Here is a 136,961-nt window from a genome sequence, read left to right as displayed (position 1 = left end):
ACGCCCAGTTAATAAATTATTACGTTTTACTTGCTGTAACCTAAGCCCTGTTATTCCTGTATTTTTGGGTGCTGACAGGTTTGTTGTTTTCACACGGTTCAATCGCTGGTGAGGTGAATTTGGGCTTCAAAATAGAATGGAAACCAACACGATATACAATTCGGTAAATAGATTAAATATTCTTAGTTACAGAAGTCGGGAATCAGCCCGCAGAGCGCTGGTGATCCGCAGAAACACAGAGACTTTGTTTTAGCAAAGAGTTGAAAAGACATAGAGGACTTTCATTAAAACCGACACTGCGGTTATACAAAATTGTTTTTGTTCTTCTCGACTTCTTTATTTCTACTTTCGAAGTTATATTTCTTGTTAGTCTTGTTGGTGCTTTATGTTAATATATGAATTGACGTTACACAGCTTTTATAGGATGCTTAACGTGAGGGACGCGAAAAGATTCGAAGTTGTAACCACCTTGGGATGTTGTACTTAGTTAAAGGTGTTATATAAATGCAAGTTATTATTTATGCTGCTTTCCATTCCCAAGCAATGCACACGTTGTTGGCATAGTACTCATCTTGTGCAAATTCATTGATGGGGATAGTTAGTGTTATAAATAATGGTCTCATGATTATGATTATCATGATTTGATCATTTTCCCACTCCCTTTCATTTGAAAAAATGGCTCCTAAACTGAGGATTATGGCAGTGTCCTGATGCAAATATTTATTATCAAACACAAAATATGTTACTTGATAGGCAATCGTTCTCTGACCGTCAACCTCCCTGTCACCATCCATTACATCCATTCTAATCTCTATTTCAATCAATATTCCAATGATCAGTGCTCCTCCTTAAGTTCCCCTGTATTCTTCCTAAGTTTCAAAGGGTATATCCTACATACTGGCTCTACTCTCTGCATCCTCACTGTGTCAAAATCAAATCTCACTGCAGTCTCCAGCCCTAACTCATTCTTCCCCAGGAGCTCCCTACCTACCTCAGTATTTCTGCAAGTTTTATAATCCAATCCCTTTTATACTCCTTTCATATCAGTCGTATCCTGTAATATAGGCCTTCGCTTCTCAATTTAAAGAATGCTAATAATGCTATGTCATTGGGATGTGGCTTTTGTTTCTACAAGGGTTATGGTCAAGAATGAATATTTAAGATTTCTTCTGGTCACTATGGTCTAAAAATTCAGCTGAGCAGCACCTATTTTTCAGACACTAAATGGCCTCCTAAGCCTCCAATATAATGGGCAGGACATGCACACTCATTAGGAGCTGAAGTGCTCCAGCTGGCATATTAGCAAAGGCCTTGATGCACTCAAGAAAACTAGACCTACATGTCGCCCAACAAGTGGTACTTAAAAGGCCCACATATTAGGCTGAGGCCAACAAGGTAAGTTTTAATTTACCTGAATTTAGATCCAGGAAGATCAGGAGTGATTCTCCCGATCTCACATTCAAGGAGCATAGACTGTCTTAACTCTGGCTAGTAATCTGCCTTGCCTACCCTTGGCCACTCATCCCCCACCACTATCTTGCCCCCCAGCCCCCCTTCCTCACTTACCTGCGGGCTGCTGCTAGCACTGCAGCAGCCCAATCATCAGACACCATGCTGGACGAACTGCCTTTTACACTCCACAGATTGCTCACTGTGCCTGAATGGCGAGGCCCAATATCAGGGTGCCTTGGGCCTCACCATTTAGGCACAGGGATTCCATGCTGAGCTCCATGTTTGCGCAGTAGTAGCCATATCTGAACTTTCAGGCCCATATGTTACCAGCTTCAAACATGTATCAAGAAGGTGTTCTATATTTGTGATTTCCAGAAGAATTGTAAACACCTTTTGTTAGAATCTGTTTATAATTTCTGCAAAATGCAGCACAGTGGCGCAGTGGTTAGCACCGCAGCCTCACAGCTCCAGTGATCTGGGTTCGATTCTGGGTACTGCCTGTGTGGAGTTTGCAAGTTCTCCCTGTGACTGTGTTGGTTTTTGCTGGGTGCTCTGGTTTCCTACCACAGCCGAAGACTTGCAGGTTAATAGGTAAATTGGCCATTATAAATTGCCCCTCGTATAGGTAGGTAGTAGGGAAATTGAGGGAAGGTGGGGATGTGGTAGGGAATATGGGATTAATGTAGGATTAGTATAAATGGGTGGTTGATGGTTGGCACAGACTCAGTGGGCTGAAGGGCCTGTTTCAGTGCTGTAACTCTAAAAAAAAAAGCAAAGATAGGAAACTCACTCTCTTTACAATGTCAATAACACATAGCAATCAGATGAAATCTAGCCATCATCAGACTGTACACTGGAGTTGAGGACAATGAGCTGATTGAAGCAGAGAGGAATAGCTAGTCTCCATTTTACAGTAGAACCAGCTCAATAATACATTCTAATTATCATCTGATACCTGTGCATGACACTTTTCTGTTTAGCCAAGTTTAGGTAAATATTTTAATTTTTTTCAAACAATGAACTGCTAAGAAATTTTATTTTTTAGCCTAATACACGAATCCGTATGACCCAAACACTTGTGTGTTTTGACTACCACATTGTTTCAATAAAAGCTATCATAGTTGAGGGGGATATTAAAAAAATCTCCTCAATTAGAGGGATGCAAGGAAAAAAGGACAATTCTTTGTATAAACTTTGCTGTTTTAGCCCTGATTGTTTTTTTTCCTTTCTCACTCTTCCCCAAGTTTATAGCTGGGGGTTCCATTTTGATATGTAATGCTCCCATACCTTGCCAAGTAGCCATTCTATGCACAAGATTGATAATGAGTGTTAGCAGAAGTGTCAGCCATGGCTCAGTTGTAGTAGTCTTGTCTCTAAATCAGAAGGTTGTCAGTTTAAGTTCCATTCCAGGACATGAGCATAAACAATTAGGCCTGACTCCGGTGCAGTAGTGAGGGAGTGCTATCTTTTATATGTGATGTTAAATTGAGGCCCTGCCTGCTCTCTCAGGTGGATGTATAGAAGATCACCTGGTACTATTTCGATGTAGAGCAGGGGAGTTATTCTTGGTGCCCTAGCCCATATTTACCTCTCAATCAACATTACTGAACAGACTATCTGGCCATTATCACATTGCTGTTTGCTGTGCACAAATTGGCTGCTGCATTTCCTACATTACAACAGCGACTACACTTCAAAAAGTACTTCATTGGCTGTAAAGCACTTTGGAACATCCGAGAGTCATGAAAGGTGCAATATAAATGCAAATCTTTCTTTTTTCTTTTTAATTATTTGTGGAGTCCATCACAGCCAAGCCTGATCCCATCCATGCCTACTGTTCACACACATTTACTTTGCAGCATAGATCACCAAGGATTAATGATTAATGAATTCCTAGCCCAAGAACATTGAGCCTGCTTACCATTTCTCCATCATTGGAATTGCCGAGATCAAGTAATTCTACAAAGAGAAGGAAATGAACCTGGGATCTGCCTGACCAGTATGGCTCAGTAACACATCAGTTAGTATATTTACCCACTAAGACATCAGTGTGTCTGACATATGCTTTATAATACTGGATAGTTTCAAAGGCCCCATACTACAGTAAATAACTAATAAGCTATGGTGATCTAACTGAAAACATTATGGCTTCCAAAGTTTCAAGATGTGAAACAACTGCCCTGATGATCTACTGAATAAAAATACAATCTGGTGTATAGAAAGCCATAAAGACCAGGAGATCCTGGGCGTGATTCTCAACTTATGTTGAGTTACATGATCTCAACCAGGATGATAGTTGCCCGGCCAATATTATTATCAATGCTTCTGAGCTAGAAAGGGGAAAAAGGTTAACCATGGTTCTTGGTCTGGATTGCGCCCAGCTACTTCTGGTCAAAGGTGCATGATTGTGGAAGTTGGAAGAGAGCAGGATCAGGATTGGCTGTGCTATCCCCCACAAATAGCTTTCCAACACTCACTTTTGAGACGCACACGTGAATAATGATCAGCTGGATGAGTTAGACAAGGTTGCCTGACGCCAATGAAACTACACCCTAGCATGAATCGATACCTTCAGGAGAGGAAGAGGAGAGAAAAAAAAGGCTGTGGTGTTTCAAGGATGTGACACGAAGCATGATCTGGGATACCATGTGAACCCCTTGGTGCATAATTGACTTGTGATACATTCCAACCCATATGTTATGCAATATTTGCATGTAAATACAGGCAGATATACAACCCATAATACATTTCATGAATATAGTATAGTTACCATGAACAGTAGAGTTCTGAATCGCAAAGTAGTGTTGATGAGGAACTTGTTTATGATTCCAACCACAGAGGACAGATTCATTTTATATATTCAGCATTTATTTTTATAAGGGAGATTATAATGCTAGAATGAATTCTCTGGAAAGAGAAACAGAAAGACTGTATACACTTGTGAGAATTATCTGCGTCTGGATTCTTGTGGACAAATGTCAATTGTTTCGCACTAAGCATTCTAGCCAACCATATATTAAGCCTTTCCCTAATAGTAATATAAATCCTGCAACATTTCGATTATTTATTCATAGCCCAATTTGGGTCATGGAAATGCTGTGTACTAAATGTCCGTTGATGTTTAGAGCAATCCTAATTTACATATGCTCACCCACACCACGATGAAACACTATTCCTTATTGCTCAGTACAGATAGTAACAGTTTTAATAATACCTTATGAACTTCAATGAAGGAGACCATGGGTAGGCAAATCCTGACAATTACATTGGGGTATGTCGCTGGAGATTTTCAGGGCCATGTTTATTATAAAATTGAATTACAACAGTGTCCAGCAGTTTCTACTAGCTTGCAAACCCTTGCGGACACTCTCAGCGATAAGGCTGCAACTTCCTGGATGCCTAACTGATACATTGCACTGACTCTGATATGAATATTGACACTTCCTGAAGTGGGATACACTAGATGCAAGCTGGGGGCACTGACTACCTGTGTATCTTGATGTATGCTTGCTTTATTGCCATTGTGATCCTCAATATGAGATCTGTCTCTAATGTGACTCTGTCACACCCATTGACAGAGCTGTAAGGAGTTGAGCAGTTCTGCAATCTCACCCTCCACTTCCATGTCCCTCCCAGGTTGGCTGGAGCTGTTCATCAATACTAAGCCCCAAATAAGGAGTTTCTGTATTTGCTGTTACTGCACAATTTCCACTTGCTTGTCTTCATTTTCTATTATCCATTGCTCCAAAAGCTTAATTTACTACAGAAGTCCCTGTAGGGAGACTAGCAATTTAAATGATGACAACTTGCATTATTTAGTACCTTTAATGTAGTTAAACATCCCAAGGCACTTCACTGGAGCGTAATCGGGTAAGAATTGTCACCAAGCCAAAGAAAGAGACATTAGGACAGGTGACCAAAAGCTTGGTTAACAAGGTTTTAAGAAGGGTCTTAAAGGAGAAAAGGCAAAGAGATAAACAGGAAGGGAATTGCAGAGCTTAGAACCTAGATTGCTGAAAGCCACCAATGGTGCAGGAAGGGGGTTTGAACAAGGATCCAGAGTTTAAAGAGTGCAGAGTTCTCCTAGCGTTGTAGTGCTGAAAGAAATTATAGAGATAGTGTGGGTCCGGTCCATGTAGGAATTTGAATACAAGGAAGAGAATTTTAAAATGGAGGTGTTCAGGGACTAGGAGCCAATCTAGGTCAGCAAGCATGGATGATGAGTAAACAAGACTTGGTGCAAGTTAGGGTATGGGCATCAGACTTTTACAGAGGGTAGAAGGAGGGAGGCTGGCCAGGGAGTAGTCGAATAGTCATAGGGTCTTGCAGTTCTTTCCTGTATCTTGTGGGCTTTGATATTTCAAAATGGCTACTCTTAACATTATGGCCTCCATGTGAATAAATCCTGAATAAGAACTGTTGGTATCGGCAGCTTGAGATATGTAAAAATTAATATAAGCATCAATTTAAACACTAAATGTGGCCTGTGAGTCTCTGTGGTGTTCACTCACATAGCTTATGAAAACAAAATACTTGAACTCTAGTCTAATAGGCAAACATGGCACCTGGTACTCTGGTAAGTTATATAGATCAGAGGTTTATATTCTGTTATCGGTCTGAGCTTAGTCACAGGAGTTGGGGCCTACAATTAGCATCAATAGCCCCATATTAGGGGAAAGCAAAAACCTGATTCTCTAATCACCTGTAATGAAGTTAATGTTTATGAACCTTGATGACACCAGAATCGGGCTCAGATGTGACAACTCCCCACAACTATGCTCAAATGGCCTGTAAACACTCACTGGTTAGAATCCTTCAAGACAAATAGCCAATTGAGTGGGGTGCTGAAGGGTTGCTGGTGTCCCTAAAACCATTCCTAAGCAGAAGTCATCATATTCAGGAAATTGGTAAAAATAGTTATTTTCAAATTTCATAAATTATTTCAACAACTTGCATTTTTATTGTGCTGTTAACATGGAAAAAATCAAGAACTTTCAGATGTGAGAATTGACATGAAATTGGATGTCAAGTCCTGGAGGGAGAGATTAGGGGGAATGACTAAAAGTCTGGTTGAAAAGGTGCATTTTTACAAGGCTTTTAAAGGAAAGGAGAGAAATGAAGAGGTAAAAGGGCTTAGGAAGGGAGTACCAGGGAGTGGGAGGCAAGACAGTCGACAGATGTGCCACCAGTAGTGGTGTGAAAGGAGCAAGAATGCAAAAAATGACAAAGCCAAAGGTTGGAAAACGTTGTAGAGGTAGGGTGGGGCTAGGCTAAGGAGAAATTTGAAGAGGAGGATATACAAACATACAAATATGCTGGACATGAAAAGACCTACAGGCCCATCCAGTCTGCCCCACACAGTTGTAATGGCTTATGCATCACAATACAATCACCCCACACCCACCTGGAGCCATGCAATCTCCTAGCAGAGGTGAAAACCCAGATAAAATCCCAGGTCAATTAGGGGGGAAAAAACTGGAAATTCCTCTCTGTCATCCTTAAACAATCAAAACTAATCTAGGAGATCACATTATTCTTAATTTATATTAGAGGATATCTACCTCTCGTAAAAAGCGATCTCCAACCCAGCCAGAAACAGGCTCTTGCTTGAAGGAATTCAGGAAAACAGTGTTCACCACTTAGACCAGCAACCTGTTCCACAGGTCCACTATTCTCTGGATAAAGAAGAAACGCCTAACATCCAAACTAATTCTGCCCTTGCATAACTAGTAGGTGTGGCTGCTAGTCCTGGCTAATCTATTCTGTTGAAATAATTGGTCTATGAACAACACAATCTCGTTCTTTCATCATTTCACAAACCTTGATGAATTGCCCTTAAGTCTCTGCTTCTTTAAAGTAGAGAGACACAGCTCATTGAGCCTATCCAAGTAGCTCAGGTATTTTATTTCAGATTTCCAGCATCTGCAGTATTTTGCTTTTTAATGATATTTTAAGCTTGGAATTAATCTTGTGGCCCTCCTCTGCACTTTTTCCAAAGCTCAATATTCTTCACCTCTTTTGAAAAGACCAAAACTTGGCACAATATACTAACCGAGGCCAAACCAAGGTCTTGTACAAAGACAATATGGTATGTTTTGTTTTATAATGAGTTGTCCTATGAATATAGCCTAGAATGCTGACCATTGTAGCTATAGCTACACCGTATTGATCATGGATTTTTAGAAAATGATGGACTAAAACACCCATATCTCTTTCTTTCACCAATAACTTTTAATTATTTTCCAAATAGAGTTTATATATTTTAGCATTTATGAAACACTATAGATCCAACATATACAGACTTATGAGATCAGTACTGACATTATACTCAGGAGTCTGTGAACTAAGTGCTCTGACCACTCACTGCAGCTCTGTGCAAGACTAATTAGATTTCCTGAGGTGTATTTGTGTGTATCACCTTTATATTGTTCAATGCATAAGATTAATGTATGGTTAGTGTGGAAGCACACCTGCAGAGGTTGAGGTATACAATAATTGCACATAGGGTTAATACATGGTTAACACCTGGAATCACACAGGCCACCCATCCTCTTGCACATGCGTGTTACAGTTTGATCTGTTTATTGTTCTCCAGCCATTTCATATGCTTGAACAGTCAAGTTGGCCACGCCCATTTGTATTTTCTTATCTCTTAAGACATTTTAGATATCCAAACCTTCACTCATACCTGACGCTTATCATTTTTCCACTAGACACCTTGGTTTCCGACCATCACTTAACATTCCTTTCTTCTTTCTCACAAGATTTTTCAGCTCACAACCTTTGATGATTAGAGTTAGAATTGGTACTGCTAACCCCATTATTACTCCACCTATCCATTAGTATGCTATCATACTACTAGCTCACCTTACTAATAATATCTTATATTAGTATCTTATCAAAAGCTTTCTGAAAGTCCAGGTACACAAAGTCTACTCAGTTAGCTTCATCCACTAACCTTTTTGAAAAAAATCAATCAAATTAGGAAGACACGGCCTTCCTTTCCAGAAGTGGTCATTTGTTGCATTCATACTGATGCATCATTTGCAGACATGGGACCAGGAAGTGGAGTGAGTTTAGTTCAATACACGGGGAGATAGGGAGTCAGTGTAGGTCAACAAGGATAGAGGTGGTGGGTGACCAGCACTCTGAGCAGGAGAAATATGGGCAGCTGTGTTTTAAGTTGGAATTTGTGAAGAGAGGATGATGGGAGGCCAGAAAGGAGGCATTGGAATAATTGAGTCTAGAGGTGACAATAGTACGGATAAGGGAATTGGCAGCAGAGAAGCTGAGGTAGAGTTAGAAATGGACAATATTTCACGGGTGGAATTAAGCAATCTTGTCAATGGATAGGACATTGGCTTTAAAGCTCAACTCAAAGTCAAAGAGGTTTTTCATACAATACAAAGCAAGGGATGGAATTCATGGTAAGGGGACAGAGTTTATAGCGAGGGGCTTCAGCATTTCGAAGATTAAGTGGTTCATCTGTGACTTGCTGTTGGACAGGCAGTCTGAAAACAAGATAGTGGGAGTGGGGTTAAGAGAGCTGGTGGAGAGGTTAAGTTAAATGTCACCAGCATACATGTTGAAGCTGACTCTCTGCTTGCAAATCATTTTGCAGAATGGTAGTATGCAGTTGAGCAAAGGAGGGGACCAAAGATAGAATCTTGGATGATCTAAAGGTGACAGTAAGAGATTGGGAAGAGAAGCCACTGCTGGACATGTGCTGGATAGATGGAAGTAAAACTAAGCAAGGGCAGACTCATGGGGCTGGATTTACGATAAAAGTAAAAGTCGGTGGCGATCCCGTTTCCGCCTAACCCGGGGATCTGACCCGCATTTTACGGGTCCCTGGGCTTTAATTGTCCCGAGGTGGGACTTCCACCCGCCTGAGGGAGGAGGTCCCGCCTCAGTGAGTTGCCGGCCAATCAGCCGGCCGGCACTCTTATTCCCAGCAGCATCACCGGGAGCAGTGGCCACTGCTGGGACTGCAGGCCAGTTGACTGAAGAGGATGTCATGGAGCCGGGATTCAAGGTAGATTGTCGATGCTTTGCCGAGAGAATCGGGCGCACCCCAGCGAGGCAAGGGTGGTCATTTGGGGGAAGGGGGGGGGGGGGCGTCTTGGGTCCCGGGGGTCTATGGAGGTGGGCGAGGACCCTTAAGTGGCCACTTAAAGGTCATGATTGGACTTGGGCGGGTGGGTGAACTGGCAAATCAGGTTAAGGGATTGGTCAATAGAGATGCAGTGGCAGACATTTCAGGGGATATTTCAGAATACACAGAATAGATACATTTCAACGAGAAAGAGAAATTCCAAGGGTGGGACCCGTTATCCATGGTTAATTGAAACAGTTAAAGATAGTATCAAACTTAAAGATAAAGCCTATAATTGTGCAAAGATGAGGCAGGTCAGAAGATTGGACAAAATATAAAAAACAGCAAAGAATGACTAAAAGATTGATAAGCAAGTGTTCGAAACTGCCTAAAACCCCTGTTGCTGCATTTTTCCTGGAAAGCCTGTCCAAACTGATCTTCAACCTGACAAGAACTGTACTAGGAAGATCTAAGTGACATCCGTCTACATGAATTTGGGATGCCAAACCAAAACAAAGGACATCTAACAAAGTATTTGGTTAATGTATTTTTTTTGTCTGTTCTTTTTAGTAATAGAGCTCTAAAGAGTAAATCTCTTTATTTTTTCCGTTAACCGGTGTGTGTGTGTGAGATGCTAAGGTAAAAAGGGATCTTTTATATTTTAATCTGTGTGTTGATGCTATGCATCGTTGCTGGACTTGTTTTATAATAAACTGATAATTTTGTTGTTTATTAAAGAAATCTGGGTGATGTATTTTATTATGGGATAGAAATAGAGTCTATGATTGACCATATCAGTAAGTGGAAAAAATTAAAATATATATTGTGACTTGTGGAGAAGTGGAACTAGAAAAACAGTGCACTCCTCCCGCCTCAGGCATAACACAATGGAGAAGCATAGCATGGCCTAGTGCATCAAACGCTGCACAGAAGTTGAGGAGATCAAGGATGGATAATGCAGTCACACAGGATGTTGATCATAACTTTCATCAGTGCCAGCTTGGTGCTAAGAACAGCATGGAGACCAAATAGTTTTCTCATAGTTTTTTTTAAAATGCATAACTCGACTGCAAACATAATGGTTCGTCCTCCTGTGCTGCTCCAAAAAGCTTTTTTATTCATGGGATGTGGGCATTGCTAGCAAGGCCAGCATTTATTGCCCATCCCTAAATGCCCTTGAGAAGGTGGTGGTGAGCCGCCTTCTTGAACCACTACAGTCCGTGTGGTGAGGATACTCCCACAGTTAAGTAGGAATTTTCAGGATTTTGACCCAGTCACAATGAAGGAACAGTTATATAATGTGAATTGGGGTGGTGGTGTTCCCATGCAACTGCTGCCATTGTCCTTCTAGGTGCTAGAGGTCACAGGTAAGGGAGCTTAGAATGTTGAGCATGTAAATCATTACACACCATAAATTTTACAAAGTTTGCTTGTTCTCCATTTTTTTTTAACAAAGCAAGAAATACATTAACATGTTTGCCCTTGCAGGTGGACTTAAAGGATCCCATGGCCTTATTTAGAAGAGGAGCAGGTGAGTTCTTTTTGATGTCTTGGCCGATATTTACCTGTCAACCAGCAATGCTAAAGCAGATCGTCTGGGCATTATCACATTGCTGTTTGTGGGATCATGCTGTGTGCAAATTGGCTGCCATGTTTCCTACAACAGTGGCTACACTTCAAAAGTATTTCATTGACTGTGCAGAGTTTTAGGATACCCTGATGATGTGAAAGGCGCTATGGAAATGCAAGCTCTTTCTTTAATCAGTATGGCGCACTGACACAGAACACAAACGTCCAAGTGTATCAAGCCTGTGTCCTCAGTACCTTGCTCTACGGCAGCGAGGCCTGGACAACGTACGTCAGCCAAGAGCGACGTCTCAATTCATTCCATCTTCGCTGCCTCTGGAGAATCCTTGGCATCAGGTGGCAGGACCGTATCTCCAACACAGAAGTCCTCGAGGTGGCCAACATCCCCAGCATATACACCCTACTGAGCCAGCGGCGCTTAAGATGGCTTGGCCATGTGAGCCGCATGAAAGATGGCAGGAGCCCCAAGGACACATTGTACAGCGAGCTCGTCACTGGTACCAGACCCACCGGCCGTCTATGTCTCCGCTTTAAAGATGTCTGCAAACGCGACATGAAGTCCTGTGACATTGATCACAAGTCGTGGGAGTCAGTTGCCAGCGATCGCCAGAGCTGGCGGGCAACCATGAAGGTGGGGCTAAAGCGTGGCGAGTCGAAGAGACTTAGCTGTTGGCAGGAAAAAAGACAGAAGCGCAAGGAGACAGCCAACTGTGTAACAGCCCCGACAACCAATTTTATCTGCAGCACCTGTGGAAGAGTCTGTCACTCTAGAATTGGCCTTTATAGCCACTCCAGGCACTGCTGCACAAACCACTGACCACCTCCAGGCGCGTATCCATTGTCTCTCGAGACAAGGAGGCCAAAGAGATGATTTCTTCCAATGTAATAAAAGCAAAATACTGCAGATTCTGGAAATCTGAAGTAAAAACAAGAAATGCTGGAAATACTCAGCCGGTCTGGCAGCATCTGTGGGTAGAGGAGAGTTAACGTTTCATGTCAGTGACATTTCATCTTCCAAGGGCGGCACAGTGGTGCAGTGGTTAGCACTGCAGCCTCACAGCTGCAGGGACCAGGGTTCGATTCTGGATACTGCCTGTGTGGAGTTTGCAAGTTCTCCCTGTGTCTGCGTGGGTTTTCTCCGGGTGCTCCGGTTTCCTCCCACATGCCAAAGACTTGCAGGTTGGTAGGTAAATTGGCCATTATAAATTGTCACTAGTATAGGACAAGGAGGCCAAAGAAGAAGAAGAAGGGAAATATAGGGACAGGTGGGGATGTTTGGGAGGAATATGGGATTAGTGTAGGATTAGTATAAATGGGTGGTTGATGGTCGGCACAGACTCGGTGGGCCGAAGGGCCTGTTTCAGTGCTGTATCTCTAATCTAATAAAAAAAAAGTCACTTGTGTGGACTGAAGCGGAAAACGCCTTTCTGTGAAATTGCTCTATTCAAAGGTTAACAAAGTAACCACACATTGCTTTCTTCAATAAAGCGGTATTTCCATCTCGATTTCTAGTTACTGTTTATTGAATAAATGTTGGTAGTTTTCCACCGTTCAACTACGTTTCAGTTTAAAGCTAAAGCATATGAAATATTTCCCGAAACAGTATGAAGACTGTCCACCAGGTTTGGATCTTGCTTTCGGACTGACAGTGTCTGTCTGTGTGGTTTGACCATGTGTGAGCGGCGCCACCACATGGCCAGTACATGGAAGCTTCACTGCGCCCCGGCTCCGCAAGCTCCGCCCGGCGCAAATCGAGGGGATCGCTTTTCGGAAATTCTACCCCTCTCCCTATTTTGCGGAAATACAAAGCTGGACCACTGGTGGGTTAAAGGTTCGTGGTCCTGGTTATATAGTTAGTCATACTAATGATGGCATTTAATTGTTGATGAATAACTCAAGCCTCCACATCATGGGATAGAGCAGGAAGTGGAAAGTTCTTCTATTTTTAAAAATGAACATTGCTCTTTCGTCCAAGCGGTGGTGCAAGTGCGGTGAGACTTGCAGACCCTTCACAGGCAGCACAGAACCTTCTAAAGTCAGAGTGAGTGGTATCATTTCCGCAGGATCCTCTTCCTGGCGTCCTGTGTAGCATAGCCTGGAGCCAGCTTCTGGGCTGAACTGAAAATATTGCCTTTATTTTAAGAAAGATGCATAAACATATACAATCGACCTCTCTACACTGCAAAGAATGCTGAAGGGGGGACCTGACTGAGGTATACAAAATTATGAGGGGCATTGATAGGATAGATTGGAAGAATCTTTTTCCCTTTGCAGAGGGATCAATAACCAGGGGGCATATAGATTTAAGGTAAGGGACAGGAGGTTTAGAGGGGATTTGAGGAAAATTTTTTCACCCAGAGGGTGGTTGGAATCTGGAACACACTGCCTGAAGGGGTGGTAGAGACAGGAACCCTCAACATTTAGGAAGTATTTAGATGAGCACTTGAAACTCCATAGCATACAAGGCTATGGACCAAGTGCTGGAAAATGGGATTAGAATAGATAGGTGCTTGATGACTGGCACAGACACGATGGGCCGAAGGGCCTGTTTCTGTGCTGTATATCTCGATGACTCTTTTTGGCCCTTTAATTCTTCCCTTTTCGAGTTGCCAACTCTGGTCATATTCCTCAAGGTTTCATCACAAAATGTTCCGCCTCCATCCATCAGTCCAGTTAAACAGTCTTTTTACTCCCCAAGGCCAATACTTTTATAGCTAACAAGTGTTAAAAGCCAATTAAAAAATAAATACCCTTTGACCTTCCCCTCTTTTAACCTTAATGATCTGCCCATAACAAAGGCCTCAGCTCATCCCCTTATGTCCCCACCTCATTGAATTTCAAGCTCGTCATGACGTTGAGTTCTTCTTCCATCGGCTTAGCCTCCACTGCTTTGGCCAGGAATCATTGATGACTGTATCAGTGCCGTTTCCTGCTCTCACCCTGAACTGGAAAATTTCATTGACTTTGCTTCCAATTTCTACCTTTTCTAACCTTCACATGATCCATCCCCAACTCTTCCCTTCACTTCCTTGACTTTGCTGTCCCCATTTCTGGAGATAGGCCATCAATCAATATTAACTTTAAGCCCACTGATTCCCATAGTTACATTGACTACACTTCCTCACACCCTACTTCCTGTAAGGACTCCATTCCATTCTACCAATTTCTCCATCTCTGTCGCATCTGTTTGGACGATGCAACCTTCCAGACTAGCATTTCTGATATGTTTTCCTTTTTCCTCAACCGAGGAATTCTCCCCCTTACCGTGGTCAACAGGGGCCTCAATGATTTCTGTTCTACTTCACACACTTCTGCTCTCACCCCTTCCCCTCCCACCCAGAACTACAATAAGGTTCCTTTTGTCCTCGCCTTTCATCCCACCAGCCTCCATATTCATCGAATCATCCTCCGCATTTCCACCACCTCCAATATGATGCCACCACCAAACACATCTTCCCTTCCCCTCCCCTTTCAGCAATTTGAAGGGACCATAACATCCGCGATACCCTAGTCCACTCCTCAGTCACCCCCAACAATCCCTCCCTTTCCATGCAAACACAGGATATGTAACAGCTGCTCTTTTACCTCGTCCCTCTCACCAGCTAAGGCCCCAAACACTTCTTCCAAGTGAAACAGTGGGCAGAATTCTAAGCAGACTGTGGGGAAGGGAATAGAGGCAGGCGACTTAAAATCAGGATGGGATACATCGGACAGGAAGTCTGACTTTGCGACGTCCCATCCTGATTTTACTGATGGCGGCAAAGATTAAGGGTGGAGTTTGGACGGTGACGTGGTGGGGAGGTAATTAAGATTGATAAAAGGCCAACTGAAAGCGATTTTAGTGCTGGGTTTAGATTTTGTAAATGGTGCATGCGTATCACAGGCTTCAGAGACTCGCTTCTTTCAAGGAAGCGACATGGAGGTGGGAGATCAGAGCTATCTGCAAGGGGAGGCCATCAGGACAGGAAACATCAACTGCCAGGCAGGGTGGTAAAGGGAGGACATCAGGAATCATGTGAGGAGAGCCAGGGTTTCAGAACTGCGGGGTGGGGGGGGTTGCATGGTGAGGGTGCAACGGACAAGTGCTACCTTGTTAGAGATGACAAGTTGGGGGGGTGGAAGGAGGGGGGGGGAATGCGCTGGCAGGGAAGGACTTGCATTTAAGGAGAGGCCACCTATCATGGACCTTATTCACCCAGGCTTCGGGGACCCTGATTAAGAAGAGGTGCAGTAGAGGGAGGGCCAGGCACCTGCAGTGGCGCTGCAATGAACTGTGAGGCCACAGGAGGGTCAGCAGCAGCCTCCAGACGAAGGATGGCACAGAGGAGAAAGACAGGTGGCTCCCCCATGCAGAAGGCGGAACCCTCAAGAGTGGGTCTACAGGTCAAGGTTCAACTACCTGCAGATGTCTGAAAAGTAGTGCCAAGGAAAACTTCTCCTCTCCAAGGAGACCGTCACTGACCTCTGCGTAATGATGCAGGATGAGCTGTGCCCCAGCGGACTTGGTGGAAATCCAATGTCAGTGGCGCTGAACTTCTATGCCTGGGGATCATTCTAGGGATCCACTGGGGACATGTGTGGGATCTCACAGTCAGTGGCCCACCGGTGCATCAAAGAGGTCACCAGTACCCTTTCCAGGAGGGCAAGCGACTTCAGTAAGTCCGGTGAGGGTCTCATGTATCGCGGAGGTCTGCTATGTACTGCACAACCTGGCGCTGAAGGGGGGGGGGGAGCCGATGAGTGAGGAGGATAGCAAGGAACATGGACAACAGGAGAGTCGCCATGAGATATGGGCAAGGGAGATTTGCGATGCTGTTATAAATTCTTGCTTCCTTTGATCCCTACTGCCAGCCGGACCTTCACCAATAAAGACTTCCCTTTATGCAGCCCTGTTAATGCCTTTCCTCCTTCAGGAAGCATTCATTCATTGATCATTCATGCAGCGCTGAGCTGGCCAGGCTCCAGAGTTGACCCCTTACAGCATGATGTTTTGCCACCAGCCTCCTTACAGAAGCTTGGTTGAAACCAAGGGCCAAAGGCCTAATGGAAGAGGGCGGAGATCATCTATGCTTTAGAAAAACGATTTATTCAACTGTACAGCAGACGATACCCTTTACATCTACAGCACCCAGTCACCCCTGATAAACCTGTGAATCTAGGTGTTCTTTATTCTTTTGGGTGAGGTGCTATGAGGTGCTCCCCCTGCGCTGGCAGCTGAAGTGGAGGCTGCTGACCTTTCTGCCCCTTGACTAGGGATGACATTGGCAGCTGTCTTATGGATGCCTTAGGCCTGCAAGGCCCCAGCATGGTGAGGGCCTCCTGCACAGAAGCAGTACTACCCTTTGTTGTTAGGGATGAAGGGGATCTGGCGTCACTGGCAGCGGGGACAGCGGAGCAGCTGCCTGCATCAGAAGCACCCTGAGAGGAGCCCCAGCAGCAGTGGGCAGCCGCTCCTCCTCCCTTGCAAACGTTTGCCTCCCTGCTGACCTGAGAGTGCAGAGGTCCTAGTGGTAAGTCCAGGTGCCTCGTCCTCCTCTCGCCTTGTTACTGGTGTCTTGTGCCCTTGGTCAAGACGAGGGTATGCAGGTCTGCAGGAATGTCCTGCAGACACTGAGTGCTCTGCTGGATGTGGCTTTCCATCAGAGTTGCCAATCTCTCAGTGGAGGATGTCACTCGTGGACCTGCCAGAGACAATGTCGAGTTCAAGGCCTGGATGGCCTCCTCCATTGTCCATGCTTGGACACACATTGCCTCCTGCCTCTCTACCAGGTGTTGCCTGACTTCTCGCTGCAGCTGCAGCATTTCCCGTGATGCTGCCAACACCAGAGGCACATCATGAGCCTGGGACTCAGCATGGGCCTGGCTTCCCACAGTCCGACTGTCACAGGCCTGGGCTGTCACAGTCTCCATCAACTGCTCGGCTGCGTCAGTGCTGTGCTCACCAGGTTGTGTGCCCAAATCTAACCACAAAACCCTCCAATGTGTGAGTATCTGCGCTGGTGGAGGATTTTGCGGTATGAGGTGACGCTGGAGTCTCTGAGGTGTGTCCTCCCCCTCAGAGACGGCAGGCTCTCCTACAGTCTCGGAGGCTCCTTGAATTGGCACCACGTGACCTCCATGAGAGGGTCAAGGGTCTCCCCTCCTGACATATCACACACCCCTACATTGGAGATCCTTGTAGGCACCGGATGCCTGATGAGCAGCATGACTCCATTGCTGCAGATGCACCCTTGTGCCCCGTGACGACCTTACTCAATGTCTTGGGAGGGTGCCCTTGTCTCTCCATCTGTGATGCTCTCTCCCAGCCAGTTCCAAGGCCTCTTCCTCCATCGGGGTCAAGACATGGAGAAGCAGCAGCCCACCACCAGTCTTGGCCCACTCTCTCCAACTGTGAGCAATCTTCTCCTGCAGTCAGAGGGATGGAAGCTGTTGGTCCCCCAGTGAGAACAATCGCACAACATAGGCTGGTGGTAGTCCAGCTGCCACTAATGGGGGCACACAGATGCCTCCTGCATGCGGCCCCTTCCCAGGAAGAATCTGCAATGACAAGCGGCCTCCTTTCAGGGCCATTTCGCCATGGTGGAGTCAGTTCGCATGCATCCCTGGCCCGTTACCCGCATCTGGGTGGGTACTTCCTCTCCACCCAATGCACCCTCCTGCTTTGCCAGCTGCAAGGCCCAAGAGGTGAAGACATTAAGAGGTACTCACTTTCACTGCCCAGATGAGGTTGTTGAGCCATTTGCAGTACTGTATCCAAGTCCTAGGGGTAACCTTATGGCTGCTGACCTCCTCCGCTATCTGCAGCCAGGACTGTTTGAGCAGCTTCCAGGTCTCCTCCTACTGTCCCCCGGGTACAGAATATGCCTCCTTTCCCTGGCAGCCTGGAGGAGCACCTGGAAGGAGGAATCAGGGAAGCATGAGGCCACCCGGGGTCTGCTCTCCACCATAACTCCATAGCCTCTATGACCTCCTCCTCTCCTAGGCCTGCAGACTGCAAGATTAAGTGCAGGGCTGGCAGCCCTTTAAAATTGGCGCCAGCAGCTGCCAAGGTGTCAGCCATCGCCAGACTCTCCGCCTCCGCACCCGATTCCGACCACGCAATTGGTCAGATCCCACGCCTCAAAGCCCTTAATTGGCTGGCTGCCGCTGGATTGTGTGCAGCTGGCTGCACCTGTCTCCAATGTGCCGTGCACCCATTTCCGGTCCCGACAGCGAGACCGGGGTCTTTGCACCAAAATCTGGCCCAGTCTTTCAATTTAGTATATACTGTATTTCTTGCTCGTGATGTGGTCTCCCCTATGTTGGGGAGACTAGGTGACCAATTTGTGGAATACTGCCATTCAATCCGCAAGTGTGACTCCAAGTTTCCAGTTGCTTGTCACTTTAATTCTCCACCCTTGCTCCTGCTCTTATCTTTCTTTCCTTGATCTGCTAGTGTTCCAATGAAGCTCAATGGAAGCTCGAGGAACAGCAACATCTTTTGACTGGGCACTTTATAGTCTTCTGGACTCAGAATTAAGTTACTCGATTTTATATCACAACCTCTGCTTCCATTTATGTTTCATGTTTCTTTGCTGCTTTGTTTTTTTCCTCTTGTTTCTCTCTTATTTCCTTGACTTTGCTTTCGGACCGCAGCTACTCAAGATACTGCCATTCACCTTCTCTAGACATATCTTCTGTTTCTTTACTTGTTCTGTTACCACTTTCTTTGGCCTTGCACCATGAAACCTTTTATCATTTGATCTCTCCTGCCCTCCAACCTATCCACCTTCTCTTTTGTTCTTCTTTCCACCCTCCCCCATTTCACTTGCTCAAAACCTATTACATTTCTAACTTTTCCCAGTTCTGATGAAAGGTCTCGGACCTGAAACGTTAACTGTATTTTTCTCTGCACAGATGCTGCCTGACCTGCTGAGTATTTACAGCATTTTCTGTTCTTGTTTCAGATTTCCAGCATCCACAGTATTTTGATTTTGAATAAAAAAATAAACATGCTTAACACCGCTATTATTTTTCTTCTGATTTGCTCCCAACAATGTCCCAGAGATGAATCTTTAATTCCTGGAGACTCTGGGACAATCCTGGAGGGTTTTCAATCTCTACCTCCCCTGCACAAAACAATGCCGGGTGGCAGGGATCATCAGATGCCCCTTGTAGCCAAATGTTGCTGTGATGGAAATGATGGCAGATTATTCTGGAGGGCTAAGATAACTACAGGCTCCTTATCTTTACCACCAACCATCTCCTTGAAGCCCTGCCCTCTCCACCTTCACGTCCAACAACAAATATGAGGAGTTCATGGATTTCTTTGTCTCCAAGACAGATACCATTAATTCAGCTGCCTCAGCTGCTTTCTCTCTTGCTAACTAAGCCAAAGCTCACAACTTCATCCTTACCCTAACCTGAAGCTCTAGTTTCTCCCCCACTTACTTCCTCATCTACTTCCTGTTTATCTCATCCATCACTGTCCTCGCTTACTACCATCTCATTTCATTTCTTCCGTTCTTTTCTTGTTGTTGCCTCTCAGATCTGTGTCTGTTTCACCTGCAACTCTGTCTGAATCTGTTCAATCAGGTTTCCACCCTCCTATAGCACCAAAATCAATGTCACAACCTATGTTCTCTGTCATGATGCCCATGATTTGTTATCCCTCCTACTCCTCCCTGATCTCTCTCCAGCCTTCAATGAAGTTGATCAACAAACCTTCTGCAACACCTCTTCACTGATGTCCATTTCTGTGGGACTGCCCTTGCTTGATTCCAATCTTATCTATCCAATTGTAGCCAGAGGATTTCTGGCAATGGTTTCTATCATCACCCCACTGTCACCTCTGGACACCATTTAAGACTCATCTTTGGTCCCTGCTCTACATGCTGCCCCTTAGTGACATCATCCGAAGCCATGGGGTCCACTTCCATACGTATGTCAATTCTCCACCTCTCTTGACCTATCCACTGCCTCTGTACTATCAGACTATTGTTGGATAGGCTAAACATTGGAAAGACCAAAGTGATTGTGTTTGGCTCTGGCCACAAACTCTGTACAACAATTCTATCCCACCCTGGAAATTGTCTCAGACTGAATCAGACTGTTCCAAACTCAAATCCTCTCCATCACAAAGACCATCAAATTTCACATTGCCTACCTCCATCCCTTCTTAAGCCCATCTGCTGCTGGAACCTTCAGTCATGTTCTCCCCTGAAATCAATTACTCCAGTGCTCTCCTGGCCAGCTTCCATAAACGTCAGCTCAGCCAAAACTCTTGCTACCTCAACAGGATCATGCATCAGGTCATGTTTGTTCATCATACCTCCCTTCGCTGATCTCTTGGCTCTACATACACCTATCCTTCAAATTCTAATTTATTGAACTAAAATCCCTCCATGACTTCACACCTCCCTATCCCAATAACCTTCCCCATCCTTACAACTCCCTCCCCATATATTCTGTTCCTATTACACCAGCTTATTGTGCAACCTCCTCCTCCCTTAGTCCCATCCTAACCTTAACCCTCTCTATCTCCTTTAAGACCCTCCTTTAAACCATTTATTTGATCTGTCTTAATCGCTCCTTCTTTGGCTTGTCATCCCGTCTTGACTTTAAAATCTCATCCTTGTTTCAAATCTCTCCATGGCCTCGCACTCCCTATCTCTGTAATCTCCTCCAGCCCCATAACCCTCCAAGATATCTGCATGTCTTCAGTTTCCCAGACCCCAAGCTCTGTAATTCCCTCCCTACACCTCTCCACCTCACTTTCCTCCTTTAAGACACTCCTTAAAGCCTACCTCTTTCACCAAGCTTTTGGTCATCTGACCTAATATTTCCTTTTGTGGCTCAGTGTCACACTTTGTTTTATAATGCTCTTGTAAAGCACTGGGATGTGTGCACTATATCAAAGGCACGATATAAATATAAGTAGTTGTTGTTGTTATCCACTTTTCCTTACACCTCTGTGAAGTGCTCTGGAACCTTTGTCTATGCTGCAGCTACTATATAAGTGCAAGTTATTGTTGTTGAAAATATGTCAGATGACGTATTCTTCCATTTGCATATAATTACAAAGTCATAATATACATTATCCATCATATATGGTGGAAATTGGATGGTCAGCTCCTGACCTCATTGCAGCCTTGGTTCAAACATAGACAAAAGAGCTGAACTCAAGAGGTGAGGTGAGGTGAGAGTGACTGCCCTTGACATCAAGGCAGCATTTGACTGAGTATGGCATCAAGGAGCCCTTGCAAAACTGGAGTCAATGGGAATCAGGGGGAAAACTCTCCGCTGGTTGGAGTCACACCTAGCACAAAGGAAGATGGTTGTAGTTGTTGGAGGTCAATCATCTGAGCTCCAGTATTCACTGCAGGAGTTCCTCAGGGTAGTGTCCTAGGCCCAACCATCTTCAGCTGCTTCATCAATGACCTTCCCTCCATCATAAGGTCAGAAGTGGGGATGATTGTTGATGATAAGTGGCAAGTAACATTCGCACCACACAAGTGCCAGGCATGGTGATCTCAAACAAGAGAGACCTTAGCAATCTCCCCTTGACATTTAATGGCATTACAATCACTGAATCCCCCATTATTAACAGCCTGGGGGTTACCACTGACCAGAAACTGAACTGGAGTAGACATATAAATACCGTGGCTACAAGAGCAGGTCAGAGGCTAGGAATCCTGCAGCAAGTAACTCACCTCCTGACTCCCCAAAGACTGTCCACCATCTACAAGGCACAAATCAGCAGTGTGATGGAATACTCTCCACTTGCCTGGATGGGTGCAGCTCCAACACTCAAGAAGCTCAACATAATCCAGGACAAAGCAGGCCACTTGATTGGCACCCCATTCACAAACATTCACTCCCTTCACCACCAAAGCACAGTGGCAGCAGTGCGTACCATCTACAAGATGCACTGCAGCAAGGCACCAACGCTCCTTAGACAGTACCTTCCAAACCCGTGACCTCAATCACTTAGAAGGAACACCACCACCTGAAAGTTCCCCTCCAAGCCACACATCATCCTGACTTTGAACTATATCGCCATTCCTTCACTGTCACTGGGTCAAAATCCTGGAACCCTTCCTATCAACACTGTGAGTATAACTACCCCACATGGACTGCAGCAGTTTAAGAAGGCAGCTACCCAGCACCTTCTCATGGGCAATTAGGGATGGGCAATAAATGCTGGCCTGGCCAGCGATGCCCACATCCCCATAAACAAATAAAAAAAGGATGTAAAAATGGCATAATGGTCCCCTGACACATTTCCCATCCCCATTAAAAAATTTCTGAAACATTGGTGGAGAAGGGGCAGAAAATCTAGGCCTTGGTGACCAGTTTTTATTTTGAGTCGACTCGTACAACAGTGACAATGGCTGGAATTTTACTCTCGTCGGACGGGAACCATTCACCGACTGAAAAGTCGGTGGCGATCCTGCATCTGCCGGGCCTGGGGATCCACACTGCATTTCACAGTCCCCAGGCCTTAATTGGTCTGACGCAGGGCTTCCACCTCATTGAGGCAGGAAGTCCCGCCTAATGGAGCTGCCAGCCAATTAGCAGGCCGGCAGCTCTTAGTCACAGCAGGACCCCCGGGAGCGGTGGCCACTGCTGTGACCGCCACCCAGCTTCAAGAAGAAGAACGGTCTCGGGAAAAGGTATGTTTTTGGGGCCTCGCCGGGGATGATTGGTCGGGGCCCAGCAAGGCAAGGGTGGTCGATTGGGGCGACAGGAGGTGTGTTGGGTGTTGGAGGTGGTTGGGGCATCAGGGGTGCCCCTCCGTCAAGCACAGGGTGCCTGATCAGGAGGGCCCCCCCAGGCCGTCAGAAAGCCGCTGACTTTTAACAGGTGCTTTTCTCGGGCCTGGGCCGCCTGCTTGCCAACGGTAAAATCCCATGGGCTGCGGGCGGAGGCCCTTCAGTGGTTGTTGACTGACCACTTAAGAGCCTCAATTGGCCTGGGGTGGGCGGGGCCATTTTTTGCCGCCGCTACCCTGCGGAAATGGCGGCAGAGGTGGGAGCAGGTTGGGAAGGGTTCCCCGGGCCTCCCACTCCATTTTACGCCCCCCACCACCATCCTGCTCTTTGTGGCAGACATAAAATTCTGGCCAATATTTCTCAGTGAGTGCATATTTATTCGTTTTTAATCATATGGCATTTCCTAGCACTGTTCCCCTTGCCTTAAAGAGTAAACAAAACGTAGAATAGAAATGACTAGCAGTGATTCACTAAGCCATTGAGGGAGCTAAAAAGCTCTCACTAATATGAAAAATACCCAAAGTACATGTTTACTGATCCTTGTGTGGTACTAATATATCTTGTAGGTGTTACAAAGAACTAATGTAATATCTAATTACATTAGTTGCATCAGTACTAAGTGGGTGAAAAGCTAACTCATTCAACCCAGCAGGACTCAGCCTGCTTTACTAGAATAGCAAGCAGTTACAAAACAGTGCATAACTTGGGGATTTTGATGATATCATAAACATTCATTTCATCAGACCTGCAAGATTGGGTGTCAACATAAAATTCAGTTTTTGTATACATACATACAGACAGGATAATTGAAGGTAGGTTGTTGAATTCAGAACTTCTCTCAAGTGAGTTGAAATCTCAGAAGCAGGTTGGTATTATTGTGGATTGGTTACTAAATGTGCAAAATACCAAACCATTTCAGGTTTAGGTTTGACTTAAAGCTTCAAAAATAATTATATTCCATATAAAAGATGGGGCAAAATATCTCTGCAACCATGCATACAGCCACTTTCTAAGTTCCATAGTTGCTGCACAGATATGCAAAGGAGAAATTTCCAATACTTTTGTTTGCCTGCTGTCTAAAAAAAAAAGTTTGACTTTTTTTAACCTGATGGTGGTCTAACCGTGGGCTGCACTAATTCCATGAACATGAGAAGTTAGTCTATTATGGAGTTGGATTCTTAATGGTTGAGTAGTAGTTTGTGTCTCATTTCCTGCTTCCTGCTCTTTGTTTGGACAGGGCATCTATATTTTTATTAGTGGTGTCCTTGTGGTAGTGGGTGAGGGGGGTACTTTATGCCTTGTGGCACTGGGCTGCAGCCGGTAAAAAAGATGGCCCACAACAATTGGCTCAGGAAAGAGCCATAAATGTCAGCTTTGCCACCATTGTTCACTACCCAGAAATTACATTTTTATAAAACTTACCCAATTAGCCTGGACAAAAGAGGTTATAACATTGTTACCACCATTATGTAAATGAGTTCTGAAGAAGGGTCACTGACCTGAAACGTTAACTCTGCTTCTCTCTCCACAGATGCTGCCAGACCTGCTGAGTATTTCCAGCACTTTTTTTTATTTCAGATTTCTTGCATCTGCAGTATTTTGCTTTTATTATGATGAAGCCATGTTGTTCCTGGTACCAAGGCATTTCCCCAGATTTGTTTTATCGAGTAGAGGCACAGAGATAACATAAGGCATAGGCTCCTAAGTTTTGTGTCAACAACATATCACCTCACTGTCAAAGAGACTGTGATACAGAAATATATTTACTGGCAAATCTAGAAAGGAATTTATCGGAATATAGTGGTATGAAACTATCCCTCACAGTGTAATATGTAGGGAAAAGTTGAAACTGCCTTGCAGCCTTGATAGGTTGTGTGGATGGTGAAGAAGTGTGTGTATGTGGAGGGAGGAGAGTGTGTGCTTGGTCATGCGTACTCCACAACATGTCACAGACTGGCAGAGGAATCTGCCAAATGATTGGTGGAATGGGGACAAATCTCGCGATAGTTCTTTAATATGACAGGAGGTCCCCCCCGCCCTCCCCCATAACCGTATAATAAAAAATGTGATGAAAAGAGGCTCCGTTTAAGTAAACACCTAACACTTGATGTAATTTTTTTTTAAAGAGAAACCCAAGCAGGTAATCCCGGCAGATCAGGATGAGTGAGGATGAGAAGGCCAGCACTTCAGGGCAGGGTAACAAGGTGGGGGTGAGTGTGGAGCGCGAGCTCATTGTTTCCAACTTTTGTTTCTTATTCGCGATCGATCGAACGGCAGCCGAGTCTCAACGTTCGATGGCGGGAAAAGCGCGGTGGCCGCTGCAGCTCGTCAGCAGGACACATCTTTCCCTCATTAAACAGGCTTTCGCAGTGTCCATGCTTTTCCCACACGCATTGAAATCCATGCTTAAAAACACCTACATACAAGATGCTGGAAACGCACTGCGACTGTTCATACATTTGTGGTGGTGGTTTCCCCTCTATGTACTGAATTGTTTTAGCCTCCCTCTGTTCGGCCCTCAGACTTGTGCATTGCTGTCTGGCCCTGTTTGTGAGACGCCAGCAATGCTGAGGGATGAAGCCTCCAGGCCTCGCTCTCTTAATACGTCAACGCTGCCCATTTACGTGTATAAATATGCATTGTGTGACGCTTCTCACTGAGGAAAGGCACATTCTCAACTGTCTCAAAAGTAAAAAAAAAGACCCTCTAGTCTGCATACTAAAGCAAACATGGTTTGCAACACTGACGTTGAATTTCATCATTATTATGGGAAAGCTTTCTGTAAAAATCTTGCTTATATAAGCAGTCTGAAAAGAAGTCAATTGAGGGGATATCACATTTGAGATATGTAAGTTGAATTGGCACAGATAAATAAACTCTGATTATTCCAAGTAAAAGAAGGACGTGTGACTAGTGGAAATTTAGAACACATATCAAGAAAAATTTACTTAAAATAATTATACATCATCTCAGCGCATCTCAGAAAAATCTCAAAGCACTTCATGTGGATGTAATTATTTTGAAGTGCAGTGAATGTTCTTTTACAGATAGTCATAAATACTTGCGACAGGCTACCAAACAAGTTAATGAAAGCAAAACTTGGTCTTATTTAAAATACTATTACATGCCATGGTATGAAGGCAGAATAAATCATCCACCAGAGGGAGGAGTTTGGATGGGCTGAATAGCCTATCGTCAACTCAGATTTTTATATTATTTCCTCAATAGTTAACAGTAAGAACTTGATACCAGTTATTTTCAGGACCCATAGAGCCCCCTCTTTATTCTCCTTTCACATACAAGGGCAGTGCTGCCTGCAATTCAGTGACCACAGCTAGCACCATGGAACTTATCTATTGTAATATTTTCCCTTGTTTTCTTTCCCCAGTTTCTCCATTGTGATTGTATTGAAATAGGAACATTGGAACAGGAGTAGGCCATTCAGCCCATTGAGCCTGCCCCGCCATTCAGTACGATCATGGCTGATCTTCCACTTCAATGTCTTTTTCCCACACTATCCTCATATCCCCTTATATCAGTCACGAGTGTACCAGTACCAGATGTATTGAGTCCAAATGGTTTCCGTTGATACCTACAACTCAAATACTCAGGGGACCATTTCACACTCGCAGGGCTGGATTTTGTGCTGGAGGCGGGGTTCCCGGTGCTGGGCCGAAAAGGCGGAAGGAACATCGCCTCTGCCTTTTTGTTCCCACCCCCGCCCCGGGAGTGATCCTCCGGTCTTTTGGAGTAAAGGGACAGGGATCCTGCCTCCAAGAGCTGCCAGCTAATCACAGCCGGCAGCTCAGCAGTATCGGCAACTCCACCGGGAGTGGTAGCCACTGCCAATGCTGCAGCGGCCTCGGGGCCCAGTGCTGGAACCCTGGACCAGAGGCAGGTGAGGCGGGGTTGCTGGGGCCAGTCCGGAATGCCCCGGAGAGGGGGCATGGTTGTTCAGTCCAGGGGGAGGGGGGTCTCAGGAGGTAAAGTTGTTCCAGGTGGGGGTCCTCCGTGGGAGATAAATTGTCCACGAAGATTCCCCCCCCCCCCCGAAACCCGCAGGGAGGGCGCCTTGTTTTATAAGATCCCAGTGGTGGCATGAAGAGGCCCCTAATTGGCTGTTAATAGTTCACTTAAGAGTCTCAATTGGCCTCTGGGCTGGAAGGCTGTCGTCGGCCTATCCCGCTCGCGGGAAGATCGCTGGGCGAAGGGGAGGCGATGGTCCCTCCACCCCACCACCCCCTGTCGCGATTCTCCATGCCACCCCGCCTCGGGGGCCCGTAAAATCCCGGCCACAATCTCAAGTACTTTAATGCCTTGTAGCACCTCTCCGCATTTCTCCTAGATCCCTTGATATCCTGCCATATTCCCAGGCCTTAAACCCCCTCCTGAATGCTCATGTATCATGATGGTAGACAGTGGTGTTCCCCAAGTTCAGTGCTAGGACTACTGCTTTTTTGATGGCTGTAAATGACTTGGATATTGGAATACAGAGTAAAATTCAAAAGTGTTCAAGAACTGAGGGACCTAGGGGTTCATGTGCATTGATCTTTGAAGGTGCAGGACATATTGAGAGTAGTTAGCAAAGCATATGGGATCTTGGGCTTCATAAATATAGGTATTGAGTACAAAAGCAGGGAAGTTATTCTGAACCTTTGTATAGCTCTGGTTAGGCCACGACTGGGGTATTACATCCATTTCTAGTCACCACACTTTAGGAAAGATGCGAGGGTCCTTGAGAGGGTGCAGAGGAGATTTACCAGAATAGTTCCATGAATGAGGGATTTTAGCTGCAAGGTTAGGTTGGAGAAGTTGGGGTTGTTCTTGGAGCAAAGGAAATTGAGGGACGATTTGATTGAGGTGTACAAGATTATGACAGGTTTAGATAAGGTAGACAAAGAAAAGCTGTTCCCATTAACTGATGGTACAAGGACTAGGGGACACAGATTTAAGGTTTTGGGCAAGAGATGCAGGGGGCATGTGAGGAAGAACTTTTATTTGCAGTGAGTGGTAATAAGAACATAAGAAATAGGAGCAGGAGTAGGCCATTCAGCCCCCAAGCCTTCCCCACCATTCAATAAGATTATGGCTGATCTGTCCCAGGCCTCAACTCCTCTTTCAGGCCTAACGCTTGACCCCCTGAAATTTCAAAAATCTATCTACCTCCTCCTTAAATACATTTAGTGACCTAGCCTCCACAACTCACTGAGGCAGAGAATTCCAGAGATTCACCACCCTCTGAGAGAAGAAATTCCTTCGCATCTCAGTTTTAAATGTGTGCCCCCTTATTCTGTAACTATGTCCCCAAGTTCGAGATTCCCACTAGTGAAAACGTCTTCTCAACATCTACCGTGTCAAGCCCCTTAAAATCTTATATGTTTCTATAAGATCACCTTTCATTCTTCTAAACTCCAATGAATAAAGGCCTAACCTGTTTAGCCGTTCTTGATGAGACAACCTTTTCATCCCAGGAGTCAACCTCGTGAACCTTTTCTGAACTGCCTCCAATGCTAATATGTCCTTCTTTAAATACGGGGACCAAAACTGTACGCAGTACTCCAGGTGTGGCCTCTCCAACACTCTATACAGTTGTAACAAGACTTCCCTATTTTTAAACTCTAACCCCCTAGCAATAAAGGCCAAAATTCCATTTGCCTTCCTAATTACTTGCTGCACCTGCATGCTAACCTTTTGTGTTTCATGCACAAGAACACCCAGATCACTCTGTACTGCAGTATTTTGTAGTCTTTCTCCATCTAAATAATAATCTGCCTTTTTATTCTTCCAACCAAAGTGGATTACCTCACACTTTCCTACATTGAACACCATCTACCAAGTTTTTGCCCACTCACTTAACCTATCTATATCCCTTTGCAGATTCTTTGTGTCCTCATCACAACATGCCTTCCCACCTATTTTTGTACCATCAGCAAATCTGGATACACTACAGTCTGTCCCTTCCTCTAAGTCATTAATATAGATAGTAAATAGTTGAGGCCCTAGGACCGATCCTTGCGGCACCCCACTATGTACGGCTTTCCAACCTGAAAAAGACCCATTGATCCTGACTCTTTGCCTTCTGTGTGTTAGCCACTCCTCAATCCATGTCAACACATTACCCCCAATACCCTGAGCTCTTATTTTGTGTGATAACCTTTTATGTGGCACCTTATCAAGCGCCTTCTGAAAATCCAAATACACTACATCTACTTTACCTACATCCCCTTTATCCACTCTGCTTGTTACATCCTGAAAGAACTCTAACAGATTTGTCAAACATGATTTCCCTTTCATAAAACCATGTTGACTCTGCTTGATTGCATTATGTTTTTCTAAATGTCCTGCTATTTCTTTCTTAATAATGGACTCTAGCATTTTCCCAATTACAGATGTTAAGCTAACTGGTCTGTAGTTTCCTGCTTTCTGTCTCCCCCCTTTCTTGAATAGGGGTGTCACATTAGTGGTTTTCCAATCCGCTGGTACCCAACCGGAATCCAGTGAGTTTTGGTATATTATGACCAATGCCTCCACTATCTGCAGCCACTTCTTTTGAAACCCTTGGACGCAGGCCATCAGGTCCTGACGACTTGGTCTGCCTTTAGTCACATCAGTTTGTCCAGCACCTTTTCCCTTGTGATAGAGATTGTTACAAGTTCCTCCCTCCCATTTACACCCTGTTCATCTACTATTGTTGGGATGTTTATAGTGTCCTCCACCGTGAAGACCAATGCAAAATATTGGTTTAAATTATCTGCTATTTCCCTGTTCCCTGTTATTAATTCCCAAGTCACATCCTCTAAGGGTCCCACACTTACTTTAGCTACTCTCTTCCTTTTAATATACACGTAGAAGCTCTTACTGTTTGTTTTTATATTTCTTGCCAATTTACTCTCATAATCAGTTTTCTCCCTCTTTATTAGTTTTTTAGTCATCCGCTGCTGGTTTCTAAAAAAATTCCCAATCCTCTGGCCTACCACTCGTTTTCACCGCATTGTGTGCCTTTTGTTTTTGATTTGATACTCTCCTTAACTTCCTTTGTTATCCACGGGTGGTTCATCGTTCTCTTCGAGTCCTTCCTTCTGACTGGAATAAATGTTTGCTGAGTGTTATGAAGTATCTACTTAAAAGTCTGCCAATGCTCATCTACTGACTTCCCCTGTAGTCTATCTTCCCAGCCCGCTTTAGACAACTCTTTCTTTATACCTCTGTAATCACCCTTGTTTAAGTTGAAGACACTTGTTTGAGACCCAAGTTGCTCACTCTCAAACTGAATTTGACCTGGAACTCACTACCTATGAGAGTGGTAGAAGGGGAGACGATGATTGATTTCAAAAGGAAATTGGATGGGTACTTGAGGGAAATAAACTTGCAGGGCTTCGGGAATAGAGCAGGGAAATGGGACTGATTGGATTGCTCTACAGAGAGCCAGCATGGACTTGATGGGCTGAATGGCCTCCTTCTGTGCCTCTATGACTCTTTGACTATGACTTTCAAACCACAACATCCCTCTGTTCTCTCAAAATTCAGGAATTCTCCAACTCATCCCATACCTCAATGTCCCCCTCCACCAATCCCATGCACCAACTTAATTCCCACTCCCAATGCACCTTAGTTTCCCTAATGAATGTTATCAAACATCTGCAAACCCACTCCCTGGATCTCCCTATTGTGACTATAGTCTAGGACAGCAATCAGCTGCCCTGCCATCTCTAACTTAACAAATAACACAGCCCCACCCACTCCCTGGTATTGCTATAGTCAATACCTACAACATACCTCCTACCTTCAATTTGGAACATCTTCCCCATGAATTTTGTCTATATTTTCTACTTTAAAAAAAAAATTACATGGTTAAAATATCTATAGTAATTAAGGCCACTTACGAACAATTAAGGAATTCAAGGACAAACAGGCTGTTGTGACATAATCTGATTTTAATATGTAATTCTCTTCGTTAAAGTTATAGTTTATAACTACCATGCAAGATGATTGAAGTAATAAACCACTAATGTTTTTCAGCAACGGTGTGATCAGGCTTGCCCTGGACTTAAACAAGACACTTCAAATATGCAGGTACGTTGACAAAATCTGGTTATGGTGGTTATGTGCATTCTGATTATATACAAATACATCATATTAGTTACTTAATTTTAGTCTTATTTGTGAACTCTTGAGCTTTATTTGTATTTGTAGTCTTTGGAAGGAATTTAGTCCTAATTTTAGTTTAATCTTTTTGTACCTAGGTTTTGGCTGTCGGATAAATTTAATTAAAACGTTTGTTTTTGTTTTACTTTTTCGTTCTAGTTTTTTCAGGGTTTTTTTTTTCAATATTAATTGCTTCATTTCTTATTAAAACTTGCAATGCCACAAGAAATGTTGAGAACCAAACAGGAACTTCAATAAAAGCTGAACTAATTCATTTTTTCAGTTTCTAGCATCTGTTCCAAAGGTTGTGGATTGCTCCTGGTCCTGTTATTCTACTCTTAGGCTTCAGTTTTAGTCTCATCTCTAACTCTAAGTTTGCCATTCTTTTAGTTTTAACCTTCATAAGAAATTTATTTTGAATTTTAATTTTGTTGATGAAAACAGTTATAGTCTTGGTATATTTTGCTCTTCATTTTATGATGAAAACAACACTATTAGATGCATAAATAATGGAATTTTTTGAAGGAAAAGTAAACGTGTACATTTGATTTTATATGTACATTCCAAAAGAAAAAAATGCAGCCTAGATGATTTATAAATATGTACTAGCATAGTCATAGCCATAGAGGCACAGAAGGAGGCCATTCAAGTCCATGCTGGCTCTCTATAGAGAAATCCAATCAGTCCCATTCCCCAGCTTTAACCCGGTAGCTCTGTAAGTTTATTTCCCTCAAGTGCCCATCCAGTTTCATTTCGAAACCGTCCATCGTCTCCTCTTCCACCACCCTCGTAGGCGGCCACTTCCAGGTCATTACCACTTGCTGCGTTAAAAAAGATCTTTCTCACATCCCCCCTGCATCTTTTGCCCAAAACCTTAAATCTGTGTCCCCTAGTTCTTGAGCCATCAGCTAATGGAACAGTTTTCTTTGTCTACCTTATCCAAACCTGTCATAAACTCTTACACCTCAATCAAATCTCCTCTTAATCTCCTTTGCTCCAAGGAGAACAACCCCAGCTTCTCCAACCTAACCTTGTAGCTAAAATCCCTCATCCCTGGAACTATTCTGATAAATCTCTTCTGTCTAACTGTCTGCCTAATTTTATAATGTTAATAATAATACACAGAAACGGACAGACACTTTAGTAATTCCTCCTATGCTAAGAAGACTTCCTTAAAATCTTGTCCCCTAAATGTTTTTATTCCTAATCGTTATTTTTCTCTTAAATAACAAAAAGAAGTTGTTACATTTTTGGCACTAGTTTAACTTCAGCATGTTGATAACTATGTGCCATTGGGTGGAAAATATCACCTTTAAGCCAACATACTTTTTGGGTAATACTGATCACCTCAAATGTAGCTATCCTTACTTCGTCCCAGTGTGATACAGCTCAAAATGATCTCCTCAGATTTAGTCCACATTTTTGGCAGTGAAGGGTGATTTTCACAATTTAAGTGGATATACTGGTTGCCTGAAAACGTTACACTCATACTATTCCTATTTTACTGAAATCCTGATGATGCGTTTATTTCGTTTTTGTGTTTTGGAGAATGGGGAGAAACTGTAGTTACGTTTGTGAAAATCATTATGGAAGTCTGTTATCTGAGCACTGGGCAATAATTAATTAGCCAAATAAACCAGTAATGTATGGTTTCTATTTCAGAAAAATTATGTGATCCATCCTATATACCAGCAACTGACTATATAATAGTCTACTGACTTTCCTGCATTCTCCTTCCTGGCCTATGGAGAAGGGAAAAGCTTCTATTTTTGTTTCCCCTTTGCCTGCTGTCTCTAGTGCAATGCCAAGAAACTTGCCATCTTGGGAATCATGGGTGTTAGACTATTTCTTACAACTATGATGCATTATGACTGTGTTTATGCCACAGGGACATTCTGCCAGGCATAATTGAGGTTTGATTATTGCTGGAAGTAACTCCTTATACAGTATTTATTATTACATTGAAGAAATCAGCCTGTCAGGGCCAGCGGAGTTCAAAAGTCGTCTTACGGATCAATCCAGTGATATTTTTGCTTTGTCTTTTGTTATTTTATAGCTACTTTAGTCTTCCTGTGTTTCTTCTTTTTTTGCTGTAGGATATTTGACTTACTTGATCTATGTTTCCATTATATTTTCTATGTATAAATATTTTTGTTTTATTTTTCACTGCCAACTCAGACTTCCTCAAGCTCATTTTATAGCTCCAAACTATGCTCATTTCAAAGTATACTCAACTATGCATGATAATCCCAGATCACTAGTGTCAGTTCCCAATGCTAGCAAATTTGTCCATTGCAGTGCTGTACTCCAACTGCAGTCTAGAACTCAGATTTGCCTTTAATATTAGGATTCAAGATGTAACCTGGGAACCCCAGATGACTTATAAAGCATAAGAAAATCCAATGGAATTTGAAACTCTGAAGGTGTTATATGTATATATATCAAATTCAAAATACAATTTATTGATTATTAAATCCAAGTGTTCACTTTCAGTTTGTTACTTACTTTCTTAGTGGGCTGCAGAATCTGACCAATAAATCTAAAATACCGTATGTTTTTATTGATTTTGGGTGAGTTACAGCTAGATAAGATTATTTAACTCTACTACAACAATAATGTTTGCACATTAAGTAGGTTTTATTGTGGATCAAGTTACAAAGAACCAAATGATGGCTTATAGTGTTTTGTGTTATTTAGATGAGACTAAGCAGATTGATCAATATAATGAGCATGTTTCTTCTGGCCCTTTTTCCATTCTAGAGAAGTTTAGAGAAGATACGATCTTTAACTTGGAAAATCTTTGAGGTGTTCAAAGTAGGTAATCTTGATAGGTACTACAATGGGTCCAGATGCAAGAGGTTTAGCTGGAGCTGCCTATAACAAGAATGGCTTTAACAGCACCAAATAAGCAATGGAGATTTAAAACTGCCAGTGCTGAAGTGAAAGGAGAAATGTTGGAGATATACAGCTGGCCACTCAGTTTCTTAAAGAGAAAGGACAGGTTAACATTTCAGAGGGAGGCCTTTAGTTGGAACTTGGTGTAGTCTAACAAAGGGGTTCTGTATCCTTTCTCTTTCATATATTGATGGCCTATTGTTTATTACCAGGAATTTCTGTTTGTGTTATTTAATAAGCAATTATATTACTGTACTGTATATAGGGCAGTGAAATAAGATTCGTTTGTAAAACCTCTACTGCACTTAATTTTAATAATCTGAACTTCCCAGTAGCTCGGTAGGTTTACACAGTAAATAGTTGACTATTCAAACCAGGGAAGTCTCGAGTCCGATCCCTGGGTCTTTGCTGACTTGAGTTAGCCGCACTCAGCTGGGAAGGACATTCCACTGGGAAACAAACCTGAGTGGTTCAGAAACAGAAATGCAATTAAACAGAGTCTTTGTGTTTACGGAACTGCAGACATTTGAATCTTGTATGGGGCCACTCCACAAGAAACAGGCAATCTGGTCACCTGAGATCTCTGAGTTGGTTTGTGTGATGTAATACAGGAGCAGTTGGAATTGGAGCAGTGATTGAAAAGTTTGCTTATTTTTAATGTTCTGGCATTGCAGATACAAGTAACATCCCAGTATTAGCTGTAAGGCAGGAAATGGAAGGGAGGAAGAAATTCAAGAAAATTACAATCACCAGGGAAGTGGTACTGAACAAATTGTTGGAGCTGCGGGCTGACAAGTCCCTGGGTCCTGATGGACTTCACCCTAGGCTGTTAAAAGAAGTGGCTAGTGAGATAGTTGATGCGTTAGTTTTAATTTTCCAAAATTCCCTAGATTCGGGGAAGGTTCCGTTAGATTGGAAAATAACGGATGTGATTCCTTTATTCAAAAAGGGAGGGAGACAGAAAGCAGGAAATTACAGGCCAGTTAGCTTAACATCTGTCTTAGAGAAAATGTTAGAAGCTATTAAAGACGTTATAGCAGGGCATTTAGAAAAATTCAAGGTAATCAGTCAGAGTCAACACGATTTTGTGAAAGGGAATCATGATTAACCAATTTATTGGAGTTCTTTGAGGGAGTTACATGTGCTGTGGATGAAGGGGAACTGGTGGATGTATTGTACTTAGATTTCCAGAAGGCATTTGATAAGGTGCCACATCAAAGGTTATTGCAGAAAATAAAAGCTCATGGTGTAGGTGGTAACATATTGGCATGGATAGAAGATTGGCTAGCTAACAGGAAACAGAGAGTAGGCATAAACAGGTCATTTTCTGGTTGGCAAGATGTAAAGAGTGGTGTGCCACAGGGATCTGTGGTGGGGCATCAACTTTTTACAATTTATATAAATAACTTAGATGAAGGGACCAAAGGTATGGTTGCTAAATTTGCTGATGACACAAAGATAGGTAGGAAAGTAGCTTGTGAAGAGGACATAAGGGGGCTAGAAAGGGATATAGCTAGGTTAAGTGAGTGGGCAAAGACCTGGCAAGTGGATTATAATGTGGGAAATTGTCCACTTTGGCAGGAAGAATAAAAAAGATGCATATTATCTAAATGGTGAGAGATTGCCGGGCTCTGAGATGCAGAGGGATCTGGGTGTCCCAGTGCATGAATCGCAAAAGGTTAGTATGCAGATACAGCACGTAATTAGGAAAACTAATAGAATGTTCCGAAGAAGGGTGACTGACCCGAAACGTTAACTCTGCTTCTCTTTCCACAGATGCTGCCAGACCTGCTGAGTGAATCCAGCATTTCTTGTTTTTGTTTGTAATAGAATGTTATCGTTTATCGCGAGGGGAATTGAATACAAAAGTATGGAGGTTATGCTTCAGCTATGTAGGGCATTGAAGAGACCACATCTGGAGTACTGTGTACAGTACTGATCTTTTTTAAGGAAGGATGTAAATGCGTTGGAGGCAGTACAGAGAAGGTTTACTAGACTAATACCTGGAATAGGTGGGCTGTCTTACGAGGAAAGATTGGACAGGCTAGGCTTGTATCTGCTGGAATTTAGAAGAGTAAGAGACGACTTGATTGAAACATATAAGATCCTGAGGGGTCTTGACAGGGTGGACATGGAAAGGATGTTTCCCCTTGTGGGAGAATCTAGAACCAGGGGGTCACTGTTTAAAAATAATGGGTCGCCCATTTAAGACAGAGATGAGGAGAATTTTTTTCTCTGAGGGTCGTGAGTCTTTGGAATTCTCTTCTTCAAAAGGCAGTGGAAGCAGAGTATTTGAATATTTTTAAGGCAGAGGTAGATAGATTCTTGATAAGCAAGGGGGTGCAAGGTTATCGGGGTAAGGTGGCAATGTGGAGTGATCAGTTCAGTCAAGAACTTATTGAATGGCGGAGCAGGCTCGAAGGGCCGAGTGGCCTACCCCTGCTTCCAATTCGTATGTTTGTATGTATTGTCTGCCAGGATAGCATGAGTATGCTCCATTTGGCCAAGTTCTCTGATTATTCAGAGTCTAGCAGGAGTTGTTGATTTTGTTCAAGGACTGCATTGTCGAGCTTCATTGCAGCAGTTTTGCGATGTGCTACTGTGCACTGTGTATAGCTTTATAGAGCCCTTAAGTGATGCCCACTGCATTTTTTTCATTCATTCTCGGGATGTGGGCATCGATGGCAATGCCTGCATTTGTTGCCCATCCCTAATTGCCCTTCAGAAGGTGGTGATGACCTGCCTTCTTGAACCGCGACAGCCCAGTGCTGTTAGAGAGGGAGTTCCTGGATTTTGACCCAACGACAGTGAAGGGACGGCGATAAAGTTCCAAGTCAGGTTGTTGTGTGACTTGGAGGGGAACTTGCAGGTGATGGTGTTCCCATGCATCGGCTGCCCTTGTCCTTCTAGGTGGTAGAGGTTGTTGGTTTTGAACGTGCTGTTGAAGGAGGCTTATGAGTTGCTGCATTGCATCTTGTAGATGGTACACACTGCTGCCACTATGCGCTGGTGGTGGAGGGAGTGAATGTTTGTTTAAGGTGGTGGATGGGATGCCAATCAAGCGGGCTGCTTTGTCCTGGATGGGGTCCAGCTTCTTGAGTGTTGTTGGAGCTGCACACATCCAGGCAAGTGACTTGTACCTTGTCGATGGTGAACAGGCTTTGGGGAGTCAGGAGATGAATTACTCGCCGCAAAATTCCCAGCCTCTGACCTGCTCTTGTAGCCACAGAATTTATATGGCTGGTCCAGTTAAATTTCTGATCAATCGGAACCCCCAGGATGTTGATAGTGGAGGATTCAGTGATGGTAATGCAGTTGAATGTCAAGGGGAGATGGTTAGATTCTCTCTTGTTGGAGATGGTCATTGCCTTGCGCTTGTGTGGTGTGAATGTTCAGATTATCAGGGAACTTTTTATTCTAAACCTGGTAATGCTAGTAACCAAACTATGAGTATGACATTAGCTATAATCTGCTTATGGTGCCCATAGAGAGGTCACTACTCAGCTCTGTTCATTGTGAAAAACAATGGAGTATAAAAAGATTTGTAACAGCTTAGTAAAGTTCTTAATTTAAAGGACGAAACTGAAGTTTTAAAATAAAAGTACCTCGAGACAGATTTTATTTTGTTTTCAAATTTCAGAACTATGTTTTGCCTTTGCAACTTAAACTGCCTCTGAAGACCTCAAATCCAGGAAATGATGTGGATCCTGAATACGAAGAGAAAATGGTAAGAGTTGGTCAGAGATTCTGAAACTGTAAGACTTCCATTATTGTCCCTCCTGTTTATTTACCAGAATTTTTATCGTACGAAATCTTGTGTGAGACATTGGCCCTGATATTTACCCAGGGTGGGGAGAAGTGAGGGGGGGGGGGGGTGGTGTGGTGCCAGCAGTTTTGCACGGGCCCTGTCAAATTTAACGTCAGAACCTGAAATCTGTTTCCTGGCGGCAGCCAACCAGATTGAGAGGCTGATTGGCTGGCGGGTGGGTAGGCCCCCGTGACCAGGCTGCTGCCAGGGAGTGAAGAGGAGGGAGGGAGAGATCAGGTGTGGCGGGGCATGGAGAGGGCAGAGGAGGAGGGGAAGAGATCGCGTGGGGACAGAGAGATGGGAGGAGGAGAGAGACCATAGGGGTCTGGAGAAATTGGGGGAGGAGGGAAGAGCATTGCAGGGGCCTGTGGTGGATATCAGGAGACATCAGATCGCTGAGGGTGTTGGTGTTGGGGCAGATTTCTGTTTGCCTGTTAGGTGAACAAGTTTGCTTGGAGGTCCACTGAGGAAGCAGTACTGCTCTTCCTGGCCCACAAGGAGCACTGGAAAAGCACTTACCTGTCCCTTGCAGCAGTCCTTACCTCACTTTAGCTGCCGGGTTTCCTGAAGCCTGGGAAACCTGGCCGTCCAGTGCTAAGGCTGGAACTGGGAAAGAAATCTGAGGCATGTAGCCTCATTAAAATATTTAAATGGACCACCCTGCCTCCTGGAAGTGGATTGGTCACTTGATATCCTGCCTCTGTTAAAACCAGAAATGGGCGGGTCCAAGGCAGGTTGGTGTCAGGTTTGAGACTTCCTACAACCCACCCATTTTGGAGTTTAAAATTTCCCCCCATGGACTTTTTTTTTTACAATCTTACTCTGAATTCAAAATTGCGTAATTTGATAATTTTTTTGGCACAAATCGCTCTTGTGATCTTTAATTTGAATTGCTGAATAATACAATTTTTTTCCAGCAAAAAAACTGCCATGAAATAACAGGAACTGACTGTAGTTTTATACTTTTTATGGTGAATAAAACTACATAATATTTCTCCTGTCATTTTTATTTTCTTAGTCTTCATTCATGTGTCGAGGGTAATGTGCACCTATGTTTAAAACTAATCTTTGGGGATGGTGGAGGAGGGTGGTGTCTTCTCCATTGTGGTGGGTAATGGCAGTTTTATTGTGTCTTACTATTGAAATAAGGAGTGTTTTAATGTGAAGGAGGAAGTTTTTAATGAAATCTTTTCTTTGCTTTCTCCATAACAGAAAATGGACCGGACCAAAAGATTTGAATTCCTTTTAAAACAGACTGAGCTGTTTGCACATTTTATCCAACCAGCTGCTCAGAAAACTCCATCATCTCCACTGAAATTAAAACTGGGAAGACCTCGAACAAAGCAAGATGAAAAACAATCACTGCTTTCAGTTGGAGAGTAAGCACTCTGTTATTAATCAAAAACCTGCCATTTTTTTACAAACTGTTTTAATTGCCTTTGTCTTTCTAATGCCTATTCACAATCCGACTGACTGTATCATCAAACACTTTTCATCTCTACACAGTTATTTTTTCATCCATTCCATGGCCACTAAACCCAATGTCATAATGTACTTGTGTGTTCGACAAATGACCATTACCCTGTGCTTTCCCCTCCCCACTTTATTTTGACTGAAAGGGGTTTTTATAACTTATTTCCTAGTTCTTATCTACCTGAAACAGTAACCTGTCTTTCTCTTTTCAATGCTCATGAAACTGCTGTATATTTCTAGCAGGTCCATAAATAGCTGAAAAGAGAAAAGGTAGGGTAACCACAATTTTTGCAAAAAATGCCATTCATTTGAGAGTGAAGTATTTATGTGATATAATTGAAAGTGATGTACAGTTATGCCAAGGTGGCATGTTGTAATAAGTGATGTGCATGTAGCTACAGTTTCTTTTAGAAAGGTTTTGAAAAAAAGCACAGTCAGGCAAATAACAATAAGATTGATACTTGGGAAACATAGCAGTTTCACTGGAGGGTAGAATTGTAACAAAATCCTGGCTGGTCATGTATTGTGTTGAAGAAGCCAGTATGTCCATTTGGCTGAGGTCTGGGCCATTGTGCTCGCAGACAGGGAGGCTCCTGACAGGAAAAGTAGAATGAGTTGTGAGGGAATACACAGAGGATTTCTAGTGTAACTGTCTTCTGAGGTCCCCAAAGGGGTTTTGTGAACTGTTCAGCAAGATAATAAAGCTTACAAATTACTGTTGGTATAATAGATGATGAATATTTATTTTATTTTGACTGGGTTAGTGTTGATGCTAAAACAGCAGATGGAAAAATGCCACACAAATGTGTTAAATGTTTATTTGCTAATATTGCCAATAGTAATTTCCAGATTTCAATATTTCCCCATGTACTGTGAGGCTGAGTCTATAACCAGACACCAGGTGGTTCTTTTGCATGTCTTGGTCACTTCTGTAACCTTTGCGTTAGTTTTACCACGGCACCTTATTAGAGTAACTATTCCAGGCTTCATTGCTGCTGATTGTAGGCTAAATGGAAGGATTCTGCACCACTGTCACAGACTATGTCATTTGTGATTTTGATTAAGCCCGCGAGATGAGCGGGTTGGGAAAGAGGTTCATGAGAATAGCTCCCAGCAGGCAGCTGATTGGGAAGATCTGCAAGAAAGGAGGGTGGGGCAGTTGGGAGTCACTGCTCATAAGGTGAATATCTCAATAGGCCCTTCAAAGAATGTCCAGAGGCACAGAAAGCTGTGGACTTATCCAGGATAATGGCAGGATATGTAGGATGGTGGAAGAATAGTGTTGAGTTGAGATGGTGACTGGGGGCAATGTATCTGAGAGGGGACAAATAAGGTGATTGGCAAAAGAAGCAACAGCAACGTGAGGAAAACTTTTTTTACCCACCAAGTGATTAGGATCTGGATTGCAGTACTTGAGAGAGTGGTGGAGGCAGATTCAGTTGAGGCTTTCAAAAGAGAAATCGATAATTATCTGAAAAGAAAAAAATGCAGGGCTTCAGGGAGTGGGCAGGGGAATGAGACTAGGTAGTTGCTCTTGCAGAGAGCATGGGCCAAATGGCCTTCTGTGCTGTAACCATTCTATCAAAAGAAGACATGGCTGGTGACAAGAAGGGCAGAAGACAGGAGAAAAGGACCAAAATGGAAAGAAAAAAATGGAGATTGAAGTAACGAGGTTATAAGTGCAAGGGTCAAATTGTTAATCGTTAACTGCTATTTGTGAATGTTATGTGTGAATGTCTTATTTGTTCACCAATTTTGGTTGTTTTTTTGCCAGTGTAAGCTATTCTGTTGTAGTAGTGGCTGACTCAGCAAAGCATGCTGGCTGGAATTTTACCTCAAAACTGAAAACCTAAAAATGCCCTGTTGCCTGCATTGCTACAGGTGAATCCACATTATATATTGCAGTGAATTCATGGCAGTGATCCTGAATTTCAATAGTGACATTAACTAATACCCTATTCACTTAATTGTTGAGCATTTTACAAACAAAGGTCTCTTGTTTCATTCTATGTAGTCTGTCTGCCTGACAAGCTACAAGTTAAAATATTTGGTGACTTCTCGAACTATAATTTTTACATGCTGTTGAGTTATAATGGACATATAGATTGTACCTTTAGTAACCATTGACTGCTGTAAAATGAGCTCATCAGTAATACCCACAGTTAAGGAACAGCTTGGGTAAAGCTGGCATGAATTATCATGGGCAAAGTCATCGAACTGCAGAACAGTGAAGAGCATAACCTTTAAAAAAGAGTGCCATCAGTGAAGCATCATGTAGAGAATAATTATAGTTTTCTCTTCTTATCCTTTCTATTTATTGGATGCAGGCGTTAGGATTGAACAAGTCAGTTGTGCCAAGTTAACAGGGTTTAATTGAGCAGCTGCACCAGAAATGGGGTTTGACGTTATTTTGTTTCATATTCTTAACATGCAAGGAGAAGCTAAAATTGCTACTTTCTCTGACCATGTGGATAATGCACCACCCAGTGTACTAAGACATCGAGATCAGAAAGTCCTCTGATGCACAGTTAGCAATTCTCCACCTGTGTAGTTGCCTTCACATTTTAGGATTATACCTGAAAGTTTGTAATGTGCTGAGCATATATATTGAAATGATATTGCACATAGGCAGTGTCACACATGTCCCACACATGTAGCCTTGCAGTTCCAGGATCTGCACCATTGCACCTATGTTTTTGCCAGCTAAAAGTTTTTGTTCATTGCATTAGGCCTCTCCTAGTTTGGCACAGTCTTTGTTCTATCTGAAGAGTAGGTTGCATTAGAGGTTGATTTTAACCTCTCCCCTACCTACTGGCAGGAATGGTGCAGGTGAGGAGTAAAGGTTCACTTGCTGCAGCATTACTGTTCCTCACCATTTCAGCTGACCCTGTAGCTGAATGCCAGATGTTTACCCCATGAAACCGGGGTCCGAATTAAAAGGCCAGAGTCGCGCTCAGATAACGTCAGATTACGGGTGCCCTGTCAACTTGGATCCAACGGCAAGACTTAGCAAGATTGGAGGCTGAGAGCCCCTGAAGCACCATAAAAGGGGTCTCTCAGCTGCAGCTCATTTGATCACTGGATCTTTGACTGCCTGGATTTCCAAGAGTGTTCCCAGCTTCCAGATCGCAGCTTCTACACCTTTGCTGCCATACCATCCTTTACCCTTATTTTGCTAGCCATTCTTTCTTCTGGATGGAGAAAGACTTGGAGGTGGAATACATCAGGTAAGGGGGGCTATGTGCAGGATGCCAGCACACAACGTCTAAAATCAAGATTTGCCTTCCTGGACCTAACTGAGGAGCAGTGCAGGAGAACAGTGTATTTCTCCAGGCAGGCTGTTGCAGAGGTCTGCAACCTCCTGCAGCATGACCTGCTGCCTTCTAGAGTAGGGGAGCATGCCTTGCCAGAGGCTCCCAAAGTCACTACAGTCTTGAATTCTTATGCCACTGGTCCTTTTACTGTGCAGAGGAGGAAATCAGCTACATAAATGACTCACTGGCTATTATCTCTCCCAGTTGTATTTGATCTTCAATAAGAGATAGATTTTGGCTTCACGCTCTGATCTCTTTTAGCAATGAGTGTGAGTTCTTGAACATTTGGTGTTATTGTGGACAGATGGGTGATGGTTTGTCTGGTTTCCGCTGTTTACCTCCCAGCTGACCACAGGCAGTGTTTATGTTGGTGGTGTTTCAACCCCTGTGCTTTACTTGCCAAATAAACGGACAGTGACAGGTTTTGTTGTAGGTTTAAAACAGGTTAACTATTTATTAAACAATATTCATTCCCCGAAATGCTCGTAACACCACTCACGCACACATTCACACACAGAAACACAAGAATAGATAGATATAGAGAGAAGGGTAGGATGTAATTCAAAGTGAGGTAGTGTTCGTAGTTTATGGTAAATCTGTTGAAATTTCTCAGGAGGACAATCTTTTTTAAAGTTGCAGGCCTGGGTATTTTGTAGTCTTGAACTTGTTTAGGTGTTGTAGATTTCTGTTGGTTAAGACTTCAGACTGGAGATCGTGGTCACTATCAGTTCTCTGCTGCAGCAAGTTGAAGCACAGAATTAGCAGCAGGGCTCCTTCCTTGCCATGCTGAACTTCTTTCCACAGCCACAGGCTGGACTGCTTTCTGTGATGTTGCTGATCTCTCCCTCTGTCTCCAGAGGGTTACCTATTCAGGTCAAAATCCATCAAATTAGAGTTTCTGTTAGTTGACACATGGTCATCTCCCCTGTTGTGACCACAAATGATGTGGTTATTTCACACCTTCTTTGTCTCAGAAGAAATCCATTCAATTCAGGAATGTCTCTTGATGGTTTCAGGATGGGTGTAGTCAAAACCTCTTAGTCTGGAATGTATCCTTTTGTGCCTTCGAGATAGTGAGGCAGTTTTTGAATACACAGGCCAGGTCGTCTGACTTTAGGCAGCTATCTTTGCAGCACATCATCCACTTTTTTTATGGGAAAAGTCAATTCTCCTACCATCTACCTACACTAGGGGCAATTTGCAATGGCCAGTTTACCTATCAACCTGCAAGTCTTCGGCTGTGGTAGGAAACAGGAGCACCCGGCAGAAACCCACGTGGTCACAGGGAGAACATGCAAACTCCGCACAGGCAGTACCCAGAACCGAACCCGGGTCACTGGAGCTGTGAGGCTGCAGTGCTAGCCACTGCACCACTGTTTGTTACTGAAAGTCAGTGACTATTGTGTCAGAGCCACTTTCTTGTCTCTGATGGCAATACCTTGATTAGTCCCTGCAGGGCACCACTAATAGAGCTTACAACAGAAAAAGAGAGGGAAAATTGTATTTTACTAAATGATTTATTCCTACCTCTTAATGATGTTTTCAAATTCTGGAGTATCTCCAGCATCTTTTCAATATTAATTTAAGAATGCAGTTTAATTTAGTTCATGTTGTTACTGCTTTAATGATCATTTGACTTCACATTCTGACGAGGGTAGTGCTTAGGGCTCACCTGGAGTCCCCATATGCCCCTTTCCTAGTTTCACTTAAGACAAGAAATTATTGTCCTATTGTTTTATGCACCAACATGTGCTCAGAATAGCATTCGCATTATGTAATTGCTGACAGACTGAGTTGTTGTTGTTTTTCTCTCACACCAGTTTAGTTAGTCTTTAACAATTATTCATTCATTAACGTGCGAGAACTGTAATCGAACCAGTGACTAAACAACAAATTGTTGGGCATCTCAATTAGGTTCCAACTGATGGCATATTCACGGCTGCCATGTAAGGCTATCCTTGCATGTACTAAGTGTTACTATCTAGAGTGAATTGCAGCACAGCATTATGATTGGTCCTAACAGCTAGTATTATGCCCCTATGTAGGGCTTCCCCCCTTACTAAATTTGTGCTACTTTGATACGGGCTTACAGTGAAGGGTGATGAATGATAGCATGCCATCTATTCTTGTAGATCTTTCATTCTTCAAAGTTTTTGCATGCTGCACAACATTGTCCAGCCTACATATATTCACAGGCCCTGCAGAGTTAGATTTTGGAAAGAAAGGGGGTTGAGGTAAAAACAAGAAATGCTGGAAATACTCAGCAGGTCTGGCAGCATCTGTGGAGAGAGAAGCAGAGTTAGCGTTTCAGGTCTGTGACCTTTCATCAGGGATTGAGGTAATTGGTTAGATATTTTCAAACAAACTGGCACAATGACTCCTATCTCTCGGCTTCTTATGACATGAAATTAAGAGATCACATGCAGCATCTGCAATGTCTTGATGACATTTTTTTATGTATATATTGTCAACACGTGGTTTCTCCAGAGCCCATTAAGGCAGACTGTACTCATAAAGTGCATGGAAATACATATCAAAAAATATGGTAGGCAGTATTTTAGGATTTTGTGATGTATATGGTTCAGTACAAGCAATGCTGTGCAGCTGCAAGACACCGATCACAGGGATTTTATTTTCTTCATTTGGTCAGTATTAGTTAACAGAGCTCACTTATGATTATCCATGTTTGTGTAGTGTCCATAGAATCATAGAACCATAAAAAATTACATCACAGAAGGAGGCCAGTCAGCCCATCGTGTCCATGTTGCTTGAAAAACTAGCTGCCCAATCTAATTCCACCTTCCAGCACCTGGTCCATAGCTTTTCAGGTTACAGCACTTCAGGTGCAGGTCCAGGTACCTTTTAAAAGAATTGAGGGTTTCTGCCTCCACCACCATTCCTGGCAGTGAATTCCAGACACCCACCACCTTCTGGGTGAAAAAGTTTTTCCCCATGTCCCCTCTAATCCTTCTACCAATCACCTTAAATCTGTGCCCCCTAGTAATTGACCTTTCTGCTAGGGGAAACAGGTCCTTCCTGTCTACTCTATCTAGGCCCCTCATAATTTTGTGCACCTCAATTAAGTCACCCCTCAGTCTCCTCTGTTCTAAGGAAAACAACCCTAGACTATCCAATCTTTCCTCATAGCTTCAACTTTCAAGCCCTGGCAACATTCTTGTAAATCTCCTCTGTACTCTCTCCAGAGCAACTATGTCCTTCCTGTAATGTGGTAACCAGAGCTGTATGCAATACTCGCAACTGTGGCCGAACCAGCGTTTTATACAGTTCCAGCATTATATCCCTGCTTTTGTATTCTATACCTCGGCCAATAAAGGAAAGCATTCCATATGCCTTCTTCACCACTTTATCTACCTGTCCCACCATTAGGGACCTGTGGACACACAATCCAAGGGGTCTCACTTCTTCTACCCCTCTCAATATCCTCCCGTTTATTGTGTATTCCTTTGATTTATTTGCCCTCCCCAAGTGCATTACTTCACACTTCTCCGGATTGAATTCCATTTGCCACTTTTTCACCCACTCAACCAAATCATTGATATCATTCTGGAGTCTACAGCCATCCTCTTCCCTATCAACTACACGACCAATTTTTGTGTCATCAGCAAATTTCCCAATCATGCCTCCCACATTTAAGTCCAAATCATTAATATATACCACAAACAGCAAGGGACCCAACACTGAGTCCTGTGGAACGCCACTGGAAACAGCTTTCCATTCACAAAAACATCTGTCGATTACTACCCTTTGCTTCCTGTCACTCAGCCAATTTTGGATCCAACCTGCCACACTCCCCTGTATCCCATGGGCTTTCATTTTACTGACCAGTCTGCCGTGCGGGACCTTGTCAAATGCCTTTCTAAAATCCATGTAAACCACATCCAGTACACTACCCTCATCAATCTTCCTTGTTACTTCCTCAAAGAATACAGTTAAGTTAGTAAGACATGACCTTCCCTTAACAAATCCATGCTGACTATCCCTGATCAGTCCGTGCCTTTCTAAGTGGCAGTTTATCCTGTCCCTCAGAAATGATTCTAATAATTTACCCACCACCAAGGTCAGACTGACCGGCCTTTAATTATTTGGCCTGTCCCTTGCACCCTTTTTAAACAATGGTATAACGTTCGCAGACCTCCAGTCCTCTGGCACCTCACCCATATCCAGTGAGGATTTGAAGATGATCCTCAGCATATCCGCTATTTCCTCCCTGGCTTCCTTTAACAACCTGGGATGCAATCCATCCGGTCCTGGTGATTTATCCACTTTCAAGGATGTCAGACCCTCTGGTACTCCCTTTCTCATTATGCTAATCGTATCTAATATTTAACACTCCTCCTCTTACTACAATTCCTTGTACTTCCCTATCTGGTAAAGTTCCCTGTTATAATAATGACACTGACCCCAAGAGTAGATGCAATTCACTTATCAAGGCATTGGAATAACCTTTTATGTTGATGAAAAAAATAATATTGCGCTTAGCCAAATACAACTTCATCTTGTATTAGAAGAGAAGTCACTTAACAAGCTGAAATCACACATTTATCTTATGCAGACCAGGAAGAACATATGTTTGATTTCTGGCCTATGTTGTGTTCATTAATCTCATTGTGAATGTCAGATATCAGTGGGGGTATTTTAGTTGGTACCAAAGTCTCTGAGTTGGGGAGGATAAAGTTAGCATCTAGGCCTCTGGGTGAGTGAGGGTAAAACATGGCCAAAGGTCTCACTCCTCATTGCTCTCCAGTGACCCCTGCAAGAGTTGTGCATATGTTGAATATGGGATCAGGTTCAGGTGTGATGCTCCCTCTAGATGAATAGTCTGCACTAATCACTGTGTAGCCTTGCACATGAAGTCTCTTGTGCAAGTTACTGGAAAACATCTGGTTCTGTTGTTATTGTATCCCAACAATGGATCTATATCTGAAGGGGAGAAGAGGAAAAGAATGGTAAAAGAATTCACTAAAAAGGGGAGCTGTGCTGTTGGGGAAAACAGGGCAGAAAATTTTAAATGTCATATAGAAATAGAAATTTGGGGATTTAGTGGTTGTATTGAAGTTATAACAAGCAACAATTCTTTGATTTGGAGGATTCAGTGGTACTTATCTCAGTGCCTGTTGGGTAAGAGATTTCTGATGTGAATGATCATTTACCTGTCACAGCTTCTTGGACTATTAATAATTTTTCCGCCTGCTTTTTGTTTTAAAGAAAATGGCATGAGACAAAAGGGAAGAAAAGAATAACAAAACGGAAGAAAAGAAAGTGGTAAAGGCTAATTATGGGGCATGAAAAAATAAGATTATCATGCATCAAAATCTATAGTTAGATATGATTTAAGTCTTAGATTTATAACTGGATAAAACTGAGTAAGGGATATTAAGGTGAATTTTAAGAAGAATAATGGTAACAAAATAAGCTGTTTAAAGTTAGATTGGAGGATGGCAGGATTGGGGCAATAGTAACACGAACATACAAAATTGATGATCAGGAAAAGACCTGCCCGCACCATGTCTGGAATTTTAACCTCGTTGGACGGGAGCCGCCAAACCGACTAAAAAGTCGGTGGCGATCCCACCTCCGCCTGGCCTGGGAATCTGGACCACATTTTACGGTTCCCAGGCCCTTAATTGGTCTGAGGCGGGACTTCTACCTCAATGAGGCAGGAAGTCCCGCCTAATGGAGCTGCTGGCCAATCAGTGGGCTGGCAGCTCTTAGTCCCAGCAGCGCCACTGGGAGCAGTGGCCACTGCTGGGACTGCAACCCAGCTTCAAGAAGAAGAGGAAGGACGGCCCTGGGAAAAGGTAAGTTTTTGGGGCCTCGTTGGGGGTGATCGGTCGGGCCCCAGCTAGGCAAGGGTGGTCGATTGGGGTGAAGGTGGGGGGTATGTTGGGTGTTGGGGGTGGTTGGGGCATTGGGAGTGGCCCACTGTCGGGCACAGGGTGCCTGATCAGGAGGCCATCAGAAAGCTGCCTACTTTTAACAGGCGGCTTTTCTTGGACTTGGGCCGCCCACTTTCCAGTGGTAAAATCCCCGTTAACTGGCCACTTAAGGGCATTGATTGGCCTGGGGCAGGCAAAGGTGGGAGCAGGTTGAGAAGGGCTCCCACAGACCCCCACTCCATTTTATGCACCCCCCCCCCCAGAATCTAGTTAACTCTTAACTGATAGATGAGATACCATATATACACACATTTAAGATTAAAAATGTGTCTCCGCTTGAGGTTAAAATTAGGAAGCTCTCTTCGAAATAGATCATATCCCCCATCTGGTTTCTCATGTAGTGCAGTTTATTTCTCCAAAGATAGTGGGCTAAATTTTCTTGAGTTCCTGACATCAGGCTCCGTGGGGCTGGGGGGGGGGGGGGTTGGGCCGGAAGATTGCAATGGCAGCCGCCCACCACGGAGCCTGACGCCAGGATTGTCGGGCTCGATCTTCCTGGCAGTGTTGACGCTCCGTGGTGGCTCCCCTGCTGCTCAGCGACAGGACCTGACTTTAAATATTTAAATAAATCTCATGAATATATTCACCGACAATTCCCCGTGATCTTACCCAGCTGTCTGGGATCTTCCGTGCGATGGGCGTCTTCATTTACCATCCAGCCAAGCTGGGGAAAAGGGGAACTTCGGATTTTAAGTTGAGTGGGGTGGGAGTAGTGGGGTCAGCTCTGCATTTCTAGTGTTGTGGGGGCAGGAGGAAAGGGTGACCTCTGCACTTTGTGCATTTGTGGGGGGGGGGGGTGTGAAGTCACATGTTCAATGTTAGTGTTTTGGGGGGAAAACGGGGCATCCATTTATTTTCATTGGATTGGTGGGGGACAGGTCAGAAACGTACTTGCAGTGGTAGTTGTGGGGGGGAGCACGGGGTTCAACTGTGCAGGTCTGACAGCCCTTTAAAAATGGCGCCAGTTCCTGTGCAGAGGCAGCTGGCGCCATTTACACATCGCAGAGCCTGCCCCCGCCACATGATGGACAGGCCCGCCCGGCATATTTAAATGAGCCACCGCACACTCGATTGTGGCGGCGTGTGGCCCATGCTTGCGGGCCAATATTTTTTCACCCACCGCCACTCCCGGCAGCTGGAAAAGAAAATTCAGCCCAGTGGGTCTAGTAGCCGACCAATGCAGTGTATTCCTGTCAGCTGTTGCTTTGTTCCTCCAGTGTTGATACATAGCGCTGTAATCCTGTACTGCGCTGTAATCCTGTACTGCGCTGTAAATCCTGTACTGCGCTGTAATGTTCTATGTTCTATCGTGTAGGTCAGATGGTTTCACAGGTCGGCGCAACATCGAGGGCCGAAGGGCCTGTACTGCGCTGTAATGTTCTATGTTCTAACTAGCAATCTTTCCTGATAACACTCAACTTCAGTCCAGGCTCCTGCTGATTAATCGTGAGAGATGCCTAGGAGAATGGATGCAGGGAAAAGAGATTTAAAATCCCTAATGGGAGTCAAGGCTGAAGTCTGGAGATAGAGTTCCCATTTAAATGTCTCAATGGGAGAGTGGAACAGCAGTTAGTGAGTGTGGTTAATGTTGTTAACACTGTGGTTGCAATGAGAAGTGCATTTTTGTGCAGAAGCTGACATGAAGGTGGATACTTTGGTGGATGATGTTGACATTCATCTTCTAAAAACACCATTGAAATTTTCAGGTGGAATCTTTGGTGGTGGCAGGAGCCTAGTTCATATGGTCTTGTATATGTCTTACCTTGTATGTGGGTATACAGTAAGTAATTTAATTCTACACTGAAAGCAGGGTGATGGACATCTGTTCTAGCCAATAGCTAAACTGCATATTCAGATGTTGCAAACTGAGTAGCCAACAGTTGAAAGCTAGGAGTAGCCTTCATTTGAGTTATATATGTGGCCTTGGCCACTGAAACCACTGCCTGCTTTGCTCTTTTTGTAATTAGATAAAGCTGTAACAGTGAGAGTAGGAGATGCCCAATTTAAAAGCTGACATTTAAACATCTGTTATCTGGTTACTGGATCCCCTGAATTTTCTTAATCCTTAGCAGATCTCCCATAACAGAAGAGTTAACTGAGAAGGGATATCATAAACGTAAATCAGATAGAAAGTTAAATCATTGCCGGAGGACATGGAGATGTAGGTTTAAATTAAGAAAAGACAACATTAGGACAGAGGCCAAGAAATTCTCCACATAGAATGATCAACATGTGGAATGAAGTTTCAGACCGAATCGTGTGGGGAAAAGTTCTGCAATGTACTAGGTCTGTTACCTTTCTAGATGGATGAGCCAGGATGGGCCCAATGCCATTCCTTGTTCATAACTTTGACTATTTATTTGAATACTGAGTTCAGCTGGCTCCTGTAATCTTCCTTTTACCCTCTAGCAAGAGAAGCTGGGATTAATGGCACGTTCCATAAAGGCATGAGATTTACCATTATGAGCGGGAGAGGTGGGTAGAAGGAGATCATAGTCTCATTCAGGACATTCCTGCTGATTGCTGGAGAGTTGGTAGGCTTGAAAGGAATTTCTGCCATTTTTGAAATTTCTGGTCTTGACTTTACTCATTCTGCTGTTGTACCTCTCTTGAAACAGGCTCCCAAGTCTACGCCAGGGAGAAAAAAGTAAAGTGAAGTTTGAGTTACCAAACTCTGAAGATCTTAGAATAGGCTTATTTTTCACCTAGATAGTTTGCCGATGTAATGGTACGCCATAGCCTATAGTTGTTAAAGAATCAACCTTAAGATCGAATGCCTGAGCACAAGAAGTACAGAGGACCAATGCTGCAATGACAGCTTCATCAGTTGACTGTAGGGAAGAAAACTCAGCCACAATTCCCTTTACTGATCATGCTGAAAAATGTGTATTGTGCAGCTGTGATATTCCCCATGTAGAATAGACATCTGACAATCACTGACTTGGTTTATATGTGAAAGTGTACTTGGGCAAGGTCCTGGTAGTTGTCTGTGGAACTGTACCTCAGTAAGAATTCAGTGGCTGCAGCAGAGGAAGAGGGAAGCAAATGGATGGAAAAACGGAAACTGCTGCTATATCGGAAAGTGGATTTGCCAGCACCATAATAAGTGGATGCATCACAAGAGAGGGGAAGATTGGGGAAGGGCAATGTGTCTGTTAAATGGACTTTCTCCAATGAGATGAATTAGCCTGCTATCACAGCTGTGTTATTTACATTGGAATGGTTTTTCTTTGTGCCTTGCTCAAACATAATTATCAGCTTGGAAAAGGAATGCTTTAGGTGGTTGGGGTGTAAACAGTTGCCTTTGAGCTTCAGTTGCTTCCTTTTGTACTAGAGTGTTTTTTTGCCATATTATTCGTAAGAAATAAAGTCTGCAAAAACCCCAAAATTCAGAAGCCCACAAGGAGAAAATTACAGGATCGAATACCAAGAATATTTTGCAAATAAATAAGATAAATCTGAATGCAGTAGATACATAGTGTTGTAATCATTCTGTGATTCTATTCTATGATTCTAGTGAGATAAAACTCTTCAAAAGTAATATTTGAAGTGGAGTGTGGGTAGGGGAAGGTGATTTCTCAGAAACAGTAAAAGAACTAGGCAAGTTCCAAGATTGGTCGCAATAAATACTGTAGCATCTATAAGAGAAGTCAGAAAAGGAACTGATTCATAGCAACATTTCCACAAAAAAAGAAAGCTGGTAATAAACACCCATTTTCAAACACAGGAGAAACCACCAAGTGAGTGTAGGCAAAAGAAAAACTGCAACTACAGGTCAAAAAAAGGTAATACACGTGAAGAGGAAGCAAGTAACCAAAGAGTCTTTTTTAAAAAAGAAAGAAAAAGAGTTGTAATTATATAGTGCCATATCACATCTCTCCAATGTCTCATTGTTTCAAATATAGTGAATTACTTTGAAGTGTAGTGACTTAGATAGGCAAATGCTGCAGTTGTGTTGCACAGAATGGTTACACAAATAACAAGATGAATAAATGACTGGTATTGATTTGGGAAGGAATGTTGGCAAGCATACTGGAAGAACTCCAGGTTCATTTTTGAATACTGCCAGGGGATCTTTAAAGTTCACCTGAATCACCTCTTAATTAAGTTGTCTTTGCTGGACCTACCTGGGACATTGGTGTAGAATGGCTGCTACATGTGCCTACATAAAAACAGTCACTGCATTCCAAAGAGCAATTCACTATGTGAAGGACTCAAGATGTAGCGGGGAGGCGTTGGAAGTGATGAATGAAAAAGACAAAATAAACAAAAATGAAAAGACAATTGATGCCAGAGGAATTGTTAATTTTAAAAGTGAGATTGAATGGCTTAACAGGCTCGAGGGCTAAATGGCCTACACTTGTTCCTATGGCACCAGAGTTTAGTTTCTGTATCAGCTTCTCCCCCCCCCCCCCCCCGCCCCCCCCACCCCTAAAAAGAAAGAAGTACCCTTCATTTATAAAGTATTGCACTTGAATGTGTTTTGTTCACCAGCTTATATCAAAATCAGGGCATTTTGTGTAGATTCTCAGCACTGTATAAAGGATTCTTCATAATCATCTGTAGTAAACTTATTTTTTTACTTTAGTTTAGAGATACAGCACTGAAACAGGCCCTTCGGCCCACCGAGTCTGTGCTGACCATCAACCACCCATTTATACTAATCCTACACTAATTCCATATTCCTACCACATCCCACCTGTCCCTACCACCTACCTATACTAGGGGCAATTTATAATGGCCAATTAACCTATCAACCTGCAAGTCTTTGGCATGTGGGAGGAAACCGGAGCACCCGGAGGAAACCCACGCAGACACAGGGAGAACTTGCAAACTCCACACAGGCAGTACCCAGAATTGAACCCAGGTCGCTGGAGCTGTGAGGCTGCGGTGCTAACCACTGCGCCACTGTGCCGCCCCTTAAAATTCAAGGATGTATCTTCATGGTCTTGCTGTGGTGTTATTGCTTATGTATAGAGATATTTTAATTTTTCATTTGTCTTCTGGATTTCTTTCTCACTTCTCACTTGTACACAGTTCCACGGGCAATTTATCATCCAGTAAGGGTCACTGAAGTAATACTCTGACCATTTCATTTCCTTCCCTTCCACCTTCAATGGATGACCGGGCCAATCTGGCTGAGGTTTGATAATACAGCTCAATGCCTACACCTTATGCATTTACCCATTGAGTTAGGTGAAGATGGGGGAGCATTTGTATAATTGCTTTAATGATCAGGGGGCAAATGCTTAATGAGTGCTGCACAAACAGCAGATTTGTTCTACTGTTTGTAAATTCCATTTAGTATTTAAAAGACATGAGAATAAAGAAACAATCAAAATTGCAGGTCAATCTAAAATGGTGAAATTCTGTAGTTGAAATAGAAAAATATTCATAAATGGAAGTTGCAAAAACAGACTGGGCTAAATTGAATACTGTTCTAATTTGTCTAGTGCAGGATATCCAGCTCCATCTGGTCAAGTAATAATAGAATGTTATCGTTTATCACGAGGGGAATTGAATACAAAAGTAGGGAGGTAATACTTCAGCTATACAGGCTATTGTGAGACCACATCTGGAGTACTGTGTGCAGTACTGGTCTCCTTGTTTAAGAAAGGATGTAAATGCGTTGGAGGCAGTACTGAGAAGGTTTACTAGACTAATACCTGGAATGGGCAGGCTGTCTTATAAGGAAAGAAAGACTAGGCTTGTATCTGCTGGAATTTAGAAGAGTAAGAGGTGACTTGATGGAAACATATAAGATCCTGAGGGGTCTTGACAGGGTGGATGTGGAAAGGATGTTTCCCCTTGTGGGAGAATCTAGAACTAGGGGTCACTGTTTAAAAACAAGGGGTCGCCCATTTAAGACAGAGGTGAGGAGAATTTTTTTCTCTCAGAGGGTCATGAGTCTTTGGAATTCTCTTCCTCAAAAGGCAGTGGAATATTTTTAAGGCAGAGGCAGATAAATTCTTGATAAGCAAGGGGGTGAAAGGTTATTGGAGGTAGGTGGAAATGTGGAGTAATCAGTTCAGTCATGAACTTATTGAATGGCGGAGCAGGGTCGAAGGGCCGAGTGGCCTACTGCTCCTAATTCGTATGTTCATATTTGAGAACAGGTACAGGCTGATTCCCACAATTGACATATTGATGTTGCTGGAATTTGACCCTGTAAGCAAAGTACAAGAATGTTTAGAATCTTTCAATAAAGAATTTCAGTTTAGAGATCAATTTTGCTAGCTGCACTTATGAAAACAACACAACTCTGTTTTCTCAGTAGTTTGGTTTGCAAGTGCGGTAATGGTTTCTGCATGTGTTAGGCACAAAGCTCACTTCCCCACAAACCCCCATGTGCACTCAAAAATAAGGAGGTTTGTATTGTTAAATTTAAATGTATGAAAATACTGGTGTAAAATGTTATTTTATTGCATTTTTAAAAAGTATCGTTTTTCTATACTGATTTAATGAATCTGATTCTTTCAATATTAAGTAACCGTCATCGGCGTACTGAACAGGAGGAGGACGAAGAACTGCTTTCTGAGAGCAAAAAGGCATCAAATGTTTGTGTTCGATTCGAAGAGTCGCCATCGTGTAAGTATGACCATGATTTGATGTGTGACATTATTAGCGGTCGGGGTCAGATTTTCACAAATAGCAGTCTGCCAGGCTTCTGGGTTCTTTTTTCATTATAAATTGAATTCCTTTTGTATATCTACCAATTATTTCTGTGACATGAATTAAACTCCATACTTTTAAAATTAGTTGAAATGTATATACTTTTACTCGAGCTGCAAAGCCTTTTGGTTACCTGTAAGTGGTGCTACTGCACTTATAATAGTTGAGGTTACTCAAAAGCATTGTCATGAAGTAGCACAGCAGACAGGTTATAAATCACATTCTTCATTTCTCATTTTACAATTAACAAATCGCATTTACACAAGGGCTCATACTGGAGAAAGATTTGTGTACTAAACGAAGAGCATCAGCACAACCCTAGCCTGACCTTATGTAAGAGCGAGCTTGTTGAGCAGAAATTATTTTTTATGTGCATAATTTTCATACTAGTTTTAAAAACGAAACACAGTAAAACTTGGGTATTCAAAATCTGTGCCCATTTTACAGGTGGGCAGGGAAGGGTTGGGGGTGGCAGATGATCAGAGACCCATGCTTCATTATGGGGCCTGATGGAGCACTCCTGCTCAAACTTTCTTCTCAATAAGTGGGGCAGGCGTCACAAGTTAATTTAAAAAAAAACCTTTTATGTGGAGCTAGGAGGAACTGGAGTGCTCCCCTCGCCACCACCCCCCGCACCCCACCACCACCACCACAACTAACTACACAGTTCTGGTGATTGGCCTCCCCGTTGCCCGATCCCACCTGGAACCTACCTGAGGGCAACCAGTAGCAGCCTGAAATTAATACTTTACATGAGGCGGCTGCCTGTTGAGGCATGATAGGCACCACTGGCTACTCACCCCAAAGGCCCGCAGCCAAATTTCAGGCCTCTTTGTTCGGATGTGGAATGGACCGAGACTAATTTCTGCCATATTTATTTCATATGGAAAAACACAAAAAATGCTAATTCATCTTGATTTACTTGATTTTTTTTGATCAACAGGCAGGTTAATGAGAAAAGCAGTTCACACTTTACAAGGATCCAATGGTGTAGATTTTTTTTAGATTCATTAACAAGATGTGGGCCAGCATTTATTGCCCATCCCTACTTTCCCTTGAGAAGGTGGTTGTTGTAAACAGCCTTCTTGAACTGTTGCAATCGATGTGGTGAAGATATTCGCACAGTGCTGTTAAGTAAGGAATTCCAACAATGAAGGGACCGTGATAAATTTCCAGGTCAGGATGGTGTGTGCTTTGGAGGTGTTGAGGTGTTGGTGTTCCCATGCGTCTGCTTGTCCTTCTAGGTAAGGTCGTGGGTTTGGGAGGTGCTGTTGAAGAAGCCTTGGCGAGTTTCTGCATTGCATCCTGTAGATGGTGCACACTGCAGCCACTAGTTGCGGTGTGCTGATCAAGTGGACTGCTTTGTTCTGGATGGTGTTGTTTCTGGAGTGTTAGAGCTGTACTCATTCAGTCAAGTGGCTGTTCCATCATACTTCTGACTAGTGTCTCGTAGGCTTTGGGGAGTCACTCGCCATCTGCGACAGGTGGGGAGGTCAAGTAGATTTTTCCCTTGCACTGGTTCTCACCATCTGCCAGAAGCCCAGTTTACCAGTGGAGCCACTCTTCATGTTGGACATTAAAGTCCCCCACACAGAGGACATTCTGTTCCCTGATAGTTATGATTCTGGGGGTATGACTATGTTAGGCTGTTGCTTGACTAGTCTGTGGGACAGCTTGCCCAATTTTGGCTGAAGACCCTGATGTTAGTGAGGAGAACTTTGTCGTGTTGACTGAACTGGATGTGCCTTTGGCATGTCTGAATATGCTGCCTAGATAGATGCTGGGTTGTTTGTCCAGTTTTATTTTTATTGCAACCTTTTTTAGCAGTTTGATAGCTGTGGGTTTAGAGTTACATATAGGCCAGACCAGGTAAGGACGGCAAGTTTCCTGCCCTAAAGGATATTCGTGAACCAGATTTTTTTTTCATGATCTTATAGCTGCGTAATCACCATTTCTGATACGAGCTTTTTAATTCAGATTTATTGAATTAACTGAATTCAAATTCACAATGTGCCATGGTGAGATTTGAACTCATGTCTCCAAATTATTAGTCCAGGTCTCTAGATTACTAGTCTAGTAATGCAACCATTATGCTATCATACCCAGTATATAACTTTGCCTTATCTGCAGAGAGAAAAAGTCACAGTACGGTATGTAGGCAAAGGCCTATTAAAAAGAAGCATTCATTTCAGACTGTGGAATTCTACTTTTTTAATATTTTAATTTGAAAGCTTCTCCCCTTTATTTAAAAAATGCATCAGTAACAATAATATTAGAACCCTAGGCAACAATAACAATATGGGTTTGATAGAATGACCGAATCATAACAAGTTCTTGTATTGATAAATCAAGTCCTTAACCAGAGATTGAGAATTCATACAGAAGGCTGAAGAAGTGCTGGGTCTGCTCAAATTAGGTTTACATAGGTCTAGGCCTATTGGTGAGAGATTAGGCATGTTACTGCCCATTTTAAGTGCTCTAAGAGCTCCAAAATGGCATCCGCAGCACACGCGCACGCTTGTGGGGCAACTCATGCCAGATGCTAAATTGGTGCAGGCACTGGCACCCGCAGAGCAGGCGGCTCATGATGTCAGTCAGTGTCCAACACTGATTTGATGCCAGCAGTGCCATTTTGAAGCTTAATGCTCCAGTAAATATCCTCTCCTAATCTCATAGTTGAACAGCTGTTGAGCAGCAGGAAGGAACCATACCAGCACTATTTAAAGGGATTGTCAACTGCTTACAGGTTAATTGTTGGTTGATTTCTTTTGGCTGTTGCTATGATTCTACAAGCGTTTGGTGCTTTCTATAGTTTCAAGTTGCAAAAATATACAGGCGGATACTGAAGGACTTCTTGCTGACTTCAAGGCTTCTGCACAACCAATTGCTTCCAGATGTGGGAGCAGTTTTAGGCATTCCCCTTGGAATACAGCATATCTGGGAAAATGAACAGAGGCCATGTGGAGCAGGACAAGCTGCTGGAAGAGGGAGAAGGAGGAATGGGGAGAAGGTCTCGCAGCAGGAGGCCATACTCACCTAGGGTGTTCAGGGAGCAATTATCCTAGCTGAATCTCAGCAAAGAAAAATGTGTGAACTGTGCTTCAGTAAGGATGCTCTTCCTCACTGAAATCTGCCACCCAATGCAGCCACAACTACGACCTCAGAGAACGATAAAGGATGGCATTGCCAGTGCTGTGAAGGTGACTGGATGATGAACTTTTTTGTGTCTGGCCACTTGCAAGCTGGAGCTGCAGATATTTACAACATCTCATAGTTTGCGACCCACTATTATGTAAGGGAGGTCACTAAGACTCTCTATTCATTGAGAGATAATTACATTTCATTCTCGCTTGCCAGAGAAGGAGGAGGAGTGAGCAAGTGGCTTTCCTAGCATTGCTGGTCCCCCATTGTGCAGGGTGCCATTGACTGCACACACATCACTTTATAGGCATTGCATGCCAACTCTGCCTTCGACAGGAACCGAAAGGGATTCCACTTACTCAACATCCAACTGGTGTGTGATCATGAGCAGAGAATTTTGTAGATCAGTGCCTAGCATCCTGGCAGCAATTGTAATGCCTTCATTCTGCTATGCCAGCTGCTTTTGATCCACCACCAAATCAAAGGGTGGCTACTGGATAACAAGGGATATCCATTAACGACATGGCCAATAACTACTGTGCACAACCCATGCACACGTGAACAGCTGCATACAATGAAAGCCATGCTGCCACACGAACTGTGATAGAGCAGATCATTGATGTGCTGAAGTAATGCTTCTGCTGCCTGGGCCACTCTGGATGAGTCCTGCTGTACTCAGCAGAATGGGTGTCAAGAGTCGTGGTGTTCTGCTCGCTGCATACCTCGCCATCATGAGGAATGTCACCGGCTATATGCCGAGCAGGAGAAGGAAGGGAGGAGGCAACCTAAACCAGCCCCTTTCTGTCGGGGTTGTCTGTGAAGAACTGATCCATGTGCGATACCAATAACCACAGAGCCAATTCCCTATTCACCAACAGTCCCATACCTTCCCTCTGTCGCTGACCATCACAGCATCTGCTTGACCACAATGCAAAATAAAAGCCACCACAAAATAAGCATTACAAATTAAATTTATAATACAAAAATCAACTAATCACCATTATGCATTCACGTAGTGACTGTCTTGTGGATGCCTATCTTAGTACTCCTATGCAGTGCTGTCCCAGTGCTGCAGCATGGCTGGTGGAAGACTGCTAACTTCCAGTGGGGGACACTGCAGCTGGCCTTGGATGTCGAGTTCGAGCAGCTCTGGGCCGAGAAACTCTGCGCTGAGAAACTCTGCAACAGCTCGAATGAAGTTGGCGTGCTGCCTGCATTGCAGTTAACTGGTGCAGATTAATTGCGCATCGTCTTTAATTGCACATCGCCTTTTAGCCAATAGTATGTTCAGTGGAGATAAAAATGCTGTTATTTCCTGAGACTCGGGAACACTGTACCATTCTTGCAGTCAAGTTGCCTTCTCTCTTCACCGTGTTACCTGGTATAATGACGTTCTATTTATGGAAGACCATTATTATTGTTGATGTCATTTTATAAATAAATGCCTTGGGTCTAAATGGGATCTGTTTGGAGGGGGAGAGAGAGAGAGAGATTCATCATGTTGATATTTCTTTTGAAATTCCATTGTGTACTTGCACTAACTTTTTTCTGAAACTTATTGCCAGAAGGAATTTAGTTTCCTAGCAATTCTTTTGTAGCAAGTGAAAATAATGGGATTCTAGGCTGTATGGTCCAAATAATATGCTGTTGCCGTCTTTTGAGGATAGGGGCTAGGTTACATTATAAACTGGATTCACTAATAATTTTATAGACTTTGAGAGTTTTTTTTCAGTGACTCTCAAACAGTTGCCTTCTAGATACCAGAAGCTGATTGAATTTGCTAGTTTGTAAATATTCGATTAAAATTAAACTGATTTTTTTCAGTTTTTGTTTTGGCTTCTAGATGTGAAATCAGGAACGCTTCGAGACTATCAAATACGAGGGTTGAACTGGATGATCTCCCTCTATGAAAATGGTATTAATGGTATCCTTGCTGATGAAATGGTAAGGTTGTGGACTTTGAGGAACTGAATTGTTACTGAATACAACTAATTTTAAATGCAGAAGTTAAATTGATAGTCTTGGGGAGCACCAGAGGATGACTAAAGTTGCACATAAGCCTCCAGATTTTGAGGTTAAATCTGAAAAATAACCCCCAAAACAAAACTTAAAAATTGTGGTTAATACTGGGAGACACCATTGTCCTCGTACAGCGGTTCCAATGCGACTCGAGCAGGTACACCTCCTGCTTCACTCTGGGAGCACTTCATCATCTCAGTACCAACAGGATACATTGCCTTAACATGCACCTTCAGTCTGCCTCATTGTGTACAGGCAGCTGAAGAGTTTCATGGGGAAATGAGTTGCCAAGAATGTAGGTATGATATCAGCTCCTTTTGTTTATCATGAGTCAATGTGAAGACAGTTGTAAACATTTATTATTTATTTAAAGTATTTTCTTTGTTCATGCCAATTACTCACAATTGATTTCCCCTAATTTCAGGGGGAAAAAACCCCAAAATTATACGGCCTAGTTATAATGCATCTATTGCAAAGTTGAGAAAGGATTTATTGATTGAGAGATGGGAGCTTCCTGTCTCTCACTATAGTATGAAGGGTCGCCTATTTTGGATCTTATACTTCAGTTGCGCTATACATTTTGCATTGATGTGAATCCGAAACCTCTGAATTAATTCAGCATGGTGGAATAATTTTACCATTTAAAAAAAAAAATATTCTATTTCTAAATTTTTTCTAAAAAATAGGGTCTTGGTAAGACACTACAGACCATTGCATTGCTGGGCTACCTGAAACACTACAGAAATATACCTGGGCCGCACATGGTTTTGGTACCAAAGTCCACGTTGCACAATTGGATAAAAGAGTTCAAGCGTTGGGTTCCATCACTCCGTGCAGTTTGCCTTATTGGAGACAAAGATCAAAGGGTAAATAAACCTATTTTAAGAATATTTCTACACTCTTACCAATCGGACACCACTTAATATTTGTCAGACTCTTTTACATAAAAGATAGATAAAAGTTTCCATTTGTGTATTCCCCTCTCGAGCTTCCTCTTGCTTTCTTTTCTGAAGGCACTGACTCTTACTGAGGAATGGCTTTATGGCTGCTGATCACTTTCTAATACTGCCCTTAAGTATCCATTCTTCATATGACAGGCGAGATAGCAGGTGTTGGCAGTCCTCTGATCATGGGATCATCATAGCTAAGCCTGGCTGTTGAACCACCTGACGTTAACACATTCAGACTTCACAGTAGCAGTCACTGGATCCATAAGTACTGGAATTGTGGCAGATGTCTATTATTTTCCCCTTCCTAAACTAGGGTTTCTGAGATCAATTGTAGCTTCCCTATTACTGATCCAGCTGGGAGCTAACTCGGCACAAACTGAAGATTGAACACGGGATCTTCTGGTCTGTGTGGCTCCGAGACAAGCCACCTTTACCAACTTGCTTTTGTGTGTATGTGTATTCGTGCACATCTATTATCACATCATAGTCACACCTCTTTTTGCTGATAGATATGCCTATTACCTATTTTCAGTGATCCCATTTGAGGACTTAACGAAGTTAAATCAGACTCTGTATTTTTGTATAGATTTTCAATGCTTTTGAACGGATCACAGTGCCATCTGTAATAAAAACAAGAAATGCTGGAAATACTCAGCAGGTCTGGCAGCATCTGTGGAGAGAGAAGCAGAGTTAACGTTTCAGGTCAGTGACCCTTCATCAGAATTGACAAATATTAGAAATGTAAAAGATTTTAAACAAGTAAAGCTGCGGGGGTGGGGCAAGAGAGAACAAAAGAGAAGGTGTTGATAGGACAAGGTCACAGAGAATAACTGACCAGAAGGTCATGGATCAAAGGCAAACGGTATGTTAATGGTATGCTGAAAGACAAAGCGTTAGTACAGAGAGGGTGTCAATTGATAGTAAAATGAACAGCCCTGGCCCCAAGCACAAACATGAAAAAAAAAGTGGGTAGGCACAGTAGAAACAAACTAAAATAAAATAAACAAATAAAAAAATAACAAAATAAAAAGGGGGGCCTGTCATGCTCTGAAATTATTGAACTCAATGTTCAGTCCGCAGGCTGTTGCGTGCTTAATCGGTAAATGAGGTGCTATTCCTCAAGCTTGCATTGATGTTCACTGGAACACTGCAGCAATCCCAGGACAGAGATGAGAGCAGTGGGGTGGGTGTTCAAATGGCCAGCAACCGGAAGCTCGGGTTCATGCTTACAGGCTGAGCGGAAGTATTCCGCAATGCAGTCACCCAATCTGCATTTGGTCTTCCCAATGTAGAGGAGACCATATTGTGAGCAGCAAATACAGTATACTAAATTGAAAGGAGTACAAATAAATCGCTGCTTCACCGGAAAGAAGTGTTTGGTGCTTTGGATAGTGAGGAGAGAGGAGGTAAATGGGAAGTATGACACCTCCTGCAATTGCAGGGGAAGGTGCTGTGGGAAGAGGACGAGGTAGTGGGGGTAATGGAGGAGCGGACATCTGTGACCTTGTCCTATCAACACCTCTTTTGTTATCTCTTGCCCCACCCCTGCTTTACTTGCTTAAAATCTTTTACATTTCTAATGTTTGTTAGTTCTGATGAAATGTTAACTCTGCTTCTCTCTGAACAGATGCTGCCAGACCTGCTGAGTAATTCCAGCATTTCTTGTTTTTATTTCAGATTTACAGCATCTGCAGTATTTTGCTTTTTATTACAATGCCATCTGTAACCTTGCTACTGTGCTCGGAGGTCAAAATATGCAGATGACATAAAAATAGAGCATTGGCAACTGGGGACAGTAGACAACTTCAGGAGGACATAGGTTGGGAGATTGGACAGATGGATTATTTATATAATTAATGTGGAGAAATATGAAATATATTTTGGGAGGTAGTATGAGAAGAAATATGCATTAAATAGTAACATTTTAAAAGGAGATAATCAGATCCAGAGAAGCATTCAGATATACAAATCTTTGAAAATTTAGAGGGTAAGTTGGTAAAGCTGTATATTAAAAAAAATGGAATCCTAGTTTTTATAAATAAGATTGTGGAGTGCAAAAGTAAAGAGGTAATGCTAAACTTCTACAATTCACTGGTTAGGCCACATTTGGAATATTGTACCCTATTAAAGAAAGGATGGAAAAACCATGGAGAGAGTGTAGAAGTGGCTTTAGTTATGAGGAACTAAAGATCTTTCATTAGATCGCAGAATAGAACAGAGAGGGCTAAAAAGAGAGAAATTATAAAGATTTTTGATAAGACGAGGGAAAATGAAATGCCATTGATCAGTAGCTAGAAAGCATACATCTGAGATCATCATCAAAAAGAAGGAAGGCAGAAATTAAGAGAAATTAATTTATGCAGAAGGTTTGTTAGGGCTATCAGAAGAGGTGGTGGAAACAGAATCCATAATAACTCTTGTAAAAGGAAAGTGCATCAATAGTCAGGGAAAAAAATTAAAGGGTATGGCGAAAGGGCAGGAGAATGAGTCGAAGTGCAAGGCTGGAATGGGCATAATGGGTCAATATGGCCGCCTTCTGTGCTGTAAACTTTACACAGCCCAGAAGCCCTGAGGTTCAACTGTTGACCTGTATTGAGTTAGTTAATGCCGGGGGTGGGAGTGGTGGGGGGGGGGGGGTGGTGAAATCAGCCAGGGTTCCTACTCCTGAACCCTACTCCAAAATACACATCCCTTCGGCCCACCGAGCCTGTGCCGACCATCAACCACCCATTTATACTGATTATAGAGTGAGAACAAAATTTAATGATTGCTAACACTTGCTGCCTCGGATCACACAAGAATAATGATTTTTTTTATTACTCAGATCTGTTAAGAAGTTGACATTTTCATTGTCTCTTAGGACTTTTAATATAATATAAAATTGTGGTAGTCAAGCAGGAAATTGTGTAGTAATTTGTGGACATTTTCATGGGACGTCATGACATGACAAATCACTTACTGTAAGAGTGGCCACTTCGATGAATGACTGGAGGGTGCCCATTAACTGGAACTGGGGAACTGTATCTCAACAGGACTCTGAGTCTTCAGAAGAGTTAATAAAATGGAAGGGATCAAACAAATCAACAGTGCCTTCTCCAACTTGGAAAAATGTGCTTCTTTTCTGAGGTACTGATGAAAGAGTTATAACCATGGTTATATTTTCATTAAAGTTTCTCTGATTTGAAACCAGGCAGCCTTTATTCGGGATATTATGATGCCAGGCGAGTGGGATGTCTGTGTTACATCATATGAAATGGTCATAAAAGAAAAATCTGTTTTCAAGAAGTTTAACTGGAGATACTTGGTAATTGATGAAGCTCACAGAATCAAGAATGAAAAGTCCAAGGTAAGAATGTTATTTGTTGATACTAATATGTAACCCTTATCTGAGCAGCTGGATGGAGGGCTATATGAAGGTGAGGTCTTCTGAAGTAGGTAAGGGGAAGTTTTTGAATCGTGATCTGCTGGTACCAGAACTACGACGTTACATCTATCAGAAAAGGATGAATAGGCTTGGGTCTCTCTTCTCTTAAAAAGAGAAGGTTGAGGTGTGAACTAATAGAGGTTCTTTAAAACCTTTAAAATCATGAAAGGTTTTGATAGAGTAAGTGCAGAGTGTTTCTACTTAGGATAAGAAAAGTAGCCCTCAAAAGAGAAGCAGGGGAATGGGACTAACTAACAATTTGAAAGAGCTGGCGCAGACTCAGTGGGCTGAATGGCCTCTTGTGTTGTACTATTCTGTGATTCTATACCATTTATGTTACAAGGTCATCTCTGATGGCAAGAGCACCATTGTAGGCCCCTCACTCTACCATTACCAGTAAGCCAGAGAACCAAAACTGCTTCAATGAGGAGTGTATGCCAGGAGCAGCACAGGCTTACCTCAAAATGAGTTGCCAACCTGATGAAGCTACGTCACAGGACTTACATACATTCTAAACAGCGCAAGCAGCATGCTACAGACGTCGCTAAGTGATCCCACAACCAACAGATCAGCTAAAAGCTTTGCTGTCCTACCACATTCAGTTGTGAATGATGGTGGACAATTAAAACAACTAATGGGAAGAGGAGGCTCCATGAACAGCCTCATCCTCAATGATGGTGAAGTCCCGCAATTGAGTGCAAAAGACAAGGCTGAAGCGTTTGCATCCATCTTCGATTAGAAGTACTGAGTGGGTGATCCATCTTAGCCACCTCCTGAGGTTCCTACCATCACAGAAGCCAATCTTCAGCCAATTAAATTCAGTCCACTATCAAAAAACACTGGAGGCACTAGATAAGCAAAGGCGCCGACAACATCCCGGCTGCAGTAATAAAGACTTGTGCTCCAGAACTAGCTGCATCTCCAGCCAAGCTGTTCCAGTACAGCTACAACACTGGTATCATTGAGCTTACTCTCAATCATCAGCAAACTGATGGAAGGGATCATGGACAATGCTATCAAGTGGCGCCTACACACCAATAACATACTCACTGGTGCTCAATCTCGGTTCTGCCAGAGCCATTCAGCTCTAGGCATCAGTACAGCATTATTCCAAAATGAATAAGAGTTGAATTCGAGAGGTGAGAGTGACCACCCTCGACATCAGGCAGCATTTGACCAAGTGTGGCATTAATGAGCCCTGGAAAAATACAAGTCAATGGAAATCGGGGGGAAACTCTCCATTGGCTGGAGTCATACTTACCACAAAGGAAGACCTTTGTGGTTGCTGAAGGCCATTCATCTCAGCCTAGAGACATCGCTGCAGGAGATCCTCAGGGCAGTGTCCTAGGCCCAACCTTCTTCAGCTGCTTCATCAATGACCTTCCCTCCAATGTAAGGTTAGAGGTATGGATGTTTTCTGATGATTGTGCAGTGTCCAGTGCCATTCACAACTCCTCAGACAGTGAAGCAGCCTGTCCCTGCATACAGCAAGACCTGGACAATATTCAGACTTGGGCTGGTAAGTAACAGATAACATTTGCGCCATGTAAGTGCCAGGCAATGACCATCTCCAACAAGAGAGAATCTTACCAAATCCCCTGCTACAGGTCATGAGTGTGATGGAATACTGTTGACTTACCTGAATGAGTGCACTCCAACAACACTCAAAAAGCTTGACACCATCCAGGATAAAGCAGCCTACTTGACTGACACCCCATTTACCACCTTAAACATACACTCACTCCATCACCAGTGCAATATGTACCAGCACTGTGCACCATATACAAGGCTTCTTGGACAGCATTTCCCAAACCCATGACATCTGCCACCTAGAAGGACAAGAGTAGCAGGCGCATGGGAATACCACCACCTCCATGTTCCCCTCCAAGTCATACATCATCCTGACTTGGAAATATTCACCGTTCCTGTATCGTCGCTGGATCAAAAACCTGGAACTCCCTAACAGCACCGTGGGAGTACCTTTATCACATGGACTGCACTACCACCTTCTTGAGGGCAATTAGAGATGGGCAATAAATGCTATCCATGTCAGTGATGTCCACATTCTGTGAATGAATAAAAAAAAATGCCATGAAGTAACCTATGAGGAGTCCTGTCAGTGGCACCAAACCTTCAATGGAGTGATTTTCAAAGTGCTTTTGACTACTGTGTTCCAGCAAGGTCAAAGGTAAAAATCTTGGCCACAATGGTCAGAGTTTTGCAGTTTCATTGTCTGAGAAAGAATGAATTTGAGAGTAAGATGATGTGTTGAGCCTTATTTACAACACAATAAGAAGGAGGAAGAAAAGTATATAGGAAAGCATGTTTCCACATGGTTGGCCACCTTAGATCTAACATTTGATGGGCTTTGCCAGATTGTTGACATCTGGCGCAGTGGTTAGCACCGCAGCCTCACAGCTCCAGCGACCCGGGTTCAATTCTGGGTACTGCCTGTGTGGAGTTTGCAAGTTCTCCCTGTGTCTGCGTGGGTTTCCTCCGGGTGCTCCGGTTTCCTCCCACAGCCAAAAAGACTTGCAGGTTGATAGGTAAATTGGCCATTATAAATTTCCCCTAGTATAGGTAGGTGGTAGGGGAACATAGGGACAGGTGAGGATGTGGTAGGAATATGGGATTAGTGTAGGATTAGTATAAATGGGTGGTTAATGGTCAGCACAGACTTGGTGGGCCGAAGGGCCTGTTTCAGTGCTGTATCTCTAAATTTAAATCTTAAAAAAAAATCTAAAAATCTCTGGCAGGGGCGCCTTGCACATGCTCGGTTACTTATACTGCTGCACAGTATAAATTAGGTAGCTTCACCAGTAAGGAAACTGAGCTGTATCACTTCAGAAGGAAATGGTTCTATAACATAAATTGGCTGGTTTTCACTTAGTGACTGTTCCTTTAAATCCAGTTGCTTTCCAAAAGTAGTTTTAAACAAAAACATTTGCAATTCAGATAATATCAAGCTTATTATGATACACTATTGCAAATTCATTTGGTTACAGACTAGAGAAAGGAATAATTCAACCTTTTAAACCAAACTGTGTGATTGGTTCAGTTTATGACTGCTTTTTAAAATTTGAGTGGTGGGATATTTCAAATCTGCCATTTTCCGTGTTCTGGGATATAAAAGACCAAGTCTCTGAAACTGCGGCTGGGAGAAGAGAGTGCGCAGGGGTCTGTTTGAAAATCTCAGTGAAGGAACTTCTCAGTTTAAAGTCCTGCAAGGGAAAAAAATGGTTTGGATTTCCAAGAAATTGTTTAGATTAATATTGTTTTTCAAAGTGGTGAGGAATTAAAGGAAAAAAAGATTCTATGTATTTGGAAGTTATTTATGGAGCTTAGTTAGATTGGTTCTTTGAGTTGCAATCTTTTTATTTTATCTATTCAGAGAGGTAGTTAGAAGGATATCTACTGTAAGTGTATAACTTCATTCGTTATTTGTTCATATTTTGCAAAATAAATATTCTTGATACTTTGATTTAAAACAACATCTGATGCAATGTTGTACCATTAAGAAAGATTGATTTTATGGAGGCATAGGTTCAGTAGCTAAATGAGCAGTCTTTACTGGTATTTTCCCAGACGTGTTAACAAAAACTTGCCTAGCTGTCAAGGTAAGGATACACACACTCCTAAAGGTCTGGGAGTTTGGGACATTTCCATGAGAGTGATCTCAGATAAGAGTCAAATTGGCCGGAATTTAATGTTAGACTGGAGGCCCTGCCCACTGCCAAAAAGTCAGGGGTTAGCCCGCCTCTGCTGGGCCTGGAGAACCACATGGGAATTTTTCGCTCCCAGGCCCTTAATTGGCATTGGGCGGGACTTCCACCTCCTTGAGGCAGGAAGTCCCGCCTAATGGAGCTGCCGGCCAGTCAGTGGGTTGAGGGGGTGGTGGTTGGTTGGTGGTGGGGAGGGGAGTGTTGTGTGGTGGTGGCAGTTTGAGGTTCCAGGGCGGCCCTCCGTGGGGCACAGTGTGCCCGATCAGGAGGGTCCACCCATAAGAAGGCCGCCAGGTTTTACCTGGCGGTGTTCTTGGGGCCTTTTTCGTCCACCCACCAAGGGTAAAATACCCATGGCAGTGGGAGGAGGCCCTTAATTGCCAGTTAATTGGCCGCTTAAGGGTCTTGATTGGCCTGGGGAGGGCGGGCCATTCCTTGCTGTGGTCGCACCGTGTAAAATTGCAGCGGGAGCGGGAGGTAGGCGGGAACAGCCCCCCCTGCCTCCCACTCAATTTTGTGCCCCACCCACCACCAACCAGCTCATTGGGGGGGCTGTAAAATTTCAGCCAAATTATCTGGAGTAAGAAGGATGGAAAACACACAGAAAAGTAACATGGAATAAGAGACCAGCCTGATTCTTTTTGAGTTTTACTAGTAATCTGGAAGGTGGTGTCCATAGCTAAGTACCATCCATTCCTTCCATACGTGGACAACTGTAGCTGGGAGTAAAAAAAGGGGATAACGGGTAAATAGAAGCAGACTGTTTCCAATGGTTGAGGGAACTTAGATATAAGAGATTTAGGACAGAAAGCAAGAGAAACATTTTTACACAGGGTTGTGAGGCTGTAGAATGCACTCCCAGGGATAATGATTAATTGTAAAGCATGCCAACTTTTTTTTATTTCATGGGATGCGGGCATTGACAACTGAGTGGCTTGCTCGGCCATTTCAGAGGGCAGTTAAGAGTCAGCCACATTGCTGTGAGTCTAAGTTACATATAGGCTAGACCAGGTAAGGATGGCAGATTTCCTTCCCCAAAGGACATCAATGAGCCAGATGGATTTTTAAGACAATCAATGATAGTTTCGTGGCACCATTTCTGAGACTAACTTTTAATTCCAGATTTTTTTTATTAATTAATTGAATTTTAAATTCCACCAGCTGCCATGGTGGGATTTGAACCTGTGTCCCCAGGCATTAGCCTGGGTCTTTGATTACTAGTGCAGTGACATTACCATTATGCCACCGTCTACCCCTAAGAATAGTTAGATAGGTAGTTAAAGAAAAGAGAAATAAAACGATATGGGAACAGGGCAGGCACATTGGATTAGGATTATTGTTCATCTGGAAGCTAAATACCAACAAAGACTGTTTGGGTTCAGCAGGCTAATTGCATGCTGTGTGTCAACCATGGCTCAGTTGGCAGCACTCAGCTCCGAGTCAGAGATTGTGAGTTCAAGAACCACTCCAGGACTTGATCACAAAAAGCTAGGATGACACTCCAAGGCAGTGTTGAAGGAGTGCTGCACTGTTGAAGGTGCCTTCTTTTGGATGAGATGTTAAACTGAGGCCCTGTGTGCCCTCACAGGTGGACATAAAAGATCCCATGGCACTTTTTCAAAGAAGAGTTATCCCCTGTGTCCTGGCCAATATTTATCCCTCAATCAACATCACCAAAACAGATTATCTGGTCATTATCACGTTGCTGTTTGAGGGAGTTTGCTGTACATAAATTGGCTGCTGCGTTTCCTATATTACGACAGTGACTCAACTTCAAAATACTTCATTCGTTCTAATGCGCTTCAGGCTATCCTGAGGTTGTGAAAGGCACTATACGAATTCAGGTCTTTTTCATTTCTTTGTGATTTTTGTGTAAATGTATATGTACTTTTTCAGAATTTTTTTTACTCCTGCATTTATCCAATTCTGTCAATTTTTCTTTTTCTTGTCAGCTGTCTGAAATAGTTCGGGAGTTTAAATCAACAAACCGTTTGCTACTGACAGGGACACCTTTGCAGAATAATCTCCATGAACTGTGGGCTTTGCTCAACTTCCTGTTGCCTGATGTGTTCAATTCTGCTGATGTAAGTTGACATCATTTTTATTGAGACTGTCCAGTGTTGATGGTTATATTCAGGTTTCCGTTCAGTGGCCATTCGTCCTAAGCAACTTGTCACTTTCCCATAATTCTACCCCACCTTTTCATCATATCCCTCAATTCCTTCTCTTTTCAAAACCGCGTCTAATTGTTTCCAATCTATTTACACTGCCTGGTTCTGTGGTCTTCGCGACTAACCTATTCCCCAACTCTTACTACCCTTTGGATGAAAATGTTCTATTGACTCACCTTGCCCTGTAAGGTGGTGATTTGCTTGGATCAGTTCCCGTCATCTCATGATAAAACTATAATTGGTATTTCATTTTCTATGCATAAATTTCCTTAAAATCTAAGAACAAAAAGTGAGTTTTCTAAATATCTGTTTATATCTTAAAAGGTTATGTCTGTGCTTCTGCATAATTAAGATTGCAGTGACCATCAATCTTGGTCCATGGAGCAGTCCAATTCTATGATGGGGTGATAAATCAACCTGTTTTCAGCTGTCATGACAGTTCCCTGTTCTATCATCCATCAATCTTGCTTCTGATCTCTTTTTGTCTTTTTTCTCAGGGTTGTTCTTTTGCCCCTACACTTCCAATGCTTGTGTTTTTCTTCAGTTCATACCCACGAACCTGTCCAGAGTGGTCAAGCTTGAGCTTCTGAGGCCTGCCTGCAGTATACTGCCTCCACGATGCATTTTACCCTTGAGCTCTGTGTACTCCTGCATTATCTAACTTTGGTTTCAAGCCCCACCACACATCCCGTAGTTAAGTTAAAACATTTTTTTTTAAAGTTTGATGTGCAGTTAGGAGGAACAGGAATGCCCCTTCTCGCTCTACAACAAGTCCTGAAGGTCACTACCAGGTGCCAATCAGCCCGCTCTCCCTGTCTTGGCCCCCCTATCTTTGTCCAAGATCTGACCACTGCCCCCACCCCATACCCCGGGGTGCAGTGGGCAAAAGTGGCACGTGGTGTGCCATTGTTGTGTAGAGACCATGTAGGTTCCATATTTTATCATTCATTTTCGCTGAGTTAGCTGACCTTGCTTGAGAAAATTGACATTAGGATCTCCAACAACTTAACTGGACCAGGCACATAAACAATGAGGCTACAAGATTAGGTCAGATGCTGGGAATTCTGTGGCCCAAAGCCTGCCCACCATCTGAAAGGCACAGATCAGGAATGTGATAGAATACTCTCCACTTTCTTGGATGAGTGCAGCTCCAACAACACTCAAGGAGCTCGACACCATCCAGGATGAAGCAGCCCGCTAGATTGGCACTCCATCCACCATCTTAAACATTCCTTTACTCCCTTTACCTGTGCAAAGTGGCTGCAGTGTGTACCATCTACAAGATGCACTGCAGCAACTTGCCAAGGCTTCTTCGACAACATTTTCCAAATCCACAACCTCGACTGCCTAGAAGAGCAAGAGCATCAAGCGCATAGGAATACCACTACCTGCAAGTTCCCCTACAAATCACACATCATCCTGACTTGGAACTATATCATTGTTCCTTCATTGTTACTGCGTCAAAATCCTGGAACTCACGACATAATAGGACTGTGTGAGTACCTTCACCAACACTGACTGCAGCAGTTCAAGAAGGCGGCTCAACACTACTACCAAAGGCAGTTAGGGATGAGCAATAAATGCTGGCTTCCTGATTAATTTTTCAACACATGCTGCGAGGTCTGCATGCACGATTACCAACTGAACACAGGTCCAGGCTTGACGTTGTGCCCCACCTCCCTACCATCTGCACCCAACCATTACTAAAAAGCCCAATCATAGCTCATTAATCCAGGTTCATAGATGAAGAAGAATGACTACTTCAACAATGAACTAAAATCCCCTTGGAACTGTTTCTTTGCATGATTTGCTCCTGACAAGAGAGGAGGGGGTAAAGGGAAAAAAATGGAGGAAAGGAATTTTAAAGAAATTAATTGACCATTGTGATAAATGATTTCAAAAAAGCAAATTATGGTACAAAAAGCCAACAGTTAAATGATTTTTCATATTCTTGTGGAGAGACTGACTTTTTCCTCTAATCTATACAGGATTTTGACTCTTGGTTTGACACAAACAACTGCCTGGGTGATCAGCAGCTAGTGGAACGTTTACATGCTGTAAGTTTATCATCCCTCCTGCTTGTGGCATGCTACGTGGATTTTGTATCATGAGACAAAGAATGCCACTTCATTACTTGAAAAAAAATTCACATAAAAAAATTTAAATTCAGCATTATTGAGGAAACTCAGACATTATTGACTAGAGAGGGGTTTACAAATTGGCCAGTTCTGTGAATGGTCATACTTGGTTTTCAGCATTTAAAACTAATTCTGGAACTTCAAAGACACATTTTGACTTTCTGATTAGATGAACAAAAAATCATTCTCCCACAGACAGCATTTTGATTGCATCCTTGCCACTCTACAGGAAACGGCCTACTTCTGTCAAGGAATCTATAACCTGCAAACTCTTGCTTTTCATCTTTCTCCCCCTCCTAACACTACTGTTTCTCATTTTGAACATTTAAGGTGCTCCGACCATTCTTGCTTCGGCGAATAAAAGCAGAGGTTGAAAAAAGTTTGCCTCCTAAAAAAGAAACCAAGATTTATGTTGGTCTCAGTAAAATGCAAAGAGAATGGTAAGCGGACAACTGCTGTTGAAGCTTCTTAACTTTCAGGGTACTGTTTTGAGGTGTTGGTCACTTTCTGCTACTTTGCTATGTGGTTCTATTTGTAAAATGGTCTCAGGTGGCACCAGTCAATCCGCTGTCCTGAAAATGACTTATCACTGGACCTACTTACGAATGCCAGTTGTGCCATCTTGTGCTTGCCTCAAGCAGAAGCTCACCCTCACGCCCAACCCTCATTAAAACTTTATTGTTTGCTTAATATCCATCTAAGATGCAGTTTGCAACAACATAACTAACGTGCTCAAAATCTAACTGCATTAAAGTGTTTTATTACTGTGTACTAGGTGGGCTAGTTAAATGTCATGACTGAAGCTGAAATTGCAAAAGACTCACCCTAGTTAGTAATTCAATATGGAAATAAGAAAATTGCATGAGCGGGCAGGAATGTCCAGTTTGAACTACAGTAGTTGTTGCAATGTCAGACTGGCTCAAATGGTAGTACTGTCATCGCTGGGTGACAAAGCTTTAGGATTTGGCCTCACCAGGACATGATACCTACATGATACAGGCTGACATTGCACTACTTGGGGTGCCACCTTTTGAAGATGTTAAAAGCGAGATTTGTCTGTTCAGTTGGATGTTAAAAAGTTTTGATGGGAAGAGAATAGGATTCTAAAGCCCAATGATGACAAAGTCACATACAAGCCAGTTCTCTGGTCTCTATTTCATATTCTTAATTAGTTTAGTAAATTGCTGTGTGAATTTAGTCTTTGTGGCTCCAAAACAAGTCTTAAATCAATATATTCGATGCACTTTTAGCTAATTTTAATATGGTAGGTTTTTTCACAAATTTTTCTCCACTCTCCTGAAATTACTGAATCTTGGTGAGTATGGTTCTAAGTGAGCTGACAGCTCTCCAGTGCTTTGCCCAAGTGGCCACTTTTCAGCTGTGCACCCCAATATTGAGTTTTGTTTTGCCCTTTTTAAACTGCAGAATACCTTAAGGTTTAAATTTATGTTTACTTCTTAATGTTTTCAGGTACACAAAAATCTTGATGAAAGATATTGACATTCTAAACTCTGCTGGAAAGATGGACAAGATGCGTTTGTTGAACATCTTGATGCAGCTGCGGAAGTGCTGTAACCACCCGTACCTCTTTGATGGTGCTGAGCCTGGCCCTCCTTACACTACAGATACTCATCTGGTTTACAACTGCGGCAAGATGGTAGTTCTGGATAAACTGCTGCCTAAATTGAGAGAACAAAGTAGGTGTTCAGAGACAGCTGGTGTTAATTTTAAATGAACTTTTACTTTACTGGATTTTCTAATTCCTATCTTAGAAGAATGACCACTATGTGCCACTCTCTCCCCTTTATATTTGTAGTATTTCTTGACCTATTGAGCTTTACTATATAATGTGGAAACACAGAAAGTGGGATTAATTTGACTAACCCACAGCAGTTCAGTACCATTTGCAACTCCTCAGATACTGAAACAGTCCATGTCCATATGCAGCAAGACTTGGACAATGTTCAGGCAATGACCATCTCCAACAAGAGAGAATCTAACCATCTCCTCTTGATGTTCAGTGCCGTTACCATCACTGAATTCCCCAATATCAACATCCTGGGGGTTACCATTGAACAGAAACTGAACTGGAGCAGCCACATAAATACAGTGGCTGCAAGAGCAGGTCAGAGGCTGGGAATTCTGTGGCAAGTAACTCACCTCCTGACTCCCCAAAGCCTGTCCACCATCTACAAGGCTTGATCGGCACCCCACCCACCACATTAAACAGTCACTGCTTCCATCACCTACGCACAGTGATAGCAGTGTGTACCATCTACACGATGCTCCATCACCAAGACCACCTACCTCCACCTCTATAACATCACCCAACTCCACTTCTGCCTCAGCCCATCTGGTGCTGAAACCCTAATCCCATGTCTTTACCTCTATACCTGACTGTTCCAAAGCTCTTCTGGCCTACTTCCCACCTTTCACTCAGTAACCTGGCGCTCATCCAACAGGCTATTTTGAGCATTGTCTCTTAGTATGCAAATGTTTTCCAGCCACTGCTGATCTCTTTAAACAAGTCATTTCGTCATTCCAGCAACAGTTTAAAATTAACATTCATATGATAAAATTAATATGCCTCATTCTTGGCAGGAGGGGTCTTCATGATACCAGGCCTCTGGATCACTAGTCCAGTAATATTACCAATAAGCTCATACTCCAATTTCCTTGCAATAAATGCTAGCAAACTATTTGCCTTCCTAACTGCTTGCTGTACCTGCATGTTAATCTACTGTGATTCATGTACAAGAACCACCTAAAACCCTCTGAATACCAACATCTACTAGTCTCCCCCCTTTTAAAAAAAATATTTTGCTATTCCTTTTTTCTTATCAGAGTGGATAATTTAACACTACTCCACATTATACTCTCACCTGGTCATAACACCTGGACTAATGCTCCAGAGACTTGAGTGCAAATCCCACCATGGCAGCTGGGGGAATTTATTTCAATTAATTAATAAATCTGGAATAAAAAGCTGATCTCAATAATGATGATCATGAAACTACCGGATTGTCATAAAAACCCATCTGGTTCACGAGTGTCCTAATGACACAAATGGACTTCAGGGGAGAAATCTGCCGTCCTGACCCAGTCTGGCCTACTGCTGTAATGAACTCTTAACTACCCTCTGAAATGATCTAGGAAGCCACACAGTTGTATTAAACCACTACAAAACAGTTAAATAAGAATAAAACTGTACGGACTACCCAGCAGTGCCCTAGGCACCAGGAATGACAAAGGCACACCCTGCAAAATCCTCCTTACCAACATCTGGGGACTTATGCCAAAGTGAGAGAGCTGTCCCACAGACTAGTCAAGCAACAGCCTGACATAGTCATTCTCACCAAATTATACTTCACAGCCAATGTCCCAGACTCTTCCATCAGCATCCTTGAGTAAATGCTGGTTGTATACCACTGTGCAGCCACCTCTGGTGGAACAAGACATACCCAGGGACGGTGTGGCCCTTGAAATCCTCAACAATGACTCTGGACCCCATGAAGTCTCATGCCATCAGGTTAAGCATCTACCAGTCTCCCTCATGAATCAATGCTCCTCCATGTTGAACACCACTTGGAAGAAGCACTGATGATAGCAAGGGCACAGAATGTACTCTGGGTGGGAGACATCAATGTCTCTCACCAAGAGTGGCTCACTAGCACCACTACTAAACGAGCGGGCTGAGTCCTGAAGGACATATCTGCCAGATTGGGCCTGTGGCAGGTGGTGAGAGAACCAACAAGAGGGAAAAACCTACTTGACCTCATCCTCACCAATCTTGCTGTCGCAGATGCATCTGTCCATGACAGCTTTAGTTCACAGCACTATCCTTGTAACCATGTCCTGTCTTCACACTGAGAATACCATCCATCGTGTTGTGTGGCACCACCACCATGCTAAATGGGATAGATTGAGAGCAGAACTAGCTGATTAAAACTGGCCATCCGTGAGGCGATGTGGGCCATCAGCAGCAGCAGAATTGTGTTCCACCACAATCTGTAACCTCATGGCCTTGGCATTTCCCTCACTCTACCATTACAGTCAAGTCAAAGAATCAACCCTGGCTTAGTGAGGCCTGTTGGAGCCTATTCTGCACAATCAGGCTGTATATTTTAAATAAAAGTAGTATTCTGATTCTGTGGCTGGAATTTTATGCTGCCCCAGCGGGTCGGATGGTGGTAAAATTGAGCAGCAGGCTCCAGGAGGCCTACCCGCCCTGTTTCTGGACAAGTTTACGGTGGTCAGGCAGGGGGCGGGAGGGGTTGGGGGGGTGGTGGGAAACGGCCTGCCCGCCCAAGGCCAATCAAGACCCTTAAGTGGCCACTTAAGGGCTGTTGCCCACCTCCACGGGTATTTTACCCTTGGCAAGCAGGTATGCTGGGGATGTGAAAGGCCGCCCAGCGATAGCTGCCGGCCTTTCCGCACCGGGGGGGGAGGGGGTTGGTGTGGGGGAGGGTGCGCATGGCAGTCGGGCACAGGGTGCCCGATTGAGGGCCATCCCCACCTCCCAACCCACCCCTGGGTCCCAAGACACCACCCTCCCCCCAAACGACCACTTCAGCCTCACCAGGGAACGACCGATCCCCCTGAGTGAGGCACGCCCCTACTTACCTTCCCTTCTCGATCCATGGCATTGGTTGGGCTGCAGTCCCAGCAGTGGCCACCACTCCCAGTGGCGCTGCTGGGACTAAGAGCCTGCTGATTGGCCGGCAGCTCACTGAGGCAGGACCTCCTCCCTCAAGTGGGTGGAAGTCCTGCCTCAGGACAATTAAAGCCCGGGGACCTATAAAATACGGGATGGATCCCCGGGCTAGGCAGAAGCGGGTTCGCCACCGACTTTCATGTCGGAGTCCGGCTCCCATCCATCCACTGTAAAATTCCAGCCTGTAACTGTAGCTGTTAGCACAATCTGGGAATTGAGATAAGGGCCCTGAAATCTAGGTTTGCAAAGATGCTGTTACCTGACTAATTGACTTTGAGAGATGCTCTTCCATGCTTTTTCTAATATCCATTTGTCCTGAAGGTTCCAGAGTCCTCATTTTCAGCCAGATGACCCGTTTGATGGATATTCTTGAAGATTACTGTATGTGGCGTGGCTATGACTATTGTCGTCTTGATGGGCAAACTCCACATGAAGAGAGAGAGGTCTGTGATGCTGCTCATGTTCTCAAGAAATATATAGATTACTAGCTTCCATTGATGGGTTAATAGGTGTTTAGTTTAGAGATACAGCACTGAAACAGGCCCTTCGGCCCACCGAGTCTATGCCGACCATCAACCACCCATTTATACTAATCCTACACTAATCCCATATTCCTACCACATCCCCACCTGCCCCGATATTTCCCTACCACCTACCTATTCTAGGGGCAATTTATAATGGCCAATTTACCTATCAACCTGCAAGTCTTTGGCATGTGGGAGGAAACCGGAGCACCCGGAGGAAACCCACGCAGACACAGGGAGAACTTGCAAACTCCACACAGGCAGTACACAGAATTGAACCCGGGTCGCTGGAGCTGTGAGGCTGCAGTGCTAACCACTGCGCCACTGTACCGCCCCATGGCATTGCCCCATGTATCAGTGGGTCATATAGACCTGAAAATCCTAGGTTTAGGCTTCATTTTGTATTGTGTTGTTGATCTCCCACCATTGAGCCCCATTAGGCAGTGTGTCTATGTAGAAATTAGAATTTAAAAAGAAGGATCATGGGGTTGTGATATCCTTGAATAATCTGGCCCAGTCCTGTCATCATCTGAAAGCTACATCTGAGAACTTACCAGTTGGAGTCACCTAATCAGGAGTGGGAATCTTGGCTTATTTTATTTCTGCTTGTCCCTCTAGTTTAAGGGCTTGGAGACCACTTTATTAAACTCAACTGCTGAGCTGCCTGAGAAGAGTCAACTCATCACAGATCTGTGATCACACTTTCTGGTCTTTGAGTCAATGCCTCATCACATGGTGCCTCTAAATGTGATTAAGCATTAGAATCTTAGAATCATAGAGGGGTAACTTTAACCCCCAAAAAACGTATGGGCTGTGGTCGGATGATGTGTAAACATTTTTATCTCAAACCTGACTCCTGCCTGCCTCCACTTCTGGGTTTAAAGAAGGCGGGACAGGGGAGAGCAGCCAACCCGCTCCCAAAAGACAGTTTGGCCATTTAAATATTATAATGAAGCTGGAAGCCTCACGTTAACCTTACAGATTTAATGCTGGCGGCCTGGATTTTCCAGGCCTTTGGAAACCAAGCAGCTAAAGGAAAGTGAATAAAAGCAAAATACTGCGGATGCTGGAAATCTGAAATAAAAACAAGAAATGCTGGAACCACTCAGCAGGTCTGGCAGCATCTGTGAAAAGAGAAGCAGAGTTAACGTTTCGGGTCAGTGACCCTTCTTCGGAACTGACAAATATTAGAAAAGTCACAGGTTATAAGCAAGTGAGGTGGGGGTGGGGCAAGAGATAACAAAGGAGGTCTAGATTGGACCAGGCCACATAGCTGACCAAAAGGTCACGGAGCAAAGGCAAACAGTATGTTAATGGTGTGTTGAAAGACAAAGCATTAGTACAGATTAGGTGTTAATATACTGAATATTGAACAGCAGCAAGTGCAAACCTGAAAAAAACAGTGGGTAAGCGTGAAGACTGTTTTGGGGAAAAGGTAAGTGCCTTTACAGCACTGCTTGTGGGCCAGGAGGAGCTGCAGTGTTTCCTCCCAGCTCACCAAGCTTACCTGCAATTCAGAATCCAAAAACCTTCCCATCCCATGCTCCCACTAACACAGCACTAGGTTGCTTGCCTGCATCTATGGCTGTAGCCTCCTCCAGAGTGTTCCCTGATAGACTGGGAGCCAAGCCTGTCAACCAAGCCGACTTCCAGGCGGGAAACCTGTTAGTTTTTTTTTAAATGCACTCTGGAGTTAAAACTGGACTTCTGGGTTTCCAGCTCAAAAGTCCCTCCCCCGTCTTAAGCAAACTGCCCCAGTAAATATTGGGGCAATAGAATGATGCAGCATAGAAGGAGGCCTTTCGGCCCTTCGTGCCTGTGCCCTTTGGTAGTGCTGTAAAATTAATCCCTTCCCCCTACTGTTTCCCCAAAGCCCTGTAAAATATTTTCCCTGGAAGTATTTATCCAGTCCTCTTTTTGAATATTACTGTTGAATCTGCTTCTATCACCCTTTCAGGTAGTGTATTCTAGGTTACAACAACTCGCTGTGTAAAAATGTTTCCTCATGTCACCTCTAGTTCTTTTGCCAGTCACCTTACATCAGTGTCCTCTGGTTACTGACCCTTCTGCCACTGTAAACAGTTTCTCCTTATTTACTCTATCAAAACCACTCATGATTTTTATGATTATTCTCCTCTTAATCTTCTCTGCTCTAAGGAGAACAGCACCAGCTTCTCCAGTCGCAACATAACTAATGTTCCTCATTCCTGATACCATTCTAGTAAATTTCTGCGGGACCCTCTCCAAGGTCTTTACATCCTTCCTAAAGTGTGGTGTCCAGAATTGAACACAATACTCCAGCTGAGGTCTAACCAGTGTTTTATAAAGGTTTAGCAATAACTTCCTTGCTTTTGTACTGTAATCCTCATTAATATAGCCAATGATTCCATATGCTCTTTTAAAACAGCCTTCTCAACTTGTCCTGCCACCTTTAAAGATGTGTGTATGTACACCCCCAGATTTCTATGTTTCTCAATCCCCTTTAAAATTAAATTAAAATTTAATTTATATTGTCTCTTTTCATTCTTCCTACCAGAATGCACCACTTCGTGTTTCTGTGCATTAAATTTCATCTACCAGGTGTCTGCCATTTTACCAATCCTCCTGAAATCTGTCACTATCCTCATTTTTAACTACATTTTGAGTTTTGTATCATCTGCAGAATTTGAAAGTATGCCCTGTATACCCAAGTCTGAGTCATTAATACGTATAAAAAAAAAAGCAGTAGCCCTAATACTAACCCCTGGGGAACACTTCTGTACAATTTGAAAGACAACCTTTAACCCTATTCTCTGCTTTCTGTCTGTGAGCCAATTTTGTATCCATGCTGCCATTGCCCTTATAATCATTGGGCTCAATTTTGCTAACAAGTCTACTATGTGGTAGTTTGTCAAATGCCTTTTGTAAGTTCCTAGTACTATCAACATTCTCTGTTACTTCATCAAAGAACTCACAGAATTGTTACAACACAGAAGGAGGCCATTGGGTCCATCGTGTCTGCACAGGCTCTCCCAAAAGAGCAGTTTGCCCAGTGCCGCTCCCCTGCCTTCTCCCTGTAGCCCTGCACATTCTTCCTTTTTCAGATAACAATCCAATTCCCTCTTGAATGCCTTGATTGAATCTGCCTCCGCCACACTCTCAGGCTGTGCATTCCAGATCCTAACCACTCGCTGCATGAAAACGTTTTACCTCAAGTCACTATTGTTTCTTTTGCCAATTAACTTAAATCTGTGCCCTCTTGTTCCCCATCCTTCCACCAATGGGGACAGTTTTTCCCTACCTAATCCGATCACATTAGTCGAACACGATTTGCCTTTAACAAATCCGTGCTAACTTTCATTTATTAATCCATACTTTTCCAAGTGCTAATTTATTTTACATAGGATATATGGCTCACAAACAGGCCATTCAGTCCAACCAGCCCATGCCGGTGTTTATGCTCCACTTGAGCCTCCTCCCATCTTTCCTTATCTATATCTATCATCATAACCCTCTACCCCCTTCTCCCTCATGCTTGTTGAACTTCCCCTTAAATGCATCTATACTATTCGCTTCAACTATGCCCTGTGGTAGCGAGTGCTGCATTCTCACCACTCTTCGGGTAAAGAAGTTTCTTCTGAATTCCCTATTGGATTTCTTGGTGACTATCTTATATTGAATTTTTCTAGTTATGCTCTTCTACACAAGAGGAAACATTCTCTCTGTATCACTATCAAAACCTTTCATAATTTCAAAGACCTCTACTAGGTCACCCCTCGGCCTTCTTTTCTCAAAAGAAAAGAGACCCAGCCTGTTCATCCTTTCCTGATATGTATACCGAGGCATTTCTGGTATCATCCTTGTAAACCTTCTCTGCACCCTGGTCCAGTGCCTCTATATCCTTTTTATAATATTGCTGTACTCTGTGTGGTCATAGAATCATAGAAAGTTTACGGCACAGAAAGAGGCCAGTTGGCCCATCTTGGTCTAATTTCCTTATTTTTCAATTCACTCACTATAGAAATAAAGCTGAGTGCTTGGTTTGCTTTTTATGGCCTTGCTAAGCTGTGGCACAACTTTTAATGATAGGTATATTTGTACTCCAAGATCCATTTATTCCTCTACCCCACTTAGACTCGCACCTTCCAAGTAATAAGTGTCCTCCGTATACTTCCTACCAAAATGTACTGCCTCACATTTATCTGTGTTGAATTTTATTTGCCAATTATTTGCCCATTCTGAAAGTTTTATTAACGTCCTCCTGTAATTTGTTGCTGTCCTCCTCTACTGACTAGCCCCCCCCCACCCCCCCCCCCCCCCCCCAATTTGGTATCATCTGCAAATTTAGAAATTGTGCTTTTGATTCCAAAGTCAAATCATTAATGTAAATTCTGAACAGCAGTGGTCCCAGCACTGATCCTTGTGGAACACCACTTCTCACCTTCAGCCATTCTGAATAACTACCCTTTACTCCCACTCTCTGCTTTCTGTCTTGAAGCCAGCTAGCAATCCATTCTGCCACTTGTCCCTTGACTTCGCTTTCTCTAACCTTATTTATTAGTCTGTTGTGGGGCAGCTTATTGAAGGCCTTTTGAAAATCCAGATACATTACATCTACTGCATTACCATTGTCTACTCTCTCTGTTACCTCCTCAAAAATTCAATAAGGTTGGTCAAGCAAGAGTTTCCCTTTTGAAATTCATGCTGACTGCTCATTATTATATTTTTCTAGATGTTCTTCTATTCTCTCTTTTAGTGGGAATTCCATTATTTTTCCTACTACCGATGTTAAGCTGACTGGTCTATAATTTCCTGAGCATGTTCTGTCCCCCTTCTAAATAAAGAAATTACGTGAGCTATCTGCCAGTCCTTGCCACTAAACCTTTTTCGAATGAAATATTAAACATGTGTAGTAATGCCACTGCTACCTCTTCCCTCTTCCCTTGATTTAAAATAAAATATGGATGTAATCCATCTGGATCAGGGGCTTTATCTTCTTAGTTTGATTAGTTTATTCAATACATCCCCTTTTTGCTTATTGCTCATCTCATCACTCAATGTCATGTCTACCTGTTCTATCTCCCTACCAAAGCGAAATTATTATTTAATATTTCTGCCATCGCTTTATCAATACCTGTGGTATTATCCTGTCTATCCCTGAATGGTCCTGTTCCCCTCCCAGCCTTTTTTTATTGATGTGCCTGTAAAATATTTTACTGTTTTGTTTTCCTTGACAATTTAATTTCATATTTCCTCTTTGCCTTCCTAATTTTTTTTACTTCTCTTCGTATTCATCTTGTCATGAGCTCCTTTGCTGTCTATGTAGAGTCATAGAGAGATACAGCACTGAAACAGGCCCTTCGGCCCACTGAGTCTGTGCCGACCATCAACCACCCATTTATACTAATCCTACATTAATCCCATATTCCCTCCCTCACTTTCCTACCACCTACCTATACTAGGGGCAATTTGCAATGGCCAATTTACCTATCAACCTGCAAGTCTTTGGCTGTGGAAGGAAATCGGAGCACCCGGCGGAAACCCACGTGGTCACAGGGATAACTTGCAAACTTCACACAAGCAGGACCCAGAACAGAACTCGGGTCGCTGGAGCTGTGAGGCTGTGGTGCTAACCACTGTGCCGCCCAAGTACTTACTGTATGCCTTTTTCCTAACCTCCAAATTGTTCTCTTATGCCTTTATTCATTCATGGAGTCTCCCTAGAGTTTAGTTTGTTCTTTCCTTTTAGTGGAATAAATTTTTCTTGCACTCTGTCGAACACCATTTTAAATGTTTCCCATTGTTGTTCTACATCGTTGTTTGCCAATATTGTTGTCCATTTTATTTTCCCAAGCTCTATTCTTGCCCCTCATAATCAGCTTTTCTGCAATCTATTAACCTGTTTTCATCATACTTATGTCCTTCTCTATTATCATGTTAAAGTGTACTATATTATGGTCACTATTGCTTAGATGTTCCCCTACTTTTAATTCTCTTATCTGCTCTGCCTCATTCCCCATTACTAGATCCAGTAGCGAATCGTCCCTTGTTGGACATGTTACATATTTGGATAGAAAGGAGACCTGTATCCATCGGGCTGTATTTCAGTAGTTCTGTGGCGACAGGCTGGGAGACGGAGGGCTGGAAATATGGCGGGGGAAGGCATCGGGAGGGGAGCCCAACGTCTTCCCGCTGCCATGGCATATTACCAGCAGCGGCAGAACCTTAGCGGAGCAGTCGCCCTCAGTTCAGCCAATTGAGCCACTTAAAGGCTCAAATAAGGGCTACTTCCCGCTCCTGCTGACATTTTGCCTGATTCGGGAGGGCTTCCTGCCGCATGGGGAGACTATCAGGTAAACCCTGGTGCCCTCCCAGCGGGTTTCTGGGAGAGGGACCCTCGTAAAGGTCCAGTGGCAAGGGTTGCCCTAGCAGCTACGGTGCTGCCACTTGAAGGAGACGCCCCTCTCCCCCCACCCCAGCCCAGCTCTGATCGCTGGGGCCTGCCTACCTGGCCCCAGCTCTTTAAAACAAACTTACCTCTTCTTTGAGGGCGCTTTGACATTGAGGCACCCTCTCCTTCATGCTGCAGCCTCAGCAGTGGCTACCATTATCAGTGGCACTGCCGAGGCTGCTGACCTGCCGGCCCTCTGTTTGCACCGGCAGCTCTGTGGGGGGGTGGTCTGGCGTCGTCAATTGCGTGGCAGCTTGTTAATTGGCTGTTGCTGGTAAAATGCCATCCCAGGTCCTCCTGACCACCTGTGTGTAATCAGCTCTGCTTTTGGCCCCAGTGACGGCACTTGATCCTCGAAGGAAAAATTCAGCACATTGTCGGAACTCCATTCTATTATCCCTTTACCTAACTCTTGCCCAGTTAATATCAGGTAGTTGAAATCCCCCATGATGATTATTCTACGTTTTTTACTCAATTCCCTAATTTGTCTGCATATTTCTTCTTTGACCTCCCTTCCACTATTAGGTGGTCTGTAAACTACACCTATTAATGTGATTGATCCTTTATTGTCTTTTATCTCTATCCACACGGATTCTATTTTTGTCTTACTGATCGCTGCATCCCTTTTTTCTTTGATTTGGATTATTGTCTCTAAAGGTTTCTCCACCAACATTAGGCTGACTGACTTCTAACTGTGGCGTTTATTCCTCTCCCCCTTTCTAAACATTCCTGCAACATTTGCAGTCCTCTAGTTCTCTGGCATCACTTCCATATCCAAGGAGAATTGGAAAATTGTGGCCAGAGCCTCCACAATTTTCATCCATGCTTCCTTCATTAACCCAGGATACAGCCCATCTGGACTGGGTGACCGTGCCTTCAGTTGCTTGGGCCCTAATCTCTGGATCACCCTCCCTACATCTCTCTGCCTCTTTACCTCACTTTCCTCCTTTCAGACGCTCCTTAAAATCTATCTCTTTGACTAAGCTTTTGGTCATCTGATCTAATAACACCTTATGTGGCTGGGTATCATCTTTTATAATGCTCCTGTGAAGCTCCTTGGGACATTTTAATATGTTAAAGGAACTATATAAATATAAGTTGTTGTTGTTCTACTTTGACGACTGTTAACCATTCAAGTACATCCTCTATTTTTAGTCTGTCAAATATTGCTACTGCCTCCTCCTTTACTGCTACATTGGCATCATCCTCTTCTCCACTGAAGACAGATGCAAAGGACACAGTTAGTACCTCAGCCATGTACTCTGCCTCCACAAGATGATCTAATTTTGCTCCCCAATTCGCACCACCCTTCCTTTGACTGTCTTTTTACTACTTGTGCTTATAAAATACTTTTGGGTTCCCTTCCATGTTAGCCAATGTTCTCATACTCTCTCTTTGCCCTTTGTATTCCTTTTTTTTTAGATCTTCTCTGTGCTTTCTATATTCAGCTTGGTTATCTACTGTGTGCATAACCTTATAATTGGCACAAGCTGCCTTTTTCGATCTCATTTTAACCCCATTTAGGCAGCTTTAGCTTTGGATGTCCTTCCTTTCCCTCTCATAGGAATGTGTCTACACTGTACCTAAACCATCTCTTATTTGAAGGCCTTCCATTGTTCATTTATCGTTTTGCCTACCAATTTTTGATTCCAATCTGTCTGGATCAGATCTCTTTTCAACTCACTTAACTTAGCCTTCCTCCAGTTCAGTATTTTTACACTTGATTGTGCCTTGTCCTTGTCCATAACTATTCTAAAGCCGATGATATGATCACTCTTTCACCCATTGGGGAACTTCATCCTTATCATGGATTTTCTCTGATTCCCCCTACTCAGTTTTATCACTTGTTAGTTATTTTTACTTCATTTGCAATCCTTTTCGTAGTTGATAAGCATCCATCTATTGTGCATTACAATTTTAAAATAGTTGAAATCATCTTTGGAAAGGAAAAGAAAAACTGAATGGTGGAAATCTGAAATAAAAGCAGGAAATTGTGAGTTCAGTCAGCATCTGAGAAAGAAATGGCCAGTTAATGTTTTTGGTTGGATACTCTTTGTTGTGCTGATGGACCTGTCGTGTCTGTAACACTTCTGTTGTGTTTTTTCCAGTGCTGAATATTTAAGAGTTTAAGAAGCTCAAAATATTGCTATATATTGTTTCGGCAGAAATGTCACTTCAAACCTCAACAGTTGATTATGTTAGAAAAAGAAAATTCTGAAAATGCACCAAGAGAAAAAGCAAGTTAATGTTTTGAGTGAAGTCCCAGTTATTTTGAATATCGATTTATGTATCATGTTGTTTGGAAAGAGCTGAACTGAATGGACCGTGCCATTGCAATTATTTATATATGTTTTTATCTTTGTTTTAAACAGCGGGCAATAGATTCTTTCAATGCTTTCAACAGTTCGAAGTTCATATTCATGCTGAGTACCAGAGCTGGTGGCCTGGGTATCAACCTAGCAACAGCAGATGTAGTTATTTTGTACGATTCAGACTGGAATCCACAGGTGGACTTGCAAGCTATGGTAGGTAATGGTTCATCTTTCTTAAAAGTTGTGACTGTCATTGTAATACTTTTTGGCTTAGTGGGTAGCACTCTTGCCTCTGAGTCAGAAGGTTGTGGATTCAAGCCCAACTCCAGGACTTGAGCATGTAATCTAAACTGACGCTTTAATGTAGTACTGAAGGAGTGTTACACTTCTGGAGGTGCTTTCTTTCAGATGAGATGTTAAATTGAGGCCTCGTTTGTTTTCATAGGTGGACATAAATGATTCCAGGGCTTGTGCAGAGTCCTGGCCAATGTTTGCCCCTCATCTAACATCCCTGAAACATATTATCCTGGCATTTAACTCATTGCTGTTTCTGACTACACTTCAAAAGTACTTAATTAGATATAAAGTACTTTGGGGTTTCCTGAGCACTATATAAATGCAACTTCTTTCTTCTGCTGTTGTTAGATTGCTGAATTACTTGATCTGCATTCGCAATCCCTGCATTTTAAAGTAGTTTGTTGCATATGTAATACAATACCATGTTTTTGAGCGATGTGATTAGCTACCATTATAAATGCCTTCCTCCAAACTCTCAGTCGCTTGCATTCTCCTTTTATTGCTCCCTTCTCTATCTTTTGTTTCTCTGTGTTCATTCCTCTTTTCTGCTTTCTTCCTTGGAAAAGAATTTTATTTCAGCTATGAAACTGCAAATCTGAAATTAAAACAATCTGGAAATACACAGCAGTCTGTCAACATTGGAAAAGAGGGGGAATGGGTTAATATTTCTGTAGGAAATTCTTGGTCAGAAATGTTACTGAAAGTGTAACTTTTTTCTAAATAGATTTTCAGTATAATAGCTTACCAGGATGTCTGCAAAGTTTGGTGTACTGTTAACGGCTTTTTTCCCTTTAGTACTCGGGATGCTGTTCCTTCATATAGTGTGTTGTATAATGAGATTGGGCTAATGAGTCCTTTTTGTGCTCTGTTATCGGCACTGTTAACAGTAGAAAATTTAGGTTCATGAATGAAATTTGTGGATTTACAATTCATAAAATCAGAGATGCACATGTTACAAGAGATTTGAGGATTTCTTAAGCAGAGTTCCATTATTCAAATACACAGTTGCACTGTTCCTGCTGTTTGTTAAGAGTGTTTCCTCCATCCTTTCTTTGAGTCTTCTTTCCTCCTCCCCTGAAGATGCTGATTGTTTACTTGAAGCATGGTGTGTTAGATATTAATCCTCTCCGGTATTCCCTCGTGTAGTCGTGTGTGTAGAGGGTGTTGACAAACAACTCTGTTATTTCCTATACAACAGCCAAGCCAGATCCTGACCTCACTTGACATCCTAGGGCACACTATCTGACAACGAGTCACTGCATAACTAATAAAGAGCAAGAACCTTGGCTGTCTTTTACCCTTGGTAGCTTAAGAACGCTGAGACGATTTGTAGTACCCTCAGTGCCGCTCAGGCTAATAGTACTGAACAGGATTTGAACCTTGTATAAAAGCAAAATACTGCGGATGCTGGAAATCTGAAATAAGAACAGAAAGTGCTGGAAATACTCAGCAGGTCTGGCAGCATCTGTGGAGAGAGAAACAGTTAATGAAACGTTAACTCTGTTTTTCTGTCCACAGATGCTGCCAGACCTGCTGAGTATTTCCAGCACTTTCTGTTTTTATTTGAAATTTGAACATGGCCTTTATATCTATAACTGGTTATGCTTTTATCCAAGTGATCTGCTTGTTGGGGTTACTGAAGTTTTTAAAAAAAATATTCTCCTGTGGCTTTTAGGTATAGTATAGTATACAGATTTCAGATTGGTTGTAAGGACTTTTTTTATATATATATATATATATTTGGATTTTTTAAATTAATGTGTACAGCATTTAAAAAAAAATATTGTGATGTTTCTTAATAAATAGGACCGTGCACATCGTATTGGCCAGAAGAAAACGGTTCGTGTGTTTCGACTCCTCACTGACAACACAGTGGAAGAGCGGATTGTGGAAAGGGCTGAGATGAAGCTGCGACTTGATTCTATTGTGATTCAGCAAGGTATGGAAGCACCTTGGACCAGGGAAATTTCATTAGACCCACTGCCCAATTAGAAGGGGAGGTGATGGCGTAGTGGTAATGTCACTGGACTAGTAATCTAGAGTCCAGGCTGATGCTCTGGGGACATGGGTTCATTTGTCACCATTGCAGATGCTGAAATTTGAATTGTGTTAATAAGTCTGGAATTAAAAGCTATTCTAATGGTGAAACCATTGTCAATCGTTGTTAAAAACCCATCTGGCTCACTAATGTTTCTTAAGCCTACATGTGACTCCAGACCCACAGCAATGTGGTTGACTCGTAAAAAAAAAAGCCATTCAGTTCAAGGGCAATTATGGATGGGCAACAAATGCTGAACGAGTCAGCGACCCCCATATCCCACAAATGAATATCAAAAAAATGATTTGTTATGTTCCCAAGGTTGCACAATAATATGTTCTTATGCACTTAGAAATATTGTGTAGCTTCTCTGGGTCAGTGAGTTTATCCAGTTAATGACCTATTCATTGTAAACCAGTGGCCTTGATGTTATCCCGAACATGGCATAAACACCGCATTATAAAACAGCGAATCATTGAACTCACTTTGAGAAATGGCAAGGGAGATCTACTTGTACCAATCATCATCGTAGTTTGTCGCTGTAAAACTGCAGGCCCTGAAGAGGACCATTTTATCCTGGCACAAACCTCTAGTCAAATCTTTTGTTTCTTTATTTGTCCTATTACTGTTCCCTTCGGCCTTGCACCTTGTCGTATAATTTCTCCTGCCCTCCACCCTGTCACAAACCTTGCCTTTTGTTCTTTTTCTTACCCTCCCTGCTTTCACTTGCTCAAAACCTATTACATTTCTAACTTTTCCAAGTTCTGATGAAAGGTCATCAACCTGAAATGTTAACTCTGTTTCTGTCTGCACAGATGCTGCCAGACCTGCTGACTGTTACCGACATTTTCTGTTTTTATTTCAGAATCTGCAGTATTTTGCTTTCGTTATTCTGGCACCTATGTGTTGCATGCCATTTTGGTGCGTGTTGCCAGATTTATTGTCTCCCATAACTAGCTGCAGTGGGAGATTAACAGGGTAACAATGTAAATATATCTGACTCAAAAACAAATTGTGCACAAATGCAAGAAAAAATTGGTGTTATAGGCCTTTGTACAGTTTGACAAATAACTATAGTTAATTGTTTTATAAAGGAGATATGAAAGACTTAGAATTCAAATAATTCAACTTACAAATTTTTAAATGATTAGAGACCACTTCTTAAGGCATGATGTGCAGTGACCTTGTTCTATGGGCAAATGTGAGAGCCAGTTTGTGCATGGGAGAACACCACAAAACCCAGTAAGATCGGTGAACATCTAATCGTTTTTTTAGTGATATTGGTTAATGGAGAAATGTTGGCCAGAAGGCTAGCAGAACTCCCTGCTGTTCTTTGAATAGTATCATAGTATCTTTAATAGACACTCAGAAAGACAGACAAAACAGCACTCTTTTAGCTGTGCCAGTCTAATTTATATCCTAAAGCAGGGATTGAACACACAGCCTTCTGATTACTTGTTGAAAGGGCTACCAACTGGGCCAAAATGACAAATATTTTAGTAAATGTGGATATCCTCTGACTCCCCTCCATTCTATTATTTTTATGGTAGGATTAACTTTTTATAGTGATGTAGCTGTCATTAAATTGATACAGTAACAAAGTCTGGATTTTGAACTTCAAAGCTTTGTGTGGGTAGAACATCAAAGCCTCAGCTATCTTGGATGGAAATGGTTACAGTGGGGAATTGAATTTACTAACAAAATCAGGGCTGGGGAATGAGGCTGCAGAAAACTGAGAGTTAAGGAGAAAAGGGGAGTTCTTAAGCACAGTGTTCTTGTTTCAAATCCCAGCAGATCAAATCTTTGAGCTTTGAGATCATATTACAGCACATGTCCAAAGAGTACTTTTTCTTTACCCCAACTATTACTTTTCATCAAGCTGAGGCACGTTATCTGACCTGGGGGCATTGCTTTTTCATTTGGACGTCAGGTTTTGGCATCCAGCAATCCCAATTAAGTGTAGTGCAGTTAGATATAAAGCTCTGTCTGTTCGACAGTGTGTCTCTTTGCCAACTTTAGCAGAGCACTCCTTACTCGTGTGACATCTTCCCATACTAACCGTTCTTGACCACTGAGTGGGATTGCAAACTGCTGCTTAATCGGGAGTGGTTTTGTGCTGCAGGACCATAACTAGGAATAGGAATGTGACTTCCAGAACCATATTTGAACCCAGGTCCACCCAGTTTCCACTGCCCACCCCCCGCATCGCCCCGCAATTTATTCAGTGGTTTGAGTACAGTTGTACGCTTGTACAAGGACTGGAGGGATAGAATTTGCTTTATTTATCCAGGTCACAAGCACATTGCATCACATAATATAACACCCACCTGTAATTCCATTACTTTTGATAGATCTGATGTAGTCTTACCTGTGACACTTGGCACCATAGCACCAATTTTCACAGCCAGCAGAATCAATTTTATTAGACATCTGTTTTTATTGCAGTTGGTTCTGACTGCACTTGACTGTTCCATATCATGTGGCAGTAGATTGACAGCTAACATAAAAATGAATTCGAAGGTCTTCTATAGGCATATTAAGATTAAAAAGATAGTCACAAGTGGTTGGGCTGATTCAGGCCCCAAATAGAGATTTATTGGTAGAGGCAGAAGGCATGGTTGAGGCATTAAATGAGTACTTTGTATCAGTATTTACCAAGGAAGAGGACTTTGCCAAAGCTACTGTAAACAAGGAGGTTATCTGGATACCAGATGAGGTACAAATAAAAAGGAGGTACTAGAAAGATTGACAGTACTTAATAGTGGATCAGTCACTCCGTCTGGAAAGGTTGCACCTTAAATTGCTGAGGGAAGTATGAATAGAAATTGGGTAAGTGCTCGCCACAATCTTCCAGTCTTCCTTTGATACAGATGTGGTAACAGAGGACTAGAGGATTGTAAATGTTGCACCCTTGTTCAAAAAAAGGGGAGAAGTATAAACCCAGCAATTACAGGCCAGTCAGTTTAACATAGGTAGTGGGAAGCTTTCAGAAACAAACAGCCTGATTTTATTCCTGTGACAGGGGTCCTGGCAGTGGGCCGTTGGGTGGGGGGAGACACCGCCTTGGTTTTCCATTTGATCCCCGTTACAATTTCATGGCAGGCAGCCAATTAACTGCCCGCTGTTGGGGACGCTGTCCGTTCAAGGGACGGGCTTCCGCTTCCAGAGCTGCTGGCCAATCCGAGAGCTAGCAGCTTTGCAGTAACAGCAGTGCCAACGGAAGCAGTGTCCACTGACCGAGGACGTCGGAGACCCCGGGACAAGTAAGTAGGGTCAGGGTTGCCGTGGCAATTGAAGCAAGCCCTGACGACGGGGTGGGAGGGTGGTGTGTCTTGCTGGGGGATGGGTTGGGGGGGGGGGGTTGGGTGGTGGGGGGGAGTGGCCATTGCCTCCAGGGGCCCTGGATTGCCCTAAAGGAGGGACCCACCCGACCCTGCTAGGAGACCACCAGGTCTCACCTGGCAGCATCTCCACGCAGCGGAGGGCCCCTCTGTCTTCCATAAATTGGAATGGGGATGGGAAGAGGCCCTTATGTGGCCATTACTTGGCCACTTAAGGCCTCAATTGGCCTGGGATGGGAAGGCCGTCCTTGGTCTGCCCCGCCCCAGACAAAATGGAAGGGGGCTTGGGCAACGTTGGAAAGTGCCCTTTGCCAATTTTGTTGATTCCTCCACCCCCACACCAGCCTCCCTTCCCGTCTCCAGAGACATGGTAAAATCCTGCCCAATAATTCAGGAGAAAATTAACAGCCACGTGGGCGAGTATGGACTAATAAAGCAGATCCAGCACAGATTTCGTAGAATCATAGAATGGTTACAGCACAGAAGGAGGCCATTCGGCCCATTGTGTTCATGCCAGCTCTCTGAAAGAGCAACTCACCTAGTCCCACTCCCCTGTCTTTTCCCCACAGCCCTGCAATTTTTTTTCTCTTCAGGTAATTGTCCAGTTCTCTTTTGAAAGTCATGATTGAATCTGCCTCCACCACACTCTCAGACCGTGCATTCCAGATCCGAATTACTCACTGCGTAAAAATGTTTTTCCTCATGTCGCCGTTGCTTCTTTTGCCAATCACCTTAAATTGGTGCCTTCTGCTTCTCGATCCTTATGCCAACGGGAACAGCTTCTCCCTATCTACTCTGTCCAGACCCCGAATGATTTTGAATACCTCTATCAAATCTCCTATTTAATCTCTTCTCCAAGGAAAATAGCCCCCGATTCACCCGTCTATCCATGTAACTGAAGTTCCTCTTCCCTAGAACCATTCTTGTGAATCATTTCTGCACCCTCTCAAATGTCTTCACGTCCTTTCTAAAGTGTGTTGCACAGAATTGGACCCAGTACTCCAAGTGAGGCGGAACCAGTGTTTTATACAAGTTTAACATAACTTCCTTGCTTTTGTATTCTATGCCCCTAATTATAAAGCCCAGGATCCCGTATGCTATATTACCGTTTTCTCAACCTGCCCTGCAAACCTCAATGATTTGTCCACATATGCCCCCAGGTCCCTCTGCTCCTGTACCCGCTTTAGAATTTATTTTATACTACCTCTCCTTGTTCTTCCCAAAATGAATCACTTCACACTTCTCTGCATCAAATTTAATTTGTTGCTTGTCTGCCTATTCCACCAGCCTATGCCAATTTGAATTTATCACTATCCTCTGCACAGTTCACAATACTTATAAGTTTCACGTTATCTGCAATTTTGAAATTATGCCCTGAGCTTTTTTGTTGAGGTAACAAAGAGGGAGGATAAGGGCAGTGCAGTAGAAGTTGTATATCTGGACTTTTCAAAAGACATTTGAAAGACCACCTATTAGGCTTGTTAGCAAAATTGAAGCCCATGAGATAAAAGGAGCAGTAGCAACATGGGTACACAATTGGCTAAGGGATAGAAAACAGCGTTGCAGTGAATGGCTGTTTTGCAGACTGGAGGAAGGTATATTGTTGTGTTCCCCAAGGTCCAGTACTGTTTTTGATATACATTAATGACTTGGTCTTGCTACAGAGCACAATTTTGAATCTGCAGATAATATGAAACTTGGAAGTACAGTCAACAGTGAGGAAGACAGTAAAAAGCTTCAAGAGGACATAGACATGCTGGCAGAAAGGGCGGGCACATAGCAGATGAAATTCAATGCAGAGAAGTGTGAGGTGATATATTGTGATAGGAAGGATGAGGAGAGAGACTACAAGCTAAATGGTACAATTTTATAGCAGATACAAGAAGAGAGAGAGGGGTTGTTCATGCATAGATCTTTGAAGGTGGCAGAACAGGTTAATAAAGCAATTAATAAAGCATATGGTATCCTGGGCTTTATAAATTGCGGCAGAGAACAAAAGCCAGGAAGTTAGGCTAAATCTATATAAAACACCAGTTTGGTCCCATCTGGAGTATTGTGTCACATTCTGGGCACCACACTTTTGGAAGGACGCAAAGACTTTGGAGAGGATGCAGAAGAGATTTACTAGAATGGTTCCAGGGATGAGGGATCATAGTTATGTGGATAGACTGGAGAAGCTGGGGTTGTTCACCTTGAAGCAGAGAATGCTAAAAAGAGGTTTGACAGAGGTGTTTAAAAACGAGAAGGGTTTAGATGGAGTAAATAAAGAGAAATCTTTTAATGGCTGAAGGGTCCATAATCAGAGGGCACAGATTTAAGGTGATTAGCAGTGGAACCAGAAGCAACATAAGGAAAAGCTTTTTTCCACAATGAATAGTGAGGATATACAATGCACACCCTGATAAGGTGGTGGATGCAGATTCAATTGCAGGCTCCAAAATGGATTTGGATAAATAATTGAAGGAGAAAAAACATTGCAGGGATATGGGAAAGCGCAAAGGAGTGGGACTAACCGGATTGCTTATTGAAAGAGCTGACACAGACTCGACAGGCCGAATGGCCTGCTGTGCTGTACTATTCTATGATTCTGTGTACTTTATACTATATGCAAGCTTGCTCCCTGATGATCTAGAGACAAAAGGCACTGCTTGATGAGGTACCAAGCCATGCAGACAAGAAGGTCTCTGCTTCAGCTCACAACCTGTGCTGAGTTAGTTGTTCTCTGCCATGGTAGCCATTGGGAAGACACACTTGGTCTTTCTCATATCCCCCAGCCAGACCCTAAGCTAGAGAGGGGGAAAATTCAGAATTCTCACCCTGAATGCTTTCCGGTGAGTCCTGCTTGAAACTCTGTTACATTGAATGAGAATTGGACTGGCACTCAAAGGTGATGTAGTGATGAAGCCTGCTGAAATTTACACATGAAGAATGGCTATTTGAATGAGATAATAGAGAGCTACTGCTGCTCTTTAAGCCACACCCCAGCATATGTCATTGCAATCAGGGAAGATAAATTTGGCGATAGGAGGAAGGGAGAGTTAAATGAATTCGCACTCTGTTCCTGTGGACTTGGTTATGTGACTAGCAGGTTAGCAAAGGTGCTCACGTTTTGTTGTTATTATCAAGAATTAGTTTATACCAGGAATACAGAAGTTACTGGTAGTATCCTTTTTTGTTTTGCTTTTATTCTTGATTTATTTCAGTTACGAGTAATTCAATGGAGTTACCGGGTCCCGAACCCATCCCCAGGGGGGGAGCAGTTTGGGATCTTGACTGGGGCACCTCCTTAATTGGCATGGAGACAGGTTCCCTGTCCAATTAAGGGCAACATGCAGGCACTTGAAGCTGGAGGGCCAATCAGAGGTCTTCCAGCTTGAGAGGCGCAGCAGCTTCAATCAAAGGTAAGTAGCTTAGAGAGCGCTTTAACATGGAGGCACCCCCTCACCAATTTTTTCAGAAGTTCTAATAAAAAACAGAAAAAGCAGCCAGGCACCCCTTTTGGTTGGGGGGTGGTGAAAGGAGGAATCCCTGTAAAGGGCGGCCTTTGTCTGTGCCTGCACCCAGGCAGAACAGAAGGGCCTGTAGACTTTCCTGGACCACTGGCCCCCTCCTGCTGCCAGTGGGTGCCCGCTTCCAGATAGTCAAACTGCTAACCCCCCACCCACCCCGCAACGTGTCGGAAAACTGAAGGCCATCTGGAAAATCTCATTCGGCCTCCCTTTCCTGTGGTTAACAAGGCTCTTAATGAGCCTAATTGGCTGCCTGCCTGCCTTGTGGGGGCGAGTAGCCCTTCTGGCCCCGAACCTGGCTCGGCAAAATTGGCAGGCACCGGGAACAGGATCGAGAAACCAGCTGGTGCCAGTCCGCCTCCCTTCCTAACCTCGGCAGGGCCTGAAAATTTAGCCCATCAAGTCTGTTTCAAAGTATCATCTAGACATTTGGCATTTCTTTATTTCATTAGGCAGGCTGATTGACCAGCAGACCAACAAACTAGGCAAGGATGAAATGCTGCAAATGATTCGCCATGGTGCGACCCACGTCTTTGCCACCAAAGACAGTGAGCTAACAGATGAGGACATTGACACTATATTGGAGAGAGGGGAAAAGAAGGTACAAACACTAAATTGTTTCTTGAATCCAAGTTTTCCTGTGCTTTGAGTTCTATCAGTTAACTACTGGCAATAACTCGTTTTACATATTTTTTGCTATGTGTATGTTGTGCTCATAATGGTGAAGAATATTAGTGCTTGGAAATTAAGTATTTTCCATTACAGGCACTAGTGCCAGTTGAAAGGTAACAGTGAGCATGTGCAGTGTTGACATGTTACCTGACTGTGGATGAAAGGTATACCATCTGAGCCTGATGCTGTCATCATCCACAAATGCTTTCCAGCAAGGATTGCTGGCTAGTGATTGGGAGTAGGAATCCTGGCTGAACTTCTTCCTCTTACTAATGAAGGAGTTCTGAAGCTAATAGTAGTGCCCTACTGCTATCCCAGTTAACACAGGCCAAGGATCAAACCTGAGATTATTTTGGTCTGCATGACGAAGCTGTTCACTGTTTAATTAGTTGGGCCATCAAGGGCCAACAAAAAACATTTTGCTTTTAGGCGTTATGAATTTCTTGTGCTTCCTCAACTTGATTGTTAATGCAATGCACTACATATTCTGACCAAATATCTGAAGGACTTTTTTTTACATTTATTATCTTTTTAACGCCATTGCTTTTTCATTTCTGGGAGCACTTTCTCATTGGTCTTACAGTGCAGCCTGAAATATGTTATTGAGTGAAGTTATTTTCTCTGTTATAGACAGCTGAACTGAAAGAGCGTTTGCAAAATCTTGGTGAGAGTTCCCTTCGATCATTTACAATGGAAACAGAAAGTTTATATAGTTTTGAAGGTGAAGATTACAGAGGAAAACAAAAGGTATGGCTGTGTTATTTGTTCTGAGTTTAATGCAATACTGCATTTACATTTTTCTCGTTAAACAATTTACAATGATAGTATTGTTGAATATCTTTTGAATACATGACTTTTTAAATGAGATTTAATTCCTCAAGCTGTCACTGCTGCAGAATAAAACGACTTCCATTTCAGGCAACCAGTGTTGGCATCAAGCAGCCCAGGGACAGCAAGTTTAGATGCACAGTAAAATTCCTCCCGACTGTACCAATGGCAAAGATTTCCATTTATCATGCTAAGTATTCTGATACCTCACGAAAGATGTAGTTATATTGTCATTTTCACATTATTACAAAGTGACAGCGGGTGTGCATAAATACAAAAGTGACAGTATGACTTAAAATTATTGAACTTGCTAACACCATGATGTATTGAAACCTGCTCAAAAGGCTGTCTTAGGAACATAGGAAATAGGAGCAGGAGTAGGCCATTCAGCCCCTCAAGCTTGCTTCGCCATTCAACTTGATCATGGCAGACCTTCCACCTCAATGCCATTTTCCCTCATTATCCCCATATCCACTGATATCTTTAATATCTAGAAATCTATCGATCTCTGTCTTGAACATACTCAATGACTGAGCCTCCACAGCCCTCTGGGGTAGAGAATTCCAAAGATTCACCACCCTCTGAGTGAAGAAATTCCTCCTCATCTCAGTCCTAAATGACCTACCCCTTATTCTGAGACTGTGTGCCCTGGTTCTAGAACCCCCCAGCTCGGGAAAACATCCTTTCTGCATCAACCCTGTCAAGCCCTGTAAGAATTTTGTATGCTTCAATGAGATAGAGTCATAGAGTTATACAGCACAGAAACAGGCCCTTCGGCCCATTGTGTCTGTGTCGGCCATCAAGCACACTTCTCTTCATTGGACAATCCCGGCATTATGGAGAAAATAAATTGTCTCGAGTCCACGGGATTGAAGTAACCAAAGTTTTATTCTAACACTCTGCAGAGGGAGAAACCCTCTTGTCAGCCAGTTTCTCAACGAAATCAAATTCAAAACTTACATTTGTAGAACACAATCACCATTACTTCATTGTCCCTACTACCCCTCGACACATTCCAAAACTGCAGCTTGATCAGTAAACTGGATTGTATTGTCTCACCAATCATCCCCCTGTCATCTCCTCCCCATCCTTGAGACTTGGTGTTTCACAGTTTATAATATCCTGTGCCTCCTGCAGTCACAATCTTATCTCAATGACAGCATGTTTACACAGTTGTAAGGCAATTAGACTTCTGAGTTGTACAGCTTCCCATAACCATTGCCACGCATCCCATCATGCCCTGGTTCCCCACAACTACAGTGCTTCCATCTTCCTTCTAAGACTGTTAACGTATCCTAATGCTAAATAATCTACAAATGTTGCCCTACTGGTCCTATGTCAGTCCCTCATTTTGTACCCCTGGTCAGGCACACCACCTGACCCTGGCAGGAATTCCCGACATCCTCCACTCATCACTTGCTCCAGAGATCCTACTAGAGTTCAGTGGGCCTTGGATCTACTACTCTACCTTTCCCGTTCGGCTTCACCAAAGTCCTATTGACCTGGGCTGGGCCTGGAACTCCTATCCCGTTATATACATATTCACACATTTCATATTCCCTGGGAGAAGGGCTCCGACCTCAGGGGATACTGGGGAGTACCTTTTGTTGGCCAGCATTACCATCTGCACCACTTGAGATATCATCAGCCTTTGATAGCAACAAAAAGACGGACTACCAGGACCACAATGGATGCAACGGCTGCAGCGATACCTCACACCGGTTAAAATGCATTCTTGTCACCTTGGCTGTATTGCTGGCCAAGTCCTCCGATTTCCTAGCCACTCCTTTGGCTAGGTTCATCTGTACCCTCCTCCTCGAGATTGCTTGACAGCTTTGCTCCATAAACCTCCTAGAGGTGGCCAGGGCCCTTTGCACCACTTCCCAGGCTATTCTTACCAGGACGTCGTCAATGTCTTAACGATCCATCCCACCAGGGACTGAATACATACCCTGTGAGTGCCCTGCCCGCAAGGTGAAAATCCCTCACCATAAAGGAATCAGTGATCTGTAGGCAGAAGGTGTGGTTATTATCAGACTCCAATCCTCTGTATAAGAACCTTGTCCAGTCCGTTAAAAGCACCACTCCGTACGGGAGGTTTGCACTGCTTTAAAGGCTTTCTCGAGAAGGTTGATCGATACCACTGTGACAGAATCATTACTGATGGGTCTTAGAGAATTACAAGAGCAGATGATGTCATGCTGTGACTCAGCACAACATTCCCATGTTGTCATCAAAAGAGTACCATTTAAACTTGTAGCTATTTACCCCCAGGATCCCACCTGATACACTAGCTCGACCCTCACCACTCCCAGGGATATGAATTTGTATCCCACTGAATAAGTTCTATTGGAGTGTTTTTGAGGTATAATCATCAGAAATTTGATTGTACTCCCCACTCCTTCCGTTATAAGCTGGGTGAGTATCAGCTGCTGTCTTTCCTCTTGCAAATTAATAAGGTCTGCTCATTTCACAGCCTGATGTATGTGTTGGGGGTGGGGAGGGGCCGTACCAAATCTTATATCTTCAATGTCTGAAACAACATTATCTACCAAGTTCCGAACCACATGTCACAGGCCCTTGCTTTTGAGTTCTCAAACAAATGGAGGCAGATTGGTCCATCTCGCCGTAATGTTCAGTCTGGTGTTGGACGCTCTCTCCTTTCGGTAGTTGCACGTACTGTCCTGGATACAGGCAAGTGGTTCTGTTGATATTTATGGTGGGCGCCTCCCATGTTGCCGCGGTTACCAAGAGGGTGATCGGGCTGCCATTGTTCTAGTGGTTTACCTGAAACAAAATAATCAGGAGATCTGCTGCTGGCCCTCCTGTTGGCAGAAACAGAATGTGAGTTATGTAGTTTGACCTGAGATCACAGTGGCATTCCTGAAAAATAAAATACCAATCCCATCAATTTAAGATTTTTCCTGTTTGGGATATACCTGTACCAAACCTCTGAGCTGATACACAGTGATGTTGTTTTCATATTTAGTCCACTATTTACTCTTGTCCAAACAGAAACCACCAAGACTGTGTTTGTGGTTTTATTGTTTTGCTAGATTCTCTTTAAATTTCAGGTTAGAATACCAACTCAAGATAATTTAATTCAACATCTTCAATTCATTGTAGATATCTGATCAAATTCCTGAAGTTGTCAGCAATCTTGTTGCAATAAATTTTGTAAGTTGTATGGTTAGCTTAAACTGCTAGCAGAAAAGGTTAACTTTCTGCTTGTCTGAAAGGGGGTGGGACGAATGTTCTCAGTGATGATGTCACCACCCCTTTACCTACGAAGACAGACAAACGATGAGCTATGGAATAGTCTTAAGCACATACTTTTCAGGCAGATGAGAAATTTCCCAATTAGCAGTATCCAATATTAAAAATTACCTTGTTCTCACATGCGTGAATTTATATCTGATTAACATTCCCACATTTATCAAAATACAGTCGGGTTGTGATTCTTAGCCAGAAATCTCAATTCAAATCTTATAACTTAAACATTTAGTTTGTTTACACCTTCCTTTTGATCCAATTTGTGAAATTCCTTTTTTTAAAAATGTGCTGACACCCCTTTTGTGCAACCACCCTTTAGGCAAGAAAGCATATTAAAATTTACACACATGCATTATCCATACAATTGCTGCAAAACTCATTCAACTTAACAATTTAAGATGAAAGAAAGAAAACAAGGGAAATGAAGTGCATCAGTGGTCTTGGTCCTTCATCTAAATCTGCTAAACTTCAAACAGCAGCCTCTCAGAGGCATGGGGGGAGGAAAAGGTGGTCTTTAAGTTTTTCATCCACAGGAACAATCGAATTGACAGTGCTGATTAACAGTACCTATCGTTCCCCTTAAAAGAACCCTTCTTTCTTTTCCCTTGCCAAAACAGCTTTTATATAGCTATCAAAACTTTAAAACATCGTGCAAGACCAGGCCACTGAAGGTTAATAAGCCATGAGTTCAGTGGCACAGACAGACAAGGAAATCACAGTACACCAATATAATACACAAACAGAAACCTATGCACACGCAAGTTTTTTTCCTTTTTTATCTTTTCTGACAGCATTTTAATTTGCTGTGGTGCTTCTCTGACTCCTGCCTATGTCTGTTCAGGACAGTTCCCTAAAATGATAAAACAACCCCAAATTATTTACTACTGACCTTCGTAGATCATTTATCTTTCCTCATGAATGCCGCAGACCACGCACCCACTCTCTTGGCCTTATGTACCCATGACACAGAGCTACAATTCCCTCTTCCTTTGTATCTTTTGTCTATTTGTTTGTTCTTTAATTTAGATGACATTTTAGTTTCTTAAAAGTAACTTGTTAAATTACACTGGACTTTTTGCAAAGTTATCCCAAATTTAAATAACAAGTGTTGCTGGGGTGACAGGTTTTGTTAATGTTCCATTGATTTCTTCCCAAAAGAAACACTTCGCTATATTCCTAGAAACCACATAGAATATTTGAATTTTTTTAGTTTGTCTAAATTTGATTTTCCCTTAAACTTCAAAACATCTATATCAGGGAAGACAACATTTTAAATTAAACTCCATTTGTTTCCAAACTTTTACTATTTTGTAAGAGGTTCCTAACTCAAGGATTTTAATACGACAAAGATGATTCCAAATTCCAATTCACAGCACTAAAGATTTAAAAGTCAAAACTGCCAATGTTATATACGAGTGAGCCTTATATCTGGAAGGTCACGAATGAAATTCCAGTCTTCCCAACTTAACAGGTCAGTTAACCTTAATAATTTAAATTTAATTCAAACCAATGCTTATTAACTACATATAGAACAGAATAATACGTGCTCTTTTGAAAGAAAGGTAAATTATGTAATTTTTCATGTTCTTTCTTCCGACGCCTTTTCAGATGACTGTAATTAACCAAAAACTAAAGAAAAGGTTATTTAACATGCTTACAACGAAGATTTACCATCAGCCTCTTAAACTAATTTTAAAATCTTTTCAATATCTCCTTTATTTATCCTTTAACCGTCAGTAAGATAGGTCTATAAACTGCAAAAAGCAATAGAGGATTTTAAACTTTGGTCCAATTAAAGCAAAGCATTTAAAAATTTCAGATTGGATTTCAGATTGGATCCAAGCTTTCAAGGCTGAAGCGTATCTGTTACAAAATTGTTCATTGCCTCTTCATAGTTTCAAAACCGGCCTTTAAAATAAAACTAAAACACTGCATGACAATTTTTAATTTAAAATGTAATTCAGTTTTATATCCCATTTTTGGGTGCACAATACAATTCTGTATAATTTAGAAATATTGATTCCTGTAATGCCAAAGTGCCAAAAATCTGCATTAAATTCCCAGTCCCCAGCCCAAGGAACACACACAGGTTCAACTAGTTCACATCCAAAACATGACTCAGGGTTCCCACAGAAATATACATGTGCAAGAATACAGCAAGAGAACAGGTAACAGACTCAAAGGCCGGAATTTTAATCCCAGCGGGTCTGATGGTGGTGTGGGGGCAGCGTAAAATTGAGCGGCAGGCTTCAGGAGGCCTAACCGCCCGATTCAGCCTCCGACCAAGTTTACGGAGGTCCGGCAGGGGGTGAGAAGCAGCCCGCCTGCCCGAGGCCAATCAAGACCCTTAAGTGGCCACTCAACGGCCACTTAAGGGCCCTCGCCCGCTTCCACGTGTATTTTACCCGTGGCAAGCGGGTGTGCCGGGGACGTGAAAGGCCACCCAGCTATAGCTGCCGGCCTTTCCGCACCCCGGGGTGGGGGTGCTGGCAATCAGGCACAGGGTGCCCGATTGAGGGCCGCCCCAGCCTCCCAACCCAACCCCAGGATCCAAGACGCCTCCCTCCCCCCAAACGATCACCCTAGCCTCACCAGGGCACGACCGATTCCCCTGGTGAGGCAACCCAAACTTACCTTCAGTACCGGCTCCTTGGTATCCTCCTTGGTCGGCTGGGCTGCAGTCCCAGCAGTGGCCACCGCTCTCAGTGGCGCTGCTGAGATTGAGCTGCCGGCCCACTGATTGGCTGGCAGCTCACTGAAGCGGGACCTCCTCCCTCAAGTGGGTGGAAGTCCTGCCTGGGGATCTGTAAAATACGGGACGGATCCCCAGGCTGTGCGGAAGCGGGCTCGGCACTGACATTAACATCGGAGTCCGGCTCCCGTCTGCCCACTGTAAAATTCTGGCCATACTTTCAACATTAAAGCCAGACACCAATGAGTTAACGACTATCAGCTCCACAGCACACAGCTACACAGACAAGTGGAAGCTTCCAACATGCATGCAGACTCAAACAAAGATACAGTAACTTGTTTTTATTCACTTTTCAATTTCACTAAAGCATCTTGTTTAATTTGTCCTCAACCCGATACCTCTCACTTTCCCACTCCGGCTCTTGCCCTTCTAACACTTATAACCTGTCTCTTTTCCTGAGTTAGTCGAGCTAATTCAGACTTTCCAGACTGGTAAGACAATATGAAAGGCACAATTCAACATGGTGGCTCCTCATCAGAGCCCTTTCCTATCCTGAGTGGTGTGAAACAGGGCTGTGTTCTCGCACCCACACTTTTTGGGATTTTCTTCTCCCTGCTGCTTTCACATGCGTTCAAATCCTCTGAAGAAGGAATTTTCCTCCACACAAGATCAGGGGGCAGGTTGTTCAACCTTGCCCGTCTAAGAGCGAAGTCCAAAGTACGGAAAGTCCTCATCAGGAAACTCCTCTTTGCTGACGATGCTGCTTTAACATCTCACACTGAAGAGTGCCTGCAGAGTCTCATCGACAGGTTTGCGGCTGCCTGCAATGAATTTGGCCTAACCATCAGCCTCAAGAAAACGAACATCATGGGGCAGGACGTCAGAAATGCTCCATCCATCAATATTGGCGACCACGCTCTGGAAGTGGTTCAAGAGTTCACCTACCTAGGCTCAACTATCACCAGTAACCTGTCTCTAGATGCAGAAATCAACAAGCGCATGGGTAAGGCTTCCACTGCTATGTCCAGACTGGCCAAGAGAGTGTGGGAAAATGGCGCACTGACACGGAACACAAAAGTCCGAGTGTATCAGGCCTGTGTCCTCAGTACCTTGCTCTATGGCAGCAAGGCCTGGACAACGTATGCCAGCCAAGAGCGACATCTCAATTCATTCCATCTTCGCTGCCTCCGGAGAATACTTGGCATCAGGTGGCAGGACCGTATCTCCAACACAGAAGGCCTCGAAGCGGCCAACATCCCCAGCTTATACACCCTACTGAGTCAGCGGCGCTTGAGATGGCTTGGCCATGTGAGCCGCATGGAAGATGGCAGGATCCCCAAAGACACATTGTACAGCGAGCTCGCCACTGGTATCAGACCCACCGGCCGTCCATGTCTCCGCTTTAAAGACGTCTGCAAACGCGACGTGAAATCCTGTGACATTGATCACAAGTCGTGGGAGTCAGTTGCCAGCGTTCGCCAGAGCTGGCGGGCAGCCATAAAGACAGGGCTAAAATGTGGCGAGTCGAAGAGACTTAGTAGTTGGCAGGAAAAAAGACAGAGGCGCAAGGGGAGAGCCAACTGTGCAACAGCCCCGACAAACAAATTTCTCTGCAGCACCTGTGGAAGAGCCTGTCACTCTAGAATTGGCCTTTATAGCCACTTCAGGCGCTGCTTCACAAACCACTGACCACCTCCAGGCACGTATCCATTGTCTCTCGAGATAAGGAGGCCCAAAGAAAGAAGATAGCACTTGCATAAAAATATAATTATTCCCTTTTGTCTGTTCTTTCCACCATTCTTTATACTTAGCCAGGGTCCTCGAGGGATCCCAACCTTCCTGATCATTTTATCTGAAGCTCTTGATTTTGGCTGTCTAAAATTTGGTGAGTGATCCTTTGGATCCCCACTCTGGATCCTTCTTTGCTACGGCTGATGTTTTATGGTCTGACTGTTGTTACTATTTGTGTGGGTACGGACGTCTCGCTACCCTATGATCGTTCCTACGTGGAAAACTTCGCCTGGTGAACCCCGAGAGTGATATTACCTCCTCGTTTACCCAAGGAACTGTGATCCTGGCGCTGCGCTGCCTTTATTACTCCACCTGTGGGCCCATCCTTTGGTTCAGATCCTCAACTCGGCCCACCAACCTTCCATCCCGAACGCTGACCTCCCTATCCAATGGGCGGTAAAGTAAATGTACTCACCCGCTCTCTGAGGCCAACATTCGACCAGGCACCGTGACTGAGCCTTGAGGATCCTGTCAACTACAGCAAATTGTTGTGGAGAAAATAAATTGTCTCGAGTCCACAGGATTGAAGTAACCAAAGTTTCATTCAAACACTGCAGTGGGAGAAACTCTGGTCAGCCAAACAGTTTCTCAACAAAATCAAATTCATAACTTACATTCATAGAACACAATTACTATTACTCATTGTCCCCACTACTCCCAACACATTCCAATGCTGCAGCTTGATCAATAAACTGGATTGTATTGTCCCACTAATCATCCCCCTGTCATCTCTCCATCTTGAGGCTTGGTGTTTCACAGTTTATAATATCCTGGGCCTCCTGCCGTCGCATCCTTATCTCTAGGACAACATGTTTACCCAGATGTAAGGCAGTTAGACTTCTGAGTTGTGCAGCTTCTCATAACAATTGCTACGCATCCCATCATGCCCTAGTTCCCACAACTACAGTGCTTCCACCTTCCTTCTAAGAATGTTAACGTATCCTAATGCTAAATAATCTACTAATGTTGCCCTACTGGTCCCACTTCACTGTCCTACCAGGAAATAGTCCGGTGAACCTTCGTTCCATTCCCTCTATGACAAGTATATACTTCCTTAGGTAAGGAGACCAAAACTGTACACAGTACTCCAGGTGAGGTGTCACCAAGGCTCTATACAATTGCAGCAAGACTTCTTTACTCCTGTACTCAAATCCTCTTGCAATTAAGGCCAACATACCATTTGCCTTCCTATTTTCTTGCTGCACCTGCATGTTCGCTTTCAGTGACGTATGAACAAGGACACCCAGGTTCCTTAGGACATGAACACTTCCCAATCTCTCACCATTTAAGAAATACTCTGCATTTCTGTTTTTCCTACCAAAATGAATAACTTCGCATGTTTCCACATTAGGTTCCATCTGCCATGTTTTTGCCCACTCACTTAGCCTGTCTAAATCCCCTTGGAGCCTCTTTGCATCCTCCTCACAACTCCCACTCCCACCAAGTTTTTTGTCATCAGCAAACTTCAAAATATCAGATTTGGTCCCCAAAGCCAAATCATTAATATAGATTGTGAACAGCTGTGGCCCAAGCGCTGATCATTGCGGTAACCCATCAGTAACAGCCTGCCACCCTGAGAATGGCTTGTTTATTCCTACTCTCTGTTTTCCGTCTGTTAACCAATTCTCAGTCCATGCCATTATATTACCCCCATTCCCATGTGTTCTAATTTTGCTTACTAACCTCTTGTGTGGGACCTTTATTATAAGCCTTCTGAAAATCCAAATACACCAGATCCACTGGTTCCCTCTTATCTATTCTGCTAGTTACATTTTTTAGAACATTAGAACATTACAGCGCAGTACAGGCCCTTCGGCCCTCGATGTTGCGCCGACCTGTGAAACCATCTGACCTACACTATTCCATTTTCATCCATATGTCTATCCAATGACCACTTAAATGCCCTTAAAGTTGGCGAGTCTACTACTGCTGCAGGCAGGGCGTTCCACGCCCCTACTACTCTCTGAGTAAAGAAACTACCTCTGACATCTGTCCTATATCTATCACCCCTCAACTTAAAGCTATGTCCCCTCGTGTTTGCCATCACCATCCGAGGAAAAAGACTCTCACTATCCACCCTATCTAACCCTCTGATTATCTTATATGTCTCTATTAAGTCACCTCTCCTCCTCCTTCTCTCCAACGAAAACAACCTCAAGTCCCTCAGCCTTTCCTCGTAAGACCTTCCCTCCATACCAGGCAACATCCTAGTAAATCTCCTCTGCACCCTTTCCATAGCTTCCACATCCTTCCTATAATGCGGTGACCAGAACTGCACACAATACTCCAGGTGCGGCCGCACCAGAGTTTTGTACAGCTGCAGCATGACCTCGTGGTTCCGAAACTCGATCCCCCTACTAATAAAAGCTAACACACCATATGCCTTCTTAACAGCCCTATTAACCTGGGTAGCAACCTTCAGGGATTTATGTACTTGGACACCAAGATCTCTCTGTTCATCTACACTACCAAGAATCTTCCCATTAGCCCAGTACTCTGCATTCCTGTTACTCCTTCCAAATTGAATCACCTCACACTTTTCCGCATTAAACTCCATTTGCCATCTCTCAGCCCAGCTCTGCAGCCTATCTATGTCCCTCTGTACCCTACAACATCCTTCGGCACTATCCACAACTCCACCGACCTTAATGTCATCCGCAAATTTACTAACCCACCCTTCTACACCCTCTTACAGGTCATTTATAAAAATGACAAACAGCAGTGGCCCCAAAACAGATCCTTGCGGTACACCACTAGTAACTAAACTCCAGGATGAACATTTGCCATCAACCACCACCCTCTGTCTTCTTTCAGCTAGCCAATTTCTGATCCAAAGCTCTAAATCACCTTCAACCCCATACTTCCGTGTTTTCTGCAATAGCCTACTGTGGGGAACCTTATCAAACGCCTTACTGAAATCCATATACACCACATCCACTGCTTTACCCTCATCCACCTGTTTGGTCACCTTCTCGAAAAACTCAATAAGGTTTGTGAGGCACGACCTACCCGTCACAAAACCGTGCTGACTATCGCTAATGAACTTATTCTTTTCAAGATGATTATAAATCCTGTCTCTTATAACCTTTTCCAACATTTTACCCACAACCGAAGTAAGGCTCACAGATCTATAATTACCAGGGCTGTCTCTACTCCCCTTCTTGAACAAGGGTACAACATTTGCTATCCTCCAGTCTTCCGGCACTATTCCTGTCGACAATGACGACATAAAGATCAAGGACAAAGGCTCTGCAATCTCCTCCCTAGCTTCCCAGAGAATCCTAGGATAAATCCCATCTGGCCCAGGGGACTTATCTATTTTCACACTTTCCAAAATTGATAACACCTCCTCCTTGCGAACCTCAATCCCATCTAGCCTAGTAGCCTGAATCTCAGTATTCTCCTCGACAACATTTTCTTTCTCTACTGTAAATACTGACGCAAAATATTCATTTAACACTTCCCCTATCTCCTCTGATTCCACACACAACTTCCCACTACTATCCTTGATTGGCCCTAATCTAACTCTAGTCATTCTTTTATTCCTGATATACCTATAGAAAGCCTTAGGGTTTTCCCTGATCCTATCCGCCAATGACTTCTCGTGTCCTCTCCTTGCTCTTCTTAGCTCTCCCTTTAGATCCTTCCTGGCTAGCTTGTAACTCTCAAGCGCCCTAACTGAGCCTTCACGTCTCATCCTAACATAAGCCTTCTTCTTCCTCTTGACAAGCGCTTCAACTTCTTTAGTAAACCACGGCTCCCTCGCTCGACAACTTCCTCCCTGCCTGACAGGTACATACTTATCAAGGACACGCAGTAGCTGCTCCTTGAATAAGTTCCACATTTCGATTGTTCCCATCCCCTGCAGTTTCCTTCCCCATCCTACGCATCCTAAATCTTGCCTAATCGCATCATAATTTCCTTTCCCCCAGCTATAATTTTTGCCCTGCGGTATATACCTGTCCCTGCCCATCGCTAAGGTAAACCTAACCGAATTATGATCACTATCACCAAAGTGCTCACCTACATCTAAATCTAACACCTGGCATCTAACATCCTCAAAAAACTCCCAATGGGTTTGTCAAACATGATTTCCCTTTCATAAGTCCATGTTGACTCAACCCAATCCTACCATTATTCTCTTAAGTGTCCAGTTAGAACATCCTTTATATTAGATTCTAGTATTTTCTCTACTACTGATGTCAGGCTTACAGGTCTATAGTTCCCCGGTTTTTCTCGCCCTCCTTTCTTAAATAGTGGGGTTACATTTGCTACCTTTCAATCTTTAGGAACCGTTCCAGAATCTATTGGAATTTTGGAAGATGATCACCAATGCATCCACTATCTCTACAGCCACTTCTTTCAACACTCTGGGATGTAAATCGTCAGGTGCAGGGGATTTATCAACTTTCAGTCCCATTAATTTCTCCAGTATTACCTTTTTACTAATACTAATTTCTTTCACTTCCTCATTCTCGCTCATCCCTTGGCTTTTTAGTATTTCTGGGAGTTTTTTTTATATCTTCCTCCATGAAGACAGACACAAAGTATTTGTTTAGCTTCTCTGCCATTTCCTTATTGCCCATTATAAATTCCCGTCTTTACCTGTAATGGGACAACATTTGTCTTTGCTAATCTTTTCCTTCATAGAAGCTTTTACAGTCTGTTTTTATGTTTCTTGCTAGTTTACTTTCACATTCTATTTTTTCTTTCTTTATCAGTTTCTTGGTCCTCCTTTGCTGAATTCTAAAATGCTCCCCAATCCTCAGGCTTACTACTTTTTTTGGGCAACTTTATAAGCCTTTGATCTAATACAATCTTTAATTTTTCTTGTTTGCCACGGTTGGATCACCTTTCTTGTTGGGTTTTTGTGCCTCAAAGGAAGGTAAATTAGTCGTAAATTTGTTGCATCAGTTTTAGTAACACCAATGCAATATACTTCTTTCAAGGGACAGATTGTCAACTTGTTATTGAGCTATGGCAGCTTGTATTGTAGGTGCAAAAAGCCCACTAGGATTGACGCTACCTAAGTAATTATTGAATGATACAGCACAGAAGGCAACCATTCACCCCAATTGTATTTCAGCCGGCTCTTTGGCAGAGTTATTGAATTAGTCCCACTCCCTTGAATTTTCTCCATAGCCCTGTAAATTTCTTCCCTAAATCTGTTATTGCCGTCAGACAGAGGAGACTCTGAGCTGGATTTTGGCTGCCCAACCCTTGACAGTCCAGCCAGATTGAAATGATAGTAGGGGGCAGGGTGTGGAGCGAGAAAGAGACCGGACAATTTCCCCAAGTGCCACGGACCCCTGAGAGGGGTGGCAGTACTCTTTGGGCAGGCAATGGAAAGCAACCGTTGAATGGAAAGTGCCTGTTAGTGGCACCTCTCTCTCTTCAGACCTCATATCCATAGCAAGGAACCTTTTGGCTCCTGCTTGACGCAGTTTTAACAAATTTTTAAAACAGAATCTTTTTAGGCTTCTGCCCTCTTTAAACCTGGCTCCTGCTCCTTGACACATTGCAGTGGAAGCTCTGTTGCAGTACTGCAGAATATTTCTGCCCAGCAGCTGTTGACTTGCTATATATGGCAGGGATCCCAATGGGAGACTATCCTGCGGATTAAAGCAGCCTGATCCAAGGAGATAGCTTAGGGTCATGGCAGAATTGGGACAATGGAAGAAGTTGGAGAGGTAGCTGGTGAAAGCCGCTGCAGTTTGTCATGCAGAGTTTGTAGTGAGACTAAGAAGGAATATGGAGGAGAAGGATGTGAAGAAACACTGAACTATGTCTTCTCCAGTGCTGAAACTCACCACAGCCTTGACTCTCCCCCTGTCTATGATAACCAGCAGGTTTTCTTCCATGGGAGAGAGGGTGTACAGGCGGACACAGCCATTTCCGGTGATAGATCCTGGCACAGCTTGTGTCCAACCTTCTGTGAGAAAGAAGGGAGTGTGTCAGTGACAGTCGTAACTGTGTGTAGAATGTTGCCTTTATTGAGAGGTGGAGGCTGCCGTTAAGTTGATTTCCTGCCCCCTCCTCAAAAATGGTGTGCAGCCAATGAATCGCACGGGTTTTGCTGTCTGCTCACTGGAATCATTTTATTGAGGTCCCAACACAAACTTAATGTGCTGCCGGGATCCATGTGGGCAGGTCCCAACTGTTGCACACCCATTTCCCAGTGTGAACAAAGCTACTGTGTTCTCAAATATAACTTTCTTCTAGTCGTGCAAACAATGTACATCACTCTTCAGTATATTCCATGCCTTATTTTCTTCAATACAGTTTCCTCAGCAGCATTGTTTTCAAAGGTTATTTTGAAATAGTGCTAAGAAAACAATTTAAATAATTTTTACACAATTAGCTTCATGTACCATATGAATATTGACCACTTGACATCTCGTGCAGATGCATCTTGTTGCAAAGTATGTTGGGCCATTTTGTTCATTTGCTTAAATATTGTCTTTGAAAAGTCTCTGGCTGAGCTGAGTTTTGATTATAATAGCAATAACCACCCATTGTCCAAAATATTCTTCCATAGCTTGCTAAATCCTCCCAAAGTTGTGGAAATTTACAGATATGCCTTTCCTGAAGCCTGTCGAATCTAACTGGCCAGATCATTTCTGTCTCAAATTATATCGTAAAATAAATTAATACATAGAAATAGAATCTGGGTAAATTCCTGACATTATTTGTACTGCATAATGTTTGGGCAGATGCGATTTATCTGGATTTGCTATTTCCACTGTAAAAGGGCCATGTGCTGTCTTTTAATTTGTTGCATTTATCAAGTCCTGTTTCATTAATGGAATGCTACAATAATTGGTGACAATTTAAACTATTATAAAACTTGGCTTCATGATGTATTTTTCTGATCCAAAGTACAAATGTAAAAACAACCCATAAACATCTTGAGACACACTTTATCCAAAAGTAAAATTATCATTTGATTAGCCGGCAGCTCTCCAAAGGCAGCTAACCCTAACCACTTAGCTGTTACTAATCAAAATCTGATTAACTGAAGTTGAATGAATCGAAAGACATTCCAATCACTCTCAGCTAGTGATGAATCAGTAACCAGCACAGAGCCGAGGAATCAAATTGCTCAATTTGTTTTTCAAAGCTATTGTTCGTGAATTAGCAAGTGCTATAAAACCAGCCAAATTGCTCAGCTTTTCAGTCAATACGAATAATTACATTCTAAACACACAAAAACATTACATATTTTTGTTTTGAAAATCAGAAAACTTAAGCCCTAGCATTGGCACTAAATTATTCTGTTCTTCTAACAACACCATGATGCATCCCATCAGGTCTCTCAACATTCTGAGCTCCATGTAGACTTTCCCTCCACATACTTCATTATTTCTGTCCAGCCAATGTATGTTCCTGTTTCCAATCGAAACTTGAAAACTGGGCGTGTTTAGGAATCCATGTAATAGGCTACGATTTCTAGGAGCCACCATGCATGCTTCTTTCCCACTCACTTCAGCACTGGTCCTGGCCCCATTTTGATCCCCATTCCCACTTTTACTCGTGTTCCTACTCACACTGTGCATATTGCTATCTTGCACTCCTGCTGCTGTTGATGTTCTGCTCCTGATCCCAATGCTGTTTGTGCATTTTCTCCCATTCTTGCTGGTGTTTTGGCACCCAATGACATTCTGATTCCTGTTTCCTCTACCTCTTGCATTCTGCTTCCCAATCCTGCTCTTGCTAACATTATGCTGCTTCTGGCCTCCCAGTTGCCATTGAACTTTTGGGGGTGGGGGTGGATTTTATTCTGGCGGCAGGGGTGTTGACGCCGAGATCACCACGTCGCCTCTTTTCCAGAAGGCCTGCTGAATTTAGTGCCAATCAGGCACTTAAGTGGACAGCGCTGGGCCTTCCACAGGATTTAGGACCCTGTCGCTGGAGGTCCTGCCTTTGGAGAGCTGCCGGCTAATCAAAGGGCGGCAGCTCCAACGCCACCATGGACGTGGTGACTGCTGCTGGAGATGACCATCCTGGAAGCCAAGGTGCGTTGCTGGAGCCAGGCCTCAGGTAGGTCAGGGTGGGAAGGGTCTCGCAGGGAGGGGGTGGGGTGTCAGCAGCAAGGGCAGGGGGGTGACCCTCCCAAAGCCGGGTCCCTCATTCAGGCACTGTGCCTTTTAATGTGAACCCAACCCAGCCCCCCGCATCCCGCCCCCCCCCCCCCCCCCCCCGGAGCTGGGAAGCAGCCCACACGGTTCTTCCTACCATGCTTCCCGTGCGGTGACGAGGCGGTCTGCCGCATGGGCATTTGCGGCTGCAGTGGGAAGAGGCCCTTAATTGGGGGTTCATTACCTGGTTAAGGGCCTCAATTGGTTGCGGGGCAGGAAAGCTGTTCACAGGTCTTCCACCCCGGACTAAATTTCGGCGGAGGCAGAATGGTAGCGGCAACTCCCCCACCCCCCAACACCACCACCATCCCACCTGATTTTATGCTGTCCCGCCTCCAAACCTGCCGCAGGGGAGAGCATAAAATTCCACAGTCTGCTTCCGGTACCAGCTCTCATTCCCTCTGGTGTCATACCCTCAACACCCCACCCAATCAGAGCCAGCAGACGACAGCCCTCCTCCTACAAATTGCCATTGTGTGCCTCCACACATCACCCAGTTTTTTTTCCACTGTTGTAACACAAGAATTCAACTTCTATAATGCGATCATCAATGGGTCTTGCACTCATAATGCTTTGGACTGCCATTCTGGGATACTCGTGCAACTGTTGAATGCGTCCACTGTTATTTTCGTGAAAGGGTTAACTCATAAATTAAATGAGATAATGTCTCTGCTGATAGTGAGAAGAGGAATTTTAGACTAAGAGATGTGCTAGTATCCCACAGTGTAATTTCATTTCATGGTGCATTGCCTTTGTTGATATAAAACAATGAATTCTCCAATTCACTGTAAACAACACCTCGGGAGATTCACTAGTCTTTACTCAATTCCTTCACGTATTGAAGTCTATTCCTGCAGTAATTTTTCTATTTTCTAAAAAAAAGACAGATCAGGTGAGAATTTAGCAGTTGGTACATCATATGTGGCTACATAATATTCACTGTTTGTTTTGGGGTTTATTTAGTTAATAGGTAACAGTGGGAAAAAGTTCAAATTTAATACATGCTTTAATGTACCAACATATTTCTTGCCTACTTCTCTATTCTCATCTCAGATTGCTGCTGTAATTTGTTCACCTTGTGTTGTATAGTTTGAAATGTCAGTCATGGTTGAGTGGTAGCAATCTCGTCTCAGAGTCAGAAGTTTGTGGGTTCTCCAGGGACTTGAGGACAGAATCTGTGTGGATACTTTCTTTTCATTCCTTCTTTTCCTTTTCTCTTGTAATGTAAAACCATTGTTTTTCTGCCCAGAAGACCTAACTGATAAAGTTTCAGAATTGATGGAGTTTATGAGCTAGCTATAGCAGTGTCGCCAATATGATTGTGGTAAAGTGTAATGGTGAATGTGTGAAATGTTTGTACAATATCCATTTGAGATGTGAAAAATAAACTTGGATTGTGTATGGAGATAAAGCATTTTGAGGTATAAATGGATTGAAGTACTGCTGTTTATAGGTCTGTCATTGATGTTGGTAATGGTGAAAACAATTTGAGGTAATGCATTGAGTATCACACAAGAACGGTACCGCACATTAAACTATTGATCTATATGCAATCTTTGTAATAGTATATTGCTACAAATACAGTTAAACAGTATTGCACTTCAATACAGTGATATTAAGGGTGATTTTCAGCTGCTGCTTGCCTGGTTTCACCTAGGTCCAGTTGTACCAGGCGTTGACTGCCCTTAGGAGTGGTCCTTAAGCTGCTCTAGAAATGACCAAGGGAATTTTTGGAGAGGGAATTCTTGCGAAGGCCTAGAGGAGAGAGAATTCTCCTCCAGGCTCCAGAAAGCATCCATTGCCAGCTCGTTCTCGCACCTTCCCCACACATTCTCAGCCTTGTGTGATTGACATTCCCCCAACAGGCCCGACCTGCCGGCTGGCTCGGCAAAGAAACAAGACTGTTTATGGCTCTTCAAAACCAGCGGGCTGCAGTGGAGAGCCTATTTGGTGCCCACAGCTTGTTGGTTAAGTTCAAATGAGACCCGAAGCTGAAAATGGTTCAGGCATCTGCCAGTGGTTTTGGGCACTGTGGGTGCACCACCAACTTGATGCCTGTTTTGGGTTGAAGTTAGAAGCTTCTACCATCATCTTGGGCACATGATAAAAGAAACAGCACTGTTGGACTTTAGATCTGTAACATGTTACATTATGCATATATAATATAGCAAATATAATTTAATGATTTTGGTGCCAATTTTAAATTCACAGTATTAACAAAAACATTCTTTTTTTTTGTATAAACAGATTGGTTTGACAGAGTGGATTGAACCTCCCAAACGAGAGCGAAAAGCCAATTATGCAGTGGATGCATATTTCCGAGAGGCTTTACGTGTCAGTGAGCCAAGAGCCCCAAAGGTAAAATAGTGAATAAAACTGTGTTTACAAAGTCTTCCTCAGGGGAAACATTACTAATTTGAATTCAAAATTACTTCAGCCTGATGATGTTTAAGATGATGTTTTAAACTATTGACGGTCCAAAAGCACAAGAACAAAATAAGAAAACATGTTATAATGTGATAGCATAGTTCCTGTGTACCTTAGCCACCTTCATATCCTTAGAGTATGCTCATCTGTAGCAAGTTGTTTTTGATAGGGAAAGTTTTCCTCTGTGCACCTACTGTAACAAAAGTGTAAACCTGTTTCATAAAGAATGGGGTTTGTGATTTTGTTACTTCTAGCGCACAGGGAAAACTTTCCTCCGCTGTTCTATCTGATTATTTGAATTATCTCTCAGAACATTGAAAGCAATGTTTTTCTTGACAGAAATTGTACGGGCTTACTGTTTTATATCAGATTGTGGCTGGTATTGGGATAAAATACTATTCATAAAATGATCTTTCAGTTACTACTCTTTGTACTTCTCTCTCAAAACCTCCTCATACTATCTTTCCCTTCTTTCAAAGGCCTGCTTGCATTTTTGTCTTTGATTGTGGCATCGGTCCCCATGGCTCGCCCAACTCTTATTTCTTCCTTTGTGGTCTTTTATCTCCCTTGTAAAGCATTCCTCAATGTTCTATATTATGAGCACTGTCTAAATGTAAGCTTTTATTTGATGAAGTGTTTAAAAAAGCTGCACTGTTGTCTGAACAGAGGGAACATTACAGGAGATCTTTGGATTGAAACAGTGAAACCAAATTAAAGTACAAGAGTTCAGACCTGATATTCCCCTGCCTCATAGCATGAAATTGCCCTATGACTGTTGTAATTTTTATTTGACCATTTTCAGGGTACTGTATTCTCCATAACTACTGTCCTGCATTGCCAGGATTTTCATTCGATTTGAACTGTCCATTGATTGCTGTAGAAAGGCAAATCGGGCATAACAGGTGGCCAATTTACACCATTAAGAGAAGTTTAGAATTAACCCTTCATATCACTTTTCATCATCACTAAATCTAACCCCATTTCCTGCTCAGTGTTCAATTTAACTTTCTGTGCCCCTTTCTATATGAAGGACCTTGGATGTTTCACTTCAATAAGGTGTTTAGATTTAGAGATACAGCACTGAAACAGGCCCTTCGGCCCACCGAGTCTGTGCCGACCATCAACCACCCATTTATACTAATCCTACACTAATCCCATATTCCTATCACATCCCCACCTGTCCCTATATATTTCCCTACCACCTACCTATACTAGGGGCAATTTATAATGGCCAATTAACCTATCAACCTGCAAGTCTTTGGCTTGTGGGAGGAAACCGGAGCACCCGGAGGAAACCCACGCAGACACAGGGAGAACTTGCAAACTCCACACAGGCAGTACCCAGAATCGAACCCGGGTCCCTGGAGCTGTGAGGCTGCGGTGCTAACCACTGCGCCACTGTGCCGCCCAATGCTATGTAGGTTTTTTTTGCTGCTGTTGTACCATGATTTTCTGTGAGATCTTGACTTCTATCAAAATATTGGTCGGCACGAAAAGCAGGATCCATCATCATGGAGTTGTTCTTTTCCTTTCTCCAGGAGATCTCTGCCTAATTGAAATCGCATGGGGTTCAACCTGCTCTGCTTTGGGAATTTTCTCAGTGTATGTAACAGTCCCCATGCTACTTTATGGTGTTTCACTGCCTACATCCCAGATATTCCACTTCAGAATTGAAGGCCTGCTTCCTGTGGTTCTCCTAAACTACTTCATCTTGCAGACTGTCTTATCTTCAGAAGCCTCCTAAAAACCTGTTTCTTCAACTGTGCCTTTGATTCCCCCTCCCCTAAATTCTTACACTTTACTTTTTATATCCATCTCTCTCCTCTGTAAAAAGATGTTCTTTTCTCTGAGCAATATTATATAAATGTAATTTGTTACCCAGCCTTTAGTGGACAGGCACAAATCAATCTTGGCAGAGGTCTGGATTAACACATGCCCACCTCTCCACTGGAGTTTGGAGAGTGCTTCCAGGAAAAAAATGCTTGTGATTACATTAAAAATGAATGTAGCTATTCTGATACAGTAAAAAGAGCTTAATGATTGAAATTGTGATCTCATTTGGTTGGTTGCTACCCTGTAATTTAAAAATGTAAGGATTACTTTTCCAAATGATTTTTCTTTTCTTAGAGGCAAATTATAACGAGTGAAAAAAATGATTAAAAAACAAAAATAAAAGCACTGCTCTTCCAAAAAGTCAAAAGAGAGGTCTTTAAATAAAGCAGTTGTTCGTAAATGCTAGAAGCTTCTGTTCTGATTGTAATCCTTGTGTATTATAGGCGCCTCGACCTCCGAAACAGCCAAGTATTCAAGATTTCCAGTTTTTTCCACCACGTCTATTTGAACTACTGGAGAAAGAAATCCTTTCCTATAGAAAAAGTATAGGCTACAAGGTATTGCAGTGTAATTGTCTGTCAATAGAGGTTCATGGCCCAAACGCCCACGTAAGTGAGTGACTGTTGTGTGATTTGCTGGCATTATGAAATCTTTTACAGTGCAACTGGAAGAGCTGTGTTGCACTGAGGTACACTCAAACTTAGCAGCATCACACACAGTAAATCTTTTCCCAATGAAACTCTTTTACACTTGTGTGGGTATTGGGGAAGTGATGATAACCCATCAATCTTGGAGAAGCAGACGGGCATGGCTTCCCAGATATTATCAAAAATTTGATTGCCTCTTTCATTTTAATGTTAGTCTGCATTTTCATGAGGTGAACACAGAATTGGGTACGCTTGTTATGCTCTGCATAACTAATAGCTTGCTGATGCTCACCATTGCATGAATAATGGCACTTGGATGGAGTGTTCTATGGCAATCAAGACTTATTCAGCTTGGGGTCAGTTACTTTGGGCAAAAAGAAGAATTGAGGTTCACCTAGAGCGAGGCAGATTCCTTACAAATATGATCCCAGCTGATGTTCTGGTCTTTGCATGTTATAAATATTGGTGATGAAAGCCTAAACTATGGTTGGTATTTTTGTTGCAAAAAGAACTCTACTCAACCTGACCAATTATAAACTAGCAACCAATGTATTTAAATGTAACTTATTGTGTTTTGAAGGCAATTCTTACACGCCCCTTTAAAGCAAAGGGAATGACCAGTATCAGTGTCTGGATCATTAGTAAAACGTGACCTTGTTGGTGCAACTATTTTCTAAAATATGAATTTTTTTTATTCGTTTGTGGGATGTGGGCATCGCTGGCTAGGCCAGCATTTATCTTCCCTAATTACAGTTGCCTTTGCTAGGCCATTTCGGAGGGCATTTTAAGAGTCAACCACATTGCTGTGGATTTTTACACCAATTAACAATGGTTTCATGGTCACCATTAGATTAGCTTTTTAATTCCCAGATTAATTGAATTCAGATTTCACCATCTGCCATGGTGGGATTCAAACCTGTGTCCCCAGAGCAGTAGCTTGGGTCTCTGGGTTACTAGTCCAGTGACATTACTAGCTAGAAAATGACACTGGGGCCAACAAGCCTCTTTTTCATACATCAACATCACTTCTGCATTGTAACACTCAAATAGTTCTTCTAGGAAGTGCATCTGGTTTGCTGAACTAATTTTCGGAAATAACCTGGCTCATGACGGGGGTGCGAACCATTCCTATAGGTAGTTAAGTCAATTACATCTTCTCCCTGCATTTCTCTGGATACTACTATAAGTGTACAACAGTGTGGTGTAATGTGTGTAAGTGTCTGAAAGTACATTTGTGAATGGTTGTAGGTCCCCAGGAATCCTGATTTGCACAATGCAGCACAGGTACAAAAGGAAGAGCAGCGGAAGATTGATGATGCACTGCCTCTGAATCAGAAGGAAGTTGAAGAAAAAGAGAAGCTTCTTACACAGGTGTACATCCAAATCTACTCTAGTTTAAAAAATGATAATGCTGAGTTCTACATTTTTTTTAGCTTTCAGTGTTGCCACTAGAATTTCTTGATGTATGGATGTGTGGAATTGTTTTATGTAACACTTGCAAAAAATGTCCCAAAAGTTGAGGGTCCTGGGATTCAGGTCTGTTGTGGAATTGTGTCTGTCACTCATCCATCAAAATTGAAGATGTGATTTACATTTGCACCACAGCAGCAAATCACACCCAACCTAGTAAACTACCTACCAATGTACAAGCAGCACCGGGAAACTTGTCAGCAAACAGCTACAAATAAAACAACTATAAAGGGAACCAACTAAATCACACAAAAATGCTTCATGAAAATCACTTTTGCTATCATTTTTCCTTAGCTTGTTAATCTTACACAATTAACAAATACACTAATAACGGAACAAATGTAAAAATTTAGATTTAGATTTTAGATTTAGAGATACAGCACTGAAACAGGCCCTTCGGCCCACCGAGTCTGTGCCGACCATTAACCACCCATTTATACTAATCCTACACTAATCCCATATTCCTACCACATCCTCACCTGTCCCTATATTCCCCTACCACCTACCTATACTAGGGGCAATTTATAATGGCCAATTTACCTATCAACCTGCAAGTCTTTTGGCTGTGGGAGGAAACCGGAGCACCCGGAGGAAACCCACGCAGACACAGGGAGAACTTGCAAACTCCACGCAGGCAGTACCCAGAATTGAACCCGGGTCGCTGGAGCTGTGAGGCTGCGGTGCTAACCACTGCACCACTGTGCTGCCTGAAATTTTTTAGTTTACCCATAAAATTGCCCAACACCTGTTGGAAATCTATGCAGTAAGGTTTGACCTGAAGGCCTGTCGGAGTTTGAGTTTAGCCATGAGCTGAATGTCTGCTCCATTTACAGTCACAGCAGCCTTTTGGCTGCTTCTTGTGGCTACTTTGTGTGCAGTGTCATGGGAGTTTGCTATTCTTTTAAAAACAATTGTCCATCCTAACCATCTGGGGTCCTGTGCACTGCTTGGGCACTTACCTTGAGTACTTCTTCACCTAGCTACCTGCCCTGAGTTCCCCTTTACATTCATCTGATGAATGGGATCCTCAATTTGCCTTTAAAATAGTGATCTACTATCACATACCACAATATTATTACTAATTTAATAGGATTGGACTACATTCTCTTCAGTTATTTTGGATTTTAAAAATGTTTTTAGAAAGTAAATATATTTGTCATATGGGGCAATTAGAATGATTAAGCCTCATTAATATTTAACTGCAGCTGTTGGAAACCATGGGCTGGGGTTTATACTTCGCTGCTGATGGGCAGCACTTTGCGGAGCTGCCGCGATATTAAATGCAGTGGCTCATTTAAATAGCTGGGGTGGACCGCTTCCTCCCAATCATGTGGACGGGGGCGGGCTGTCTGTTCCCGGCAATGGCGTCAGCTGCCTTTGCACAGGTGTGATGCTATTTTTTAAGGGGCTTTGAGCCCTAACTTTCAATTTAAATATTGAAAAGAAAGCTTAATTTAAAAAAATTAGATGTATTTGTTCTGCCCCTCTCCCAACCCCCATTAACAATTAATTTAATTTCTTGCCCTCTTTCCCCCCACCCCCAAACACGTGCCTTCTCCAACTGACCTTCCCCCCCCCCCTCCCCCCAAAGTAAATAAACTTTAAACTTTAACCCTTCCCACCACCCCCTACACCAGTGAGATTACTTTGACCCCGTTCTCCCCCGCCCCCCCGGCGCTGAGAAACTTACCTCCTCCCCCCCCTCCGTGCCAGTGTTCCGCCTCGGTTCCCCGGACAGGGATCCGAAGGCGTGGGAGTGCCGGCCAGCGACATGAAGATCACACCGGGCCGGACAGCAGGAGCACAACGCTGATTAATTAATTAATTTTAATTAATTTACATATTGAAATGGGGCTCCCGTCGCTGAGCGGCAGGGGGCTGCCACGAGGTCTTGGCGCCACCGGCAATATTGGGCCGGGCCTTCCTGCCGTTGGAGTACATGGCAGCTCTCTCCCAGAGGCATGTTTCAGCAACCCCCCCCATCCCGCCACGACCCCCGACGTCGGCGGGAGGGGGGGGGGGTGGCTGTAGAATTAAGCCCTATAAGCCTCCATATTCATTATCCTTCAGTCAAAATAAATTCTGAATTTTCCTATCTATAAGTCTAGCTATAATCAACTGCTAAATTTAACAATTACTTGGTTACATTTAATAATGAATTTACATTCTGCATTGAAGAGTCGATAGCATTACTCAAATTGCCATTGACAAATTGTTTACTAGGGCTTCACAACTTGGAACAAACGTGACTTCAACCAGTTTATCAAAGCCAATGAGAAATATGGTCGAGATGATATTGATAATATTGCCCGAGAAGTTGAAGGGAAGACACCTGAAGAGGTCATTGAGTACTCGGGTAAACCTGTTTCCAGTTCTTTACCAAATGAATATACTTTTTAGCTTTAGTCATAGAACATTAATCATAAATCAAAGTTTGATCAAAAAAGAATCTTATTAACAGAAGTATTTTGCAGTTTTGCATTTTTCCCTCAGAAATCTGAAGTTTTCCTCCAGTTTAAATTGAATATTTTTTTACAAAAATTCTTTAACAGTGGAATCTCACTTACCCAGCATTATGAGGGCCTCCCCTCCAATGAGTAATACAAAGCAGAAGATAATTACGAATCACCAAATCGTCTGATAACATATGTTTTAGGCAAATGCCATAAGCTGACAGCTCCCTTTTCAGTTGAAATTCTGGGCGATAACCATGAAAGTTGAAATGGGAGCAAGGATAATTGAGGATTTGCTGTCTTATCAAGTATTCTTAAGTACTCCAGATTGTTTCAGTGCCATGATTTAAAATTGAATTATTTATTTCAGCTGTTTTCTGGGAGCGCTGCAATGAATTGCAGGACATTGAGAAGATCATGGCCCAGATTGAGCGTGGGGAGTCAAGAATTCAACGACGGATTAGCATAAAAAAAGCTTTAGATGCAAAGGTGAATTGTTATACATTTGACTGTATGAAATGCAGAACTGTTCAATAATTCACACTTGTTCGCATTTATCTCTTCATTATAAGGTTGTGGGATTGATGTCATAGTTTGTGTTCATAAGCTAGGTTGACAGTACTGAAGAAGTGCTGAATAATTAGATGAGAAGTTAAACCTGTTATGGAGGACACTCATTTGAAGACCATAGTGTTCTCGGTATCCTGACCTTATTAATTCTGCTATAAACCATTGTTGAAGCAGATAATTTAATATTCTATCTTCCATTTGGCATCAGTTTCTAAAAGTTAAACATTTTTAAAGGAGATGTTGGGTTATTCACTTCATATGTACCATCTTATCCTGAAAGAAGGCGGACTTTGTAATGTGACACTTGTTTGTATCTTGGTGTGCTGCCCTAACTTGAATCCATCTCTGGCTCCTTTTCAGATGGCGAGGTATAAAGCTCCTTTCCATCAGCTACGTATTCAGTATGGAACTAACAAAGGGAAGAATTATACAGAGGAGGAAGACCGCTTCCTGATCTGTATGCTGCACAAGATGGGCTTTGATAAGGAAAATGTGTACGAGGAGCTGCGACAGTGTGTGCGCAATGCACCACAGTTTAGGTTCGACTGGTTTATCAAGTCCAGGACAGCGATGGTATGAAACTGTTAAGTCATTATGAAAATGTTCACAAGATTTTTAAATTGTTGAAACTTGGTTTGAAAATCCACATAAACCTCCTCAATGGACAAGATGTGAACTTAGTTAAATATGGGGGTGCAGTGAGTTCGGTATAAAACTAGTTCAGCATCGATTGTTAGTAAATTGGCAATCTTGCTCTAATGGACCACAGGATAGCTGGTATGGAAAATGATCAAGTATAACATTAGCACATTAGGGGGAGCACTGTTCTGAGGTTGGGACTGCTTCATATTGGGGTTGGGTAGAGAGAGCTTTACTCTGTACCCGATCCTCCATTTTTCTTAACACATCTGAGAAGCTTCTTGGGTTTTTTTTGAGTTAAAGGTGCTATATAAAATGCAAGTTATTGTTGCTGCTACTTGTTACTGCTGCTAAGTATCCTGAGAATATTTGATACTGCCAGTGGGTCTGCAGATTAGGAAATGCCCTGTTAACAAGCACTAACGTCCTTCACAAAAGTCCTATAAAGATCACAGTATGTTAGTTCAACTCGACACCAGGGTGGTAGTTTTTTGGGGGAGAATTATAAATTGTATATTCAGAATAATCAAATATGGTAGTTACATTCATATTGAAGATCTACATGGTGCTGAGGGAAAAAGCCCCCGTTAGTGTCTTCCTGGCTGTTAAATTGGTAGAGGTTTAGTCACAACTCAGCAACAATTACTTGCATTTATACAGTGCCTTTAGTATAGAACAAGCATCCAGGGTGTTTCTCTAAGAACAGTGGCTTTGATTTGCTTCATGTAATTTTAGACATGGCTGTAATCTTCAGAGAAATCTGATTGCATGTGATTTATTTTAATAAATTTGTTTTGAAACTCAGTATGTTACAAATTCATTCTAAATTTATTTAATGCTTCAAGTGGCCATGGCGGATAGGTGTAACACTATTTGCTTTTTACATAAGGATAGCTTTCATTTGGCTATTCCAGTTTTTGAGCAAAGCAAGGGAATCTGTTCAAATAAGCTTCTGTTAAACACTTTAAAGCTGATAGATAGGACAATAAAACTGGACATTCATCTTGCAGCTGCTTATGGGATTTTGAAGTAAATTGACTGCCATATTTATTAGTCTCTATTCTACAAAGTAGTTAGAAACATAGAAAATTTACGGCATAGAAGGAGGTCATCATTTCTGTGCCAGCCGAAAAAGAGCTATCTAGCCTAATCCCACTTTCCAGGTCTTGATCCGTAGCTATGTAGTTTATGGCATTTCAAGTGTAAATCCAAGTACTTCTTAAATGCGGTAAGGGTTTCTGCATCTACCACCCTTTTAAGCAGTGAGTTCCAGACCACCACCACTCTCTGGGTGAAAATATTTCTCCTCAACTCCCCTCTAGTCCTAGTTCATCGTATGTTAAATGCTTTGAGACTTTACTGAGGGACTATACAAATGCAAGTTTTTCTTCAACAGTGTGATGTTTCGATTTGCTGTTTGGAGACTCGGCAAGTAGCTGACTGTAGCCAGTGGTGCCTTACTTGTCAAGGCAGGTATTGGGACAGCAGTGTAACAGAAACTTCAGAAAGAGGAAGTGCTTTGCTGAATAATCTGTCCCATGCTTTTGGCCAAACTCCTGCTAAACGGAGCACAGGAACTGCACTAGGTGCTTTTAGTAATAGAACCACCTCTTGGATTTGACATTTTATCAGAACACAAGAAATAGAAGTAGGCCATTTGGTCCTTCAAGCCTGTTCCACCATTCAGTACGATCATGGCTAATCTTCTACCTCAATTCCACCTTCCCACACGATTCTCCATATCCCTTAATTTCCTTCGTATCCAAAAATTTATCGATCTCTGTCTTGATCTATTCAATAACTGAGCATCCACAGCCCTATGCGGTAGAGAATTCCAAAGATCCACAACCTTTTCAGTGGAGAAATTTCTCCTCATCTCAGCCCAAAATGGCCAACCCCTTATTCTGAGACTGTGACCCTGAGTTCTAAATTCCCCAGCCAGGGGAAACATCCACCCAACATCCAACCTATCAAACCCCTTAAGAATTTTATGTTTCAGTGAGATCATCTGTCTAGTGTTTTGATATTAGTGAATGCAACTTTTGTTTCTTTCCATCCTTTTTTATATCAGGAGCTCCAGAGACGCTGCAATACATTGATCTCACTGATAGAGAAAGAAAACTCAGAACTTGAAGAAAAAGAACGTGCTGAGAAGAAACGACGTGGCCCTAAAGCTGGAACGGTATTTAAAATTCTCTGTGGGAAAGAAACTGGATAGGGAGGTGTGGGTAGTCTTGACAAGGAGCTCTAATTCTAACCAACAGTACCGTTCATGTGGGGAAACAATAAATTGAAGGAGCACTTTACTTGCTAAAGAACCTATCCTATCTGAGTGGTCGGACACCTCTGCAACCTGGTTGTTTAATCAGCCTACACTGTTGACGAAATGTCTCTTTCTTCTGGCATTATAAGCCCTGCATGAAGTTAGTTTGGGTAATCTCAACAAGCTTCTAGTTACCACAATATTATTCCTAACCATCGTTGCAATCTCAATCAGAGAGATCACAAGACGGCTGGTGTTGGAAATGAAAGTTAATCCTACTATTACAGTAAGGGGTGCTTTTCTGACATTGGAGTTTCAGCACATTAAAGTGTTCGACTAATGGAATTTTACAGCACACAAAGATAGCACAAAGCCATCACCCCTTTGCCAGTTCCCTGAAAGAGCTATCCACTTATTCCCATTCCTCTGCTTTTTTATTTTTAGATCCAGCACTGAAACAGGTCCTTCGGCCCACTGAGTTTGTGCCGACCAACAACCACCCATTTCTACCAATCCTACATTAATCCCATATTCCCTACCACATCCCCACCATTCTCCTACCACCTACCTACACTAGGGGCAATTTACAATGGCCAATTTACCTATCAACCTGCAAATCTTTGGCTGTGGGAGGAAACCGGAGGACCCGGTATAAACCCACGCGATCACAGGGAGAACTTGCAAACTCCGCACAGGCAGTACCCAGAACTGAACCCGGGTCGCTGGAACTGTGAGGCTGCAGTGCTAACCACTGCGCCACTGTGCTGCCCCTGTGCTTGTTGATGATCAATTTTTCTTTTTCGATTTTCTGCTTCCTACTTAAAAACTATTATTGATTCTGCTTCCACACTTTCTGGTGGAGCATCCCCAAGCCTAAAAATGCTCTGAATAAAAAATTGGTTCTTTTGGTGATAATAAATATATACCCACTGGTTATCAACACACTAACCAATAGAACTACTTTTTACTAATTTACCTAATCAAAGCACCTCATAATTTTGAACACATTTATCTGATCTCCTCATAACCTTCTCTGTTTTAGTGCAGAGTCCCAGTTTCTGTAACTAAAGCCTGTCATCAATAGCATCATCTTAATTAATCTCTTGTACACCTTTACCATGGCCTTAGCATCTTTCCTTTGGCAGGCATCTTTAGTTCCATCGCCTGTGGAACTCGTTGGAGGATGCAAGGCACGCGTTCCGACCAAAAATGGCAATCAGGGCTCTATTTACATCATAGGATCCCAATCTCCATATTAAAAAGGGACCTATTGCTTGAAACAGGCAGGCATGCTGGACATCCAGTGGTAGGCCCCTTTCAAATGGCTGCAATGATCACAATGTAGGCAAATGTGAGATCATCCACTTTGGGTCAAAATAAGGATAGAACAAGGCACTTTCTAAACAGTGAAAAGCTTGAAATAGTGGAGGTCCAAAGAGATTTAGGGGTTCAGGTACAAATATCATTAACATTTCATTAATAGGTACAGAAAATAATCAAAAAGGCGAATGGAATGCTGGCCTTTATATCTGGAGGAATAGACTACAAGGGGGTAGAAGTCATGTTTAAGATATACAAATCCCTGGGCAGACCACACCTGGAATACTGCGAGCAATTCTGGGCACCAAACCTTAGGGAGGATATGTTTTCTTTGCAGAAAGTGCAGCATACATTTACTAGAATGATATCTGGACACTAAGGGCTAAAATACGAGGAGAAATTACACAAACTAGGCTTGTAGTCCCTGGAATTTAGGTTAAAGGGTGATTTGATCAAAGTTTTCAAGATATTCCGGCAAAAAGATAGGGTAGAATGGGAGAAACTATTTCCGCTAGTTGTGGAATCAGACTAGTGGGTATAGTCTAAAAATTAAAGCCGTACCTTTCAGGAGGGAAATTAAGAAACACTTCTTCACGCAAAGGATGGTAGAGGTTTGAAACTCTCCACCACAAATGGCAATTGATGCTAGATGAGTTGTTAATTTTAAATCTGAGGTTGATCGATTTTTGTTAGCTTAATGTATTAAGTGTTATGGGGCAATGGCGGGTATATGGTGATAGGTCACAGTTTCGCCATGATCTCATTGAATGTCAGAACAGGCTTGAGGGGCGAAATGGCCTACTCCCATTCCTGTGTTCCTGATTACCGACCCTATTATGAAGCTATTTTCACCTTGTTAATAGTAGGCGAAGGCAGTGAAAATTGACCCCATTGAGTGCCCTAAATGGAAAGTATTCCATTCTCTAGTACCAACATTCTTCATTTCAATGAGCACAAAATTCACATTAAAAAAATGTTTTAAAAGCAATTCCCTGGTTCCAATGTTGGTGGTAATGAGGATGGAACAACAATGGAGTGAAATTTCTCCTGTTGGTAATTTTAGCAAAAAACATTAGCTGGAATCCGAAACCAGATTTTCCACTTTGTTCTCGCACTGACTTTATTGGTAAAAAGCAGGACTTCACCCTTAACATGAATAAGCAAGAATAAATGTGGAAGCTCAGTCATTGAGTATATTCAAGACAGAGATTGATAGATTTGTAGATGTGAAAGATATCACAGGATATGGGGATTGTGCGGGAAAATGGTGTTGGGGTAGAAGATCAACCATGATCCAGTTGAATGATGGAACAGGCTTGAGGGGCCAAATGGCCTACTCCTGCTCCTATTTCTTATGTTTCCTATGCTTGTATTTAAAAAGTCAAATTGATTTAAATTATTTGGATAATTGAATAAAATTAAACTTTACTGTGCAACATTTTAATTAAGTTTCCTGGGATAAAAAAGCATCTGAATCTAGAAATAAAAAGACCCTTTGAACCCTTGTAGGATGGAAACATGTCAGGTATCTCAGTGCAGTATTTATTCTGATTATCTGACTCAGTAGTTTGGAAAGCAATTGAGGGGACCCCTCTGTGAAATACACTTCAGAGCAGTACAGCACAAATTCTGCACTCTCCCACTCTTGCGAATATAGATTTCATCTGTTCCTGGCAGTGAATATTTCTGCTTTTCTTTTTTGTGATTAGCCACATTACATTGCTCCTCAAATTTCAATTCAACACACATTGACACAAACTTTCTTTTGCCCCGCAGCAAGCCCAACAACTGTGCACTAATGTGCTGCAGAGTGGTTGGGATCTTCAAACTAAAGTTTAAAAATTACCTTCCCGAAATGCTTCTGTCCCTTTGGACAATTTGCCATTAATTGGCGGCAAGCATGTTTTCCATAATCCCCGCCGGCCCTTTGAAAATTCAAAACTATTCTGGTTGTGTCGGGATCCCGAGACGACCTCCAGGACCATGATTTTGAAATCCTGCCCGCACCAGGTCCCGACCCTGCAGCACTTTCTAGTGCCTTTTATTGATTGCCTCTCTATTGGTGTTAGTTCAGCTTCTCCAACCACCTGGCTCAGTAACACCTCCCAGCCAGCTTGTTAGCATTCACTCTTAAAGAGAAATCAATGAAAAGAGGATTTAAAAATTGATCATTTCTGTTATTATTTTAATTCCCTAAAATGATGGTTAGAGCTTTTAAACTTTTCCCCCCCATTTTCTATGTTCCTCTCCTGAAGCTGCTAATTCTTGCTGGTCTTCTTATCCCCATTTGATACCAGCCGAAGGGCCTGTTTCTGTGCTATATAACTCTATGACTCTATGCCCCTCTAATATTGTGTCCAAATAACCCCTCTTAGTATTTTGAACCCAGCCAGTGAATGCCAATAGATTTTAAACGGAAAGGGCAGCAGAGATGATTGTGCCCGATACTGTCCAAACTATGTGTACTTCCCAGCGGGGTTTCTTGGATAGCAACCGGGCACAGAAATCCTGGACAAGGTGTTTTTTTTCCTCCCCCTTTCCTAGCCAAGATCAGATTCTGCCCCCAAAACTCCTGACCGAGCTGAGATCAGTGCAAAACGTGAATAATACCTGGAACTTGAATGTGCCATTACTCAATATGCTAGCAAGGGAGCTGAACTACTGATTCTAGTACATATATGGAAATGGCACAAACTAAAATGAAGATTATCTTTCAAGCCAAATCTCACTTAAGTTGTCCATTTACTTTGTTGTTACACTGGTGGGAGTTGGAATTCTCTTTCCTATGACAGCCAGGTGCATGAGGATTTTAATGTTCTATCTGTGGAGTTTAACTAATTAAATCATAATTACATTGAAAATTCTAGAGTTAACATAGAGTTGAGACGCTTTTCCAGAACAAAGACCCTCTAACCTACACTTTTTTCTATCTTTTCTCTTTCAGATGCTGATGGTTCTGTACTGCTAGTATTTTCTGCTTTTATTTCAGGTTTTTCATTTTTATTCTTTTTGTTATCTCATCTATAACTTAATTCTTTATTTATTGTTAGGCACAGAAGAGAAGGGCAGAGACAACTCCAGAAACGTCCGGCCGAAAAGATTGGAAAAAAATGAAGAATTGAAGTTTCTTGTTCAAATGAACACAAATGTCTTGGTTAACACTATAGTTTCTTTTTGTTGCCTTTTCTCACTTGTATATTCATTAGAAAGATATTCAGGTGATGCAGTATAATAAAATTTACAGAATTATGAATACATTCACAAGGTACTTGAAAGCTGAGGTTTTCTTTAGTACTGTGTTGTGGATGCTTAGTTATTTTTCTTTCCACCTATTCCATTCCAGTATTTTATGTCTGTCCATCAGTCGTACATACAGTGATCTACTTCTATTTGAATGGTTTACATCTTGCATGTGTTTTAATATGTTGGCTGTTTTTAAAGTAAATCCTGGAGATACTCTTTATGTGAGTGGGAATTGAAGCAGATTTGGGTTTCAAGTACTCAATGAAGTATTCGTCAGGATCTCTGAGCCAGTTTACCAAAACATCCCTTTTTTAATAAAACAACTAGTTTCTTGGATGTTTTCCTTTTTATTTAACAGTTTCACCTGTCAACTAATAAAATATTATTGGAGGAAAAAATAAATAAATCTCAACCCAAATAATGTTTCAGTGTATTTATTTACCTTCTAATGTACAATGCAGTTTAGGAAGATCACAGTTTTGTATTAGAACATGTTTGCGTTTAAGAGTTTTATTTGAATTTAATTGTGTAAAGTTTGCTTAGTCAACAGCTCCATTTTGATCTGGCCAATTGTTGCTGTGCCAGAAAGAATGTACCAGTTGGTTAACGTTCCATGGCAGCATATGTGGCAACTGTAAGGCATCAGAGCTCTCGGGTTCACATAACCTCTTCTGCCCATTGCTGTGCCCAGTGTCATCTCTAAAACTACATGAGCACCAGTTACTGCCCTTACCAGTGCAGCCTACAGTACTTTCAGAAGCATATCCCCTAGCCTTGTGTACATCTGTGTTGATGTTGATGCTAAATGAGAAGTAGTAGTGTTGGCTCCATCCAACATTCCCTGCAAAGGTAAGGGAATGGTAGTGACCAGATCATTTCCCCAAGCACTAACACTGAGTTTCTGTGTCACAACATTATTTTGGCCATGACTGAATATGTATTTATCATTGATGAAAATAATGTTTGAATTGGTTCCCCTTAGAAGCCCAATTATCTGGGCACTATGGTAGTAAGGATTCTATTATAGATTTGTCTGCAGGTGGAACTTCCCCACATATTCAATTGCCTCCAACGATGTAGGCTACCAAAAAAAAGATTTGAGACCAGTGTGCCATTTATCATGAGCATCTATAACAAAGTTCATTCCACATCTTCTTACACAGCAGAGAGAAGGCATTGAAGGGTCTTTCCCCTATACAATCTTTTCCAAATCAATCCAGTTTGATACTGGCTGGGTTTCAGTTCCAGTTTATTGGCCTGAATGTACAGGTCAACAAGCGATTGGATGATTTCATTTCCCACACAAGCTCAGCCTCTGATATTGCCCAAAGCACCAAAGCATTCATCACTGCCAAAAAGCCAGCATCAATTAAGATTGCCAAATCTGACTGGAGGCATTCTTGGAGGTTTGATGACATGATGCTCTGTTCATGTGACATCTGATCACATGATGTCTGCAAATATTTTTGCATTTACCTTTTGCAGGTTGGCTTCCCTACAGTTAAGTATCTTTGCTTATGGCTTTGTACTAACAGCTATTGTGTGAAAGGTTTCGCGAACCAAGAGGGAAATCAGGGCAAGGAAGAGGGCAAACCGAAAGTGGGGGAAGCAATTTGCAGAGTGGAACGCAGAGGTGGGAGGAACTTTGGTTCCACTTGTAACTAACAGTAACTCATTGAAATTGCACTGATCACCAATAGTAAAACTGTTAACACAAATCTCATAACCATCACTAATGCAATAATTCACTGATCATTTATATGCGCCTGGTAGTACTAGGTGCAACACCCCAATATCCTACCTGTAACTAGTAGTAATTCTATAATCTGCTGATAGTCACCCTGAAACTAGAGTCAGAATCCCCCTCGCTGCACCTGGTTCTCCGATCTCTGCCACTTTTAATAGGCTCAATCTTTCTTCCTATCTCCTTGGACTTGGGTTTTATGTGAAAGGAACAACTCTTAAGCTGGGAGCCTCAGTCAGAACTGATCTGTACTTTGACACAGATCAAAACTAGCTGGCACAGACCAACTGGACCATCCATTCAATTTCATTGAGTTATTTACTGGTGGAATCAAAGTTCCTCCCACCTCTGATTACTCCTCTGAATCGCTCCCCTAACTTTGCCTTCTCTTCCCCACCCTCATTTTTCTCCTTTGCCTCCTCACAAGTGGCCTGGTTCATGGAACGTGATGCACAACAGCTGCTGGCAGGAAGCAGTGTGCAAAGATACTCAACTACAGAGGACCCAACAGCTATAAGGCAAACGCAATAACATTTGTGGATGCCATGTGATCTGATACCACGTTAATATGTCATGTGAGCGCACCCCCAACCAGAGTTGGCAACCTTATGCTTGGATGAAGGCAATCAAGTTTATTTTGAGGCAGGTATTATAGATGCAAGCTGCTGCCTTTCATTCTGGTGCATCCATTCATTCTTCCGTTTTCCCTCTGGTTGGCGGTGCGTATTTATTCATCTGTAAATACAGGCAGTGAAGTCAAGAGTTTTGGATTGCAATGCTGATGGTAACCTATTTAAAATGAATTAATTTCTGTCAGCATTAAAATCAGGCCTGATTTTTGACTGGTAACCCAGCCATGACTGAGTCTAATGCTGTTCTTCCCTTTCAGCATAGATTTCTTAAGCACAATAAGGGCTGGGCAATGTGCATGATTCCTCCTTCCAGCCCACGACCTCTGATGCCAACTGTAGTACTTCTACTGCCCCAGCAAAGTTCAGTGACTCCCACAGGGACCATTAACTGAATCTGAAACCTTCCTCGTTTGCATGACTCATTAGCTAACTGGCTTAATCAGCTGGATCATTAAGGGAGCCCATTTGTCTCTCATAATTATGATCAGACTTAAATATCTAAACATCTTTGACAGCTAATGTCAGTACCAACAGTTGTTGCATCTTTGAAACGATGGGTTGAATACTTGTCACCTTTCTATTGAAGTTAAAAGTTGTTGGCCCAAACTTGCAAGCAGTTTATGCAGAGTACTACTCTTTTCCAATATCCTTTGTGTAAATACTAAATCTAAATGTAAATCTCTTCATCAACTAAAAATGACAGTAGTAGCCAATGCTGTAATCTAATTCAGAACACCCGATTAAGTTTGCAATCTTCCAAATTTTCAATTAAATGTCAATCGGTGAGAGTGACTGGTTATGAGATATGATTTTGAAATAATTTAGGCAGCAACTCTTTATAAGTTGTACATAAATTGTAAAACAAAAAATCAATCAAAGTTGGCATCAGTATACATTTCAATAGTAAATTAGATAGGGAGCCTGACATTTATGATAATCTAATGCTGTACAGCCCTGTGATGTATATGAATCATCTAACATTATGTAATAGCTGCCTCGAAAGCCAATTGTGTGACATTTGCGTATCAAGCAATGAAACTGGTAAAAATTGAATCATATTAAAGATGCAGTGTGTGAGTACACGCAAGGAATTGAAAAATATCAGGAACCAATAAAAAGTATTCTTAAATTGTTATGGTTAAATGTCTTCTCAACTTAGAATATAGTAATTCCAACCTACTTTTTGCACTAATGAACATAACTGAAACCAGGAACAAGACGAAAATGGCTTCTATTTATGTAGCTCCATATCACATTTCAAAGCATTTTATATGTTATGCACTTACTTTGCAATGTAGTGATTTGTAGAAGCAAACTAGGCCACCATTTTGCCCACAGGATTCCACAAAAAGCAACGAGTTGAGTGACTCATTTATGATCGTTGAGGGAGGAATATCTCTCACCTCTTCCAGCCCTACAACCCTCCAAGATCTCTGCAACCCCTCCAATTCTAGCCTCTTGTGCATTATTGTTTTTCATCATTGCAACATTGGCAGCTGTGCCTTCAGCTCGGAGAAAAGAGCTTGCATTTCCATCGTGCCTTTTATGGCCTCAGAACGTCCCAAAGCCCTTCACAACCAATGAAGTACATTGTAATGTAGGAAATGTGGCAGCCAATTTGTGAACAACAAGCTCCTACAGACAGCACTGGTGGTGACCAGATGTTTGTCTTATTGGTTGAGAGCTAACTATTGGCCAGGATACCAGAGAAAACTTCCCAGCTCCTCTACCCAATAGTGCGATGGGATCTTTTACGTCTACCCTGGGGAGCTGATGGCACCTTGGTTCAGTGTCTCATCTGAAAGATGGGCCCTAACCTCTGGAATTCCCTAAGCATATCCACTGCTCTACCTCTCCTTTTGGATGCTCAAAAAAAAAATTAACATTGCCCAAGCTTTTGATGAGCTAGACTAATATCTCCTTATGTGGCTCAGTGTCAAATTTTGTTTCTGTGAAGCGCTTTGGACATTTTACTATGTTAAAGGTGCTATACAAATGCAAGCTATTGTTGTTAAGCTGGCAAATAACCTGCACTTTGAGGAGTGCTGTAGACTTTTAAGAAATTGGAAGGAGCAGAAGAGATGGTTTTGCTTTAATGTCTCATTTAAAAGATGAAAAACGCTTCTAACAATGCTGCACTCCCTCAGCCTAAATGATTTACTCACATCCTGGGATGGTGCTTGAACTGGCAATATTCAGTGGCAACTGAAGTGAGTTCCGAAGAAGGGTCACTGACCCGAAACGTTAACTCTGCTTCTCTTTCCACAGATGCTGCCGGACCTGCTGAGTGGTTCCAGCATTTCTTGTTTTTATTTCAGTGGCAACTGTACTGCCAACTGAGCCAAACTGCCATTTGTGATGCACTCATTTAAAAACTTCCATTCAGTATCTTCAATCCAGTTTAAAATTAAGTTTAATTTTCTGCTTACGAGAACTGGCATTCATTTCACATAGAACCCTCATGGCCATCAAATAGGGAACTCAAATCCCATCAGTTTGGGCTGTATTTGAACCTATGTCCTAGAGTGAAAGGTATTTGCCTTAACACACCATGCAGTTCCTCCCAAAAATGCCAATTTAATCTCCCAATCTTTTTAGTACCTTAGTTCTGGTAGTGCAAAATATAAAATCTTTACTATGCTAATTGCAAGATAGATACATGAGATAACTGTTAATGCTCAACATTTCAGATAAAGCCTAGCCGCAGGACTTCAAAAATGTGCAACACCTTACCTCCCTCAGTCTTCCCTTCCGGCTACAATCTTCAAACATTTAGGTTGCAAAATTCAGCTTCTTCGCACCCATTTCTTCAGCGTTGCAAGTGCCATCTTGCCTCTAAAATGGAGTTCACAAACTGCACACTTCTGGTACTAGCCACACCAGATTCCATTTTGGTGAGGGCGTCAGCGGGCACATGGGAACTGTTCACCGGATGTATGCAAAGTAAGTCGATAGTGATATCAATCAGTGTATAATGCTGATTTGTCATCAGCACTGCCATTTTTGGAGCTCAGTGTTCCACCTTAACACGTTCTCTTAAACTTGCAGAGCTGAACATGCATTCAACATCCGGAAAGATTCCCCACCAGCCCCATTTAAAGGGATTATGAACTACTCACAGATTAGTTGCTGATTGATTTCTACTGCCTGTTACAATGATTGTAGAAGTGTTTGGCAGTTTCTAGAGTTCCTTACTAAAGTCTTCAGGGAATGGTGTGGCCCACAGGAACATAGAACAGGAGAAGCTCCTTGAGCCTGTGCCACCATTCAATGAGATAATGGCAATGATAGAATTTTACATTATGTTTGAAAGTGAGGTAGTTCAATCTGAAGCCAGGGTGTTAAATTTGAACAAAGGAAATTATGAAGGTATGAGGGGCAAATTGGCTGAGGTGGATTGGGTAAATACATTAAAAGGTATGACAGTACATAGGCAATGGATAATCTTTAAAGAAATATTACATAGTTTACAGCAACTATACATTCCTTCAAGGCACAAAAACCCCAAAAGTAAAGGCAGTCAACTGTGGATAACAAAGGAAGTTGAGGATTGTATAAGATTAAAAGAAAAGGCCTATAAAGTTGCCAGAAATAGTAGTAAACCTGAGGATTGGGAGGATTTTAGAATACAGCAAAGGAGGATGAAGAAACTGTTAAAGAAAGGGAGAATAGAATATGAATGTAAGCTAGCAAAAAATATAAAAGCTGACTGTAAAAGCCTCTACACGTACGTAAAAAGGGAATGTTTGGCTGAGACAAATGTGAGTCCATTACAGGCAGAGTTAGAAGAATTTATAATGGGGAATAGAAAAATCGCAGAGAAGCTAAATGATTGCTTTGTGTTTGTCTTCACTGAGGAAGATACAAGAAATCTCCCAGAATTAGAGATCCAAGGGATTAGGGAGAATGAGGAATTGAAGGAAATTAGTGTAAGAAAGAAGGTTGTATTGGAGAAATTAATGGGGCTGAAGGTTGATAAGTCCCCAGGACCTGATATTCTACATCCCAGAGTGTTGAAAGAGGTAGCTATGGAGATAGTGGATGCATTGGTGATCATCTTCCAAAATTCGATCGATTCTGGAGTGGTTCCTGCAGATTGGAAGGTTGCAAATGTCACCCCACTATTTAAGAAGGGAGGGAGAGAGAAAACAGGGAATTATAGACCTGTTAGTCTTACATCAGTCATTGGGAAAATGCTAGAATCTATTCTAAAGGATGTGATAAATGGACACTTGGATAATAATGATCCGATTGAGCCTAGTCAACATGGATTTATGAATGGGAAATCATGTTTGATGAATCTTTTGGGAGTTTTTTGAGAATGTTACTAACCAAATTGATAAAGGGGAGTTGGTGGACATGGTAAACTTGTATTTTCAGACGGCTTTTGATAAAGTCCCCCACAGGAGGTTGCTTAGCAAAACGAAAGCACATGGGATAGGAGG

General features: G+C 42.8%; 1 protein-coding gene across 2 annotated transcripts; it reads left to right on the top strand.

Moving 5' to 3' along the window:
• The first annotated feature begins 24,902 nt into the window (after nt 1–24,902).
• smarca1 (SWI/SNF related, matrix associated, actin dependent regulator of chromatin, subfamily a, member 1) lies at nt 24,903–130,550 on the top strand. 2 transcript variants are annotated; one of them, XM_068047393.1, is made up of 25 exons: nt 24,903–25,091; nt 30,907–30,960; nt 37,568–37,654; nt 38,948–39,114; nt 54,967–55,067; nt 60,136–60,236; nt 60,998–61,177; nt 64,452–64,607; nt 70,360–70,491; nt 72,567–72,635; nt 73,047–73,156; nt 74,187–74,413; nt 77,752–77,873; nt 86,757–86,909; nt 88,800–88,932; nt 96,334–96,482; nt 97,184–97,300; nt 115,523–115,633; nt 117,979–118,092; nt 119,431–119,553; nt 121,876–122,008; nt 122,476–122,594; nt 123,036–123,248; nt 125,386–125,496; nt 129,948–130,550. In XM_068047393.1, exons 1-25 carry the CDS (start codon nt 25,047–25,049, stop codon nt 130,017–130,019), a joined length of 3,099 nt encoding a protein of 1,032 aa, XP_067903494.1. In that variant the 5' UTR covers nt 24,903–25,046; the 3' UTR covers nt 130,020–130,550. The 2 variants fall into 2 exon arrangements, with proteins under 2 accessions (XP_067903494.1, XP_067903493.1); XM_068047392.1 differs by having other exon boundaries at nt 24,903–25,097.
• The last annotated feature ends 6,411 nt before the right edge of the window (nt 130,551–136,961 follow it).

This window comes from Heterodontus francisci, chromosome 15, assembly GCF_036365525.1.
Source record: "Heterodontus francisci isolate sHetFra1 chromosome 15, sHetFra1.hap1, whole genome shotgun sequence".
In the NCBI taxonomy this organism is placed as follows: Eukaryota; Metazoa; Chordata; class Chondrichthyes; order Heterodontiformes; family Heterodontidae; genus Heterodontus; species Heterodontus francisci.
The sequence above is the reverse complement of the archived record's forward strand: the minus strand, read 5'-3'. Positions and strand labels throughout refer to the sequence as shown.

What these genes read in the sequence shown, in the direction of transcription:
- smarca1 (XM_068047392.1), top strand. Translation starts at nt 25,047, where the DNA reads ATGAGTGAGGATGAGAAGGCCAGCACTTCAGGGCAGGGTAACAAGGTG. An exon ending in CTGAATACGAAGAGAAAATG is followed by an intron (nt 37,655 to 38,947) that starts GTAAGAGTTGGT and finishes TCTCCATAACAG; the next exon opens with AAAATGGACCGGACCAAAAG. An exon ending in GTGGCCCTAAAGCTGGAACG is followed by an intron (nt 125,497 to 129,947) that starts GTATTTAAAATT and finishes ATTTATTGTTAG; the next exon opens with GCACAGAAGAGAAGGGCAGA.